This window comes from Dermacentor variabilis, chromosome 7 (assembly GCF_050947875.1).
Source record: "Dermacentor variabilis isolate Ectoservices chromosome 7, ASM5094787v1, whole genome shotgun sequence".
Lineage (NCBI taxonomy): Eukaryota > Metazoa > Arthropoda > Arachnida > Ixodida > Ixodidae > Dermacentor > Dermacentor variabilis.
Window position 1 is genome coordinate 36,424,013 of NC_134574.1, and position 144,179 is coordinate 36,568,191.

Consider the following 144,179-nt stretch of genomic DNA (forward strand, 5'->3'; position numbering starts at 1 on the left):
CCACTTTTAGTACACTCATCCTTGTAGAGCGGGTTTTCGCGACAGCCTTGGCATAGTTTTTTTTTTTGCTCACCGAGAACCACTTGCCCAGTTCGAAGAAAGTGATTCTGCTGACGAACAGCAACAGTTGCCCTTTGCACGTATTTCACGGACAGTTAAACAGCGAATGTCCTTGTCTTGCACGTCCGGGTTCCTTAACAAGAACACAAAAAATTGAAAGACTGGTAATAAACGATGGGCTCGAAATAACTTTTTTTGAAGGCTGCTTGACGCATTTTGCCCTGCTGTAAAATTATAACCAAATAATCGTACTGCAGTGAAAATTCAGACGTACCGCGCATACATTGTGTGTAAGTTTAGATAATGAAACGAATAAAAAAGTTTCTTTGATAGAGAACAGTACCAGGACTGCTGTTTGCACGTCTGAAAATACAAAATGCAAGTGAGCTGTTTTGTGCTTATGTTTGTGTCACGCAGCCAAGCGAGGGTCACTCAGATCATATTTTTTCCCCACATTATCTTGCCCACAAAGTGGAGACATAGTGTCGTCTGTAAGCAAAAAGACCGGTCTCAAATGCGCCCACCTTACAGCGCTCTTCACGTAGATAAGACTGAAGAACTCTCTACGCATGTGAACGTCTTTCGTGTAGGAGTGCCGCTTCTGACAGCAGCGTACTCCACGTTCAGCGCAGCTTTCTGCAATACACGACTGCGGTTCGCATAATTTCTCATTGCGTATTGGCCTAGCGCGCTACCGATGGAGGCACTGCAAACGATGCTCCAGTAAAATCGACTAGGATTTATGCACCTTTGTGGTTCACTACACTGCAGCTCAAATGACCGCATTTTAATTCGTTTGTCATAGATATCACTGCGTGCTAGCGTAGCATGGCATTCCTTAATTACTGCATACATTCTGTTCTCGTGTATTTTTTTAAATGTCAATATTACGAGGCGATACAAACGCTACGTTTTTATGTAGCTTCCATAAATTGGTAGACCATCACGGTCAGACACCGAATATTTCGGCTCAATCGCAAAATGTGACAGCAGGTTTGTAAACTAGAGTCTACGTATGCTTCGAAACCGAAGCAACGACCTTATGGCTTAATCGTTAAACGTTGGCTCGACCAAGCAGCAGTATAGTTGAATGCGATTTTCACATTTTACTTGCAATATAAAATTCATTTGGTGCTGCATAATTTAACTTATTGTCCACAAGACGGATCTCATAATTTCACTGAAACACGATTTCACTTGCAAAGTAGTTCGACACTTTGTCGTGTTTTCTAATCGTAAAGGATGTTCTGAAATGTGTTCTTGCAAACGTATATCACGATCGCTTTTCAAATGCGAAAATTATCTGTTAATTTCGATTAGCATGACGCCATATCTTTTTACACTGGAAATTCTGGAATATAGGAAAACACTGGGGGCAAGTCACTTTGTCGGGGCAGCAAGAAAGATCTATTGGATTAGAATGCTCTTAAAAAACCCCTTTATACAGCGGCTGTGGGGCACACGACTTTTATTTACCTTCTAGAATTCTAGAACTGGTACCGCGCAGCATACAAAGGAAGAAACAAGGCGAGCCTGCCCGATGTTGTATGTTGTATGTTGCGCTGTACCACTTCTAGAATGCAATACCAACTCGCCCAATCGTCAACCCTAGTGAATTTTATTTGCCATTGTGTGCATCCACTTCTTGTCACTTTCTTTAGTGCTCCTGTTACTAATTTTGTCAAATATCAACAAGCCCAGGCCCTTCATAATCACTATATTAGTGTTGTAGGCTGAAGTTGTCTCCTGTTTTTTTTTTTTAGGGGATAGGCACTTATTCACATTTTTGTGCAGAAACTCACCCGTGTACTGCGCGCCTACCCAATGAAGGAGCAAAGAAAAAAGCTGACAGTCACTTTAGCATACGCTACAGAGGATGAAGGCGAAAGCCTGGGAGCTCATGAGATATTCATGAAATTACTGATATTCTCATTCGAATGTGTTGTTACTTCCTGTTACTCGTTTTCTGCTACCAAAGGTCGTGGAATCGAGTGTCTTAATCACCTCTATCTTAATGAACTTCGCCTTATTTGGAACCAACTGTCATAGGTACGACCATCAATAGTGTGACCATCAATTTTCGTGCCACCAAAGGTAGAGGGTACGACGTCGACCAATAGTTGTCGCTTCGATTGTCCAAATGAACATTGTCTCAATTAACTGTGCCTCAACTAACTTCGCCTTAACACCCAAATGGTGGGTCTGACTCCCACCTAATTAGCGGTGCCTTAATTAACTTCGCCCTAGTTAATATCAAAGGTCCTGGGTCGACTACGAATAATGGTCGTGAGCTCGATTCCCATCAATTATGGCACCATAACGCCGGATGGTCGATTTTTCGATAAAGCCGGACATCTGACTTTTTAGAACGACAGAAAGCTGATCTAGTTGGTAAGGATTCGTTATGCAAAAAAGAGGTGAGGTGTGCAGACAGGACACTAAAGTAGAGAATTGGACAACACAGACACCGACTATTAACTGAAGGGAGCACTAAGGCGAAAAAAGAAAGAAGACACAAAACTGATCTGCGCAAGCTCAGGAATGGTAACACCACGTGTCAGTCAGGTACACGTGCCGGTCTGCGTGAGAGATAACTGTTAAGGCACTTAATGTCTTCCTTATGTAAAGTAATCGAAGGCTGACTCATGCATGCACTTCCACCATTATAGATATACCATGCCTCTACCATCAGATGCGTATCTTCATTCTTATGCCTATGCAATATCGCGCATTCATCTAACTCTGGCGTGCAGTTACAGTCTCGGCCATGTAGGGAAAGATTAGAAGGCCACCCACCGATTAACGACCTTTTATGTTCCATTGGCCTCTGATTGATACACCGTCCCGTTTGTCCTACGTAGAACTGGCCACACCTAAGGGGAATTTTATAAACCACACCCATACGACAGTCAGTAAAACTGTTCTTCTCATGCTGTTTCACTGTACAAATATCTGTTCTTTTTTTGCCTTTTACCTGCTCCTTTTTCCTCTGTACGGCAGCGCATATCTTACCAAGCTTATTGGGAGCAGTGAAAGCAACATTAATATCATATCTACTTGCAACATTTTTAAGCCTGTGCGACACTCAATGAATGTACGGAATAGCCACTACTCTTTTTTTTGCTATTACTGCTTTCTGTAATCACGACCGTCCCTCTCGAAACCGACTTCTTTAGGCGCTCAGCCACAGTGGCCACCGCTACACTAGGTTAACCTGCTTCTAATAAGCACCGGACCTGCGCATTAAAACTGGCGCTCATTTTGTGCATGCAGGATCTGGTGAGAGAATACTTAAGGCACAACATGGCAATTCCGTTTCTTACTACTTTGGAATCCTTGGATTGAAAGTTTAGCAACGGCTTCGAAGTTCTTGGGGAGTACTGCCAACAAACGTGATTTTGTTTGAAGACCAAGAAAATGTCGAGAAACTGAATTAGACGTCTCTGAGTAAATTTCTTGGTAAACTTTAATCCTCCTCCATAAAGTTGAAATTGCTCAGTTACTGATGTAGCAGTGGAATCGAATTCTTCCCTATTGTAGAAACTAAGGTAATCATCAACGTAACGAAATATTTTGATAACGCTATCACCTAAGGCTTTCTCTAAGTATCTGTCAACCTTACTCAGGTAAATATTGCTAAGAATAGACCTTTGAGTCAATGCAAATGCCTGATTTCTGCAGAAAAACACCATCTATCCACCCAATCAGCGTCGACTTCAAGTACATTGAAATTGGCAGAACTTCCGGACCTTCAACAAAGTAAGAGGAAACACCTTTCTAATAATTCACCGTCCAATAACGTACTGGCTCTTGGAGACGCCATCGTAAGTGATACCCATAGAAAAATCCTTGCTTTAAGTCCTAAGCACTGTTTTAAGCCTAACATAAAACCAGTTGACATTTTAAGCATATCGCGCTGCATAACCAGGTTTGTCCCGGAAGAAGAACGCTCGCGCTGTTTCAGATTGCATTGCTAGCATTAAACAATCAAATTCTCATTTTAAGACGCCTGACCCTGTCCGACCGTTAGTTAATTACCTTGTGGAGCATAAACTTAGACCAGTAATATCTGACAAGGAAGGCTATTTCGTAATTATGCCAGATGACATGTTTTCGGAAAAGGCGATTGCAGCCATAGAAAAGAATTTAAAGCCAGCAAAACTCACGCCTTCGGCAGTTAAACGACGCGCGGTTGACCCCCTGTCAAGACATAATCTTGATAGGGTTGTCTGTAATGTCAAGAAAGCAAAATCTCTCACCTTAGAACTGTTCTTCTCGGCGAAGACCAATAAGCAAGAAATTCCTTTTCGTGCTATAGTGTCAGAGAAAGGGACGTGTCCGGTCTGTGTCGCTAGTTACCTACAGAACTGCCTAGCTTCACTAGTTTTTTCAGCCCCCTTTTGCCTACGTAATTCTTAGGCACTAGTTCAGTATTTGAGAGAGGAAAATCCTGGTGATTGTAAAGCTTTTAGTATGGATATCGAAGACCTGTATTAATCCTTGCCGCCTGACGGGTTGCTAAATTCCTTAAATGAGTGCATTAAAGAACAAGTGCAAGAGTCGGCTTTTATTCACAGTTGCGGTGTTTCCACGGGAGCTTTTCTAGAAATGCTTTCAATGTACTTGATGTCGACGCTGATTGGGCGGAGAGATGGCGTTTTTCTGCAGAAATCAGGCATTTGTACTGGCTCAAAGGTTGCCCCTATTCTTAGCAATATTTACCTGAGTAAGGTTGACAGCTGCTTAGAGAAAGCTTTAGGGGATAGCGTTATCAAGATATTTCGTTACGTTGATGATTACCTGATTGTCTGCAATAGAGAGTAATTCGATTCCGCTGCTGCCTCAGTAAGTGAGCAACTTAAATTTTATGGAGAAGGATTAAAGTTTACCTAGGAATTTCCTCAGACACATGTAATTCAGTTTCTCGACATTTTCTCGGCCTTCGAACAAAATCACGTTTGTTGGCAGTACTCCCCAAGATCTTCGAAGCCGCCGCTAAACTTTCAATCCAAGCATTCCAAAGTAGCAAAAAGCGGAATTGCAATGTCGTGCCTTAGGTCTTCTCTCACCAGATCCTGCATGCACAAAATGATCGCCAGTTTTAATGCGCCGATCCGGCGCCTATTACAAGCAGGTTATCCTAGTGTAGCAGTGGCCACTCTGGCTGAGCGCTTAAAGAAGTCGGTTTCGAGGGTGACGGACGTGATTGCAAAAAGCAGTAATAGCAAAAAAAGAGTAGTGGCTATTCCGTACATCCATTCAGTGTCGCGCAGGTTTAAAAAAAGTTGCAAGTAGATGTGGTGTTAATGTTGCTTTCACCGCTCCAAATAAGCTAGGTAAGATATGCGTTGCCGTACAGAGGAAAAAGAAGCAGGTAAAAGGCAAAAAAATAACAGATATTTGTACAGTGAAACAGTATAAGAACAACAGTTTTACAGACTGTCGTATGGGTGTGGTTTATAAAATTTCCCTTAGCTGTGTCCAGTTCTACGTCGGGTAAACGGGACGGTGTATCAGAGGCTAATGGAACATACAAGATTGTTAACCAGTGGATCCCCTTCTAATCTTTCCCTACATTGCCAAGATTGTAACTGCGCGCCAGAGTTAGATCAATGCGCGATATTGTACAGGCATAAGAATGAAGATACGCGCCTTATGGTAGAGGCATGGCATATCTATAACGGTGAAAGTGGGTGCGTGAGTCGACCTTCGATTACTTTACATGAGGAAGAGATTAAGTGCCTTAACAGTTATCTCTCACGTAGACCGGCACATGTACCCGACTGACACGTGGTGATACCATTCCTGAGCTTGCGCTGATGAGTTTTGTGTCTTCTTTCTTTTTTCGCCTCAGTGCTCCCTTCAGTTGATAGTCGGCGTCCGTGTTGTCCACTTCTCTACTCTTGTGTCCTGTCTGCACGCCTCACATCTTTTTCGGATTTTTTTACCCATGATCCACTTAAGGCTTTCGCCTTAACAACTCTGCATCAGAAGTCGAACTACTCATTTCTACTCAGTTTATTTTACGGACTATGAGCCGACTTACATGCACAGGCTGCCCTGAGTGCTTCTTACGTGTCGCTGGTACAGCTATGAAAGTGATCGAGCATAATTTTCTTGTGCAGGTCAGCTAGGATTGCAGCACATGACTATGTAATTTTGCTTTCTAACCGATGTTTTTGTCCGTCCTTATATTCGTGGTTCTAGGCACGGCATTAAGGCCGAGGTCTTAGGAATTGGTGATCGTCGAAACGCCTCAGTCAGCATTGCAAAGGGAGCTTTCACTGCGCTTTCTCCGAATGCTAGGGAAATTTAAGCCCTCCTAATGTAGTATATTGACAGTGCCACAATCCTCGAAAGTGAATTTGTATACGGAAGCTAAGAATCTATATAATCCAAATGAAAGAAGCAATAAATGTCAGCCGGACCTGGGACTCGGTACACAGCCACATGATCCCTCTTTTCGCTCTTGCATTTCCTTACTAAATGCTTTCTCAGTGTGGCAGGCTTGCATCATGCCTAATGTGTTATGTAAGTAGCGTCATGACTAACGCTACACATCCGTCACATACTAAATGCTATATTGCCAAAATCTGCAACAATTTGTTGCAGTGCGCTAGAGAACAACAACAATAATTTTATGCATAAAATATAATATAGATCAAGATAACAAAGGAAAGATCTTGGTGTTCGAGCGGTTCCTATATGTTTAAAGGCAAATTTCGCATATGCATCTTGAATCTACATTCAGGCAGTTGGTGCAAGATAAAAATTTGTTCAGTATTGCTTGTATCTGGTATTAAAAAAGACATTCCCCGTAGCTTGTCCGGGAAAAAGAAACTGGCATTGATTGATTTCGGAAAGTGTGTAGGGAGGAGCTATCAAATGAATGCTGATAAAGCTTGCTTTTCATTGTATAAAGTATAAGAAGCCAACAAACACTGACACCAAGCACAAGATAGGGGAAATTACTTGTGCCTAATAAATGAAATAAAGAAACGATAAATTAATGGGAATGAAAGTGGATGAAAAAACAACTTGCCGCAAGTGGTGAACGATCCCACAACCTTCGCATCGTAGGGATCGTTCCCCACCTGCGGCAAGTTGTTTTTTCATCCAGTTTCAGTTCCAATAATTTATCGTTTCTTTATTTCATTTAATAGGCACAAGCAATTTCCCATTTGTCGTCGTTTGTGTCAATGTTTGTTGGGTTCCTATGATGCTACTAATAAAGATCGGGCCCCTCGGTTGACGCCCTTTATTCTCGTTTTTATCGAGTAGTAATTTATACATATATAAAGATCATTCGCTCTAGTAATATCGTGATTTATACACACCTGACGAGTACGTAGTTTCCGAGGGTGCTCATAAAAATTTTCGAATATTCTAAGAACATTTTTCTGCTATACCGCTAGTCTGTTTAGGTTTCGAGCAGACGTACCTGCCCATACTAGTGTGCAGTAAGACAAGCGAGAGTCGAAGTGGGCGTGACATGTAGCCTTTTTTAGCCATAATGGTACTAGATTTGATAACCCGTACAGGTTATCAAACAGGTTACTTTGAATACAATGTTTTTTTTTTTCAAAACGTCGTAATATCAGTTTTGTTTACTTCAGGCGACCTGCTCAACCTTCAAAGCTTCAAATAATTTTCAGCTACGCTATGTCAACCTAGCTAGAATTTTATGTTTTATTTGTGACTTCTGGGTTTTTCTGCGTTCCGAGAAAAAATTCAAAACTTGCAATATTACTGGCGTTTGCCAGTGCCAAAAGCACTGGCAGTGTTCAAATATTTGTAGTATTGGCTATTTTGGCAGTCACTTCCCTTCATTGTCCTGCCCTGCACGCAATTTGAAGTTCTGGGTGATACAATGCGCCTTTGAAAAAAAAACATTTTCGTTGGTGCATTCTGGCTCTGCTGGGCAAGAACAATAATTCTCACCAAAATTCTAGACAGATTTTGGGAATAAATATAAATGGGGAGAATCAGTTTTTCAATAAACATCTGGAAATATTTTCAAGCATATCTGTGTCGGTCGAAATAACGCTGGTTCAATTTGCGTGACTTCACCCAAATGGCAGAAGATGCAAGGAGTGTAGCACACACTTAACGTGGGTCCGATGGCCTACTAGATTACCATTCCCTTCGATCTCGAGGCAAATAGCGTACTAGAGTATTCCATACACTGTATTTCTTATATGCAGGCTCATGAGGAGCAAAAATCTCGAGGAAGCCCAGACCACAGACCGAATCAAGTATGCTCACGCTGTAACGACGGGCTCCAGCGAGAGGGCGCCACTGAAGTTTCTCGAGGCTAATACCTTTATGCGCTTTTTTATACCGCCAAGCACAACCATGTGGTGGTCAATCAGTTTTCACAAAAAGTCGTCCGCTCGTATCACAGGAGCAATCACAAGTCAAGACAAAAATGAAGGCAAGAAAAGCAAATACAAATTATCCGTTCTATGTTGTTCAACAGCCTCTTTAATTAAATATGTGCTCTAAATTAACGTGAAACTTGATATCCTTAAATATACGAAGTGAATGTAAAAGAAATGAAAGTAACAGAAGGGATAAAATTGCTGTCAGTGGGAGTCAAATAAAAAACATGGGAGTTTATGAAGCTTATCGTAAACTTGTGCCTCATAGTTTCAAAGATAAATTTGTAGTTTCAGGCACTAAGTATGGCGTAGGTTTTCACTTGGCATAGTTGTTATTTGTACGCTTAAGAGTTATGCTAAATATGGAAGCCACTCGGCTGTTTATTCTCTTCGTTCGAGAGACCTTGTAATCATTGGAAGACCAAAACTTTTGAAAGATTAAAACTACTGTCTTGAGGTAGCACAGTGGGATGGGGATGGCGAGGGGAATTGACCGATCAGCTTTGACGAGGCAGCGTAACCTTTGACGCCGGGTGTTTTTACCAGGATCACGCTGGTGCAATGGACGTCTTTAAGAGCTTGATTTATGGATTGTCCTCGAGAATGATGTCTGCGGCTTTTTCCGCAATCATGTACACTGCTGCATTAAGGTTTGCTGACACTATGTCAGGCATCACAGACGCGTCCACCACTCGCAGTCGCTTCACACCTCCACGAACCCTGCGGGAAACACATGAAGAACACGTGAGGAAAAATCCAAGTGTCAGGCTGCGCTAATAATTCGCTCATTGGAATAGATAATGAGTGCGATGCAAATACTAAAAAGAAAGAAACAACAGCACTCATCCTCTCGTTTTTTTGTCCATCACCCTTCGCCCATGCTGTTAATATCGTTACGGAAGGATAAAGGAAGAGGAAGGAAGAAGAAGATCGCGAGGTGCCGGCTGCTGCGTGTTGTTGCTGGTGCGCCATTTTTACCTACACTGACTCTGTTTGGCATATATTGTAAGTACAGTCTCTCTATACACCCAACATCCCCGTAACATATTGGTGGGAGGTGCTGGGTACCACGGCTGGAAACGGAGCTCCGCAGTGGACGTCGCATCACCGTCCACACCATGAATGACGGTGAGCACGCGGGATCAACGTCGTTGCCGCCTCCGACGTCACCGTCGCCAGCTACATCGCTGTCTCCTTCGACTGTGGTTCTGCAACCCAATGATCCCTGAACTTTCTGCAGGACCGATGGCGCCGACGTTGAAGAGTGGGTGGCCATGTACGAACGCGTGAGTGGAATCAACAGATGGGACCCTACGCTTATGCTAGCTAACTTGTTCTACCTAAGATGAACGGCAAATGTGTGGTACGAAAACCAGGAAGAGGCGCTAATCAGCTGGGACGAATACAAAAATAAGTTGACAGAGTTGTTTGGCAAACCAGCCGGCCGTACAATTGCCGCCAGACTTCCCAATACCGCCGCAACGTCGACGTGTGAAGACCAACCTGCACAACAGCATGCGTCGCCATCAGAGGACGTGGTGCGAATCGTTCAACGTGAACTGGATGCGATGGCACCCTCAGCTTTCTGTTCGTCGTAGCCCTGACGCTACTCCTTTTTCAGTTCCCCTCGTACAAGCCATCTTTCGCCAGCAACTTGAAAACATTGCTTTACATTCTGTCTGTGCTGTTGCCTACCACAGAGCCAACGAACGTCCTTCTACTATTTTCGCTCCACCCTGACGCTTCTCTCCACGTTATCGCAACCCGACGGAGTGGAGAACTGCGGACGACCAGCCAATATGTTTCACCTGTCGCCACATTGGTCATGTGGCCCGACACTGTCCCAACTCGTGGCCCTCAACTCCTCGCCCGCCGACCAACCTCAGCCCTTTCGATGGCGATACCCGCATTGTTTTGCCTACCACCGAGTCTAACAGGACCGACAAATCTGCTGGGAACACATGATACAGTCGCTCACAATCGCCACGCGGACACCAATTTCGTTCACCCCAAACACGTCGCCTATCTTTCCGTTCGCCGCAGCCACTTCGCCTTTCGTCCGCTGTGGCTTTTGGCCACACCCTTTCGGAAGACCAAGAAATGCAACCCTCGGAGGTTGTGCTGCATTTCCTACTACTGCAGCAAATCTGTGCCCACAAAGAGAAGTGTAATTGACATTAAAATAGACGGCGTACCTGTCCAAGCATTTGTCGACACTGGATCCCACATATGTGTGATGAGATGAGATGAGATGAAGGTGTGATGAGATGAGTGCTAGCCTACGTAGACGTTTAAAAAAGGTCCTAACCCCAGAAGCTGCCCGCGTGCTTCGTGGGGCCGACGGTGGCGTGCTGGTTGTTCTTGAAATGTGTACTGCGCGTTTAAGTATAGCCGGCCGCGCTCCTTCTGTTCCCTTTGCTGTCATCGACAACTGCCCTCTCGACGTTATCCTTGGATTGGACTATTTATCCACTCATTCTGCTCTTATCGGCTGTGCAACCGGCGTTCTTCAAGTCGAACTCTGATATCAAAGCTCTCTGCAATTAAACTTGACTCACTAACCTTGTCATGGATCCGTAATTTTTTTGCTAATCGCGAACAGTTCACTGCTGCTAACTTTTCCTCTGCCCTTTCTGACGCCACCTCCGGTGTACCTCAAGGCAGTGTACTCGGACCTCTTCTGTGTTTAATTTACATTAACGACTTGCCGAACAATATATCCTCTTCTGTACGATTATTTGCTCACAACTGCACTGTATACCATTCGATTAACTATTCCGCTGATCACGCGGCACTCCAAAATGATCTTGCACATATCGGTGATTAGTGTGCTACGTGGCTCATGTCACTAAACGCGTCGAAGTGGAAAGTAGTTTCCTTTTCTCTGTTAACTCTCACCTTTCTTGTCATTTCGAATCTAACATAGTTAATCACACCACAGAATATAAGTACTTAAGAGTGCATCTTACGCACAATCTTTCATGGACTAATCACATCACCTCCATTTAAGCTAACGCCTCCAGATCATTAGGATTTCTGCGCCGCAACCTACGAACTGCGCCTCCACCACTAAGGAAACTAGCTTACATAGCTATTGCACGGCCACAAGTTGAGTACGCCTCCTGTATACGGTCTCCTTATAAAAAAAATACCTTATCAAACTCCTAGAGAGCATCCAGAATAGAGCGAGCCGTATCATTTAAAAAATATAGTAACCAGCCAAATGTAACCCAAATAAAACTCGGTCTTTCGTTGCAGCCACTAACTACTCACCGTGATATCGCACTTCTATTATTATTTCACAGATTGATTCACACACTTGGCCTAACCTTATCAAACCATTAAAAAGCATCCTCGACGTCAGAAAGACTGAACAATCAGTTCAGGTAAACCCGAATTTCCGGCAACACACACGCTTTTAATTTTTCAGCTCTGCCCCGTTTATGGAACGATCTACCAGATAACATCGCTTGCCAATCTAAACACAGTGCATTTCGCAATCTTCTAATCGATCAATATGCCGTTTCAACCGTCTAACACGTCTTGTCTTCTTTTAATTTCTTTCCTGCATTTTTTTACAAGTTAATCAAATAATTTCAGTGATCCTAATTTTTACTATAGTTACTACTGCATCCATGCAAAAACGTTTATGTTGTTATTATGCTACTATGTGATTGTGTCTGCCGTTTATTATTATTGCTCTATATATTCCATTTGCTCATGTTCTAATAATTTTCCATGTACCGTGAATATTCTTTTCATTAGACTGATGTTTCTTTTTTCCCGACTCCATACCAATATGTTACCGTATACTTCCCCCCTTACACAATGCCTTCTCGGAGGCCTGTAAGGTACATGTAAATAAACAAATAAATAAACTGCCTCAATTCGCTGATGCTCCGAGCACCGCGCCATCGCACTTGTGCTCGCTTCACGATGTGCGTCTGTAACCCGAAGCAATTACTTACGTCACTTTCAACAGAGGTTCCTTACGGTGAATATGTGCTTCGCCCCATCGTCGACGTGCTTCTAAACAGGGACGTTGCTGTTCCACATACGCTGGTCACGGTTACTAATGACGACGTCGTTCTACCACTTCTGTATTTCAGCCTTTGCCCTCAAGTGTTTCCGGGCGGCGTGTTTTTGGCCAGCATTTCTAGTAGTTCGGAATTTGACATTGAGAGTCTCAGTGCCGAGAGTGGTTTATTAGTGCAAATTGCAGCTCACCGCTCTGGTTCCTTAACGGATGACTTCGCGAAAATGATTGCACCTGATCTAACCTCTGCACTGGTCTGCTCCTGCTCTCCTGCTCGACTCGTACAGTGACGTCTTTGATTTCGGCGACAGGCCTTTAGGCCAAGCATCTGTTGTTCACCACAGTATAAAAACTGGAGGCACGAATCCTATTCGTCGGCGTCCCTATCGTGTATCGCATGCTGAACGCAGAGTCATCAATCAGAAGTGGCCGAAATGCTGCGCAAAGGGGTCAACGAACCCTCAACCTGCCCTTCGGCTTCGCCTCTCGTTCTTGCGAAAGAAAAAGATCGTACCTGGTGTTCTTGCGTCGATTATCGCCCCTTAAACAAGATCGCGCGAAAAGACCTCTACCCACTACTACGCATCGATGACGCCTTGAACTGCCTGCACGTAGCTAAATACTTCTCGTCCATCGAGCATCGATCCGGCAACTAGAAGATTTCAGTTGATGAAATGGACCGCGAGAAGACGGCCTTCATCATGCCTGATGGCTTATATCAGTTCAGTCATGCCTTTTGGCCTATGCAATGCTCCCGCGATAATTTGAACGTATGATGGACTCTCTTTGGCAGGGCTACAAATGGACCAACTGTTTCTGTTACCTTGATAATGTTATTGTTTCTTTCTCCCACGTTCGGCAGCAACCTTACCGACTCACTGCCATTCTCGCGGTCTTCCGAAAAGCCGGCCTCCAATTGAAGTCCACGAAATGTCAATTCGGGTGCCGTCAGATTACTGTGTTGGGACGCCTCGTTGACGCATCCGGTGTATAACGAGATCCGGGAAAAGTTCGTGGCTCATGCAGTTTTCCTGTGCCACGTTCTGCCTCTGACGTGTTATGCTTCGTCGGCCTGTGTTCTTACTTTCAACGTTTCGTCAAGAACTTCGCCGACGTTCCTCGGCCATTAACACATTTTCCAAAGAAGAACACACCATTGTCATGGGGCCCGGAGCAGGCTCACATCTTCGCCGCTTTCATCGGGTTTCTGACCATCCCTCCCATACTTGTCTACTTTGATCCATGCGCAGCGAACGAAGTCCATGCTGGCGCAAGCGGCTATGGCACTGGCGCTGTTCTCGCCCAACAACAGAATGGTACCGAGTGCGTGATAGCTTAGGCCAACCGTCTGCTGTCACCTGCCGAGAGAAATTACTCCAGCACCGAGCGGGAGTGCTTGGGTTTAGTTTGGGCTGTCGCAAAGTTCCGGCCATATTTGTACGGCCGCACGTTTTCGGTCGTTACAGACCACCACGCAATGCGCTGGCTGTCTTTCCTCCGGGACCCTACAGGATGGCTTAGTCGCTGGGCTTTGCGGCTCCAGAAATTTTCATTTATTGTCCGTTACAAGACTGGATGCCTCCACAAGGACGCTGACTGCCTGTCTCGTCATCCCTTGAATTCCCCTGATCCTGCTGCGCATAATCCGGTGACCTGCGTGATGGCTTTTACTGACATGACCGACATGCGCGCTTAACAACAACGCACCGAATCCTTAAGGTCCATTATCGTCGGAGTGCAATCTGGCAGCCCTGACGGTACGTGACACATGTTCGTGCTGCATGACGGCATCCTCTACCGCCGCAATATCAACCTTGACGGCCACGAGTTTCCCCTTGTCCTTCCTTGTCTTCTGACATCCGTCGTTCTCGAACAACTTCACGATGCACCAACGGCGGGACACTTTGGAGTTCTGCGTACATAGGACCGCGTACGACGCCGGTTCTTCTGGCCGGGTTCCTACCGCTCCGTGCGTCGTTATGTCGCAACTTGCGAATTGTGTTAGCGCCGGAAGAAACCTCCCCTGCCTCTTGTCGGGTGACTCCATCCAATTGAAGTTCCATCTGAACCGTTCCTTAGCGTAGGCCTTGACCAGCTTGGCCCTTTTCCGACGACGACTAGAGGGAATAAACGGGTCGCCGTCGCTACTGGTTAAGCGACAGACTACGCGATCACAAAAGCATTGCTGACAAGTTGCACGACAGACGTCACCGATTTTCTCCTCCACAACGTCATTCTCCAAACGGACCTCCCGAGGTCCTCTGAGCTGTGATAAAATGGGCTCGAAACATCGCCGGAATCATCTTAGGGACCCTGGACTGAGGGTTCCTCCCACACTGCTCTCGCCATTCAAATATTATTAATAAAGCTGTTTTACTCACTCCCCCACGGAGCACTTCGACAATTAGTTACAGACCACGGCCGTGCGTTATCTCGAGTTGTCGGCGACCTCCTCCGCTCTTGTGCCGCTGAGCACAAGATGTCCACCGCCTACCACCCACAAACGAACGTTCTTACAGAACGTGTAAACCGGACACTCAGAGATGCTGTCGATGTACGTCTCCAACGATCACCGCGAAGGGGACGCCACGCTGGCATATGTGATATTGGCGTTTAACTCGTCCTGACATGCCACCGAAGGATACTCACCCTATTATCTTTTGTATGGTCGCAACCCCACATTGCCGTTTGACATGATCCTCCCTTCTGTACCACGTGTTGCAACTGAGTACACTCGTGAAGTAATCGATCGCGCTCACATGGCGCACGAAATCGCGCCATCTCGTTTCTTAGTCTCGCAGCATATATAAAAAGAGCGTTATGACCGGTGCCATCGCGATGTTAAGTTCGCCCCAGGTGCTTGGGTGCTCCTTTGGTCACCATGTCATTGGGTCGGCCTCTCCTAGTAGCTTCTCTCTCGCTACAAACGTCCTTATGAAGTCCGGCGACAAGTTAATGACGTCAAATATGAGATTTCGCCGTCACAGTTTGATCCGTCATCAAGTCCGACGCCAGTTGACATCGTGCATGCTTAGCGTCTGAAGCCATACATCGCTCGCCATTCTTCGCCTACCATGCTCCGAGACGGCGCTTCAGCACCCGGGGGTCCTAATACGGAAGGATAAAGGAAGAGAAAGAAAGAAGATCGCGAGACGCGGGCTGCTGTGGTGTTGTTGCTGGTCAGCCATTTTTAACTGCGCTGCTCTCTTTGTGCACACATTGTAAATACAAGCTTTCTATACTCCCAACATCTGCGGAACAATATAATAGTATATACCTCGACGGCATCGCTATGTTGGTCGGTGTTATGGCACAAATCAGAGGGAGAGAGAGAGAGAAGTTTAATGATATGAAATGTAGTGAGATCGGCCTGAGGTATATTCCTCTAGCCAGCTACTCGGCGTAGGTGGAAGGGGAAGATTGAAAAGAAAGAGACAAGAAAGAGACGCATGATGGGTGACGATGACGAGAGAAGGAGGGTGTAAAACATATCGCAAGCAATTTGGCATGCTCAAAGCCTACAGTCCAGGCCCGTACTTTTTAAAAAGTTCAGTAACGCCTGGGTGGCCTTGAAACTCGATTGAGCGTCTGGCCAACGGCCTAAAATAACGTCCTCGACAGCCGTGGACTGTCAATACGCGTAAGGTCACTGTCCAACTTTCGACGCTCTTTCACGTACTTAGGGCAGTCACAAAGCATATGACCTATAGTCTCATTCACATTGCACAACTCACAGTCTGGAGGCTCAGTGCGTCGCATGCGGTGCACGTATCAGCACGTAAACGCCTTAGCCTTAGCCCGTGCAAAAGGCTGGCACAGCTGCGTTGAATTTTCGGTGGTAACCTAAATTTCATGGTAGGGCCCAGTCTCTGGAGTCGTCTGTGGCGATTATCCGGATTGCCCCATTGCTTTCTGTCGATTTTCGGATGACACTGGAGAAGAGGCAGTTGGCGTCTGCTCTTGAAAAAGGAATTGCAAGCCGTGACTCTGGTTCTTCGAGTGCTCTCTTCACTTCGGAATCGGCTAGTTGGTTGCCGTGCATACCACAATGACTGCGAATCCACTGAAATGTGATGTGGTGGCCATTTTCTTGCGCGAAAATGTAGAGCTCGGCAGTTTCAAGAGCAAACACTCTGTAACCATGACATCTCCACACACTACCGATTAGACCATTTAACCTTTTCGCCAGCCATGGGCAAATCTCCGCGCAGGCATGAAGTTCTGTCGCGACAGCATCAGCCTCACACCTTTCCCTCCCCTTACCTACTCCACCGCATTCATCCGTTTATTTACCTTTCACCCTCTTGTAAATCCTGCGTCTCTCCCAAAGCAGACTTAAACCACATCATGTGGGGGTGCCCTAAGCACCCCCTTCCCCCTTTTCTCATGCAATTAACATCTAGTGAGGAGCAGTGGGAGGCTACCTTGCGCAGCTCGAGGCCCGACCTTCAGGAGGCCATCCTGGAGTGGGCTCAGAGGATATAGGAGGCCTACTTCAAGTAGTTACTCCCCCCACCCCATATTCCGGAACGCCCTTCAATTGAATGAGGGATAAATAAAGTTTTTCATTCATTCTGTAAGCGCTTTCTTTCCACACCACTCTAAGTAGTTGCAGAGCCGATTTTGCGTCACTGAAGACTGTCTATACTTGAGGAGGCTGTCGCGAGATATATTGAACGGCCTCTCTGAGTGCCACTACTTCCGTAGATGTTGCGGTCGTCTTGTTACACAGACAAAGCAGTCGAATGACTTGATGCGCAGGCACGCCGAAAGTCGCACCATACGCATACGACGAGACCGATCCGTCTGTATTACACATTCACCAAGGAGCCCATGGGTAATGTCCAAAATACGGCTACGTCTATACCTACCGTCGGGCTCAAATATTTAACACTTGAATATATGTCGAAATCCGTTATTAGCTACATGAATGCACAATCAACAGTCTCGCATGATAGACAATTCTTCAGGTGTTAGACACATTGGTCAGCCACAAAGAAATTTAGGTGGGGGCGGGAGTGTAAACATGTCACCTTGGTTCGAGCTTTCTACATTAAAAACTACTGCGTATATTAATGTGAAATTTCGTGTGCTGAACCAAGTGCTGTAGAACCTTATTTTTAAGGCGTTTCTTTTTTGGCCGCTCTCAAGAATATCTTGTATTCGCTTGCCGAACTTTAACAAGAAGTGCAGTTTTAAATGTAGCCTTTCTCGGTGACTAATAAGAGGATTACCATATAAGTTGACCAGAAGAACCGTATATATGTCTCTCTCTACCGGTGGTTCGGGCATCCACAAGCGATGCAATAATAATCGCTCGTAGCTTATTTTTTGTTTCTTGACAAAAGAATAAGCAGATCCTTTATTATTTTACTTTTGTGTAATTGCAATGCTTAGCACTATACACTTTAAAAGCTTCGCAATAATCTGGTCAGGTCTTCTCTCGAAAGAGCACAAAAAAATTCTCGAAAATTCAGTAAGTAATTTTGAAAAAAATTACGGCAGAACTCAATCCATGATGGTTGTGGAAGGTAATGCGATTAGCATTCGATCAATGTATCGAGACACCGTATTTCTGCCGTTACGTTTATTTAACATATTCAGTGGTCATTCCTAGACCTTCGCTGCATCGGCTATATGCCACATACTTCACTATTGCACAATTTTGCTGCAGCACTAGCTCTCCAAGGTCGCCAATGAACATGCCAGCATGAGGAAAACTGTATGACTCCAACGCAGCGACAAGAATGGAATGATAAAGACGGAATCACGTCCTTAATACAACAAAGGCGATGTGACGAACGCAGCATGACGACGATGGCATGACAATGGTATGAGAACAATGAGATGACGACGAGTGAAGAAACAATTGCTTAACAAGACTATATTACTAAGCCTGTATCCGGACGATGGCCAGAGGAGAGTTGGATGACGGCAAAGCTGAAGTGGCGACGATGGCACGACAACCACGGCATTAAGTACGATGGCAGGACAACGCATGCATGACAGTGACTGTCCAAAGACGACGCAATGATGACGTTAGCACGACAATGATAACATGACAATTGCGGAACAATCACGCTTGAATGACGGCAGCATAGCACGTTAGAATGGCGAAGAACAATTGACGTCGATATAATGACAAAACTGGCATGACAATAACGGCCTGATGACGACAAGATGAGGTTACTGAAGTGATGGCGATGATGAAACGACAGTGAGATAATCGTGTGAGGCCGAATGCGCGATGATGAGGTCATGGTGAGAGTCAGCTGCCGAAATTAGAATGGCGACGATGGAACAACCTCGACGGTGTCACGGCAAAGAAGTGATAACGAATGCGTGACGAGAACTGCATGACGAATATACAATGAAGACGACGGCAGGACAACGATATGAGGGCTACGGGATGAGACCGAGTGCGTTATCACAATGGCGAGAAGACGACTGAATCCTGAATAATGTATGAAGACGATGGCGTGAGGACGGCTTAACTAGAGTCAGATGACGAAGCAGGAGTAACCACGCTGAAAAATCCACGACGGTATCGTGACGGTGGGGCCACAACAAGTATATGACGACTGTATGACTACAATGGCGTGACGACGGCAGCATGACGAGGGTTGCGAGATGAAGCTAGAATGACAACGATGTAACAACCACGGCGGCACTATGACCATGATGACGCACCCAGTCGCCCAAGCTATTAGACAACATGGACCACTGAGTCGACGTTGCAGGCGTGACGATGACGATGGAAGGACCATAACGGAAGAGCACGATTACGAGCACAGGCCTAGCAATCCAAGGTGTCTGACAACTTGAGCCCGCAAGAGGATAGATAGATAGATAGATAGATAGATAGATAGATAGATAGATAGATAGATAGATAGATAGATAGATAGATAGATAGATAGATAGATAGATAGATAGATAGATAGATAGATAGATAGATAGATAGATAGATTCAAAACAGCTAAAATAGGCAAATACTGCTAATCACATTAAAGTTAGTTTTGTCTTTTCGCGTTTACAGCTAGGGTTAAAAAGGGCGCAAGCAGAATTTGCACCATTTCTTCCTTTCTTCCAATCATTCGCAACGGCTTTCTTCGGGTCAGTTTTCGTTTACGTCGTTACAACCACAGCATACTATTGTGGCGCAAAAAAGAACGACCCCATAAAAACACATCCAATGCACGCGCAATACGCCTGTGGTGTCGATGTGCGTTTATTTGGGCTTACTTTTTTATGTAATAATGCCTATAACGGTATGTATAGCAACAAGCTCAAGCAAAAGCTCCTGCGTCACTAATCTCCCTGTTAACTCCGTGTGCACAAGGCAGGTGAAACGCATCCCACGGAATACGCCCGGTTCGATGTCACTTGCATTCAAGATAACATTCTGTGCTACTTTCACACCAATGCCCGCTTCACATGCGTTTTGGCATGTGAGGAAAAGACAACGTAGAGAAATAGAAGGATAAACTTGAGCGAATATTAACGAGATTACCAAACATACGAAGTACGCCACGGAACGCCATTACTGCAGAAATTCACACTGACAACAAACAATGAACGAGCTGAATACATTTCTGCTGCTCATTAGCGAAGAACGAAATGCACTGTCCAAAATAACTTAGCAAGTATCTAAAGACGAGCCACGTCTTTTTACATACCAAGGAGCTCGGCTCTTGAGGCTAACTTTCAATGGCCTAAAGCGCCCGTTTACATTGGCAGTTAAACTACCTACACAAAAGGCGCTACACAAAAAGAAATACATATATCTATTTACAGTACCATCACTCATAAGCAATGAATAATCAGTGATAGCAAAAATAGCGACTATGCTGAATAAACCTCGGCCACTTTATCATAGAACACTCAGCCTTTAACGAAATAGCCATGTCATGTAAAATAAAATGCACAGTGACCCTTAGGTATTCCTGTCCCACACGTGCAAGCTAAACAGAGTAGCACTTCGTTTACAGTATTTAGAATCATAGCCGAACCAGGATGATCACAAGTATTAAAAGGTAGTAATATGCTGCCGTACCGTGTAAAATCACTTCTTACGCACACATTCTCAGGGTGTGCTGCAATTCCCAGAGACGCGCCTGACCGTGAATTGCTGCATATTGTTGCGTACTAACCTGAGACGGGGATCGACGACGGCATTGGGACCCGAGCCCATCGGATTGGTGCAGCACTGGTGCCACCCAGTATGCGACAGGTACCTCGCCATGCATTTCAGGTAATCCCTGCTCCACGTGGTGTAACTTTTGCATGGCGGGAATGGGATGCCCCAAAGCTTTGTGCCTAGATCGGCGAAGGGCTTTGTGCTCAGGATTCGAATGCACTGCTGCATTGCTGAAATTGATAAGTCAGATCAGCTCTTCGAGAATGCTCTGCGCAAAAAAAAAATTAACAGCCGACAGATAGCAAGTAAGCAGCTTCATAATACAGTTCCGCAAACACTACCAGTCCACGTTCTTTTAAGCTGCTCATTTCTCTTGTCCACACCAGGTGGTACTAGCTATAATGCATTCTTTATAACAGTAGCACACATATGTAGTGTGTGAAGATGCCCTTAGCCGTAATACTAATGTGAGGTGCGATGCACACATAAACTAGATTAAGTGGCAGCGGCGAGCAGAAGAATATTACCACAAATATGCAAATATTCACGGAATTCACCAGAGGCACCTTCAGCCGAACGACATTAACGAACATAGACAAAAAATTTGTGTTCTTTGATATAAAGCAGCCAAAATGCCCATGATATATAAAAAATAAAAACTGACAAAGAAATATATGACACGTTAGCATGCAATGTAAAACTTAATTTCACAAAATGCGTCTTAATATATTCGTGTCATGGTTCAAATTTTGAGCTCTTTTAATTATATGCCTAACTAAACAAAAACTCGTTATTCTCCGGTGAATATACAGATCTTCGCAATGAAAAGATCTACCTTCCGCGCAATTTTATTACTATGCCCTATGCTTACAAGGCTCGGTGCTTACAAAGGATATGCAGTTGTTTCTGATGCTTCTATGCATCAGCATGATTGCTTAAAAATTAAACAATTACAAAATTGAACCTGATCGAGAAAGCGCTCTTTTAGCAGTCGAATCAAAGAATTACATAAATTGGTTTACTCTTTTGTGGGGTATAACCGGCCCTTATATAAACAAGATGAGGCCAAAAGGCGCGCAGCAGTGACTCAAATACCTACGGTGTTTGTTAAAATAAATTAGATCTTGATTATGAAAAACAGTTTCCGAAGCAATAAACTGACCCGGTTTATGTGTTTAACTTTATAAGCCTTGCAGCAAAAGGTTCATCTAATGCTCAGTGCACATTGGCTGTCGTGCTGGCAGTCTGAAGTAGCAAATACTGTTCAGCGCAAGGGAGCGGTACCTGGGAGTGTCCTTAACTATGAATTAGGAAGTGCTTAATTAATCATTTAAATTGTGAGTGATTTTGTTTCTATAGTAAACAATTGATTTGCATAGCTTCATTTACGATTTTCACTTCAGCAATCTGATCAGGCGACTCACCTGCAATAAGGACGACGTTGTCCGTGTGTTGTCACACAAGTAAAGTAACATATATGAAAGAATATTTACTCATCAGACAGTGTTGCCATCACCATAACGAGCCGTAACGCATTATATATAACTAAAATCCGATATCCTTAGTACATCCTAGTGAAGCTAAATGTCAGCCTCCCAAAGGTCTAATGATATGGTTAAAACACCAGTCCGCACAGTTGGTTTTCACTTCAAGTTCCATGAAACGGTAGCGTTCGTTAAGTGTCAATGGTCAAATCGCTTTTTCTTTTCCAATGTTTCAGAGAAATTTCGCACATTGTTAAATTAGAGAAATCAGCCATTCACGCTCTAGAACGTCTCAGAGTAAAATACACGAAATATGGCGAGTTGGTAGTTCCAAGAAAAAGATACCAACACAGGTATTGTAAACAAATCGCAAGAGCGCCCACCTTCAGCAGCGATTTCGATGTCGGCTGGGTGCGAGTAGTACCGAGGGTCAAGAATCGGAGGATCGCGGTAGTTATTGCTGCGCAGCTTTATAACACCTCGGCTCTTGAGACGGTTAAGGAGAGGAGCCAGCTGAAAAGCATTACGCCCACGGTACGGCTTGTAGTATTCGTCATAAATCTAGGAAGAAAAAGAAATACAAGTTAGCGGCCACGCTTTGTGAGTGGCACAATATATGCAACTCTTAGTAAGACAGAAAAAAGATGCGGACAATAGGAAAATCATACGAATCGATGGCAGCGGGGAGCGTTTTCAGCCACCGATAAGAATCCACCACCTGTGCTGAACTACACGTGTGCTTTTGTGTGCAACTTGATTGGCTATGAACGCGTGCAAGCGACCTTCGTGAACCAGACACATCGCGTTGCCGAGGCACTTTTTCTCGGCCTCTTCAATGGTTAGAGAATAATGGCCATTAGTTTTGACGTCGCTGCTGTCGCCTCGATGTGCACCAATGATATATTTTAGGCCACGTCGTAAAATTTTGTTTCTGAGCATGGCTGCATTTTCACTAACCTAGTTACAATATATGGGAGGCCGTAGTAAGCATCGCCACTTGTTGTGCAGTTCACGAATAGCTATTTTGAACGTGTGACATTCGTAAATGTTGGCTCCAAATAAACACTGAGCTTAACGCTTTCCAAGTCATAACATTTCCCGCAATGATAAGTGTTTCGTGATTTTACTTGCGTACGCTACCAAATTCCTATTTTCTACCCATTGTAATGGCGTCTGTCCAAATCAAATCTGACCTTATTCTAATACCTGCTTGTTTGTTCAAACAAGGTAACGAGTTTACGTTTCAGTCACACAGAGTTTGAGCGATATGAGTTTGCCGTTGAGCAATGGATGTATCGGGCTTTGCGGCTTGTTACTTCTATATTCATATTAAGTCATTAAAGCTTCCTGTTCAGAACACTACCTACCAGCAAAAAGTTATTTGCAGTCCACTTTACGGGTGCATTTGTCAGCACACAATGCATAAAATTTCAAGCCACGTGTAAACAAACCAGTGCAGATTTCCAGACATTCTGCCCCAGAGTCTGTAGCAGATGCTTATTATCTGGTTCGGCTGTGTCCACAAAAAATGCCGCATGAAAGAAAGCACTTAGAGGTTAATGCATACGGATAAACCAGCCCACAGAGTACGAATGGTTCACCACATATGAACAAAAAATTCCACAGTCTTCTTGTGCAGTTTTTTACTATATTATGCCATTTTATTACTACAATTGGGCATGTATTGACAGTCACCTTCATTTCTTGTTGCACTTAGTATCATTACATAGACATTTTCTCCTATGTAAGCACGAAGAAGAAAAATCCGCGCATTAGTACAGTGACTAGAGCATTCCAATTCTAAGTTAACCATTGCCGAAAAACCGAAGCCTTGATTTGAAGTGGCAGCAGTTAGCACAGCTTTCTTTTTTCAGTTCGTCATACGGCGAACATGAAGCTGAGCATAAGGTTGCCTTACTATGACACGATATAACAATATCGCCCTGACAGACGCTGACAATACAAAGATTAGCGAACGCAGTTTTAGGCAACTAACCACTATCTCAATACGAAAAGAAATGCTAATCGGCAGTACACCTCCATTCTAGCTTGTCACGAATCAGCCACAAAGAATATGCTCTGTTCTGCGGTGCCCACTCATTGTGAACAATCTTGATGGTTATCGAAGCTAGTCGTACCACGCGCTGCATCCTCTCTTTTCACAAAGTTTGCTCGAGAGATTTAGCTCACACTTTCATTCGTTTTGCCCCTAGAGTCCGCGCGACGCAAGTAATGTAGCACAAGAAGTCAGGCACTTACTTCCCGGCGGAGCCCCAAGTCCAACAAGAAGCGCTCAGCCTCAATGTTCGCAGCGGAAACACTGTTCAAAACGACCTCAATGTCCGGGTAGTCGTAGGGGGCAAACGATGTGTTCACGAATCCAACAGCCTCCATAGCGGCAGGTAGTGTTAGAGCACCTGCACTTTACAACATGCGTTAGACGCGCTAAAGAGAACGCCAGCAATTCACATCGACACGCATGCTTGTTTATCCTTATCCGGTGACGGCATTTCACCGACTAACAAACGTTGAAAATATCACTATTATATCGACGTGCCTATATGTGTCGGCAGTTTCTCGAACGGTATTGATGGTTCTCTCTGTTCCCTGTGTTATCGCCGAGCATTGTGTTGTAGCACCACCGGCATCAACGCGATCGCACTAGGAAAGAAGACGAGGCCAGGCGATGCCACGCGCGGTGCGGGAGCTTAGTCGGCTGGGAACCGAGGAAATAAAGTTTAAGTTACTTTGAGCTCGGGGGCTAGAAAAAGGTCTCCTCTTTCTCTCATGTGCTCTGCAATTGGTGACCGCGGGCGCCTGGATCAACGCACAACTTGTGCATTAAAGCCCCTGAAAAAACACTTGTGCCTACTAATAACGCACCACACAAAAAAGGCATAAGACCCATGTCGAACACCGGCAGCGAGCGCCAGCAGGCCTCGACCAGCCTGGGGGCCGCTGAGCCCGCTTCAACCGCTGCGGTTTTTTCGAGCGTCATCCACCTGCTGGAATTTCGGGAGCGGAGCGAAACGGCGTAGTTTACCCAAGCAGAGGCCCGCTTCGAGCTCTCGCAGATGTCACAGACCCGCAGGTATGCCCCTCCTTGGGGTCAACGCGCTTTCTGCGGCCGACCTTCTTTCGTTCGCGCACACCCCACCACCGTCGCCTTATGGTGCAATCAAGCCCGCTATACTAGGTCGCACAGCTACGCCAGAGTGTTCACGAATACAACGGCTACTCTCATTCGAAAAGCTTGGCAATCAACGCCCATGCCAGTTACTGCGCCGAATGCTTAGCCTTCTGGCGGCCCACGCACTTCCACCAAGGACAACGCAGTCGTATGTGAGTTATTGAGGCGAAGTTGTTTTTTTTTTTGCATCCCTTGTGTCGGCGTCGGTGTTGCCGTACGAAAAAGCCCAAGCCGCACGAAAATAAAACAGCTTGTCAGGCTGCGGGTTCAAACCACCAACCTCCCGGTTGCGAGACCACCAAGCTAACCGATTCAGCCACTGTCGGTGCATCGCACGCGCCCTTTAAAGTGGGATTTTATATGCATGAAGAAGTAGACGTAGCGCAAGGCGCTAACTAATCCCAGGTGTCCCTTCACGCCATAGTAGAAAAATGGTGTGATCATAGAGAGACATACTAATGCTACGGTGTTATCGCGTGTTCTCGCGCCTAGCGCCCGCCGTTTCCCGCCAGTTCTGGCCTCTAGCTGCCAGGAGGGCATATCGCATTAAGTGAATAATGCATTGCTTGTCGTGATTGTGAAGTAAACAATGCAAGGGGGAAGAAGGCTGCCCCTGCGCTAATTGTTTCTTGTAGGAGAGGTAATAAAAACATACGAAAAGCACTTAAAAGCGAACTTCAACAAAATTTTCGACCGCCTAAAAAAGCCAGTTTCAAATAGTGTAGATGTAAAGCAATCTCTAATCAATATTAAACATATTAATTGGAAGTAAATGCCTCGTAAAAACCTCACAAGAATATAATATTTTTGGTATGTAAACTAAAGAAGAGCGGCTCCTCGTCATGATATCAGAGAGTAGGCGCCAGCTGCGCCCACCGAAAATCGCCGAGTTGATTTGCTGAGATTGGCGTCATATCCGCTATGCACCGTGTGCACGCGTTGTCGGCTTGGGTGTTAAGCGCACTAAGAAAAGTGCACGATTAGCAGGCCTAAAGCTTTGCCACGGTTGCTTGAATAGTACGTATAATTCATGTATAACAAATATATTCAAATGGAAGTTTTGTTGCTGTTAGTATTTAAGGTACGAGTGTTATTCATTGCAGTCAAATGGTTGCAGGTTTTGAATATCGCGCAATTCCCATTCAATGCCCCACTCGCACAACTTGTTTAGGACTATCCAAAGTGTGAAGTTTATGCGTGCAAAAAGATGATAGAGCACGGTTACTTTGATTGTTCTGATTTCAATGCTCTGCATCCCCCTCCCTCCCTTCACACACACTCAAACTCGACAAAAACAAACTGCCCCTTTATAGAAAGATTGCATCCTGGTTCCAGGAAATATTACTCTGTGCTGTTTTCTAGTTAGTCATGTGTATTCTGCGCGAAAATTAACCACGGGTAGCGATGCCGCCTTGAAGTTGAAGCAACAGCTCACAATGACATCATCATTTTTGTGAACGCCTACTCTAATTTATCGGTAAAGACGAATTCCATAGCCGCACTTTTTCTAACTTTCCCGAAACCACCATAGCCCAAATCGGAGAGAATAGTTTGAAATGCGTGCCGTCACTATCACGTCCCATCACTCAAAGAAAGGCGTGAAATTGGCGCAAATGATGTATCTGCCCACTTTAAACAATAATGATCAAGCTTCTTTATGCAAGATGAATGCGAATATAGTTTTGAAAGAATGGTTTACCAGGCTAAACTGTTTTAGGCTTGTTCTTTAGCGTCTCTTTATTCCGTTCTACGATTCCGAAGCAACCGTCATGGGGAGCAACAGAGTTCAGCTACATTGCTACAAAGTCATTCGACACCGAGCCATGAAGGCGCGTGAGGGAATTACCGGGCACGCGCAATTGTGAGAGGCGCGCATTAGTTAACCTCCCCCTCCATCCATTTCTCTTGCCGCGCGCCTGTAGCAGGCCAACAGCTAGGAGGTGTGACGTGGTCGATTCATCTCTGACAAAATAGAAAACTTTCTCCAAAAGAGATTTTGTCGTACGACGAAACATTCCGACAGAAAACATCTCACGATCCCGACGCTTACACTCCGGGCACCCGTGGCACTCCATCGTCTGCGCATGCCTGCGCGGGTCTGCGTTGACGATCCAATACCGTGATTAGTCACTGAACCTAACCTATGACACCAGTGACACGGGCGAGAGCATTCGTAGAGCTCCACTTGCTATGAACGTGTCCTGGTCTATCCACCACGCGAAAACATTGCCTTGCGTGGCTACACAACTCCGTCGTTTGTATGGAATGAAACTACTATGCCCTTCGACGAAAGACCACCGGCAGCTTTCGCATCTGAGCTGGGTCCTTCCGAAGTGAGGCTACCTTACGAATGAGTAAGGCCTACGGGTGACATGTACGAGGCCCTTTTTGGCATGGCCGACGACCCTACGTGGGATGACCGGTGGGGAAGAAACGCTTGGACATGTTCTGTGTGATCGCCCTCAATATTTTTGCGGAGACGTTGGCTCGCGAGTGCGCTAGCTCGCGTTGATCTCAGACCACGGTCAGAACACACCACTTTGTAAAGGCGACATTATAAGGCACCATAGCAGACAACAAATTAGGAAAATAGCTACACTATTTGAGCGCAACAATGTTGCACAGACGGCTTTAGCCACAATTAATGTTTATTCTGTTGAACACCATGATGTGCTGCGATTGTGACAGGCTGTGATTGTGTAAAAGGATGGGCTGTTGGGCGAGTTGGTACGGTAACATATTTTTGGTTTGTAGACCGAAGGGACACAGACGAAGACTATAGGAAGGCAGGACGAGCGCTAACTGACAACTAATTTTTAATTGAAACCATCAGCATATATATAAGTGGTTGCAAAAACCGTAGCAGACCAACATGACATGGTGTAAAGACTACTAGTTAACAGATAAACATATAAGAAGTTAGCAAAGCAAAAGAAACAATATAGGGCACTACTTGAGACTTACGCACGTTCCCAGAGATACTGAAATTATATAATAGTAATATTCCAGCTAATAGTCCAGCTAAAACAATTCTCTCCAAATCTTTTAATGGGAAACGCCTCAATTATTTCCCGTGTAGTTTGGCATTTTGTCTTGAAAGGACTTTTGTGCCCTCAAACAGAGGTTTCCAACCGACAGCAGAGCAATGCGACGCTAGATGTGAAATATTAGGGTTGTTAAGTGATCGTTTATGTTCTTTTAGCCTGATATTGAGGCACCTGCTGCTCTGTTCAATATTCGCCTTCCCACACTTGAGTGGAATGTGATAAACAATACCATTGTTACAAGGTAGAAAAAGGGGGCACATGCCTAACGCCGCAGCATTTTTTGCTTCTTCAGCCCGCCTGCTCAAGTTTCCTGTGAATGATACTACACATCAGTGGCAATTTTCCGGGGGGGGGGGGCTGTAAGCGCTCGTCTTGTCTTCTTCTAGTCTTCTTCCGTGTCCCTTCGTGCTACAAACCAAGAATACGTGATTGTGCACATGTGCTCTGTGTGACTCTCAATTTACTTCTTCTTGTACCACTCATTTCGCCGTCTCTCAGTACAGCTTAGCAAAGCTGTTTTCCTGTTCGGGGTAACATATCCGCAGCCTTTCTTATTTATTTACTTTCTCTCTTCTATGTATGACCACAATCAGAATTTTTGGTATTGGCTGGTGAAAGGTCCTGCAAGCAAGATGCCGTGCTAACGGATCGCTATACTATTGAATCGCCATCCTGACGCTACCTGTTTTTGTGCGAGCGTACTCTCTCACTACTGCCATGTCTTGTGGCTTTAGTCCGGCGTCGACGTCTATCGTGGCAGCCATTCCACCCATGAACAAGTGGTCCTGGAGATTCTCGCCCACTGGAAGGTCCGCAACCACCGGAATCTGAAATTTAGTAGAGCATGGCTACTGGCAGCAGAAGAACATCGCACAAATCCAGGATGCTTCGACTAACACGCTCTTTTGCAGCCCCCAAAAATATGATGCGGAAAAGGACTTCCCAACCAGACATAACCATGTAACAGTGATATATGGCTCTGAAGATAAAATTAAATTCTGGTCTTTTACGTGCCAAAACAAGGATATGATTCCGAAGCACGCCGTAGTGGGGGACTACGGACAAATTTTCACCCCCTGGGGTTTTTTAACATGCACCCAATGCACAGTGCACCGGCCTTCTTGCATTTCGCCTCCATCAGAATGCCGCCACCATGGAATGGCTCTCTAACATTTTGCCACAGGCACCGAGATGTGACAAGCAGCAAGACCTTCATGCATGCACATTTTCGCATTCCGCCCGCGTTGAAATGTGGCTGCCGCGACTGGAATTTCATCCTCTGACATTATGATCAGCAGCAGAGAGCCATGTGATTGAGCCACGGCTTCGTGTCAGAGCAATTGTAAAGGATGCACCAAATGTTTCGTTATGAGGAAAGAATACAAGCTTACGCCCAGCTTTTCGAGATCTCTCGCGGGTCCTACTCCTGAAAGGAGGAGGAGCTGCGTTGAACCGATGACGCCTGCCGACAGAATCACCTCCCGCCTTGCTCGTGCTTTTCGTTGGATGCCACCCTTCACGAAGTGGACTCCAACAGCTCTATTGTTTTTGAATATAACCTAAATAATAAACAAGAGAACGTAATTATAAGTGTTGGCGATGAGCGTCCCTTGTTCAATAAAAAAAGAGCAATGATAAACGTAACCATTACGAAGCTTTTGATGGGGTGTTTGTATAAGGCGTATTGGTTTGGCAAATGAGCAAGTAAAACTGAAAGATATTGAGGCTAGCTTTCCGGTTGACATGGGTCGCACTTGAATATTCAGCCACTTATTTAGCGATAGAGCTCAACAGCCATTCATTCGCTGACCTCGAGCAGTGCAATGCCAGGAGACGAGGGTAAAAACGCTTCATTCGAGTTGAGCTTAAGAGGACACTTTAGCTCGGGCTGAACCCCGATGCTGCCTATTAAAATACCTGTAAAACGCAGAAATGCTTTTCTGAAAGAAAAGAATTCTGGACCGATTTTAATGAATTTTTTCTTCTTTTTAGACATAGAGAAAAAGTCTAGGGACTGCTGAGCAAAAATTTTCATTCATGAACTTTTTGCAATCATTTTTCTAATGTGTCTTAGAAAAATGGGAGCAAGAAACTTACAAATTCGTACTTCTACATCAAAAGCAGGTATCGCCATGCTGTAAAATGCGTCTGTTAGAGCAATTAAAGTGCACAAATCGGATATAGAAATTGACATTTCGCGAGAATTGTTTACAACGTTTGCGATGGTTTTGCAGCAGTCATACTCACATGAAAACACTATAATGTACATCGGTGTATAATACACCAATTTTGTCCACTTTATATGTAGTATTAGGTGCAATTTACAGAATTGTTATATAACATTTATTAGTGATCAGAGACTTGTGAACTTGATAGTTTTGTCGTGGAAGATAGCGACATTGTTTTCAATTTTTATAAACAAATCGACATCCTAAAAAAATATTGTCACCGTCGGTAATGTCGGCTTCCAAAGGTGCCTAGATTATTTTTTTTTTACATACAAGATACCTCACCAATTTGTTGCCATAGTTGCTGAGAAAATCGATTTCTCCTTTTCCACGTATTTAAATAGAAGCTCCGAGCTAAAACTTCCTAGCTCTTAGGACGGTGTTCTTAGTTCGAGGGAGGGGAGAGGTGGGACGTCCTTATTTAATTACATAGGAAAGGAAAAGTCGTTGAAATCGTTTCTTCTCGGCTAGCACTGCGCTGAATCTGACTAGGTATGATGCATATAAAGAAAAGGAGTTCAATATAGTTATACAGGTATACAAAATCTTAAATATAAGATAAGGTTAGCAGCGCACTCTTTCCACGACTCATCAACCACTAGTTATCGGCCCTCTTTCTGTATCAACATCAAGGCACCGCGCAGTCATGGGCAGGTTGCGCCAGATAAGCACAGCCACAAGCTGTGCCACTAATTCCTGTGTAGCGTGATTGAGGGCGCTGCTTCTTGATGCGGACGGATGGTTAGTCGAGTGAGTTTTCATTTTACTGGGGCATCCTGTAAAATGCTTCGCCCGAAAGGCGAAGCATCGGTTGCGATGAAAAATTAGTGGACAGCTGCACCAAGTCAGGATAGTAGCTTTATCGGCCGTATAAACTTGTAAACATAGGCACATTTACTAAATCAACAAGCACGTTGCGGAGTGCACACAAGCATATATGAACCAATGTAGCTCGATGACCGGGGAAACTCGCTGTCAAAACTCTAGCGTGAGAAAATGCGGTAGCAGCGGCCAGCGAAGTTACAACCGTGCTGTCAATCGCTTCAACGAAAGTTTAGCGCCGAGAGCGCACAACGCTCACAAAACTACGAGCCGTCGACGCACCTAGACTCTGCCCCCAACGCAGGTCACTCCGAAGTAGACGCCCCCCCCCCTCCCCTCCGCTTTTCTCGTTCCCCCTGTGGCTGGCAATGTTGGGTGCCTGGAGCAAAGCCACCTTTGGCCTGGAGCACGACGGTAGACGGCGCGCTTCCTGCCCGCTCTTGTCTCTTTCGCGGGGGCGAAATTGAGCAGCGATCCTCAGCTTCCCTCACACGCCTTCACTGGCACATGGAGCGTAGGGCGTGCGGCGACGATGTTATCCGCCTCGGACTCTATATGAAACCTCATGAGGGCACCGAAGGCAGAAGTGCACTTGGAGTGTCTACATAGCTGCTATCGCTATAAAATGGCAAAACTCACCTTCGCCAAAACTTCGCCAGCTTTAAAGTGGCCCTTAACTACCCCTCGGGCCTGGTGACATAACATAGTCAGCGCGTAGCATACGCTGCTGTGAACATCTCAGCCGAGTTTTGCTGTCGTACGCGGTGCGTAGAGCTCGCGAGCGGTTCGCGAAGTCACCTTTCTCTCAAACGCTCTCTGTTCAACAGGAAGCCCTCTGCTGACTCTCTTCTAGACGCACTATTCCGTCCTTCCCTCAGACGCACAAGACGTTCATTTGAGGGATAACCAGCCGTTTTTGCGCAGCCGCGAGTAAGAGGAGGCGCGAGAGAGAAAATCTTGGGCTTTTGCACCTTGAATATGATTCTGCCTATACACTACGCTCCTTCGTCTGCGCACGGGCTCCGTGTGGACGGCAGCTAGGCTCCATGCCAAGGGACACATCGCCTCGCCGGCCTGCAGAAGGTGCGGTGACGCCGAGACCCTGGAGCACCTACTCTGTACCTGTCCTGCATTAGCCCAGGAACGCGCTCCAGTCACTGCCACCTACCGACGGTATGGACTTCCGGCTACGTCAGAGACACACCTGCTCTTCCCGGCCCGCTACCACCTCCCAGCTCTGGCAAGCCTGCTTGAATATGTTTACACAAACGGGCTTCTAGATCGCCAATAGACTTCGGCCTCACACGGCCTCTGCCCGAGCGCCGGCCATCGCCCCGGGATGATGCTGACGTCTGCTGCCTGAAGCCTACTCTCCCTTTCCCCCTCTACCCTCTCATCTTTCTTTCCCCGCCCCCATTCCCCATTACGCTGCGCCGTGCTCCCATATGGGCTGCAGAACTGAGCGTATTTTCCCTCTCCTCAAATCACGAAGAAGAAGAAGAAGAAGGCACTACGGAGGAGGCTACTTAGCGCGTGTTGTAGGCGTTTGCCTCTAGGCGTACCGGCATTGCGGAGTGGGGTCGAGTTTACTCTCGGACGCTGGCGGCCGGCGTGGTAAAATAGGTGAAGCAGCAGGCACGGTCGCCCGATGTGGCGACCGCTGTGTCGGACAGGCTGTCTCGCACCTGTGGCGCTCGTGCTAAGTCAGTCGTGGCGTATCATAGCTTGCGACCGATAGAGCCCGGGCCGCGTATATTGAAAATCTAGAAGGCAGAGCGCCTTAGCAGCCGCAGTTGAACTCAAGTGGGTGAAAGGCTGCCGGTGACGATGACTGACTCAGCAGCAGCGCCGTAGGCGCGACAAGGTCTGTCCGACGTATTCAGAGACTAAGTTCTGACTGGCGTTGAAGAAGTCGCGGTGCGCGGTAGTGCTGAACTTATCGTCACAAGTTGGCGGCTGGACGCAATTATATTTATTCAGTCGTGTTTTTTTACTAATTGAAACAACGTGTCATTATTTCGCATTATTGGCGGCGCCCCCATGACACTACAGCGGCAACGGGGACACCAAAGCTAGACCCCCACCGGTCCGTGGGTTAGGGCTCGCCGAGGCCTGCGCGTGTCAGGGTTGTATAAGATCGCCTGTCCGCTATCGCGGACAGCCAATTTTTTATGCGAACGCCCCCTGGCACGCTTCGGCCACCGGGGCCTCAGCCCACGGGCCTCCCTGCTTCTAGCTTTGATCCCCCCGCTGCCCCTTGGGCGCCCTGGAGACCTGCGCCACCTGCGTTATTATAACTTCAAGTGCTCCCCTGAGGCCTTCGTTGGCCGGTTACATGTGCCCTCATGGAGCAGTGCTTGTAGAAAATCCAATATATCGTCGCGACGAAAAAAGCGACCCGCGACTTATACAACACCAGTCAGAACATAACCCCTTCAGACACATCAATCATCAATTGGGGCGTCCGTGGCCACTGCCTCACCGCGCGGGCAGCCAGCGGCGGCGTGGCCCTAAACAAACTCGACCGCACTTCGCAACACCGGCATGTCTGGGGACAAATGCATACAAGACGCGCTAAGAAACCTCGATCCTCCGTTCAAGGAGGATACCCAAGAAAGTGGACGAGGAAACGGCGCCGCGGTCGCTCAATTGGTAGAGCATCGCACTCGAAATGCTGAGGCTGTGGGATTGTTCCCTACCTGCGGCAAGTCGTTTTTTCATGCACTTTCATTTCCATTAATTTATCGTTCCTTTATTTCATTTATTAATCCCAAGTAATTTCCCCTATGTTGTCCTTGGTGTCAGTGTTTGTTGGCTTCTGATGACATCACTAATTGGAATTAAGTATTAAACTCAAAGGCATCAACAAAAAATTATGGATGGCTGCTCTATTTGGCTGTGAACGATATGAACTTAGTTATCCTGGGGCATAATGGCCCTTCTATTTTAGAAGTACGGTGCATGATAGCTGGAAAACCCTATACATGGCTCCAAAATACACCATTAATATACGAGTACAACATTTTCAAACTCTCGCAAACAGTGTAACAAATCTGTATAAGATATCACTTACCAGATCAAATCTGCCAGCTTTAGATGTTCTCACGGAGGCAGTTTGCCGAACTTCAATATGTATTCTTGGTGCAGAATTACAGATTCGTAAACTTCGTGCATTTATTTTTGCAACTTGCCTATTATCATCAATTTTGGTGAAACATTCGTGCTCTAAATCGAAGTGCGGCTTCAACAACCACTACAATTTAACTTTGTCTTTAAGATGCGACATATTTCATTAAACATGGCCCAGGAGTCATCTAAGACAAACATTTCTGCGTTTTAGATGCGTTTGATTAGGCAGAATAGCAGTCAGTCCCGAGTTCTTAAGAGGAATTTAAGGTGCACCTAAATCTAAGTACACGGGTGTTCTCGCATTTCGCACCCATCGAAATGCGGCCGCCGTGGTCGCCCGCGACCTCGTGCTTAGCAGCCGAACACCGAAGCCACTAAGCAACCACGGCGAGTTGCAAAGGGATGGCCGATATTCCAGTTTATGTTAGGAGAAACATTTTGAGCTGGGAAGGTCATGATTTATGTAGGGCAGATAACCAAATGTCGATTATAGTGACGGAATTGATGTCAGCGGAACAGAAGTGCTCGAGGACAACAGAAAATTAAGTGGGCTGATGAGAATAGGATATTCGGCACAGCAAGTACGAATCAGTTATTGCAAGGCAGGGGTAATTGGAGATCGCTGGGAGAGGCGTTTGTCCCGCACTGGACATAGAAATGGGCTGATGATGATGAGGATGACGATGAGGACGATGCCGTAAATAATTTCTATAAAATGATTTTATTAAACTTAAATTATGGGGTTTTACGTGCCAAAACCACTTTCTGATTATGAGACACGCCGTAGTGGAGGTCTCCGGAAATTTAGACTACCTGGGGTTCTTTAACGTGCACCTAAATCTAAGTACACGGGTGTTTTCGCTTTTCGCCCCATCGAAATGCGGCCGCTATGGCCGGCGTTCGATCCAGCGACCTCGTTAATAGCAGCCCAGCACCATAGCCACTAAGCAACTACAGCGGGTATATATTTAAAATGATCATTTGTTAAGTCCACGAATGCAAACGTCAGTCTCTCTTCAATTAGAAAGCGACCGCTCACTACGTTAGAATACCAAACACTGGTCTTTAAGTGCTAGTAGCGCTGTTTGAATAATATTTTCCGATCGATGTGCAGATGAACAATTTTGCGTCTGGGAAAAAAATCTCACTTTAGTGGCCCGACTTTGGAGAAACAAATGCAAATTCTTGGAACGCTTCTTGTAGATTGGTCTGATGTAGCTCTTGGCGGCACTGAAACGTCTTCCTTCGAAACTTGTAGTTTGAGTGCGTGAGAAACCTGCGGAGTGAAAATGGCAAGGAGAAGTCATAAATATGTATTTCAAATTTTTATTCCAATGTTGTATCGACCTCTGGATTTTTCCCGACGCTGTGCAACAGAAACCAAATAAAGCGGACACTCGCTTTCTAGCGTTTCCAGTTTTTGGTCAGTGTGAATAGCGCGTGGTCCTCCAGTGTATACCTTCAAGTAATCATACGCATCTAATAATAAATACGCCTTTTAGAGCGCTGCTCTTAGGCGTTCGTTCTTGCGTTTAGCGTCGGCGGCCTCCTTTGGCGTAACTAAACGAACGAGCACAGCGAAGGATGAAAAAGCGAACGCGGAGCGCAGCAGGAACTGAAAGACTGTGATAGCTAACGGAGCGCGAGGAAGTTTTGTGAGTAATTTCACCAGTCCTCGAAGCAAAGCCAGGCAGTAATGTCGTCATGTTATTTTTTTAAGAGACTTTAGGCTAGCAACAGTTTCAATATATCTGTGACCGGCCTGCGCGACCAAATATTAGGGCTCTTCCCTTACATATGTCACACAGTAGGTGAAGGAGACCTTTTGAGGAAATATTCAGTGGAACGCGGACACATCCTGTTCTACGGTTTAGTGATGCATTATGCTTTAGAAGTAGTGTTTGTCTCTGTAAACCAACCACGAAGGTAAGCCTTCAGCATTTTTTAAACCGCCTGTAGTTTCGCAATATGCGAAAATCGCCCTAAAGCCCATTTATATACCGGTTATATCAAACTTCTTCAGTAATTAATTACACAGTAGGGCTCATCCTAAAATAAAATTTTAATCTCTTAAAGTTGTCTAACTGGTACTGCGACATTGTGATACCTGCCAAAACCAGGTTTTTTTGGTGCAGCTGGAATGACCGCTATCATGTTTTATATAGCGCTATAGAGGCTATACAAGTTGTCACGGCGAAGTTTGACTACTGCAGAAAAATATAAAGTACGGAAGTGTTTGACTGTCTATATCGGCCTCGGCGGCCGCAATTCACTGCGCACACAAGCGAAAACACCTGTGTACTTACATTAACGTGCCCGTTAAAGAACTCGAGGTGGTCAAGATTATTCCGTAATCCTCCACTATAGCGTGCCTCATAATCAGATGTTGGTTTTTGCATGTAAAGCAGCATAAGTTATTTTTAATTTTTAATTCAAGGACTCAATAAAGCTTTTTGTTTTCTTTACTGGGGTGTTACGGGAAAGCCTGCCATGTGCGTGTCACCACCAAACGCGTAGATGGTGTTGTGCTTACCTGCCTGCTCCGGGCCGTTGTAGTCGATCAAGTTATAGCCGAGTACTCGGCCCGCTTCCAGGAAAGTGGAAACGAGTTGTGTTTGCGTGACGGTAAATGTTACCGGCACTTTCCCGCTGTTCCCCCGATATCCTGAAAAGGTGAAGGCGTCAGCAGCATTATAGACCCCCTAGTTTAAGGCAAATGCCGCAAGCTGACTTCGGAAGGCACAATGGCGTTCCCGTAAGCAATAATCATTTAATATTTGTGTTCAGCAGGTTCACGGCCCGAAAATTTATTGCAGTAATTTGGTGTTCTTTTCGGTGCTTCCCAAATGAACACAATATCAGCAGCCATGAGATCAAAACACTTGCGCTAAATTCATTGGGCTACAAGAAAAATTACGATCCCATTCTTGAATAGCAATTCGTCATGCTGCTTGCTCATCTGATGTATTACGATAGTAAACCCCGTATTCAGAAATCCATCTTAAGTTGAAGCCCATGCTTGACTTGATATAAACGACGCCTGATGCGAACGCGCCCAAGCCGCTCGTCGGGTTTCCTTTGGTGCGCTCAAGACAGGTGTCATTTAAGTCAAGCGTGGGCTTGAAGTTAAGATGCATTTCGGAATACGGGGGTAAGTGTCACGTTCACTGGGGACAAAAAGAAGTGTTTCGCGCTTATCAAGGCACGCGCGCGCATTCTCGTAGCACTAAAGTTCGTGCTCTAGACTTTGCCGGACTTTCTTATCCAGTTCGGCGCAAAACTGCACCTAATGATGCTTCTGCTTGCTGTGACTTTCATGAAGCGCAGCACTGGATTAAGGGGGGGGGGGGGAGGGGCTAAAGGGGCTGCAGCCCAAGGCCTCATCTCGGACAGTAGGAGAAGGGGGCTCATTTTAGTATATGGAACCATGGGCATCGGCACTTCGAGCTACATGTATGAAGCGAGAAAACCAGAAAGGGCAGACGGAGCCCCCCGCCTAATGTAACAGCATGCGTTTAGCCTGATCATTTGGGGAAAGCTTGTCGAGCTGCAAAAACAGGAATCCCCCGCCACCCCGGCGGGGCCCTCTTTCTTACGAAGCGAGGTGCCTTTGCTTAAAAGAGTTTTCGTGGTTTCCTCTCAGTCCGTCTCTCCAGTGACGTCTGGAGAGGAGGGGCAAAAAAGAAACACCTCAAACATGTAATGTGGGACGAGGACCCAAATCTCCCTGGCCCCTCGTCACCACCAAGCCACTCTGCACCTCTCAAATAGTTCCGTCGCTTTCCTTCTCATACAAAGGATGTGCTGCAGTACCCAGCAGTGCCTCCCATTCGACTTTTCTTTACCCTGATGGTAATATGGGCGGGGCAGGATGAGTCCGATAGCCCATGATGTTGAGTCTGATGGCAGAGTCTAGGCAGGAAAGGAAAGAAGACGTCACACGTGCTTTTGTCCGCTTGCCGTGGCGCATGGAATGTTCACTGTTTGGGCTAGGGTTGTGGAAAAGTGAAGGGGGAAGTTGGAGAGCTGCACACAAAGGGCCCATTCCTGCCTAGTGGCTGCGCACCCTCACGCTCGCTCGACTGAAAAAGTAGGTCACACTGGCTGCCGAACTTTCCAGAAAGAAGTAGAAAAAGATGACTCAGGTGACGGAGGAAGCGCAACTTCGCCCGCGCTAGGAGTTGCCCTCTCCCTTTCGTTCTCGCGCTCGGCTTCGATGGGGCGAAAGAAAATCGAGAACCTCCCTGAACAGACGTTTCCTCCTAGCCAATAGGAAGACGAGACCGGAACGGGAGATGGAGTGAGTTTGTACGGAAAAGGAGGGAATTTCTACAATGAACTCCATGCGTATGTGAACGCCTGGTTTGGCTCTAGTAAGAGACAGATGTGGCGCGCGTCTATAAAAGGAAGTTGATCGCGGGCTGCGATTCCGTCCCGAGCCGCCGGTTAAGCTTGCATAAGCCCGCCCGCTGAGGAGCTCCCATGGCACGCACCACTCTCGGCCAGCCACGGACCATTCAGGCAGCGTATGCCAGTCATCGCGACGGCCACCGTTGGACACCTGCGGTCGCGTCGGACTGACGAAGTGCCCGGTGAACGATTAGCGTCCATTCATGCGAAAATGCTCGTTCGGAAGCCTCAAAGTGGTGCCTCTAAACGAAAGGCGAAGTTAGGAAGAGAAGAGCGTCGAAAGAAGCTACCAAAGATGACAAAGTAGCTACCGAATGCGCTTCCGCGGAGCAGTATGATCGCTCTACCCAGAGTCCATATCAAACGCCCAATAGTACCGACTGTGCTTCTACGGAGGACTTGCGAACTCCATCACCACGGTTTCCTGGCAAGAAGCAAAGTTTGACTCATCTGGGTTGTCTGGATCCTGTGAAAACGGTGCCAACCTCGATCGTCCATATTTCTGAGCAACCGACGCCAGCCAAGCCCTGTCCGCTTCATGAGTCAGCAACGTCTATGCTACTCGGCCGGGCCCGTGCCATAGAGCTCCAAGTGTCCGGTCCACCACGCCCGATTTACTGCTCATCAACAGGTGCCAAACCTCCCCGATGAGCCTCCTTCTACTGACGAGCGCCAGGAAATAACACTCCAAGAACCGACTCACTTGTTTCCTGTTAGTTTGGCTTCAAATAATCATGTTCCAACCCACACAGTGTGCCTCGAGAGGATGAATGAGACGGCTTCTCGTTGCGGCAACAGAGAAGCACAGACACCCCTGAAGAAAGAGGTACGTTGAGAGATTCTCTGAAGTGACGCAATTTCGCCATGAGTCACAGCTTACACACTCACTACGTGATCTTGGGAGGCGAGACTCTCCGAACTGGACCTGGGAAGCCAACTGGCGACCCCCGGCAATGCCCGGCAAGCCGCGATCGCCAGTGGAGCCTTGTCAGAGGGAACCACCTAGGAATAAACTGCGCAACGGTTTCTGCAATAATAAAGTTCCTCCTCCTCCTCCTCCTCCGAAGTGACCCTGCTAAGTGGCCGGACGTTATTACTGACAGCTTTCGGAGTGTATTTCTTGAGAAAGGGCTATTGTATTTTCAAAATCGGGCAGAAAATTTTCCGTCTTCCGAAATCAACACAAAACTCAGAAACGCTATATGTCACCTCATCTTTTCGTGCGAAAGGCTGCAAATGGGGCGGCCTACGAACGACACTGGTTAATTTACTCAGAGTCCAAAGGTTCCGTTTACTGTTTCATGTGCAAACTATTTTCGATTTCAAGCAACCCTAGTGCTTTCACCACGCACGGTTATCTGATTGGAAAAGGGCTGAAGGAAAGGTTTGCGCACATGCAAATAGCGTCGAACACCGGACCGGAACTCCGTGGCAGCATGGCTCACCTGCTCTAAATCGAGCAGCGGAATTGACAAAGAGCTGGTTAAGCATCTTGTCACTGAGACCGCTCACTGGACAGAGATGTTGAAGCGCGTAGTCGCTTTAGTTAAGCTTCTAGCTGAGCGCAATTTAGCGTTTAGGGATACTGAGTAGATTTTTGGTTCACCGAGAAATGGCAATTATATGGGATTTCTTGAGGCCATTGCCAAGTTTGATCCCTTTCTAGAGGAGCACATCAAATGCTACGGGAACAAAGGAAAAGGTCACCCATCATATCTATGAAATACCATTTGTGATGAACTTATCGAGCACATGACAAAAGCTGTCAAGGAACGTCTCGTTGACGAAGTGAAACGCGCAAAATACTTCTCTTTAATTGTTGATTCGACATGAGACCTTACTCATGTTGATCAGCTGTCAGTTGTTTTACGATACGTATTATTTAAATGGGAAAGTGCACGAACGCTTTCTTCGATTAGTTCTAATTGAATCGCATACCGGCTTGTATTTTTTCGATACCGTGATGTCCCTTTTGTCGGCCAAGGCATCTCAATTGATGATTGTAGGGGCCAAGGTTATGATAATGCGAGTAGTATGTCAGGAAAATCCAATGGACTGGAAGTTCAAATCAAACACCTGAACGAATTGGCAGTCTACGTCCCGTGTGCTGGTCATGCACTGAACTTAGTTGGCGCGTGTAGTGTTGACTGTTGCCTTGAGGCAGTCAAATTTGTCGTCGTAATTCAGAGACTGTATAGGTTCTTTGCTGCCTCACCTAAGCGATGGAGGTATCTTTTGGACAGCATGGGCGGTAGTGGCCAGCAGTTTGTTTTGAAAAGTCTCTCTGAGACCAGGTGGTCAAGACACGCTGAATGATGTAAGGCCATTCTGAAAAAATTCAATGCAGTCTTGTGTTGCCTTGAAGCTATATCAAAGAACGAGGAAGAAAACGGTGACACTAAGAACGAAGCGCACTCTCCCTTCGAGAAAATGACAAAACTAGAGACTGCATTCATGGCGATTTTCTGGAACGAAATCTTGGAGCCCTTTGACAAAACGAGCGTAGCGCTTCAGAAAGCAGGCCTAGACATTTCAACTGCTGCAGACCTGCTGAGCTCTCTAGAAGGCGTTGTTAATTTTTTGCGACTTCTCTTTGATACCTTCGAAGAGAGAGCATGCACGCTAAGTACCAATTACTGTTATCAGGATGAGGGCAAACGAATCGTTTTGAGGAAGCACTCGGACGGTAAAAGCGACAGTGCGCTACAAAATAGAAAAAAAGTTTATCGTAGAGACCTACAATGTTGTACTTGACAGTATAGGCTCTGCTTTGCGAGTGCCAAAGGGTGCCTACACTGAACTCTGCGAAAGGTTTGGAGCCTTAAAATTGCTGACAGAAGTTGGGAGCGAGGCCTCTCTGGCACAGCAGGCTGAGAAGTCGGTGAAAACCTACAAAAATTATTTGGAGCCAGCATTTTCCGCTGAAATCGTTCAGTTTCGAATTTTCTGCACAGCTCTATCTGCCAGGACACGATTCCCCTGGGAATAATGAAGTTGCTGCACGAAAGAAAGCTTACTGATTTGTTTCCGGACCTTTCTATTGATTTCCGAATGTACTTAGGCATGCCCGTGGCAAACTGTGAGACCGAACGATCGTTTTTCAAGTTGTCGCTGATAAAAAAATCGCCTTTGTTCGAGCGTCCTTCACGACAAGGTGAACTCGCTTGCTATCATGTCCATTGAAAGTGACCTCCTCGGCGATCTATCCTTCGAACAGACTATATCTAATTTCGCCAAAGCGAAGGCGCCCAAAGATGCCATTTTAAAAGAGGACTGTTTGCGCTATACATGGATAATTCCAGTAAGTTCATCGTGTCGCCTCCCAGCCTCCACGTTGCCAATGAAACGCTGAGCAGTGTAATTCAAGATATGCAAATTTTCGTTGTTCGTCACTTGTTTGTTCTTCTTGTGATATTTAGCGTGCTTATAAAGAACTGTATTTTTGTTGTTTTTGATAGTGCCATGTTTATTTGGTGTCGTCTTTGCTTGCCTTACCTTTAACGAAAATATTTTCAAATAATGTTTTGTAATTACAGTCGGTTATTTTCATCTGTATTATAGTGCATCTTTATGATGTTTGTATTGGCTTAAGTACTGTATATAACTATTGCATATTTATAGAGTAACGTGTATAACGATTACTGCAGTCTGATGCCTGAATTTTAATAAAGAATGTTTTGGATACAACCGTGCGTCTCCTCATCGAACTAAACTTAGTGATGCAAACAGAGCCTAGCTTCAGAAGTATCGACATCTGAGCTGTGTTGTCTTTTCTACGTTGTTGTTCGTCTTGAGTGCACTAAACTTTTCCTTAAAGCCAGCTTTTGCTGAAAACAGAATGCAGATTGATCACAAAGTGAACATATCAGTTGGTGTTTACAACAGCACGCGTTTCAAGCTAGTTTTGTTCTTTTCCATATAATTATAACAATAATAATAATCCCATTGATCGCACTTCGTTCTTTTTATATTGGTGGAATTAAAACGAAACATGGCATATTTCCAGTAGCGTAGCAGGTATTTGGATCCCACCGATGGCATCGGTTGTTGGGAACTCGGCGCTGACGCCCGTGGTTGTACCTGGGTCGCAAGCCCCAAGGCTAGCGTTGGCCTGGCGGCCTGGGGTACAACTGGAAGCATCCGAAGGTCCCGGCAAAGCATGAGTCGACTGGTAACAACAAAACAACTTGTTTATTTTAACATTGCAAAGAGTTGGCGGTCAGGTTGACCGAAGTAGAGAGACGGGAGAGCACTTTACTCAACAGAAGAAATCGGAGCCCTCCTCTTGGCGTCCGGGGGCAGCTGTTTTTATACTCTCGCAGTTGAGGGCAAGAAGGAACCCCTCAATAGACGAGCACGTGAATGTACAATGGGCTAATGGTGACGCACACTGTCGTAGCGCTGCCGGTCGGGCACAAAGACTGGGATGAGAGGGTGATCCCTGCTTTCGCATCGCCTGGTTCGGGCACAATGACTGGAAGGAGAGGGTGCCCCTGCTGTCGCATCGCCTGGTTCAGGCACAATGACTGGAAGGAGAGGGTGATCCTTTGCGGTCGCATCGCCGCAGTCGCGCCTGGAAACACCTGGCGGGGAGCGTTGCGGCGACGACGATCGGGCCAAAATGTCTGCCGCCCCGCCGCAGTCGCGCCGGCAAAACCGCGTGTCGCAGGCGAAACGCAACAGACCGCCCCGCCGGGGGAAGGAGATCCCGATGCACAGGGGACTGCATCCGCTGTCCGGAGGGATGTCGCTCGATGATGCTCATAACCGAAGTCGGGCGTCCCTCGACGTTTCTTGAGCGCAGCGCACAGAGAAGGCCTCGTTCTCTCGTTCAGGTTCGCACGGGACACTGCAAAGTGACTTCGGGAGAGTTCACATTTTTGTTCTCGTTCCCGGCAAGCGTTAGAACTACGCTGAAACTCAACCGCTCAGTCAGCAAGCACGGCACAACCCTCACTAAGCCCTGCCAGGCTCTTTCCCCTTTTTATACCACTGCATAGTTCCTTACAGTAGTCTAGCATCACTCAGAACGCGTCCACAAATTGGAAAATTGCACTAGAAAGCATATCATCACTTTGAAACACTAAACAAAAGCAATATGTTAAAAAAAATCCTGCCTCAGGAAGAAAAACATCAGTAACCAACAATTTTGAGGCTGATTCCTACGTTAGGGGCTTCGACTTAAGCCATCGGCGTTACCGTTGAGACTCCCCTTTTTGTAACGCACCTCAAAGGAATATTGTTGTAAAGCGAGGCTCCAGCGCAGGAGGCGGCCATTTTTGGGAGAGATGGTCTGCAGCCATTGGAGAGGGCAGTGATCCGTCTCAATGATAAACCTCGAGCCGGCTAGATAGCATGACAATTTCTGAACGACCCACACGAGACATGCACACTCTTTCTCGGTGGCGCTATACGCCTGCTCACGACTGGTCAGCTTACGACTAGCATACAGGACGGGGTGTTCTACTTCTCCCTTTTCCCGTTGGCACAGTACAACGCCCATGCCTCGCTCACTAGCATCGCACTGAACAACGAACCCTTTTGTATAGTCTGGCGATCGTAGCACAGGCTGGCTTGTTAGGGCACTCTTTAGGGCGCTAAAAGCTCTTTCCTTGGTCTCGTCCCAGACGACTGTTTGAGGCTCTGTTTTTCTTAGAGCATCCGTCAGGGGAGCCGCGATATCAGAGTACCTGGGGATGTACCTCTGATAGTAGCCGGCGACACCTAAGAACGACCGAATATCGGTCTTTGTGCGCGGTTGCGGAAAGTCTCGCACAGCGGCCACTTTTATTTCAGAGGGGCGGCGACGACCCTGACCAATCACGTGACCGAGGTAGACAACCTCGGCCTGTGCTAACTGGCACTTAGGAGCCTTGACTGTCAAGCCCGCTTCGCGCAGGCGGGTTAGCACTGCCCGCAAGTGTGCCACATGCTCAGACCAGGATGCGGAGAATATCGCTACGTCGTCTAGATACGGTAAAGCGAATTCTTGCTGTCCCCGCAACACTTTATCCATGAGGCTTGAAAAACAGTATGGCGCGTTCTTCAAACCAAAACTCAACACTTTAGGACGGAATGTTCCCATTGGTGAAATGAACGCCGCATACCTACTAGCCTCTTCTGTAAGTGGAACCTGCCAATAACCCCTGACAAGATCTAGGGTGGAAATAAACTGAGCGCTACTAACTTTCTCAAGGCGCTCCTCGATGTTAGGGATCGGATAAATTTGATCCTTAGTGATGGAATTAAGCCTGCGGTAGTCGACGCAAGGACGAGGTTCCTTGCCTGGTACCTCAACTAAAATCAAAGGGGAGGTATAATCACTCTCACCTGCCTCAATAACACCGAGCTGTAGCATTTTCTTTACCTCAGCCTCCATAATATCGCTCTGGCGGGGTGACACCCGATACGCCTTGGATCGTACTGGCTCTGGGGAGGTAAGTTCTATATCATGAGTAAGTACAGAAGTCCTACCAGGCCTCTCAGAGAACAGACCTTGAAACTCTTGTAATAGCCGGTGTAGTTCGGTTTTCTGCTCGGGCGACAGCGGTGCTTTACTGATAAGGTCACTAATGACTTGACCGGTGTCTTCCCTGTTCGTCACTGAGCCTAGTCCCGGAAGCTCGACCGGAAGCTCTTCAGGAACGTTTACCATCATGCACACCACTGCTTCCCTTTGTCTATAAGGTTTGAGCAGATTACAGTGGTAAACTTGCTGTGCTTTCCGCTTTCCTGGCAGACTTACCACGTAGTTAACGTCCGACAGTTTCTGAACAATTCGTGCTGGGCCCTCCCACTGCACGTCTAGTTTGTTGTTTAGCGATGTGCGCAATATCATGACCTCATCGCCCACCTCAAAACGACGGGCCCTGGCTGTCCGATCATAATAAACCTTGGCCCTCTGCTGGGCCTTTGTCATTGCTTCACCTGACAACTCCTGTGCCCTTCTTAAGCGTTCGAGGAGCTTAAGTACGTACTCCACCACGACTGGGTCGTCGCCCCTACCTTCCCACGATTCTCGAAGCATGCGAAGCGGAGATCGAAGCGAGCGACCGTACACCAGTTCAGCTGGCGAAAACCCCGTAGCCGCATGCGCCGCGGTCCTTAAAGCAAACATCACCCCAGGCAGACACAGCTCCCAGTCAGTTCGATGTTCAAAACACAACGCTCTCAACACGCGCTTCATGACGGAGTGGAGCTTCTCAACGGAATTCGACTGTGGGGGGTACACTGAGCTGTGTAACAGCTTTACCCCACACCTTTCGAGAAAAGTTGTCGTCAAAGCGCTAGTAAACACTGTGCCCTGATCTGATTGGATTTCCGCAGGGAAACCAACTCGCGCAAATATGGACAGTAGTGCATTAACTATCTCAACTGAGCTGAGTTCTTTAAGCGGCACTGCTTCAGGGAACTTTGTCGCTGGGCAGATCACAGTCAAAATGTGTCTGTACCCCGTGGCTGTTACCGGCAGAGGTCCCACTGTATCAATAACGAGCCGTCTAAAAGGCTCCGTAATGATAGGTACCAATTTCAACGGCGCCCTCGATTTGTCCCCTGGTTTGCCCACCCGCTGACAGGTGTCACATGACCTTACGAAACGGTCTGCGTCCCGAAAACACCCTGGCCAATAGTACTCTTGCAAGAGACGGTCCTTAGTTTTCTTAACTCCTAGGTGTCCGGACCACGAACCCCCGTGTGACAAGCGCAACAGATCCTGACGATAGCATTGAGGCACGATCAGCTGATCGAACTCCACTCCTCGGCGGTCTAGATACTTCCGGTACAGGACTCCACCTCTTTCCACAAAACGCGCAGTTTTCCTGGCGATACCTTCTTTGACATTGCAGCGCACGTTTTCCAGGCTGCCATCCTTTTTTTTGCTCGGCTATCAAAGCCGACCGGCTGACTTTTAGCAACCTATCAAGTCCGTCTGACGAAGGCGCGATGAGCAAATCTGTAGATAGCTCTTCTAACTTTCCCTTATCGGGCATTTCCTCTCCAGTATCTGGCGCCTTCAACGCTACAGACTCAATTTTATTCAGTTCGTCAGCTTGCTGCACCTCTGACCCTTTTTCATTGTTCGATAACGTCGGCCCCGCAACTACCGCCTTTGCAGCGAGCTCCCGAACCTTCGATCTGGTTAAGGCCTGAACACTAGCTTCACCAAACAAAAGCCCCTTCTCGCGCAGGAGGTGATCGGACCTGTTTGAAAATAGGTACGGGTACTGGGGGGGGCAGCATAGATGACACTGCCGCCTCCGTCTCAAGCGCTCCGAAAGGTCCTTCAATAAGCACTTTTGCTACCGGCAGACACACGCTATGAGCTTCCACGGCTTGCTTGATCCATGCGCACTCGCCCGTGAACATATGGGGTTCTACATAAGACGGGTGAACTACATCCATCGTAGCTGCGGAATCGCGAAGCACTCGGCACTCTTTCCCGTTCACGAGGAGGTCTTGCATGTAAGGCTCGAGAAGTTTCATGTTCTCGTCAGTGCTGCCTATTGAAAAAAACACAACTTTTGGTGTTGTTTCCGGACACTGCGCCGAAAAGTGACCCGGCTTCTGGCACGTATAACAAACGCCCGCTCGCCTCATCTCGAACCGCTTTCTGCGTTTGGCTGCCGCCGTCTCTTTACGTCTGGTCGGACTGCTTTCACTCGCATCCGCACTACGCGTGTCCCCCTTTAATCTCATGGGCGTGAACTTCGGCCTCTCAAACTTCGAGCCAAATTCACCCTTTTGACCGTCCTTAGCTCCGCGAGCCCGACGCGTCACAAACTCCTCGGCTAGCTCAGCGGCTTTAGCCACCGTACAAACGTCTGGCCTATCCAAGACCCAGTATCGCACGTTCTCCGGTAACCGACTATAAAACTGTTCTAGCCCGAAGCACTGCAGAACTTTATCGTGGTCACCGAACGCTTTCTCTTCTTTGAGCCACTCCTGCATGTTCGACATAAGCCTATACGCAAACTCTGTATATGACTCACTTCTGCCTTTCTCATTTTCCCGAAACTTCCGACGGAACGCCTCCGCAGACAGCCGGTACTTTTTTAGCAGACTCGATTTTACTGTGTCGAAATCCTCTGCCTCCTCTCTATCCAAGCGAGCGACTACGTCGGCCGCCTCGCCGGGTAACAAAGTGAGCAAGCGCTGTGGCCACGTTTCCCGAGAGAACCCCTGCTTCTCGCACGTTCGCTCAAAGTTAACCAGGAACAAACCAATGTCCTCTCCAAGCTTAAACGGCCGCATCAGGTCAGTCATTTTGAACAATACACGTTCTCCTGCACCGTGTGCCTGACTTCCATTACGAGCGCGTTCCATCTCTATCTCGAGACGCTTCATTTCCAAAGCGTGTTGACGGTCACGCTCTTCTTTTTTCTCTTGTTGCTCTCGCTCTTTCTGTTCTTTACGTTCACGCTCTTCTTTTTCTTTTTGCTCTTTAAGTTCGCGCTCCTGTCTTTTTGCAGTCTCCCTCTCCTCAATGGTCTCAAGGCATTCCGACAGCTCGTCATCCTCAGCCTCTAACTCAAGAATAGCCTTTAGCAGTTCAGGTTTTCTTAGTTTGTCTGAGACATCCAGACCCAACTCTCTTGCAAGCTCCAACAATTTCGGTTTGCGCAACGACTTCAAATCCATGGCTGCTCTGAATGCTGCTTTCTCTACTGCTTACTATTGTCTTGCCGCAAACTAACCCGGCAGCAACGACAACCACAATTACCAGCTCTGTTTCTGACACTAACAAAAGCCTGGCAAAGCTCAGAAGAAGAAAGTCCCGCACTCACCAAACCTCGCAGGCAGGAATTCCGCGCAGTCGTTCCGCTGCAGGCAACCAGTCGTCACACAGGGCTCGTTGCACTGCTCCCGGATCGTCGTTGAGCTGCTCAGCATACAGTCAACTGCATCTCTTCGCTGCTGGCCTCCGTTGTCGCGATCTCACCGCTGGCAGACAGTTGTTTGAAGTCGGAGGCGATCTCACCGCTGCCAACCAGATGTTTGGATCCCACCGATGGCATCGGTTGTTGGGAACTCGGCGCTGACGCCCGTGGTTGTACCTGGGTCGCAAGCCCCAAGGGTAGCGTTGGCCTGGCGGCCTGGGGTACAACTGGAAGCATCCGAAGGTCCCGGCAAAGCATGAGTCGACTGGTAACAACAAAACAACTTGTTTATTTTAACATTGCAAAGAGTTGGCGGTCAGGTTGACCGAAGTAGAGAGACGGGAGAGCACTTTACTCAACAGAAGAAATCGGAGCCCTCCTCTTGGCGTCCGGGGGCAGCTGTTTTTATACTCTCGCAGTTGAGGGCAAGAAGGAACCCCTCAATAGACGAGCACGTGAATGTACAATGGGCTAATGGTGACGCACACTGTCGTAGCGCTGCCGGTCGGGCACAAAGACTGGGATGAGAGGGTGATCCCTGCTTTCGCATCGCCTGGTTCGGGCACAATGACTGGAAGGAGAGGGTGCCCCTGCTGTCGCATCGCCTGGTTCAGGCACAATGACTGGAAGGAGAGGGTGATCCTTTGCGGTCGCATCGCCGCAGTCGCGCCTGGAAACACCTGGCGGGGAGCGTTGCGGCGACGACGATCGGGCCAAAATGTCTGCCGCCCCGCCGCAGTCGCGCCGGCAAAACCGCGTGTCGCAGGCGAAACGCAACACAGGCGACAGGGGGGGGGGGGGGGTTCAGTATAGGGCAAGTGGGGCCTGCATGCGCATTAGCCCAGGGCCCCCATTTTTCATCTTCTGCATACATTATACATTTAGCGCTGTTGTCGATCTTCACAATGTCGTTAAGATAGATGTTAAACAGTGTAGGTTCAAGCGTACTGCCTTGCGGCAAGCCAGAATTAATGTATCTAAAGTGCGATGCAGAATTGTTAACTACAACCCGTTACTGACGGTGCTCTAAATATGTTGTTAAAAGCTGAAGGAATGTGCCGCGAAACCCATAGTGCTCAACTTTAAGGAATAATATTTTGTGATTTATGTAGTCGAATGCTTTGGAAAAATCCACGAAAACCCCGAGAGTTAGTTCTTTTTCTTCAAATGACTCCATTATAATTTCCTTCATTGTTAATAATGCTGTTTCTGTTGATTTTCCTGCTACAAAACCAAACTGGTAAGCTGATATGACTCTGTGTTTGTTAATAAAGCTTGTAATGCGCACTAGTAAAAGCTTTTCAAAACATGTCGAAAAAAACTGGCATTTGTCACGTGGTGGTGACGTTAAGAACACAGTAGCAATACTGTGAAACGCAAAACTAGATTTTATTGGGCGAACCTGTGCCCACAAAACAGGCTACACTTATAGCACAACGAGAGCGGTGAACACAGTCGGCGATCGTCGAAAAATCTGATCAACGGGTAAAGCTCGTCGGCTTTTATACATTAATCGTCGAATGTTCCAGACTAATCGTTGGGACCCGCGTGCCTTCCACAAAGATCTACACCATTCGCGTCAGGCGATGAAATCAGATAACGTAAAGTTCGGCGACAACAGAAAGCGGATAGAAGCATCGATAACTTTCCAGAAACTTCGGATACATGCAGACGCGTCCCGCGCTGTGCGAGAACATTTCTTAGGCGGCGAAACGTGGTCGCCCGCTAAAGATAAGTACACGTGTCAATATAGGTCGGTAGTTGGAGAAGTTATTTTCGTCTCCTCCTTTAAAAATTATGGTAATCTTAGCAACCTCTAGCATTTTCGGGAAAGTTTCTGAGGTAAATGCCAAGTTTATTATGTATTCTAATATTGGTGCAAGTATGTGCGATGTGTACTTCGCTGGCAATATTTGGAATTCGTCAAAGTCATTACTTTTACTATTTTTCAGCGATTGTACGACCAACAGAACTTCATTAGTTGGGCATGGATTGGGCAGGTAGCAATGGTACAGCTAGATCTGGCTAAGGCGTTCGACAGGGTGAATCACGCATTCCTGTTTACTGTACTAGAGCATATAAATATCGGATCCCTGCTCCTTGGCGGTGTCAGATTACGTAAGGGTAATGGATCAACGAGGCTGACAGTGAATGGCTCTCTCCGATCCAATTAGGCTTGTATCATCAGCAAAACAAGGACGCCCTTTGTCACCGCTTCTGTTCTGCTTGTATTTAGGGTCACTTCGTATGAGCATTCTGAAAGAACAAGATTACCAAGGGTTTAAATTACCGACTAATGAAGTTCGGGTTCTTGAGTATGCAGACGACATGGCTTTTTTTTTTGTACTGATAAAAAGAGTGAAAAGAGTGCTTTCGCAATTACAGAAGATTTTTGTGCTACTTCTGGTGCAAGCGTTAACTTCGAAAAAACGTTCAGGGTTTTCGATTGGATTATGGGCCACAATGCCAATAAATTACGCAGTGTTACGTTTCACCTACGACGTGCGGTCTAGCTGGCGCGGATGCAACGGACGCCGGGGCTTCGTTCACAGCGGCGGACATTTTGGCCAGTGCAGCGCTGTCCCAACGCCTCCTCCAAGCGCGTCCAGGCATGTTTCAATGCCACGTGTTTTCGTGTGTGTGCGTGTGTGTGCGTGCATGTTGGTGCCCACGCTTGTCAAAGCGCGGCAGCCGGGGAGAGGAGCTCCCCAACTGTGAAGCGAGAAGGTCTGATCGGCGCCGGCCCGGCGGATGCGTCAGTTCTTGTCACAACGTGTCCGGGCACCGCCGTCACGTGCGCCTCTATCGAGGCGTTCCTTCTTGCCCTCGACCCCGAGAGTATAAAAGCAGCTGCCCCCGGACGCCAAGAGAGAGGCTTCGAATTCTTCCGTCGAGTAACGTGCTCTCCCATCTCTCCACTTCGGTCGACCTGACCGGCCGTTCTTTTGCGATGCTATAATAAACAAGTTGTTCTGTTAGCAATCGACTCATTCTTTGCCAGAAACTTCGGATGCTTCCAGCTGTGCCCCAGGCCCCCAGGCCAACGCTACCCTGGGGGCTTGCGACCCATTTGCAACAACTGTTTGCCAGCGGTGAGATCGCGACAACGGAGGCTAGCAGCGAAGATATGTCGGCTGTATGCTGAGCAGCAAAACGACCATCCGGGAGCAGTACAACGAGCCCTGTGTGATGACTGGTTGCCTGCAGCGGAACGACTGCGCTGAATTCTTGGCTGCGAGGTTTGGTGAGTGCGGGACTTTCTTCTTCTGAGTTTTGCCAGGCTTTTGTTAGTGTCAGAAACAGAGCTGGTAATTGGGGTTGTCGTTGCTGCCGGGTTAGCTTGCGGCAAGAGAATAGTAGGCAGTGGAGAAAGCAGCATTCAGAGCAGCCATGGATTTGAAGTCGTTGCGCAAACCGAAATTGCTGGAGCTTGCAAGAGAGTTGGGTCTGGATGTCTCAGACAAACTCAGAAAACCAGAACTGCTAAGGGCTATTCTTGAGTTAGAAGCTGAGGATCACGAGTTGTCGGAATGCCTTGAGACCATTGAGGAGAGGGAGACGGCAAAAAGACAGGAGCGCGAACGTAAAGAGCCAAATGAGAGACAGAAGCGCGAAGGTAAAGAGCAAAAAGAGAAAGAAAAAGAGGAGCGCGACCGTCAACAGGCTTTGGAAATGAAGCGTCTCGAGGTAGAGATGGAACGCGCTCGTAATGGATGTCAGGCACACGGTGCAGGAGAACGAGTATCGTTCAGTATGACTGACCTGATGCGGCCATTTAAGCTTGGAGAGGACATTGGTTTGTTCCTGGTTAACTTTGAGCGAACGTGCGAGAAGCAGGGGTTCTCTCGGGAAACGTGGCCACAGTGCTTGCTCACTTTGTTACCCGGCGAGGCGGCCGACGTAGTCGCTCGCTTGAAGAGAGAGGAGAGGCAGAGGATTTCGACCAAGTGAAATCGAGTCTGCTAAAAAAGTACAGGCTGTCAGCCGAGGCGTTCTGTCGGAAGTTTCGGGAAAATGAGAAAGGCAGAAGTGAGTCATATACAGAGTTTGCCTACAGGCTTATGTCAAACATGCAAGAGTGGCTAAAAGAAGAGAAAGCGTTTGGTGACCACGAGAGAGTTCTGCAGTGTTTCGGGCTGGAACAGTTTTATAGTCGGTGACCTGAGAACGTGCGGTACTGGGTCTTGGATAGGCCAGACGTTTGTACGGTGTCTAAAGCCGCCGAGCTAGCCGAGGAAATTGTGACGCGTCGGGCTCGCAGAGCTAAGGACGGTAAAAAGGGTGAATTTGGCTCCAAGTTTGAGGGGCCGAAGTTCACGCCCATGAGAGCAAGGGGGAACACACGTAGTGCGGATGAGAGTGAAAGCAGACCAACCAAACGTAAGGAGACGGCGGTAGCCGAAGCCGAACGCAGAAAGCAGTTCGAGACGAGGCAAGCGCGCGTGTGTTATATGTGCCAGAAGCCGGGTACCTTTTCGGCGCAGTGTCCAGAAACAAAAACAAAAGTCGTGTTTTTGTCATTAATAAGCACTGACGAGAACATGAAGCTTCTCGAGCCTTACATGCGAGACCTCCTCGTGAACGGGAAAGACTGCCGAGTGCTTCGTGATTCCGCAGCTACAATGGATGTAGTTCACCCCTGTTACGTAGAACCCGATATGTTCACGGACGAGTGCGCATGGATCAAGCAAGCTGTGGAAGCTCATAGCGTGTGTCTGCCCGTAGCAAAAGTGTTTATTGAATGACCTTTCGGAGCACTTGAGACGGAGGCCGCAGTGTCATCTATGCTGCCCCCCAGTACCCGTACCTATTTTCGAACAGGTCCGATCACCTCCTGCGCGAGAAGGAGCTTTTGTTTGGTGAGGCTAACGTTCAGGCCTTAACCAGATCGAGAGTTCGGGAGCTCGCTGCAAAGGCGGTAGTTGCGGGGCCGACGTTGTCGAACAATGAGAAATGGTCGGAGGCGCAGCGAGCTGATATTCAGAGCACGTCCGAACTGAATAAAATTGAGCCTGTAGCGTTCAAGGCACCAGATACTGGAGAGGAAATGCCCGACACGGGAAAGTTAGAACAGCTATCTGCAGATTTGCTCATCGCGCCTATGTCGGATGGACTTAACAGGTTGCTAAAAGTCAGCCGGTCGGCTTTGATAGCCGAGCAAAAGAAAGATGGCAGCCTAGAAAAAATGCGCTGCAATGTCAAGGAAGGTATCGCCAAGAAAAATGCTCGTTTTGTGGAAAGAAGTGGGGTCCTGTACTGGAAGTATCTAGACCGCAGGGGAGTGGAGTTCGATCAGCTGATGGTGCCACAGTGCTACCGTCAGGATCTGTTGCGCTTGTCGCATGGGGGTTCGTGGTCCGGACACCTAGGAGTTAAGAAGACTAAGGACCGTCTCTTGCAAGAGTACTATTGGCCAGGGTGTTTTCGTGACGCAGAACATTTTGTGAGGACATGTGACACCTGTCAGCGGGTGGGCAAACCAGGGGACAAATCGAGGGCGCCGTTGAAGTTGGTACCTATCATTACGGAGCCTTTTAGACGGCTCGTTATTGATACAGTGGGACCTCTGCCGGTAACAACCACGGGGTACACACACATTTTGACTGTGATCTGCCCAGCGACAAAGTTCCCTGAAGCAGTCCCGCTTAAAGAACTCAGCTCAGTTGAGATAGTCAATGCACTACTGTCCATGTTTGCGCGAGTTGGTTTTCCTGCGGCAATCCAGTCAGATCAGGGCACAGTGTTTACTAGCGCTTTGACGACAGCCTTTCTCGAAAGGTGTGGGGTATGTGGTCATATCACGCTGTTATTCTGATAGCGCCCAGACTGTTAACACGTGACGTCTACGTCACCCCTTTTTGTACATATATCGCTCCCTCCCATGAATAAAGCACTTTCGTTACCGGACCGCCGGCCGGCCTACAGGGTGGCACCGGAGCCCAGTTGAGATGTCGACGACACCGCCCCCGCCTTCGACGCTGCCAGTTCCATCGACTCTACTACCGACACCGAAACCCCTGGATACGTCAGACGACGCCTGGCTTGGTTGGAGAACATGGAAGAGTGAGTTCGAACTGTTTGCCACTGCTACTCAATTGACTAAGCAGCCAACCGATGTGCAGGCAGCAACTTTTCTCGTGAGCATAGGCGAAGAAGGCAGGAAAGCATTCAGCACTTTCAAGTTTGACGCGGACGAGGACAGAAATGACGTCAAAGTTTTGATTAAGAAATTTGAGGACTACTATAAGCCAGCAAACAACTTAACCCTCCACGAATTTCGCTTTGGCTCAAGGTACCAGAAAGAAGGCGAACCATTTAATGACTGGTTGATCGAATTGAAAATTTTAGCCAAGAACTGTGAATTTGGACTTCTAGAAGACCGCATGCTACGCAGCCGTATCGTCCTAGGCGTCCGAGACAAGCGTTTGCAGCAGAAACTGTTAGCGGAAAACCCTTCTTACCAAAAAGCGGTAGAAATTTGCCGCATTGAAGAGCAAGCAAAGCAGCACTTCCAAGAGATAAGCGCAGCAACGGGCGGAGAGCACACTACGATAGTTAACTCGGTTGCGACAGAAAGGAAGCTGTGCAATAGATGTGGCTACCAGTTGCATCGTGGTGTAAATTGTCCATCGAGAGGAAAGAATTGCAGGAAGTGCGGCGCACAGAACCACTTTGCCCAGGTTTGCAAATCAGTCGGTGCCACGCATAACGTCAGCCGTCAAGGAAAAGAGCTGCGGGAGGTACGGGCCGAGACAGACGATTTTTTTCTTGCGGGGCAAGCGATAAACTCGCTTGAATTTGATAAATGGACAGCAGCAGTTTACATCGAAGGCCAACCTTTCACGTGCAAACTGGACACAGGAGCAATCTGTTGCGTTATCTCTAAAAACGAGCTGGAAAGATTACCTGCTAAGCCAAAGGAAGCCTGCAAGGTGACACTAACAGCGTTCTTTGGTCACAGGACTACGGCACAAGCAAAAATCAAGCTTCTGCTTTGCGCTAACAACAAAAAATGCGAAGAACAATTTTTCGTCGTCGAGCACGATGTTCCAGTCACGCTCAGCGGGGCAGTCGCAGAATGCCTGGGGTTTATATACCGCATACAGAACGTCGCCGGTGAACAACGATATCCCCCAGCCCAACCTTTCGCAGACATTTTCAGTGGGCTAGGACAACTGAAAGGCGTGGAGTACTCGATGAAGCTGAAACCCGGCAGCGCGGGAACCGTCGTGCCTGCTAGGAGGATCCCCGTCGCCCTGCAAGACAAAGTTCTGGCAGAACGGTAGCGCATGGGAGGGAGCAATATATGTACACTTGAAAAGGGGTGACGTAGACGTCACGTGTTAACAGTCTGGGCGCTATCAGAATAACAGCGTGATATGGCCACAGGGTAAAGCTGTTGCACAGCTCAGTGTACCACCCACAGTCGAATTCCGTTGAGAAGCTCCACTTCGTCATGAAGCGCGTGTAGAGAGCATTGTGTTTTGAACAACAAACTGACTGGGAGCTGTGTCTGCCTGGGGTGACGTTTGCATTAAGGACCACGCCGCATGCGGCTACGGGGTTTTCGCCACCTGAGCTGGTGTACAGTCCCTCGCTGCGGTCTCCGCTTCGCATGCTTCGAGACTCGTGGGAAAGCAGGGGCGACGACCCAGTCGAGGTGGAGTACGTGCTTAGGCTCCTCGAACGCTTAAGAAGGGCACAGGAGTAGTCAGGTGAAGCAATGGCAAAGGCCCAGCAGAGGGCCAAGGTTTATTATGATCGGACAGCCAGAGCCCGTCGTTTTGAGCTGGGCGATGAGGTAATGATATTGCGCACATCGCTAAACAACAAACTCGACGTGCAGTGGGAGGGCCCAGCACGGGTTGTTCAAAAACTGTCGGACGTTAACTACGTGGTGAGTCTGCCAGGAAAACGGAAAGCACAGCAAGTTTACCAATGTAATCTGCTCAAACCCTATAGACAACGGGAAGCAGTGGTGTGTATGATGGTAAACGTTCCCGAAGAGCTACCGGTCGAGCTTCTGGGACTAGGCTCAGTGACGAACAGGGAAGACACCGATCAAGTCATTAGTGAATTAATCAGTAAAGCACCGCTGTCGCCTGAGCAGAAAACTGAACTACACCAGCTCTTACCAGAGTTACAAGGTCAGTTCTCTGAGCGGCCTGGTAGGACTCCTGTCCTTACTCAAGAAATAGAACTTACCTCCCCAGAGCCACTACGATCCAAGGCGTACCGGGTGTCACCCCGCCAGCGCGATATTATGGAGGCTGATGTAAAGAAAATGCTATAGCTCGGTGTTATTGAGGCGGGTGAGAGTGATTATACCTCCCCTTTTATATTAGTTGAGGTACCGGGCAAGGAACCTCGTTCTTGCATCAACTACCGCAGGCTTAATTCCATCACTAAGGATCAAATTTATCCGATCCCTAACATCGAGGAGCGCCTTCGGAAAGTTAGTAGCGCTCAGTTGATTTCCACCCTAGATCTTGTCAGGGGTTATTGGCAGGTTCCACTTACAGAAGAGGCTAGTAGGTATGCGGCGTTCATTTCACCAATGGGAATATCCGTCCTAAAGTTTTGAGTTTTGGTTTGAAGAACGCGCCATACTGCTTTTCAAGCCTCATGGACAAAGTGTTGCGGGGACAGGAAGAATTCGCTTTACCGTATTTAGACGACGTAGCGATATTCTCCGCATCCTGGTCTGAGCATATGGCACACTTGCGGGCAGTGCTAACCCGCCTGCGCGAAGCGGGCTTGACAGTCAAGGCTCTCAAGTACCAGTTAGCACAGGCCGAGGTTGTCTACCTCGGTCACGTGATTGGACGAGGTCGTCGCCGCCCCTTTGAAATAAAGGTGGCCGCTGTGCGAGAGTTCCCGCAACCGCGCACGAAGACCGATATTCGGTCGTTCTTAGGTGTCGCCGGCTACTATCAGAGGTACATCCCCAGGTACTCTGATATCGCGGCTCCCCTGACGGATGCTCTAAGAAAAACAGAGCTCCGAACAGTCGTCTGGGACGAGACAAGGGAAAGAGCTTTTAGCGCCCTAAAGAGCGCCCTAACAAGCCAGCCTGTGCTACGATCGCCAGACTACACAAAAGGGTTTGTTGTTCAGTGCGATGCTAGTGAGCGAGGCATGGGCGTTGTACTGTGCCAACGGGAAAATGGAGAAGTGGAACACCCCGTCCTGTATGCTAGTCGTAAGCTGACCAGTCGTGAGTAGGCGTACAGCGCCACCGAGAAAGAGTGTGCGTGTCTCGTGTGGGCCGTTCAGAAATTGTCATGCTACCTAGCCGGCTCGAGCTTTATCATTGAGACTGATCACTGCCCTCTACAATGGCTGCAGACCATCTCTTCCAAAAATGGTCGCCTTCTGCGCTGGAACCTCGCTTTGCAACAATATTCCTTTGAGGTGCGTTACAAAAAGGGGAGTCTCAACGGTAACGCCGATGGCTTAAGTCGAGGCCCCTAACGTAGGAATCAGCCTCAAAGGTATTTGTTACTGATGTTTTTCTTCATGAGGCACGATTTTTAACATATTGCTTTTGTTTAGTGTTTAAAAGTCATGACGTGCTTTCTAGTGCAATTTTCCCATTTGTGGACGCGTTCTGAGTGCTGCTAGACTACTGTGAGGAACTAGGCAGTAGTATAAAAGGGGAAAGAGCCTGGCATGGCTTAGTGAGGGTTGTGTCGTGCTTTCTGACTGAGCGGTTGAGTTTTGGCGTAGTTCTAACGCTTGCTGGGAACGATAACAAAAATGGCAACTCTCCCGAAGTCACTTTGCAGTGTCCTGTGTGAACCTGAACGTGAGAACGAAGCCTTCTCTGTGCGCTGCGCTCAAGAAACGCCGAGGGACGACCGACTTCGGTTATGAGCATCATCGAGCGACATCCCTCTGGACAGCGGATGCAGTCCCCTGACCATCGGGATCTCCTTCTCCCGGCGGGGCGGTCTGTTACGTTTCGCCTCCGACGTGCTGTCTGGCCGGTGCGGATGCAACGGACGCCGGGGCTTCGTTCACAGCGGCGGGCATTTTGGCCAGTTCAGCGCTGTCCCAACGCCTTCTCCAAGCGCGTCCAGGCATGCTTCAATGCCACGTGTTTTCGTGTGTGTGCGTGTGTGTGCATGTTGGTGCCCACGCTTGTCAAAGCGCGGCAGCCGGGGAGAGGAGCTCCCCAACTGTGAAGCGAGGAGGTCTGACCGGCGCCGGCCCGGCGGATGCGTCACTTCTTGCCACAACGTGTCCGGGCGCCGCCGTCACGTGCGCCTCTATCGAGGCGTTCCTTCTTGCCCTCGACTCCGAGAGTATAAAAGCAGCTGCCCCCAGACGCCAAGCGAGAGGCTTCGAATTCTTCCGTCGAGTAACGTGCTCTCCCGTCTCCCCACTTCGGTCGACCTGACCGGCCGCTCTTTTGCGATGCTATAATAAACAAGTTGTTCTGTTAGCAATCGACTCATCCTTTGCCAGGACCTTCGGATGCTTCCAGCTGTGCCCCAGGCCGCGAGGCCAACGCTACCCTTGGGGCTTGCAACCCATTTGCAACAGCAGGCACTCAATAGAAAAAATGTCTGCGTTGTTTAGGTGTGCCTCTCTCTCAGTATAGGAATAGCAACGCTCATTGGTAGGGAGAAGCTGGCGAAATTCAATGTAAAGGGAATTTATGGCGAGGGCGGACTTTGTCAATGTTCAGTCGTACTGAAGTGTGCAACGTGTTCTTAGCTTCCCGTATTATGTGTGTGTTACAAGTACCGCACAGCTGACGACTTCGCATTCAAGCACTGCATCGCGTATTTGCAACACTTATTTAGAGTTCGGGTTGTGAATCGATATGTCGCGACAATTTGTTCCTCCCCCTTAAACGTGGTGGCCTAGGATTTGTCCATCTCTTCGTCAGGTAAATAATTTCTCTCCTGTTTTTCTTTCGAGGCAGTGACCATCCGTTCTTTCATGAAATGTTGCAACTTCGTTTAGTTTATTATCCTCCTAATATAGTGTCATCAAATGCCAAAGATGTCCCACAGGCTCCTTGGGGCTTTCTCAAGCAAGTTGTTGGAACATTTCTTTTCTTGAAAGTTAGATTCAGCCTCGAGTACGTGTTCACTGCGAGTCGTAAAGCAATTTCTGCGGCACTGGTGGACTCCATTTTCCCAGATTCGTTGTGTCGTGCACCGTATTTGAGCCGACCTTACCAAGATGTACTTAAGCACATCCGAAAAATGTGCGTACCTCCTGGAGCAAAAACATTTTTCTTTAAATTACATTCGGAAACACTCCCTGTTAAAACTTGGTTGAACTCGAGGGGCTGTTTTGTGGCGTGGTCAACAAACTGTCGACTCTATCCACGTGCTGAGATCATAGATCACTGTTTCGGAGATTGTAGGGATGCTGTATTTTTTGGGACATTCTCCAACAAACGCTTAGCAAGGACATTCACATCACTCCATATTCAATTAGGTTTCTTCTGTATAAGGTTACGGGCGGTCCTCCCTATGACACGTTCATAGTACTTGCTTTCTACAGCCTATGGAGATGCAGGCTGTGTGATCGCCATGCCGAAAGCCCGTGATCTACAAAATCCTTCTTTCGCGAATGGGCCACTTATGTGAGAAATCTGTACGCAGCGGAAAAACCTCTGCCAGGCTATATGCACTTATTGGACGCATGTGTGTGTTTGCCTGAGTTTTCAGCATGTAGTTGTGTCCGTTCTGTAATATACCTTCAGTTTGTTTTATTGTAATAAAAAGAAGAAAAACGACAGTGGCTGAATCGGTTATCGTGGTGGGCTCGCAACCTGGAGGTCGGTGGCTCAAATACGCAGCCCGACAAGAAAGGCTTATTCTCGCGCCGCTTGAATTTTTTTCGTATGGCATCACCAACACTGAGACAAGTGAGGCAATACAAGCTTCGGTTGAAAACAGCAGCTTGTGCTCCTGTATTGACTACCAAAACTTAAATGAGCTAACAAAGACCGACGTCTACCTGTTACCACGCATAGATGATTCACTGGACAGGTTGCGCCACACACGCTATTTTTCCTCCATGGAACTACGCAGCCGTTATTGGCAGGTAGAAGCCGATGAGAACGATCGTGATAAAAGTGCCTTCAAGACGCCCGACGAGCTTTACTAATTGTAGGTGAACCTTTTCGGTTTCTTTGCAGCGTCTGAAGGACACCGTACTTTCAGGTCTAAAGTTCCCCACGTGCGTGGAGTACCTAGAGGCCGTGATCAAGTTTTAGGCTACATTTGAAGAGCACATAAGCTGGTTACTGGCTGTTCTTCGAGCCGCGTGGCCTGCTGGCCCCTTGCTAAGGCCCGAAAGATGTCATTTCGTCTTTCAGAAGCTCCAATTCCGAGGCAACTTCTTCAGTAACGAAGGTGTCCGGCCTGACACAAACAAAATAGACGCTGTCACAAAGTTCCCCACAGCATCTCCCAAGAGGAAAGAGAGACACTCCTCAGGCCTGTACGCCTGTTACAGGTGGTTTAGCGCGGACATTTCACAAATTTCCTCGCCATTGACGCGACTACCCGCAAGAAGATATGTGGGGATAAAGAGAGCAAACGGGCGTCTAACAATTTACGTCACCAATTGCAAAGGCCCTCAATTCTTGCACACTTCTACCAGGACGCCCCAACAGCACTTCATTCCGACGCGAGCAATTTAGGTCTAGGTGCCATGCTGGTGCAATGGCAAGAAGGCTCTTAAAAGGGCATAACCTACAGCAGCAGAACCCTCTCGCGCACTGAGGAGAACTACTTCCCTACGGACAAGGAACGCCTGGCCAATGTGTGGGCTGTAATTTAATTTCGCCCTTATTTGTACGGGCCCTCATTCGCTGTTCTCAACGACCACCAGTCTTTCTGTTGGCTCACTAGCTTAGAAGACCCATCTGGCCGACTACCGTGCCTGAGCCTCAGGCTTCAGGAGTTCGACATGACCGTCGTGTACAAGTCAGGGAAAAAGCACACTGACGCCAACTGCTTCTCTCGGTCACCGACAGAATGCTCTATCGCCGAAGATAGGGCACGGACGCTGCATTCTTGAGAGTCATCGAAACATTGGCTATTTCACGGCAGCAACGCGATGACCTAGAACTGCTTCCACTTATTGATTTTTTGGAATGCCAAGCTAAAGACGTATCGCGATTGTTTGCAGGAGGACTGGCGTCATTTTCTTTGAAGGAGAATGTTCGCTATAGGAACTGCTGTCCAACGGGTAGCACCTGCTTGATGTCCATGCCTGCTTCGTTTCGCAATAAAATTCTCACAGTGTATCATGATGAGGCCAATCCAGGTCATCTAGGCTACGCACGAGAGCTGTCCCGAGTGCCGCGCAAGTATTATTGGCCGGAGCTCCTCGCGGCTGGTAAACATCATGGACGCGCTTGTCTTGACTACCAAAGAAGCAAAGTGCCACCCGACAAGCCAGCGGGCCTCCTACATCCTACTGAGGTGCCGGGAACAACATTCGCTAAAGTTGGATTTACTTGGACCATTTCCAACTTCCACGACAGGGAGCAGGTGGACTATTGTCGTCACCGATTACGTCATCCGCTATGCGCAAACTAAAGCTACCCTGCGGGGCACGGCAGCTGAAGCAGCTCGATTTTTGTCGGAAATGTCGTCCTTAGGCACGGCGCCCTAGCGGTAGTATTTACTGACAGGAGAACTATGTTCATGGCCGAACTTCTAGACGCAGTTTTCAAACTAAACGGGACAGCCCACCGGAACATGATAGCATATCACCCCCAGACGAATGAATTAACGGAGCGTTTGAAAAAGACACTTGCAGGCATGCTATACATTCGCGTTTACGTGGAGCATAACTGAGACAAATTATTGCCTTAGGTAGCCTTCGCATATAGCAACGATCTACAGGAAGTGACTCGTATGACACCATTCAGCTTGGTACATGGTTGCGAAGCCACGACAATGTTGAATGCAGTGCTGCAACATGAGTGTGATCACATCCACGCATGTGCTAAGGAATTTAAACAACGTACTGAAGATCCCAGACAGCTTGCACGTGTACGCATCCGCCACCAGCAAGAGAGGATGCAACGCGGTGCAAGGTTCAGCGCAAATCCATCACCTAGGCACTCGACGAGAGAGCGCCGGTTTCAATAGTCATACGGTGTATGGGACTTTCTGAAAGACTGCTAAGCCAACATTTCGGGCCATACATAGTGATCCGACGTCTGAACAACGTGAACTGCGAGGCTGCGCCAGATGGATAAACTAGTTCGCGGCGGGGCCAACACCTATCGGAAGTAGTGCGTGTGGTGCCCATAAAGCCGTACCTATCCAAGTTACTCACGTTTCAATGTTTTGTTCATACACACGCTTTAGTAAAGCATCGTAACGATGCTTCCGTTGGAAGAGCGGCAAGTCACACGTCTGCACTGCGGCAAAAACGATCACGATAATAAGATATATTGGCCTTTAAAGAAAGCATAGCCAACAAGAAGAATAAGCAATGGCTGCCGCTCGTTGTTAAACAGTCCGTTCTTGTAGCTGTTCCTTCTTACTAAACATTTTGTCCCTTGACTTTCTGACGCCACGACATCCTACTGTGCTGTCGAAGCTATTTTTCGCATAATACTGCGGATAGCTTTTTACGCCAGCTAACTGACAAACAAATGTTACCAGTTGATTTTTACAAACAGAACACTTCTACAATAAATATTCGGGGCGATCCCGTTGCATGAATCACTGATGGCTAAAATAATGTTATCCACCTTATTCGACGATGATACTGCAAAGTCCCACAATTGTGGCCTTTACAGAAAGTGAGGTCATAATATTGCAAACGGCGTGAAACTAAGACGCGTTTCGCTACTCCATAGTCAAAAAAAGCGAAGTTCGCCCCGATGGTGCCGATCCAGGCTAGCTATTGTATTATTATTATTATTATTATTATTATTATTATTATTATTATTATTATTATTATTATTGTAAGGAGGCTTATTGGACGAGTCCAACAAACAGGCGGTTGCTCGGCACAGTAGGTCTGGAGAACAAGATGGTGGTGTTCGAGGGCCGATCTCGTGCCCTCCGCTCTTGATGATGATCGGGATGTCATTATCTTCCTTTTTTCATTACAATTGCCCCCGTCGAGAAAGGTGGAGCCATCCTGGCGATCTAACAGGTGGGGACAAGAGGGTCGAAGTGCGGCTTGAGGCGGTCTACGTGAACAACATCACGTCCACGTCGAAGACGGTCGCCGTGCAGCGTAAGAGGCTCAATGACGTAGTTTACGGGCGAAGTACGCTCGACGACGTGGTAGGGACCATGATAAGTTGGGAGTAGTTTGGACGACAAGCCAGGGGCACAGGGTGGTACAAGCAGCCACACAAGTGCTCCAGGAGCGAATGTTGCGGCAGGAGAGTGTTCATCATCGCGGGCGTTTTTCTGGCGTTGTTAGTCGGCTGTAGTAAAGCGCTTGGCTAGTTGTCGGCAATCTTCAGCGTAACGGGCGGCTTCCGACACGGGCGTGCACTCTGAGGCATCTGGTGCGTATGGCAGCAACGTGTCGATAGTGTGTATCGGCTTGCGACCGTACAGAAGGAAGAAGGGCGAATACCCGGTTGTGAATTGCGTAGCGGTGTTGTACGCGTATGTCGCAAATGGAAGAACCAGGTCCCAGTTTGACTGATCAGATGCAACATGTGTCGCAAGCATGTCGCCCAGTGTCCGATTAAACCGCTCAGTGAGACCGTTCGTCTGAGGGTGGTAGGCAGTATCCGTCTGATGTACAATGTTGCACTAGTGGAGAAGTGCTTGGATTACATCAGAGAGAAATACGCGGCCACGGTCACTGAGGAGTTCGGGAGGAGGACCGTGTCGAAGCACAAAACGCTGGAGGATGAAAGAGGCGACGTCCTGTGCTGTCGCCGTGGAAAGAGCAGCGGTTTCGGCGTATCGTGTAGAGTGGTCGACAGAAATGATAGCCCATCGGTTTCCCACCGTGATCAAAGGTAAAGGTCCATAAAGGTCAATTCCAACGCGGTCGAATGGGCGGTCTGGGCATAGAAGGGGCTGTAATGAACCTGTGGCAGGATGCGGTGGTTTCTTTTGTCGCTAACACTCGTGGCAGCCACGAATGAACTTGCGGACAAAGCGAAACATTCCGCGCCAGTACTACCTTTTGCGTAAGCGTTCATAGGTCTTGAAGACACCGCCGTGAGCACACTGCGGGTCGGTGAAAGGACGCGCAGATTGTAGAGCGGAGCGTTCTGGGGATAACTAGGAGCCACTTCCTACCATCTGGCGAGTAGTTGCGCCGGTACAAGAGGCCATCACGGATGCTGAAGTGCGAAGCTTGGCGTCGCAATGTTCGAGTGGTCGAAAAGGTGGGTGCCACGGATAAAACGTCAAGAAGTGAAGCGATCCAAGGATCGTGGCGCTGTGCAGAGGAGATGGTGGCGATGCCAAGAGCTGACAAGGGTTGATCTGTAGTGGATATGGACGGAGTTTCGGTGGATAGTGGTGACCGCGACAGTGCATCAACATCGGCATGCTTGCGTCCGGAACGATATATAACGCGGATGTCAAACTCTTGAAGTCGAAGAGCCCAGCGGGCAAGGCGACCTGACGGATCCTTCAACGAAGACAACCAACATAATGCACGATGGTCCGTAACTACATCAAACGCGTGGCCATATAGATAAGGGCGGAACTTGGCAAGCGCCCAGACTATTGCCAAGCATTCTTTCTCGGTTACTGTATAGTTTGACTCAGCCTTGGTGAGCATTCTGCTGGCGTATACGACGACATACTCTGCGAACCCAGGCTTTCGTTGTGCGAGAACAGCACTGAGACCGACCCAACTGGCGTCTGTGTGCACCTCAGTTGCGGCCGTAGGATCGTAGTAGCGCAGTATAAGTGGTGACGTCAGGAGACGGCGAAGGGTGGAGAAGGCTTGGTCACACTCAGAAGACCATGACGAAAGATTGGAGGCGCTGCTTAAAAGTTGGGTCAAAGGCGCAATTATAGAGGCCAAGTAGTGCACAAACCGACGAAAGTAGGAGCATAACCCTATCGAGCTTCATAACTGCTTTAGAGTCGTCGGTTTGGAGAAGTCGGTCACGGCACGTAGTTTAGCCGGGTCCGGAAGCACACCGTCCTTTGATACGACGTGACCGAGAACTGTAAGTTTTCGCGCAGCAAAGCGGCACTTCTTGAGATTTAGTTGCCGCTGAGCGGTCTTCAGAGACGTCAGGACATGGTTGAAGCGTTCCAAATGGGTTGCGAAATCTGGCGCTAAGACAACAATGTCGTCGAGGTAGCAGAGACACATGTGCCACTTCAAACCCCGCAGAACCGAGTCCATCATGCGCTCGAAGGTGGCAGGCGCATTGCAGAGGCCGAAGGGCATGACATTGAATTCATATAGACCGCCAGGCGTGATGAAGGCTGTCTTTGAACGGTCGGCCTCTGCTAAAGGCACAGGCCGATACCCGGAACGCAAATCTAACGATGAAAAAAGCTCGGCACCTTGTAGGCAATCAAGGGAATCGTCAATTCGGTGTAACGGGTACACGTCTTTTCGAGGGACCTTGTTTAGGCGCCGGTAATCCACGCAGAACCGAATTGATCCATCCTTTTTTTTTAACGAGAACCACAGGTGATGCCCACGGACTTTGTGAAGGGCCAATAACGTCGCGTTTAAGCATATCGTCAACCTGGTCGGTAATAATTTGACGTTCCGCGGTGGAGACACGGTAAGGGCGCTGTCGCACTGGCGATTCGGAGCCGGTGTCGATGTAGTGAACAATGGTAGAAGTTCGGCCAAGGGCACGTTGAGCAACATCGAAAAAGTCGCGGAACTAGTAGAGCAGCTGCAGAAGAGCAGAGCGTTCAAATGGTGACTGTCTCCAATCGACTAATCGAACAGGTCGGCAGCTGGTACATCAGAAGGATTAAGAGCACTGACGACGTCGAGGTCGCGTTGAGCTGAATCTTGCTGCACGGAAAAATTTGGCCCATATCATTGGGTTGTACGCATCCAAGGGATTCACCTTTAAGCAGTTTGATGGGATACGGAAGAGGATTTGTGAGGCAGAGAGCGCTTGTCCCATTCGAAATAGAGAGGGTCGAATAAGGCAGAAGTGGCTTCCGACTTAGAAGGAGGCGTGATGGTTCAAAGAATGCAGCTTCATCACATATGCTGTTGCAGAACACAGGGAGCAAAACAGCTGCTGTCAGCGGAATTTCTGTGTCTTCTGTTATAACTAGTTTGTGTGCGGCTTGATGAGCGGGGTTGTAGGACTGGTCACACAACGGGAAGAGCTCAAGTTCATATCTGGCGCAATCAATAACGGCGTGATTATACGATAGAAAGTCCCAGCCAAATATGATGCCGTGCGAGCAGGATGAAAGGACGATAAGCTCAACAATATAGTGCTCTTTAGCGATAATAAGTCGTGCAGTGCAGGCAGCTATAGGCCGAACAGGGTCTCCATTCGCTGTACTTAAGTGCATCATCTCAAGAGGCGTGGTCACCTTCCGAAGCTTGCGGCAAAGTGTGGCGTCTATAACAGAAACGGCAGCACCGGTATCGACAAGAGAATATGCACGGGTGCCTTCTACAAAAACTTCGACTATATTCGACGGCAAAGTTCGAGAACTTGAGCATTTCGACAGCGCAGTTCTTGCCTCACGAACTGCGGGGGCTAGTTTCCCTCATTTTCAGGGGCTGGTCGACGACGCATGGGCGACAAGGATCGGCGACGGGGTGAAGGTGGGCGACGAGACGTGGGTTGCGGATAGTCACGTGAAGAGGTGCTTATTTGGGGACCCGGACTTTCATAACGAGAGCGGGGACGATCTATGTAGTTCTGCGAACAGGCGTCTGAGTATCCTGGCGCGCGACGGCGGCAGAATCGGGCGATATGACCAGGGCCACCGCATGCAAAACAGATCGGCCGGTTGTGGCGCGTTCGCCAGGGATTTGCAGTGATGGGAGTAGCCCATGTCCCATGTCACGGACGGCTGAATCGGGGCTGCAGCATACGACACACCATGGGACGGTGAGGGCTGTTGAAGCTGCTGCCGCTTTACTACCTCAACGTAACTAAGAGGCGCGGTGACAGGTTGCTGCTGAATGGGCACCGGCATGGCCTCGGAAATCTGTTCTTGGATGACGTGTCGAAGCACCGTAGCCAACGGGATTGGTCGCTGCAGCTGCTGCTGCTGTGGGAGCTCCTGACGCTGAGCAAACGGCAGGAGAGACAACTGACGGGCCACCTCCTCACGCACAAATTCTTTCATTTGTGCGAGAAGGTATGACTCAGCTTAGCAGCGTCATCCCACTTGTTGGGTCCACTAACTTTTTCGTAGGCCGACAGCCAGTACTCGACGTCCTGGTCTTCCGTACCCGAAAATACCGGGTGGTCTCGCTGGCGAACCGGGCCGGAGCAAACGGTGGCCGGGAGAGATGACGGCGGTTGGGCAGTGTCAGCTTGCATGGTCGAGTGCAACGGACGGTTGAGTGCAACGGTGCCGGCGATGTGCGTACCCAGCACGATCCACCAAATGTAAGGAGGCTTATTGGACGAGCCCAACAAACAGGTGGTAGCTCGGAACAGAAGGTCGGGAGAACAAGATGGTGATGTTCGAGCGCCGATCTCGTGCCCTCCGCTCTTGATTGTGATCGGGATTTCATTATCTTCCTTTCTTCATTACATTATATTGCTACAGGGTAGTATTTCCAATGACGAAGAGCCGAGCAGGAAGAAGACGAAGACGACGATTGGAAGCTAGCGCGGGCTGTTGCCTCCTGGTCAACTGCGGCGTATCGCCTTGTAAATATACTTGTAAATAGCTTTTCGTCGGTGTCTTCCTACGTAACATATTTGGTGGAGGTGGACGTTCCCTGTACCTCGTCACGGAGCTTCGCAGTGGACGGTACGTCGAGCCTTCCTTCATGGCTCCCGGCGACGACAACCCGACTCCGCCGGCTCCGACACCTGCTGCCACTTCGACGACCTACATCACCCTCTCCGCTCCCCGTGATCCTGGCGTATTCTCGGCAAAAGATGGGGAAGACGTCGAGGACCGGATCAGCCTGTACGAACACGTCAGCCGCAATAACCGGTGGGACCCTACTATCATGCTCGCCAACGTCGTCTTTTACCTCGGTGGCACACCTCGAGTTTGGTATCGGACGCACGAAGATGAGCTGACTAGTTGGGATTCGCTTAAGCAAAAGCTTCGTGACTTGTTCGGCAACCCCTACGGTCACCAACTTGTCGCGCAGAAGGCGCTTTCCGGTCGTGTGCAGACGTCAACGGAGCCCTACGTCACATATATTCAGGACGTCTTGGCTCTATGCCGCAAAGTTGACGCACACATGACCGAGTCCGACAAGGTCTCCCACATCCTCAAAGGCATTGCCGATGACGCCTTCAACTTGCTCGTATTTAACAACGTCGCGACGGTGGATGCAGTTATAAAAGAGTGCCGCCGCCTGGAATTCGCTAAAAGCCGACGTATCGACCAACAGTTCGCCCGTCTGCACAACACCCCAGCGACATCTTCTTGTGCCGACGCTCCTCGTCCGAACAACACTGGCGATGTTACCAGGATTGTCCGGCGTGAGATCGAGGCCGCCTATCCGGCTGCGTTCGACTCCAGCCCCTCCAATGCACCTGCAGTCACTGTTTCCCTGATCCAGGCTGTTGTCCGCCAGGAGTTCGCCAACATGGGTATTCACACCATCTGCTCGGCCCATCGCCCTGATACCCGCCCGGCTTCTTCCATTCCGCCCCGTCCCGCGTCTTCTTACCCACCACGTTTCCGCAACCCATCTGAATGGCGCACTGCTGACGACAAGCCCATTTGTTTCTACTGCCATCGAATCGGGCACATTTCTCGGCACTGTCCCAGTCGCTGGAGTTCCCTGAACCAGTCTACATATACTGCCTACTCTCGCCCCCCAGGTGGCCTTTCTCGTCCCGATGCTGTCCGATCAGATAATGCCGCCACCGATTCTCCTGCACCGAACCGCCCCTATTCTCGTTCGCCTTCGCCCCAACGACGTCAATCTCGCTCTCCCCAGCCCCGTCGTTCCTATTCGCCGACTCCCTTCGGACGCCGCTCCCAGCCGGAAAACTAGACGATGCAGCGCCTCGAGGTGACGCTGCATTGCTCCCTACGCCGCCAAATCCTCTCCTGACCTTGCCCACTCATCTGAACCTTCTTGACGTGCAAGTCGACGGTGTTCCTGTATCAGCTCTCATAGACACTGGGGCGCATTTGTCGGTAATGAGCGCGGACTTTCGTAACCGGCTGAGGAAAATAATCACGCCTGCCACGACGCCTGTTGTCCGTGTCGCCGATGGCGAAACAGCCCCTGTAATTGGTGTGTGTGCCGCCCGCGTCTCCTTCGCCGATCGCTCCACTACCGTGCTATTCACAGTCATCGCCCACTGTGCCCACGACATCATCCTCGGCCTCGACTTCCTCTCCGCACATTCTGCTCTCATCGATTGCTCCGCCAGTACTCTCCGCCTCGACCTGCCTGTTCTGGCTCCCGCTAAACAACACCTTACTCGCCTCAGTTCCGTCGACTTCGTTCGCTTGCCACCTTCGGCGCTGACTTACGTTGACTTCGTGTCATCCCCACCAGTGCCCGACGGTCACTACATCGCGGCTCCTATGCAAGACGTCCTCCTTACACACGGGATCACACTACCTCATACAGTTTTATCTATTACGGCGAATTGCGTCTGCCTGCCAGTGGTCAATTTTGGCTTGACGACACAAGTGCTGCCACGCGGGATGTCTCTGGCCCAACTTTGCTCATTCGAGGATCACTCTGTAGCATCGACTTCAGTAGACGACAATTCACCCGATCCTCCTCTACCATCGCAGTCGGCAACTTGTACCATCGCCAACTTACAGAAAATGATTGCACCCGACCTGCCGTCCGAGCACGCTCGTGCGCTCTACCGCGTTCTGCTTTCCTACCAAGATATTTTTGACTTTAACGATCGTCCTTTGGCCCAAACAACAGCTGTTAAACATCGCATTAATACCGGAGATGCCCCTCCTATTCATCGCCGCCCGTATCGAGTATCACCGGCTGAGCGTCAAGCTATTCACACCGAAGTTCGCCAAATGCTTGCCAAGAACATTATTGAACCGTCATGTAGTCCATGGGCGTCACCGGTTGTGCTGGTAAAAAAGAAGGATGGCTCATGGCGCTTTTGCGTGGATTATCGGCACCTTAACAGGGTTATCAAAAAGGACGTGTATCCCCTACCTCGGATTGATGACGCCCTTGACTGCCTCCACGGTGCTCGCTATTTCTCCTCTATTGACCTTCGCTCCGGCTATTGGCAGATTGCCGTGGACGATCTCGACCGCGAGAAGACTGCCTTTGTAACACCCGACGGTCTTTATCAATTCAAGGTGATGCCGTTCGGCCTATGTAACGCTCCTGCCACTTTTGAACGCATGATGGACTCCCTTCTTCACGGTTTCAAATGGTCCACGTGTCTGTGCTACTTGGACGACGTTATAGTATTCTCCCCAACATTAGCTACGTACCTCGAGCGCCTCTCAGCATTCCTGGACGTTTTTCGGCGAGCCGGTCTGCAACTCAACGCATCGAAGTGCCAATTCGGCCGTCGCCAGATTACCGTCCTTCGACATCTCGTTGACGCGAACGGAGTGCAACCGGACCCAGGCAAGATCCATGCTGTTACGTACTTCCCTGTTCCGAAGTGTGTCAAGGATGTGCGTAGCTTCATCGGCCTTTGCTCGTACTTCCGCCGTTTCGTCAAATATTTCGCGGCCATAGCACGACCACTAACCGCCCTTTTGAAAAAAGACGCCCCTTTCCAGTGGGGCGACAACGAGGCCTCTGCATTCTCGCTTCTCATCGATCTTCTCACAACGCCTTCCGTTCTGGCCCATTTCGATCCTTCTGCGCCTACCGAAGTCCGTACTGATGCCAGCGGTCACGGAATTGGCGCAGTACTGGCACAACGCCAGCGTGGCCACGACCGTGTTATCGCTTATGCCAGCAGGCTCCTCTCGCCCGCGAAGCGCAACTATTCCATCACTGAGCGTGAGTGTCTGGCCCTAGTTTGGGCGGTTGCGAAGTTCCGCCAATACTTATATGGCCGACCCTTTCCCGTTATCACAGACCATCACGCGCTTTGTTGGTTATGCTCATTGAACGACCCTTCAGGAAGACTTGGTCGCTGGGCCTTACGCCTCCAAGAATATTCGTTCTCCGTCACCTACAAATCTGGCCGCCTACACAAGGACGCTGACTGCCTGTCTCGCTACCGGGTAGACAAGCCTGACGACGCCGACAGTAGTACCGCCGACGGCATTTTCTCTGTGTCTGCCTTCGCTAACATCGCCGATGAGCAGTACCGAGACCTATCGCTGCGAGTACTCATTGAGCGTCTGCGCTCTACACCTACCGACGCATCCGTTCGCCGATATGTCCTCCAGGGCGGCATTCTGTACCGAAGGAACTTCCTCCCTGATGGCCCTGATCTTCTTCTTGTGCCAAAACATCTACGACAGACTGTGCTCTTTGAGATGCATGACGCACCCACTGCAGGACATCTTGGGGTAACCCGCACGTACGACCGCGTCCGCCGCCGCTTCTATTGGCCTGGTCTCGCTCGCTCCGTCCGACGCTATGTTGCTGCCTGTGATCCCTGCCAGCGTCGGAAAACGCCTCAGGTGCTACCTTCCGGTTATCTGCAGCCGATCACCGTCCCTGTGGAACCGTTTTTTCGTGTTGGATTAGACCTCCTTGGTCCCTTTCCCACGTCATCCTCAGGGAACAAATGGGTAGCCGTCGCAACTGATTACGCCACCCGATACGCTATCACGCGGGCTCTACCTACCAGTTGCGCCACTGACGTCGCGGACTTTCTCTTGCGTGAAATTATCTTAGTGCATGGCGCCCCGCGACAGCTGCTTACTGACCGTGGTCGTAACTTCCTCTCGAAAGTTATCGCCGACATTGTGCGTTCCTGCTCTATTCAACACAAGCGGACTACCTCATACCATCCTCAAACCAATGGCCTGACAGAGCGGTTAAACCGCACTCTTACCGACATGCTGTCCAAGTACGTTTCGAAGGACCACCACGACTGGGACGTTGCCCTTCCTTACGTCACCTTTGCTTACAATTCTTCCCGGCACGACACCGCCGGATTTTCTCCATTTTATCTACTCTAGGGTCGCGAACCGACCTTGCCCCTTGACACGGTACTTCCTCCTGCTGCGACCTCAACAACCGAGTATGCGCGCGACGCCATCGCCCTCGCCAATCATGCACGCCCGCTTGCCCGTGCTCGACTGACGGACTCGCAAAGCACGCAGCAGCATCAGTACAACGCCCGCCACCGTGACGTACAGTTTTCACCTGGTGCACTCGTGCTCCTGTGGTCGCCCTCTCGTCACGTCGGACTTTCAGAAAAGCTCCTTTCGCGATACACAGGGCCCTACTGCGTGCTGCGCCAGGTGACGCCTGTGACATACGAAATTGCTCCTGTGAGCTCAACCTCGTCATCTACTCTGGCGTCTAGTGATGTCGTGCACGTCAGTAGGCTCAAGACCTACTACACTGCTTCAGAGTCCGGCCTTTAGTCGCTCCGGGACGGCGCTTTTGCCGCCGGGGGTAGTGCTACGGGGTAGTATTTCCAATGACGAAGAGCCGAGCAGGAAGAAGACGAAGACGACGATTGGAAGCTAGCGCGGGCTGTTGCCTCCTGGTCAACTGCGGCGTATCGCCTTGTATATATACTTGTAAATAGCTTTTCGTCGGTGTCTTCCTACGTAACAATATTATTATTATTATTATTATTATTATTATTATTATTATTATTATTATTATTATTATTATTATTATTATTATTATTATTATTATAAGAATTGCGTTGTAATCAGAAACAGTGCAGCGCGTGACGTGTCATCAGAGTCCCGAAGCATTCTGGAACTACTGAACAAGTAATGTATATTTGACTTGAGTTGCGCTATGGAGGCATTTTGTACACTGGTCTAATAAATGTTGCTTGACGCTGACAGAAACTGAATTGGTGGTATGGAAATAAATTTAACAAAACAGATCCTAAGCCCTAATCCTCTGCTGGACGTTCTTATACTCATGGGTAAACAAATAGAGGACATTAAATATGCTGTGCGCCTATACTGTTACTCACGTCTGTCAGGATTGGGGCCCATATAGTTCTCAGACTTCATAAAGTAAGGAAGCACACTCTTGTAGGACCAGTTGAACGCGCCATGCTGAATCTCCCAGAGGTCAAAGTCTCTTCTGTTGCCACGAACGTGCATAAGAAAGTTGGTCGAGCTCGAACCACCTAGTACCTTGCCACGGGCCCAGTTGCACCTCTGTAAATAAAAAAAACGCAGTGATTTAAAAACTACGTTCTGCAGTTTTACATGTCACAACTCTGATTTGATTTTGCTGCAGTACTATGTTACTCCGGATTAACTGGGACGACCTGAGGTTCTTAAATGTGCCACTAAATTTCAATACACGGGCGTTCTTGAATTTCGCCCTCACCTAGATGCGGCCGCCGCAGCATGCAGCGAATCCATGACAATGAGAACCCGTGACATCTGCCAACTATCTAAAGAGCACCGCCATATTGCGATTCTTCTTTCCACATTCCAGTAGGCGGATGCCCGCTTCAGCCATCTGCACCCCGATGTTGTTGGCTTCCTTCCTCCTTCCTAAAATATAGCGATGGTTCCCGCAGGGAACCATCGCTACCGGTTAACCTGCATTGACAAGTTTACCTGATAGGCTGAAGCGAGGCCCCTCCTGGACATAACGGCGTAATCGATAGCTCGGGCACTCGTCGCACTCGGGATTAGCCGGTGTCCCTTCCACCATTACGACTGACCGTGGTCGTCCATTGGAGACAACATTGTTCGCCAGTCTACCTCGGCTACTGGGCGTTATTCACATCACGACTGCCTTTTATCATCCGATATCTAGCTGGAACGTTTTCACCGTCAACTGAAGCCTTCACTCATGGCTTCGACTTTTCCTTCATCATGGATCGGGCGTCTCCCTTTCGTTATGCTTGGCATTCGCACCGCTCTTTGCAGTGACTCTTCCACAAGCGCCGCCGAAATTACGTTTTGCAGCACTCTGAGTCCCTGGCGAATTCTTCAACGACTCGCCAGCGTACTTGCTGGAGTTTCCGACTACGTCTAACGTCTACGCAGCGCTACGCATACTGTCGTTCTCGCCCCTGCCCCTACCCCCCCCCCCCGACAACGACGTTCTTTCCTGCCGCACCAACTGCCGCACCAAATCAACCGCTACCACACGGCCGCAGTGCACGAAACAACTCAAGCAAGCAGTTGCAAAGCACCAATGCTTTCTGCACAGCCTGCACTGCAGTGGAGATCATAGGACCAAAGAACCCACCTACCAAATGAAGAAAGACCATACGAAAATGGAACGAGACTACTTGTAAAGCATCAAACTGCGCAACCAGCAGTAGCCTCCACTTTGTTCCAGTGCACCCAACACCGCAACCTCAACCGATTACCATCACGAATACCCTGCAATATTATCGCACAGGCAGCACCTGTAAACAACGCAGACCCAACAGCCTTCAAAGAAGCAAGAAGACATGCGACCTAACGCACCGATGTAAGCTATACAACTTATACATCCACCAAAACCCACCTACAACCTTGGTCCCATCGTAAAGCACGCTAAGAAAGATGAGAAGACATTTGACAATTACATCATGGGATACTTTATTGCCCCCGACACACCATGGAGATACAAGGCGAATACGAAAACGGGAAGGTTGCTGGAAGACAACATAAAGAAATTTCAGTACGCAGTTCTCAACACTCTGGGAGTAACAGCATGCACCGTGACGCTAACCCAAGCTCCTACTATGCCGTACCTTGCGTTGCGCAAAGGTCAATATGCTACGAGTTGGGAGAACAGCCGCGAAAACCTAGCTAGCGACCCCGACATAATAAACAACCCTATACACAGGCATTTCGAAAGCGCCGCACTGCAGTCACCATCCCAAATACGACAAATTTCGAAAACTGAGGTAGCATATCGCTCACACTGCACCCGACGTAAGCACGTAAGGTAAATGCCCCATTAGAACTAAAACAGTATTTACAGATATGCATATAACTTCAGCACCGGCAGACCGCCCTACACGCACCTCACACGCGTTTGAAAAAAAACGCAAAAAGCTTTTGAGAGCCTTATCCAAGTAACCGCATAACAATCGGCTTCGTGAAAGAATGGATGTCACAACAATTCAAGCGATCCATCATGCCCGGGCTCTCGAACCGACAGAACGGAACCATATTTGCAACAGCACCCAGAATAGCTTACACAGAAAAACAGAAGTGACATCTTTTGCATACCCCGTTCAGCACAGAGAAACGAGTGAGAAACCCGCCAGCACATAAGGTACAAAGAAAACATTCAAAGAACTTCAATCGCTTTACGTACCTGCGACACATCTGTCACTGTACACAGACTACAAAGCTAGCCCTCCCCAGACGACAACACAGACGGCGTCTTCACTATGGCAGAACTCAACATAGCGTTGTAACAAAAGAATAGGACGACGGTGCCGGGCACTGGCGGCACTAAATGTAATCTCGTGCGCAATCTGCTCGACGGAGACGAAGAAACGCTGCTCTCGCACAGAAACTAGCAACGGAACACAGGCGCCCTCCCAAATGAATGGAGAACAACACACGTTACTATGATCCCGAAACCAAGAAAAAAAGCCACGCCTTGCGACCTCAGACCTATATCCTTGACATAGTGTGTGGACAAAACAATGGAACTGCTTGCACTCAGCAGACTAGAAGTACACCTGGAGAACACGAAATGGTTTGCGCGCCAGCTCATAGGCTGCCGCAAGAACACCTTCACGCAGGACTTCTTTCTCATAATAAAGAACACGCTTTTGTAGCCAAACACACTACAGACCCAATCACTTCTCTCAGTAGGTATAAAAAAGCATTTGATAATGTTACACATGATCACATACTCAAATGGAATAACGACATTTTATGCGGCGCCAACATGTACAATTACATGCGCAGCTTCCACAAACTTAGGACATCACGCTTCAAGGCCATGTAGTCTCTTTCCTTCCCCATCAATATTTCCCGTGGAACACCACAAACATTGATTATATCTCCCCACCCTCTTTAACCTCTGAACGACATCACGTGCCAAAGGGGACATTTGCCGCATGCGTCACTTGCCAGTTTCTTCCCTCATGGCACCTAGTGGTTTGCGAAGTTATGTTAGGCTTTATCGCGTTCGCGATCTGAAAATATTCTCTATTGGGTCCATTGTAGCCGCTAAAACTGTATATAAGCTGTATTGTACCGCCTTCATGATCGGCCCAAGTCTAACAAGGTTTAATGCTTCGTGGCCAAAGTACCAATTTGATCATCACTTTAACACCGGCTGCATGACGTAGACTTGGGATAAGCACGGAGTAAGATGTACAGGAGAGCCGACTAATATGATAACAGTGCTGCCTCATTCACGTGGCCAGGGGCACTTCCTCCACTTGTTGCGCAGACGACTCTTCATGTTACTTTGCGCCACCCGCTATATATGACGAGTTTCTTTCGCTGACTGTGGCGTATAAGTGAGCATAAATGTTGACCGTCTGCTTGAGCACAAGCTGCAGAGCCGCACATTTTGACGCTCACTTGCCACGATCATCCTTAATAAGAAGGGTGTAAAATGCGACTTGTTAGTAAAACATGTTTTAAAGGTTGATTAATAGCGGAAGGACACCAGAAGAAGCCAAAGATAGATCAGCGCTCTCTTCTTTTTTCTGTCTCTTCTGGTGTCCTTGCGATGTTAATCAAACTTTAAAGCATCCTGAATAAACATTCTCACTCGACAACTCCAAAACAAATTTGAATGTATTTGCAGTCAAATCTTGCTACATTTCAATGCGCTCAAACTATTCGCATGAATTCCTCACTATGAACACGCATATATAACTATTTACAGTACATATTTAAAACATACAAAATGTTTGTAAGACAAAAGAGAGCAAGGCCCGCCAGTCTGTGTCAACTTTCCATCGTCTTCGGAACTGTTGTCGTTTCTCTTCTACACTGCAGCGTAACACGACGCCCGGCGGAAAAAATCACCGTCCCGATGCGTCAACCTCGATCATCAAGACGGGCGTGGTAAGTCTTCTACCGTGCGACCTAAACGACGTCAGGTGATGTTATGCCAGATAGCATGGTAGAGCTGAGAGGGACTATCTCATAAGGGACATTGGTCACTTGACGTAAGATGCGGTAAGAGCCTTTGTAGTATGGAGGGATTTTCTCCGAGCGGCCCACTCGGCGGCAAGGGGAACAAAGTATCACTAAGGAACCTGGTGAAAATTGTACGTCATGCCATTGCAAAGGCACTTTTGGTTTTCTTATAATGGAACAGGTGAGTACGGGCCCGCTACCGCGCATGGTCAGCGTGATCGATATCATCACGGGCATAATCACGGCTCGAAGCACTAGTCATGGGAAGTATCTAAGCGCAATGCAGGGTCGCGACCGAACAAATAGCAAAACGGAGACTAACCGACAGTTTCGTGTCGTTAAGAATTATGTGCGAACATGACGTAGGGTAACGCAATGTGCCAGTCACGGCGGTCTGGCAAAACGTACTTAGACAGCCTGTCGGGTAGGGTTCGTCTTAGGCCGCATGATTGCTTTGTATACTTTCGCAGTGTCGTGACTCCTCCCGAGTTATAATACTGGGAGAGGTCTACTCCCCCTACGCTTCTGGGCGGCAACCACTTTGGTTTTCTTTGTGTTTTTGAGGGTTCACAAGGTCCCTGTGGTGTCGGGTGACGAGTCATGGTGTGTGCCATGGAGGCGCGATGCGGAATAGGACAACGTATTCGGAGAAGATGGTCTCTTAAACACCGAGTTTCGATTCCGCCGACGGTCATCATTTTGCGCTCAGACAAACCTTAAGTTGGTATGCGCCACGTGGTTTCGTGGCACCCGTTCCTGAATTCCCTGCTGGATAGAAACGCCCTGGAAGTTTAGATTGGCCTACTAATATTGATCACGTGTTATGTCTACGGGGCGGTGGTCCACACCCCTGCGCGTCCGGGTAGCAACCGCGGGATTTTCTTTTTCGTATTTGAGTGCCGAAAAAAGTCCGCGTGGTGTCGAATGAATACTCACTCTACGAGCCGTAGAGGTGCCTTACACGTGCGAAGAACGCATTCGTAGAACGTCACATTGCAGACACCGAGTTCGGATGTCGCTGACGGTCATCATTTTTCCACACAGATAAAGCTTGAGCCGATCTGCGGCACCCAGTATTGTGGCACCAGCTTCCGGGTTCTTCGCCGCCTAGAGACACCACCGACATTAAGACGGTCTGATAATAAATTGTGCGCTTTTCACTGATGCCATCACTGACTTCATGGAAACTGGAAACGGTAGGGTTGTTGTAGAAACAAAGAAAACAGTTTTGCTTTCAAATACATTTGGTGTTGTGGGTAAACCCGATCCTTTGAGTTGGGGCCCACCAAACATTTACCTATAATTCCAAATTGCATCCGTGAGACGGACCAACCACCCTACCGCCATTTTCCTTTGTGTATTTGAGCTACAATAATCCGGACAATATCCTCTCCCTCGGCATGGGTGGAAATCAGGATTGCTAATAGATCTAAGAAGCTCTGTACAATGTAGGCTAAAAGCAGTATGGCCTCTAATAAGATTTGCTGATCGATCAGTAAGGCGCCGCACAGTAGTTTGGGCTCTGACAGTCATTGAGACAGTCTAAGAGTGAGACACTTATTTCTCTATCGTTCATGTTGTAGGTCATTTGCATTACCTATACACCAGAACACCGTGAATTCAAAGCGCGCCGCCATATTGATGAGCGCCGGTCGCACCATCTATCCCAAGCGCCGCGAAGTAGCAGGCCTGGGCTGCCACGCCGGGAGATGCAACCCGGCGCGAAAGCGAAACTTGGGCATTTTAGCTGGGCGGAAGGCGTGTTTCGCATTTTTTCTAACCTGTCATTTTCGCTGTCTCGATTCAATCAAACTTCAAGGCCTCATGCAAGTCCGCAATAGCCACACTGAGTGCTGTGCAGACTGCAGAAGCGAATACATAGGGTAACTACGCTAATAAGTTTGTACAAACAGCGCGCTATATGCTAGAACACGTGTGAGCTTTTTGGCACGTAACCTGTGAAGGATTTTACAGCACTGTGTTGGTGCCATATATTATTAAAGCACGCAGAACATTGTCCTCTGCACTTTCAGTTTGGTCTTGTTTGTCATGGTCACTACTGAGTTGGCCGCGTTTGGCAATCAACTGGTGAGGCCGTTTGACTGCCTGATTAGCAGACGCCTGCCCTTCACCACCTGGAAATTGAAAACAAAATAGATGTTATAGTAAGAAGGGCTGTAGTTCTTTCCCATGCCATCGCTGTTACGAAGATATAAAGTATTCTCAAAATGAAATAGAAAATGCACCAGGCCAATTCTATCGTGCAACCACTTAAGAGTACAACATTCAGAACACAAGCCTACAGCACTCGAACAAGCAGCATATGATGCTAAACCTGCACTCATAGGAAAATGAGGAACTACAGTAGTTATAATGTTCAACTACATGTGCATTCAAAGCCCGTATAACAGGGCGAGCATGACAGATGCATGTATTGTACAGTCGCACAAACCATGACAGGGCACATAAAATTACCATGCCTACATAAACCTGCATCATCAGGGACCCCTTTGGTACAAGACAACAACCGCACCTGCATTCCAAAAAATTAGCCCCACCAACTGCAGCTACCTGGTATCAGACCTGTTTCGCTTGTGCGAGGCCATATCGGATTGTTGGCGCTCACTTAGAAAAGAAAACAGTAAAAAAAACTGGTGAGAACGAGCAAAATTTTGTTACAAAATACAACAATAATTAAGCACCTTATTTTCCTCGCCATATGAACGGAAAAACTTTGCGCTTTGCCCCGCATAACAGCCCGCACGCAGTTTAGAGCTCAGGAGGCTCACATGAATTCGTTACGAATGACACCTGCAACACCAGCTCGTAAAGACAGGCGCGCTGCAAGAACGCCTTCGGTGACGAGCAGTCGTCGTTTACGTTTTTGTGGACGCGTGCTACGTGACGAGCAGACTTCGGTTTACTTTCATAGCAATAACGCTCACCAGCAGGGCAACATTCTATTGCCTACAATTTGTCGTTCACGCTTAATGGTCATGCCGTGCACCAGCTGCAAGTATCGCTAACCGCAAACTCAACTGTTCCGCTTAACCGTCGGGGGCTCTGCCTGAATGAAAACACGAAAAGGTTTGCCTTCTTATTATAGCCAAGGCGAAGCACCGGCGCGGGATTGTGCTCTGTAGGCTTGTCCAGAAAGTGCTCGGAGTAAACCTGCGGGTTATACATATTACGTTCGTAGGGCGCAAAGTTGAACGTGGCACCAAAATATACACAGATCGAATACTCACTCGTGCATTTTCACTGGGTTGGTAGTTCTTCCTATTCACTGCAGCTATCCACCGGTGGCGCAGCTTGTCATTCTTCGTTGCGGATGGAAATCGGTGCAGGCTTAAAACACCGCACCGGCACGATTCCCTACGTGTATTGTGCTCTTCGCAAACAGCGCTATGCAACCTGCTCCTTTGCGGCTGGTTATTTTGGCATCCAAACACGACGCAATGATGCCCAGATATTTCTTGTACTTTGGATCCGCGTGAACGGGCACATTTCCGCACTTTAGAGTCCTAGAGCTGGCGCTTGCCATGTCTACTGGTCGCCGGCGAACACACTTTGGCAGCCCAGTACAAGATGGCGCTGGTCGACCGGGAAATCCGGGTGCGAGAGTAAGCGTTCGGTTAGTCTGGGTGCAAGGCTAGCGTATTCTGGTCTATAGTGCATTTACATGTAAATATTTAGCTATAAGCATTCGTTATTGATCCAGTCTACATCGCTTTCTGTCTGCGTTTGATCGTCACTGCTTATCATCACACGAGAGACTTCATGTCTCTCGAAGAAGCAAGAAGCAGAACCGACATCCAAAACGCTACTTTCCAGTTCAGTCGCTCAGCTGAGCATTGGTCTGAGGATGGCAGGATGTAGTGAACGTGTGCTTGGTAGATAAAGAATGCAAGATGTTGGCAATGACTTGGCAGATGAAGGTAAGACCATAGATTGTGCGTGGCTCTCGTGGGGCACCATGCAATAAATGATGTCAAGGAAGAGCAAATCCGCCATGTCAGTTGCTCATCTGGTCGGAAACGCTCGTGTAACGCGTCCGTAGCGCATCCCGTAATCAGTATCCACAGTGATACAGCTCTTGCTGGACCTAGATTCGGAGAAAGGGACCGAGAAGATCTAAGCCCGCTCAAAAGAATAACTCCGTTGAAATGCGGAGAAGTTCAAGGTACCCGGCAGGAAGCGTCACTGGTTTTTCCGGAGTTGGCATGGCTCGCAAGCAGCAACGTATCACTGTACAGTGCGAATGACTTCGGGCCAGTTGAAGCGACAGCGGACACGGTCATAAGTGTGAGCAACACGAAGATGTCCTGCAGTTGACGCGTTGTGAAGGTCATGGAGAACTGCTCATGGCGCCAGAAGGATCGGAAGGATCATCGAGGTGAAAATTATGGTGGTACAAGATATGGTCTAAGAGGACGAACCACCATCATGAGGCGTCAGTAGGCACAGATTCGACTCGCTGAATGAGGGCCCAAAAGGTGGCGTCATGGCGTTGCTCATCAGTCATGTCCCAAAAGTGGGAGATGCAGAGAACGCCGACGGAAGCACCCGTGTCGTCAACGCAGGGCGTGTGTAGTGGGTAATCGGTAATCGAACAAACGATCGGCGTCGATGTGCAGGCGCCCAAACTTTTACACCACTGAATTGGAATACTCTTTCAATTGCAAAGCCTATGGTCCAAGCCTCCCATGGGGAGGGAGGAGTCTTTTGGGGACTAAAGCCAACAGAGGGCGTGATGGCTGGTGACAAAAAAAAACACCGCTCATACAGGTAGGGATTGAATTTCGCAACCGCCCGGACAAGAGCCAGACATTCTCGCTCGGGAACGTAATATTTTCATTCCGAAGGTGACAAAAGGCGGCTGACGTGCGCAATAACGCAATCACGACCATGCTGGAACTCGGCCAAGAGAGCGTCAACTCTGCAGCCCCTTACATCGGTAAGCACCCCTGTAAGGGCTAAAGCATCGAAGTTGCAAAAAAATAGTTCTAGTGGGGAGTCAGATAGTCAGACAACAGAGAGCGGCTGCTTCAGAGGAGCCCCATGAAAAAGGCACACCTCTTTTGAAGATGTCTTTGAGAGGCCATGCTATAGTGGCAAAGTCTACGCTAGAGGTGCCAAATCTAAGTAAGGGCAAAGACTCATGAAGCTGCGGACATCTTTCGGCGACGGCCTCTCAGGAAAGTCCTTGACGGCGTGGATTTTTCCTGTACGTCGTCGCATTCCAGAAGCGTCGACGAGATAATGTCCAAGCACAATAATCTATTGCTGGCCAGTGCAGCATTCATTCGAGTTGAACTGCATGCCAGCCTTGCGAAAAGCACCAAGAATGACTTAGAGGCGCTGAAAGTGTGCGCCAAACACTATAACCGCATCCAGGTAGCCAAGACAAATTGACCACCTAAACCCTAAAACTAAAGAGTCCATCATGCCCTCAAAAGTAGCTGGAGCGTTACATAGGCCAACAGGCCTAATTTTAACTTTGTAAATTTGGTAAGGTGTTGTAGAGGTTCTTTTCTCATTATGTAGATCATCCACACCAATTTCTCAATGCCTAGACGGAACACTGATGGAGGAGAAGTACTCAGTACCATAGAGGCAATCAAGCGTGTCGTCTATATGAAGAAACGGGTCGACACCCTTCATTGTAATGCAACTGAAGTGGTGATGGTCAACACAGAATCCTTACATATCATTTTTCTTTTTAACTGGCAATACAGGTGACGCCCAGGGACTTCAAGATGGTCAAATAAAGTCTTTAGCTAGCATCTTGTCCACTTCTACATTGATGACTTGGTGATCTGGTCCTGAATCTCGGCAGGGCCGTCGATGCAATGACTGGCCATCTCCGGTGCGTATACTATCTTTGACAAATTATGTCTGGCCCAAGAAACAGTCATTTAAGTAAAAAATGTCTCTAAGAAAGCGGCACGTTACAAAAAGCTTTAGCTTGGCCAAGCAGGTGGCACAGGGCAATCATTTTCCGTATATCCACGCCAAAAAAACTGGCTGAATTGAAATGTTAACCTGAGCCTTCGATGGCAAAAGTCCCACCGCAGCGGTATGGTAAAGCGCTGAGGATGGGCAGGAACATTCCTTCTGGAAGAACGTACTTTGAACGACCAAAATTTACCGCGGAAAAGCACATAGGGTTGCCAGTAACAGCCAGTACGGTACAAGGGACTGTTACGCAGTGCGTGAAAATAAAGGCCGTGATAGGGACAGCGATGTAATCACCATATTTACCTGGCGATGAAGGTAATGGTTCGATGTGCGTCAGCACGTGTTGTGGCCCATGAACAAAATCAGTCGGAGGTAGGCGAATGTCAGGCGAGGCAGAGTGATCGGAGAGTACAGGCTGGTCAAGGCATACTCTACGTGAGCAAACGATTTATAAAGGCAGAACAATCAGAGTGAAAGCCAGTGTCAACTACCAGGCTATGGGGCAACGGGCAAGCACCTAGAAAAGGACGCCCGTATGGCGACTGACAATATTACCCGTGCAGTACACATTCCCACCATGCCAAATGAGCTGCCGTCGGCGATGTGTACGCCCTGAGTGATGGCAGGTGTGGGGATATTCTTTACATCACGGAGCAGGTTGGTGCTCATAATAGAGATGTGTGCCCCCGTATCGATAATTGCCACATAGTAGTACAGATGTACCATCGACATGAAAGTCAAGAAGGGCGTGCTTGTTGATAGCGCCAGTGATGGATTTTGCAGTGAATCTGGCATTGAGTACCACCTCTTGGTGCTGCACTATCTAGCTTTCCGGCTGGGTGGGTCTTATGTATGTCGGCGAATTCGAACACTGAAGTTGGGACGAATGTGGCTGACGACATTGTGGCGAGGGCGAGCGAGCGCAACGGTGATCAGTAGTAGAGGCGTCAGAAGCGTCGTGGAAGTGGCGGGCCGAAGCGCCGTAGGATTAATTCAAGAGATTTCAGGAGGTATTGCAGGAGGTATTTCGGGATGGTGACATCGACGACCGCGGCAATGACGGGAAACATGACCACTTTGGCCTCAGCAGAAACAGATCGGCTTATCGTCATTTGTGTGTCATTCAGAGGGATTCCAGTAATGGGACCTAAAGGGCATGCTGCGATAGGGCGTGGTCATAGAACGAGCCACACCCACATCAGGGCCATAAAGAGAGCATGCAGTGGGGCCAAACTAACCACTTCCTGGTTAATCCCAGACTGGATTACAGATATCGCTGTGTCTACGGCGTTCAGCTGCCGTGAAGCAGGAAACATAGCTTTGAGTTCGCGACGCACAGTAACAGTCACGTTATTGCATGAGGGTGAGAGGTTGTTTTGGTCACCGCGGAGGATATGGCAGCTGCATTCAAAAGTCGTGAAAACTTATGGGCGACATAGCAGTCCTTCGCTACTTCGCATAGGCGGCATTTCTTTATGATGATATTGACAGTTCCGATGCTTTTCAAAACCAGTATGTCGAATGCGCCATCCACAACGCCTTTGAGGACACGTTCATCTACTTCGGCCTATGCCATAGGCATTTTGATTTTATGGCGAAGTGAGAGGACGTCTTGGATTTGTGAGATTTACGACTCGGGAGCAGTTTGGACGCGGGTAGGAAGCTGCTTTTTGGCGGCTAGATGTCTGCCAGATGGATTGTCAAAAACCTTGGAGAGCTTGTGTTTGAACAGCTTCCAGAAAGTGAGCTCCTCCTGATTTATTTGAAACCTAACACGCGGCATTTCGTGCAAGTAGGAAATGACATTGTCTACCAATATTGTCAGGGCCCATCTATTCACCTTGCTGACATGTTCGTAAATGCTTCGCCATGCTTATACGGAACGAGATGGTATCTTATGAAAGCGAGTCATTTAGAGTACGCATTTGGGCTGGTTGGTTCATCATTACTAGCAGTAAAAACAGCGCTAAACAACATAGTGAGGATAGGGACACAGACAACAGCGCTGTTGTCTGTGTCCCTCTCCTGGGCCTGTTGTTTAGTGCTATTTTTACTGCTCTCAAGTCATTTAGGTTTCCAACACTTCTTAAACAGCCGGGCTATGTACAGAGCATTTTTATGATCACACTGACACGCAGCTTTGTTCTTTCGTTGTCGTTTTCTTGACCTCTGCTAGGTGCGTCCCTTTCGACCAGGTAAGAGCCGCGGAGCTTGCTGTTTGTTATTCGAATATTGTTATTGGTGAATTATTGCTAGCAGCTTGCAGTAGATGTGGAGGGAATAAGCACCGCACAAGGACAGCAGCGGAGGCAGAGAGCATACTGACATCCTGCACGCGCAGACGGCATAGAGACTCACTGTTTATTCAAAAATTCAAAGCAAACGCATTGGCAAGTACCGAGATTAGCACCTCGTATATATTATTCCGCATGTATTAGTATGATTATATAACAATTAATCGTGAATGACGTCATACTGCGTGTTTCTCAGGCTTACAACAGTAGAGCAGCTACGCAGAACCCAACAAACCACATGCCGCAAACTCGCGTGCCACGCTTGGAGTAGAAATCATGCCGTCGCCTTCACATCGTCTTCGGAAAAGTCATGGTCATCTTTCTGCTGTGGTGAGACACACGCTCCCATTACACATGCAACTGGCCGATTTACATAAACACGTTGGTCCAGCTCAGTAGCGTTATCATCATCATCATCATCATCAGCAGCAGCAGCAGCCTGGTTACGCCCACTGCAGGGCAAAGGCCTCTCGCGTACTTCTCCAACTACCCCGGTCGTGTACTACGGTCGTGTACTAATTGTGGCTATGTTTTCCCTGCAAACTTTTTAATCTCATCCGCCCGCATAACTTTCTGCCGCCCCCTGCTACGCTTCCCTTCCCTTGGAATCCAGTCTGTAACCCTTAGTGGCCATCGGTTATCTTCCATCCTCATTACATGTCCTGCCCATGCCCCCCATTTCTTTTTCTTGATTTCAACTAAGATGTCATTAACTCGCGTTTGTTCCCTCACCCAATCTCCTCTTTTCTTATCCCTTAACGTTACACCCATCATTCTTCTTTCCATAGCTCGTTGCGTCGTTCTCAATTTAAGTAGAACCCTTTTCGTAAGCCTCCAGGTTTCTGCCCGTACGTGAGTACTGGTAAGACGCTGCTGTTATACGCTTTTCTCTTGAGGGATAATGGCAACCTGCTGTTCTGATCTGAGAATGCCTGCCAAACGCACCCCAGCCCATTCTTATTCTTCTGATTATTTCAATCTCATGATTCGGATCCTCGGTCACTACCTGCTCTAAGTAGATGCATTCCCTTGCCACTTCAAGTGCCTCGCTACCTATCGTAAACTGCTGTTTTCTTCCGAGACTGTTAAACATTATGCCAAGAGGCGTTATAGTTCGGTTGCTAAAACGCTCAGATAGCAGAGCACCTCAGCGAGAGGACACAGAGCTTCGGCGACACAGGCACAAGGCTTCCAAACGCTCGCTGTCGTCGTCTTTCTCTAAGCAGTTCCTACTGCTCGTTCTTCTCCAGTAGAATTGCCTCCCCGGACAAGAGGAGCCGTCTCGGCGACCTACGGGCAAGATAGCACAGGTGGGTCAAAGTACGGCTTCAGCCGCTGAACGTGCACGATTTCGCGCCCTCGGCGGCGCTTATCGGAAGGCGGCTCAAGGGGTTCTACCAAATAGTTCACAGGAGACGTTTGACTGATGACACGGTAGGGACCCTGGTACTTGGACACAAGCTTGGGTGAAAGTCCAGGGCTGGTAGCCGGAGCCCAAAGCCAGACTAGTGAGTCAGGGGCATAGAGTGCCGGAGAAAAGGGAATATCCCGAAGGTGCTTCTGTCGCTGCTGATCTTCCGAAGTAAATGCGCGGGCGAGCTTCCGGCACTCTTCCGCGTGTGCAGCAGCCTCGGACAGGGTAGTAGCCTCCGTTGTGTCAGGGCGATACGGAAGGATGGTGTCCATTGTGCAGGAAGGCTCGCGTCCGTAAAGAAGAAAGAAGGGGGAAATCCTGTAGTGGTCTGTGTGGCGGTATTATAAGCGTACGTCACGAAGGGTAGAATTCGGTCCCAATTGGTTTGGTCAGATGCGACGTACATGGCTAACATATCGCCAAGAGTGTGGTTAAAGCGCTCAGTCATGCCATTGGTTTGCGGGTGGTATGTAGTAGAGGTACGGTGAATTACGTTGCATTCCTTGAGCAAGGCTTCTATAACATCAGACAGAAAGACGCGGCCTCTGCCGTTCAGCAACTCTCTGGGGACTCCATGGCGAAGTAAGATGCTACGCAGAAGCAACCCGAAAACATCCTGCGCAGATGCGTTGGGCAGAGGCGAAGTTTCAGCGTAGCGTGTGAGATGGTCAATCGCCACTATCACCCAGCGGTTGCCATCTGAAGTACTCGGAAGGGGCCCATAAAGATCAACTCCGGCCCGTCCTGGACAAGGCAATGGCTGCAGTGGAGCAGCTAAGGCATGAGGGGTATTCTTGCGGCGTTGGCAAGCGAGGCAGGAGCGGACATATTGACGGACGAATCGGTACATCCCGCGCCAGTAATAACGAATTCGCAGGCGCGCGTAAGTTTTGAGTACTCCTGCATGTGCGCATTGCGGGTCGTTGTGAAACGCTGCACATATATCCGAACTTAGATGCCGAGGAACCACGAGTAACGATTTGCGCCCATCCAAGAGGTAGTTACGGCGGTATAGGAGCCCGTCACGAACAGCGAAGTGGTGTGCTTGGCGACGCAATGCACGGCCAGTAGAAGGCCCTGATGGGTCTGACAGAAAAGCCAGCATAGCAAGAATCCATGGATCCTTCTGCTGCTCCGAAAGCATATACGTGGCGGTGAGGGAGGACTCGCATAGTTGTACTTTCTGATGATTGGGCTGGCCTGACACTGGGGAGCGAGACAAGGCATCCGCGTCCGAGTGTTTACGGTCAGAGCGGTACAGCACTCGAATATCATACTCTTGGAGGCGAAGCGCCCATCGAGCGAGGCGGCCGTAGAGGTAAGGACGAAACTTAGTTATGGCCCAAATGATAGCCAGGCATTCTTTTAGAGCGCAGCTCTTTGGCGCCCGTTCCTGGGTTTCGCGTCGTCGTCAGCGTTGTCGTCGGCCTCGTAACCAGCTCCGCCCCCCTTTCATCCCCCCAGCGCTAGCAGCGACCGACTGATACCGCTGGATGCCGCTGACGCCGCTAGAGAGTCAAGATAACGCGACTGCATAGAACACCGTCGCCGCCATGGAGAAAGAGGAGGAAAGGGTCCCCCCCCCCCCTGTTCTTGTGTGACGGATAGGGTGCTCTTCAGTTGCCGACGCGCCGGTTACAGTCAGTCGCTGCTATCTCTTCCCTCCTCCCTTTATCGTGTTGTCCGCTTGCTGCGCGCGCTTCTGCCCCCATCGTTTGCCGCTGGGTGTACACGCCGCCCCCCTCCCCCCTCTTCCTGCGAGTCTCCGGTTGTCAAAGCGCTGGCTCGAACTTAATTCCTTTCTTCGCTCCTCCTCCAATGCAACCCCTGTGCGGTGGCAATCAGAGGGCCAGATCGGTGGCGGCGGATCTGTATATGTGCACCGCCCGAGCCGAAATTGCCGCTGCCGTTCGCCACTGCGAAATTATCTGCCAGTTCTTTCTGAGCCATGAGCGAGACGACCGATGGAAGTCCTCCGTCTGCTGCTGCTGCTGCTGCTGCTAAACGAGCTGCCAGAGCAGAGGCCCAGCGCCGTCGCCGTCAGAATCCAGAGGTGCGTGCCGCCGAAGCAGAAGCTTACCTAGTGGAGTCTTTGTTAAAGGAATACGTGTGAAAAATAAAAAAAAATTCTGTGATAGCGCATACATGTGTTGCTCGATTTCTTTGCCTCAATCTATCGAAAAGGTGAAACAGCATATTTGCTGCGCTCAAATTTCGCATTAGGAAGTAACGTAATCGTCGATAATTTTTTTCTGTAACGGAATAGTTTGCTTCCGCTTTTGTGAGTGCGCGGCTAGCGAAGGCAACAACGTATTCATCGAAGCCAGTCTTTCGTTGTGCAAGAACAGCGCCAATGCCGACGCCACTGGCATCCGAGTGTATTTCTGTCGGTGCGCTGGGGTGAAAATGTCGGAGTAAGGGGGGTGAGGTTAGAAGACGGCGCAGCGTCGTGCACGCAGCATCGCAAACTGGCGGCCAGGCCAAGAGGTCGTGGTTACCTGCGACAAGCTGCGTCAAAGGCGCTATTATGGTGGCGAAGTTGCGGATGAAACGACGAAAATAGGAGCATAATCCGATGAAGCTGCGGAGTTATTTTGTGGTCTTTGGTCGTGGGAAATCGGCAACGGCTTGGAGTTTGGTTGGATCTGGGAGCACACCATCTTTCGAAACAACGTGGCCAAGGATGACTAGCTGCCGGGCGGCGAAGCGACACTTCTTTAAGTTGAGCTGGAGTCCAGCATCAGCAAGGCAAGTGAGCACGCGTCTGAGGCGGAACAGATGGGAAGAAAAGTCTGGGGAAACGATGACAATGTCATCGAGATAAAGGCATGTCTGCCATTTGAGGCCCCGGAGGATGTTATCCATCATTCTTTCAAATGTTGCAGGCGCATTACAGAGGCCAAAGGGCATCACGGTAAATTCATATAGGCCATCAGGCGCAACAAATGCTGTTTTCGGGCGGTCTGCGTCAGCCGCGGGGACCTGCCAATAACCGGATCGTAAGTCTAAGGACGAAAATAATTCAGCGCCTTGGAGGCAGTCCAGTGCGTCGTCGATACGGGGAAGAGGATAGACATCTTTCCGGGTTATCTTATTTAGACGCCGACAGTCCGCACAAAAACGAATAGTCCCATCTTTGTTTTTCTCCAGCACTACCGCGAAACCCAGGGACTGTGTGATGGCTGTATAACGCCACGCCGAAGCATGTCTCCTACGTGCTCATCGATGACGCGGCGCTCCGTCGCGGACAGACGGTATGGACGTTGGCGTAGCGGTGCGTGGCTTCAGGTGTCGATGTGATGAACGACTGTGGAGATACGTCCTAAACATTGTTTTTGGAGGTCGAAAGAAGATCGAAATTGGTGAAGGAGGTCAACGATCTGCGTGCGCTGACTCGGAGTGAGGTTAGGATCAATAAATGGACCAAACGTTCGGTCACATGCAGGCGCAGAAAGAGGGAGAGCCATGGCGTCAACGTGAAGAGGAGTCCAGTCATCAGGCTCATCGTACACAGAGCTCGTGTCAAATTCGTCAGCAAAGCCGACACACTCGCCACGATGTAAGCTTGATGGACACGAAAACGGATTCGAAATGTATAGTGCGCTGGAACCCTGGCGAAAGGGAAGGAGGGCAAAGGGAAGCAAGAAGGGATGACGGCGTGCAGCAAGTTGAGATGGCTTGAAAAGAGCTGTGGAATCGCAGAAAGCAGCACAGGAAACGGGTACAAGGGCGGCAGAGAAAGAAGGGATGACGGCGTGCAGCAAGTTGAGATGGCGTGAAAAGAACTGTGGAATCGCAGAAAGCAGCACAGGAAACGGGTACAAGGGCGGCAGAGAAAGGAGGGATATCAGCGTCGGTGGCGACGAACACCCGAGCAGAAGGCGGAGGCAAACCTTCAGAAGGACTGCCGCAAAATGGAGCCAGCGCAAGTTCCGCACGGGCGCAATCAATAACAGCGTGATGGGATGAGAGGAAGTCCCATCCTAAAATGATGGCATCAGAGCAGCGGGGAAGAACAACAAACTCAATGTGGTGTAGACTGTCTTGTATGGCGACACGGACGGTATATGTTCCTAAGGGCTCAATTGGCTCAGCGCTTGCTGTACGTAGCGAAATGACAGAAAACGGCGTCGCGACTTTTCGGAGCGTAAGGTGAAGCTGGTCGGCAATGACAGACACTGCGGCACCCGTGTCGACAAGCGCGCGAACAGCGACACCTTCGGCAAAAACTTCAATGATGTTCGTAGGCAATAAACGAGCGCTTGAGCAGTTCGAAGAGATGGCAGTTCTTGCCTCCGGAACTGCGCCTTTTAGTTTTCCTCCACAGCTGGAGGGCGGCGGACGATGGGGGAGAGGTAACGTCGACGGGGAGATGAAGACCGACGTGTGTTGAAGCTTCGGGGAACAAGAGATGAAGGAGCGAAGTGCAGAACTGCTGGCGAATAGCGGGACTGGGAGTCAGTAGTATTCCCTTGACATCTCGCAGTATCGGGAGGATACCAACCCCGCCGGCGGCAGAACCGTGCCACGTGGCCAGCAAAGCCACACGCGAAGCAGATCGGCCGGTTGTCTTGGGTACGCCACTGATTATCAACAGGGGGCCTAGGTAGCGGTGAACTGTTTTGAGCTGGGCGTAGGAGCTGCGGGGGCGCGCAGAAGCCGCTTCTGGGCAAGTAGTTCGCAGCTGGAGAAGGCGAGGCGTAGAAGCCGCTTGTGGGGGTGTAGTGCGCAACTTCAGGCCGTAGTCTTGGCCTGGCGACGACGGCAGCGTACGTGAGCGGAACCGGCGCTGAGAGCTATAGTGGCTGATTAGCGAGAGGTAGTGCGTCGCTGACTTGTTCGTGTATGACGCGTCGGAGTTCCGGGGACAAAGAGGACTCAGACGACTGGGTAGCAGGCAGCAGTGACAGTTGGCGCGCGACTTCTTCGCGAACGCATTGCTTGATTTGGTGGAGGAACGAAGAGTGGGCGGGAGCAGCACTGAAAGTGCCAGTTAAAGCCGAAATCGTGTCGTCGGGCGCGGCAGCTCGGCGCGCAGTAAGGCGTTGTATGCGGAGCTCATCGTAGCTCTGACACAGTGTAATGACATCGTCAATCGTTTGAGGATTTTTAGCCGAGAGCATTTGGAAGGCGTCATCCTCTATGCCCTTCATGACATTCTTGATCTTTTCACAGTCGGGCATGGCGGGATTAATGCGCCGGCAAAGGTTAACTACGTCCTCAATATAGCTTGTGAAGTTTTCACCCTTTTGCTGAGCGCGACTACGCAAGCGTTGTTCTGCGCGAAGCTTGCGCACAGCAGGGCGACCGAAGACTTCTTTGAAAGAATGGGTAAATGCTGTCCAGGTGGAGAGGTTGGATTCCTGATTCCGGAACCAGAAATTAGAACCAGAAATTTTCTGCAGAATAATTTTTAGACCCACCCTTCTGCTTTGCCTCTCGAGGTCTGTGAGCATGCATTGCAATTGGTCCCCTGAGTTACTAAGCAAGGCAACATCATCAGTGAATCGCAAGTTACTAAGGTATTCTCCATTAACTCTTATCCCCAATTCTTCCCAATCCAGGTCTCTGATCCAGGTTCCCAATCCAGTAACGTTATGCGGAAGCCCAAACGATGTCAACCATTCTGACAACCAGTATGGCTTCAGAAAAAACCGATCGACGGAACTTGCTCTTTTACACCACAAAGAATATATACTAAGGAACTTTGAACATAGGAACCTCGTCTTGGGAATTTTCTTAGATTATAGCAAAGCCTTTGATTGCATAAATCATAGCATCTTGTTTCAGAAGCTTGCACGTTATGGAATTAGAGGCGCCCAGCATTACTCTTAATTAAATCTTACCTCTCGCACAGAAGACAGTATGTCCAGATAAACGAATATAAGTCAACTTTACGAACAGTTTCGTGCGGGGTACCCTTAGGGAGTATCTTAGGACCATTGCTTTTTAACCTGTACAATAATGATATCGTCAGTGTGGATAGTAATGTTCCTTTCATAATCTACGCCGATGATACTAGTTTGTTTTTATCTGACGATAGCAGTAGTAAGCTAAGGACGAATGCAAATGTGCTCCTGGAAAAAATACATGTATGGTCCGATAAAAACCTTTTGTCTGTTAATATTGCAAAGTCAAAGGCAGTACTTTTTCGTCCCAAAAATAAAAAATGCGGTGATTTCGGTGACTTATTCTATAACAGAGACCAGATTGAGTTAGTGAGGTCATTCAAATCACTTGGCGTAACATTAACCGAAAACATGCTGTGGGACGACCACATAGACAATGTAGCATTAAAGGCATCTAGAGCCATAGGATTTATAACGCGCTCCAAAAATTATCTCCCACAAACAGTAAGACTCTCTCTATATCATGCATTATTTCGCTCACATCTAAACTACTGCTCATTAGTATGGGGTACTGCTACACAAACCAGTCTGAAAAAACTAGGAACTCTCGAAAAACGCGCCCTCAGATTAGTTCATAACCTACCAAGTAGACACTAAAAAAAACTTATTTTTCAAGAACAATATCATTAACGTTTTCAGCCTCTAGGGTTATAGACTACTACGCGCCTACAAACTAGAACAAAGAAGATGCATAAGTAATACATCTGACTTAGCCCCGATTGAATTATTTCATTGCACATATCCACGCCGGCATAAACCACACTGGGTATTACCAAAAGTAAGAACAAACTATGGGCGCCAAATGGTAGCATTTCAATTTCCATCCTTAACAAATTAATTGATGAAAATATAGACCTAGGAAGTATTACCTGCACTAACCTTCGCAACTACTTTCTCATGAACGCGTCCCTTTGATTGTCCAACATTTAGACATCTGTGAACGTTTTTGTGTCTAGTTGTGTTATAAGCGCATTTTTGGTTGCTGTTATTTCGCTGTTTCGTAAGCGTTTTTGTTCTCAGTTGCTGTACTTGTATTTCTTTTCAATCGGTTTATATTTTGTTTCACAGACGCAGGTGATTGTGTATTTTGCATACTTGTTTATATACTAATGCTTTGTTCGACTATTGTATTTGCTGTCGTGACAGAGGTGCCGTCGCATGCCACTGCTTACCTGCTGTACGGGGGGTGGGAACTTAGTCAAGCGTCAATCGCTTTTATTCCCATCCCCTCCATCAATGTAATGGTGATGGAAATAAATCATTATCTATCTATCTGTCTATGTTGCATAGCCAGCTACGTTCTAAATGCTTCCCGTAACATAGTTTCCTACATACTTTTTACTTAATTATTTATTTACACTATATCTCACCTGTTCCTCAATGGGAGCACCTAGTACTGTATGTAGGAGGGAAGTGGTAGGAGTACAGTGGTAGAAATCGCCAGTTTTTTGCGATAGCATCAACAACAGTGCAATAACTAAATAAGAGTGAAACAAACAATAAACTGGTGGGTAGAAAGAAGCTAAACGAAACCAGCATGATATAAATTCTTAAGGACACCGGCGATGCCCCAACATTTCGCAGACGGTAATGGGACCAGACATGGCGACGATGCTGCTGGATTGGGACGTATGGTTATACGTTTTCTCCGAAGGGTATATGTCTAGAAGCTGAGAACTTGGTTTCGATGCAATAGAGCACTATGTGGACCTCAAGTTGACAATAAGCTTGTGCACTATGAAGTCCTGCGCGCTTGGTACACGGCAAGAATGACTCATGCTTACTTACATTATCATCCATCCCGAGGCAAGCATACTTCTGCGGCTCTGTCCGGTAGTCCCAATCGAAGGGACCATGAAAGTGTATCATTGAGAGCAGTGGAATTTCCGTGGCTGCATTCTCGACACCGCCTGCCTCAATGAGCAACACCGTTCGCGAGCCATCAGCTGAAAGCCTGTTGGCCAGCACGCACCCAGCTGTTCCACCACCGACTGCAAGTGTGAAAGAGGTAGCAAAGCTATAGAGCCCGTGGAAATTATAGTGGGGCCCATGTGAACAAACACTTGAATTGCCCCGCAGTCTTATACTCAACATTTAAAATAAGTCTGATACGGTACATAACGTAAGTGAGTTTAAAGAATCATGAAGCGATCTTAAACAGAAGAGCACGGCGCCGGAGCAGTCACATCGAGAAACCATGAGTCCGATTATGAACGTTCAAACTCAGAATTTGTTTAAAACACCGCATAGCAGAACACCTAGTTAGACTAAGGGACAAGAGAAGAAAGCAAAACATGAAAAAGCGCCACTACTTTATAGTCCAAATCAAGGAGAGCGAACACGTGGTGTCACAAAGACTAAAAAATTCACTGACAATTACGATGCTCTCTAATGCGAATTTTGAGCGCAACTGTTTAGGTGTTTTCACATCGCCGTGTATGGTGGCGAAGAATTTCATTCTTAACAAGGTCCTCTCGGCGGCACCGCTGAGCCTCTGCTTGCGCAGGTCGTTTAGAAGCAGCGGCAGACGGAGTATTTTGAGTGGTTGCGTTGATCATAAAAGTTTCAGAATGTCGTTTGCGATAAAACGTAAAAGCATTACGCACTGTCATGAGCAATATGAGCGGGAACACATGGAGTGCTTGTCAGATAGCCTAGAACCCTGCTTTGGGCGATACGCGGCGGCCGCTTTCGGAAATAAAGTCGAAAGGGGTACACTGTTCAAATAAACGTTGCCATTCCCACCATCAGTCTCTTTGTATAAAGTGCGAAACTTCACATCGCCAGCGCATATTTATAACTCTGTTCGATATTGTGGTTACTGGTAATTTTCTGTACCGAAGCATGGCCTACAGTAGCACTGTTTTAATTTGTCAGCATGCTCGAGCTATCTCCCGGGGAACTCTTTCTATGTGTCTGTAAAGTGTGACACGATGCGATCCATAAAGTATACGCCATGCTCAAAACGCCGACAACGCCGCCTGTCGCCAAGGCTGCGAAGCGTAGGCGCGCTCGGGCGAGCGCTGTTGCCGCTGCGCCGATGCCTGTGCTGTCAAGTTTGCGTTGTTGATCGTGATTTAACGCTTCTGTCAGCCTTCAGCTATCTCTTGAAGGAACTATTGCGTAGTTAGGTGCTTTAAAACGTACAAAAAAAACCGTAAGGCACCCACTTAGTTGCCGGTGCTGCTTCACGAGCAAGAGCGACGGCGGCGGTGGATCGCGGCTGTTCGACGGAGAAGATAAGCAATCGCGCTTTGTTTACTTCAGTTTGAGAGTGATTAAAATCTTTTATTCTTTCTTGATGTCGTTGCGCCATTAGTGAAGGCTTCCACGTTTAAACTTAGATTAGGTTATTAGATTATGGGGTTTTGCGTGCCAACACCACGATCTGATTATTAGGCACGTCGTAGTGGGGGACTCCCGAAATTTGGGCCACCTGAGGTGTTTAAGGTGCGCCTGATTCTAAGTACACAGATGTTTTCGCATTTCGCCCCCATCGGAATACAGCCGCCGTGGCCGGGATTTGATCCCGGCCACGAGTAAGGTTCGAGGTGACGCTCCCTTGGCTGTTGTCGCCGCTGACACTGGTCGTATACATGGCTTCCCCAGGTCGAAGGGCCGCTCTCGTCTTTGGCAGAACGAAAGCGTGAGAATAAAAGCGTAATGCCGCGCAAGACGGGCTGTGCGGTGACGTTGCCTATGGTAAGGCGCAGGAGTATCACGCGTCGTCTGTATGGAAACAAAGCACGGCATGAGCAGAGGCCTTTCTGCGGCGGCTGCTGGGAATCGCACCCAGGCGCCACCCACGCGCTGCCTCTCGCGATCTCCCGCTTAGCGAGGCAAGCGCGCCACACTCCGCTATGTTTGGAACGCGCCGCACGAGGCAGTAGTATAGGGGACGAATATACGGAATTACCACTACCCTTTCTTGTTTATTTCATCGCTTCTCTGCCGACAGGGAGATTGCTTTCTGATTATTTTAACTTGCGCCTCAGCTATTGAAACTAACGCATGGTTAGTGTAGCCAAACGCCTTCAAGGGAACTACCTGTTCCGAGAAACACTGATGTACGAGGTGAGGGCAAGATTTTTTTCAAGTACATTTTTAAAACCCATGTCCGTAATGCTTCTTTTGGCGAGGTTAGGAGGAGCCGATCCATAAGGCAGGAACGGCTTGCTCTATCTTAGCTGCCAATCCCAGCACGTTTGGATGGAAGTTCATGAGTCATTTCCAAATTTTTAAGGTTCCAACATCAAATGGTTCGCCAGCGGAGCTTTTGTCTAAGATTGCTAAAAAGTCATCCACTAACCTAAAAATCTTTAAAGAAACATTAGAGCTTGCAAACTAATCGCTAAGGCGTGTGTCAACCTTATGTAAGAATAACCCACTTAAAACAAGGGCGAAGCAATCTGCAATAAAAACACCGTTTTTAACCAGGTAGAAGCTTCCGTCCCATTCTACGTAGGCAGAACTAAAGTAAAGTGAAGTTACCTCCAGAAAGCTCGCAGCCGGAACACCCACTGCATTCTAAGAGGCGATGGGTCCAAACCTGTGGATGCTTCCTTCACTGCATTTATAGCAAGTATCGAGGTAGAGAGTAGCTCAGGTCTTTAATGACGATCGAGAGGGCGTCTAGGCTCTTCACCAGATAACTACTAAGAAATTTTACTTTGCATTGAGTCCTTGACTTTAAAAGGATCATCGACCACAAGAACGTTCAGTTTATCTTGCACGAAAAGAGCCATTTGCTTTGGCCAGGTGTCTTTCCCGGGTAGAATAACTCTGAAGGGGCAATCTATCTTATGTGTTTTCGCGCTATAAAATAGTTCCAAGGCACTGTTCTTATAATTGCCTGTGGTTTTGGCTAGCCTCGGCAGGTTTAACTAATTGCAAAGTTATTTCCCGTCACTTTTTCACTTTCGCACCAAAACACGCTCAAGAACGTTAAAAAGGGATAACATAGCTTCTGCCACGTTTTCATTATACAATATTACGGGTGGGACAGCGAAACCTCCTTCTTTGTCAGAAGTTAGACGACTCAAAGTGTTCGCTTTCAAATAAGACGATATCCGAGGAATGGGCTGACACACGGAGCCCCAGTTCACAACGTCTGCACCACTGTTGATGCTGCTTTCAGTTTCACAAAATTCTTTGAGTGCCAAACGCGCGTGGTTTATAGAATTTCGCTCTCCCGTTGAAAGGTACATATCGGGCAAACTGGTCGCTGCCTAAATTAACGCTCAAGGGAGCACTGCGATAATGTCAAAACCGGGGACAACGGCCATGTCGCCGTGCGCTGCAAAAAAAAAAAATATGCACCTGTACTCCCAAACTGCATAGCGGCACCGTTATAGCCCAGAATCGTAATAAATTGACGGGGCTAATTGTAGAGGCAAAGTTGATACGTGATGAAGTAGGAAAATGTGTCAGTGTAGCGTCCCTGGCGTTGACAGAAAAGGAACTTTGGTTTTGGATGTCTAACGAGTTCAGTGCGCATCTCAAGTGTCGCGTTTTTAAGTGTATGTAAGTGTCGACCTGATTTTTGAATAAACAAGTTGAAGGTTGCGCTATGTGTGCGTCGTGTTCACACATTGTGCGCGTCCTTTGAGCGCATTTGCATCATCGTCACGCTAAACCAACTCGTCAAACTAGGTGTACTGACTGACTTCATTTCTAATTTATCTCTCTACTGCTGGCTCCGAGCGTATTGTGACGTAGAAGTGAAGGCGAAAAACAGAGTAGGAATTATGTTTTTGAACAGAACTGTCTATTGACCTAGTTGGTGCTTGCTAAAAGACATGTTTTTGTCGTAAGTTAAAGCACATACAAAAGGAAAACACAGATATGTCTTCCTTTTGTGTGTCTTCCCTTCGTGTGTGTTTTAACTTGCAGCAAAAAACATGTCTTTTATAGTAGCAAAAGCAGGGTATCAGAAAACTAACTGTTCATTATGTGAACTTGTGACGCTAAAAGCAAGTGACCTTCAAACCACAACGATAGAGCAGAGCACAGCCGACGATTGTCGAAAATCTGATCTGCGCGTAAAGCGCGTCGGCTTTTATAGGGGACTCCTCGATAGTCGCCGGTGCTTGTATACCTTCCATAGAGCACAACACTTTTCGCGTTGCGGACGCAATGTGATCACACAAGGTTCAGCGAGAACATACACAGCAGCTAGAAACAACTATAACATTCGAGTATGTTCCAAATTATGCAGGCTCGTCTTGCGCTGAGCGATAGCTTTATTCTGTCAGTAGGTGAAATGCGGTGCCCGGGAAAAGGATAAACGAGTACAGGTGTCAATATAATGCGAGACTGCTCGAAACATTCCCCCCTAAGTTCTCGTGGACGAGCACTTTTTGGCGATAAAAAGAAGAAAAAAATCCAAGGAAAGGTTTATTCGCATAGTTTAACTTCTCAAAACAAGTGAGAGACTACCAGAGATGCCTTGGTACGAGTTATTTCTTAACACCTGGACATGTCAAATGCGAGCTGGAAGTGCGGTACGCGAGCGCATTTTGCGATTCGAAGGCAGCCGACAAGGACAGGAGTCCAACCCCCGACCTCGTGCTCGGAAGAACGCCTTAACCACCGTGTCAGGTAAGCGCGGCGATCAACCTCATCAGCTGCGCAAACACTTCATTACTTACCTATGATGTAGTCGTATTCCTTGTAAAGCGTACGGGCATTATAGCTGGAAATCTTAGGGCAGTAGTCAAGATGCAGCATAGCGAGCACAGAAGCAATCAAAAGCACCGGCCATTTCGGAGCAAGGAATGCAATGTACGGTGCTTGCGCCATGGCTCTTCTCGCGGATTCAAGATTGCTGCCGCTGCGACGGTTTGAACTGAGCTCGAAGTGCAATGGCACACTTGGCCGGTAATACCGCAGGAGGACACATTGTTCGCGATGGCCGGTGAAGGAAAAACAAAAAAATGCAGAATGACAGCAGAGTGAAATACACGTAAGCATTGTTACCGATATTCTACTGAAGGCTTCAAAGCATCGCAGGCTGTACGCTTTGTGCGGGGAGGCCTAAATCTTGCTACTTCAATAAGTTGTTTATTTTTCAGTAAATATCGATAGTGGGCGTTCTTCAACACCGGTGCCAGCTCCGAAGAGAATGACACACTATTTCTTTTTTCGTGAACATTTCTTTGTCGCAATTGCATTTTAATTTCTATTATCTTTTTTATGATGAAAGGAAAGAATGAATTTATTTGCCTGTTCACATTAAGGAAAGAAGCAAAAGCAGGCTTTTGCTCTGGCAACCATTCAGCACGCAGGCATTACGCAGCACACAAATCACACAGACATGCCGTAGCTAAAGCGAATGTCACGATACAGAAGACTTACATAATAAACACCGGTACCGAAATTACGCAAAATACACCTAAAGGAAATTTCGTTACAAGATACCATGCAAATTAAGAAATCAGTAAAGAGGAAACAAAACTGCCACTTCATCGTATGACTTCATTCAGACACTCACCATTGTTTGCCACCAGAAAATACATATGTGTTTCATTCGAACCCTCCATTATTTCATAAACACAATCATGTGGGCGATGTTGTAACGATGGCGCCTGGTGACTGACTAGTTGTTTCCATAAATTGTGGCGTTTGCATACTCAATTGATAAAAACAGTAGCGCAAATTAACGGATACATTCAAGTACTGCGGCTTGTATTGCTTCATGTATTGTATCAATTTGTAGTATGGCACTTGGTTAGCTTTTAGCACGGAATATTATAGTAAAATATCATTAGTTTCTGAAGTCTTGGCCTCGACACTGATATCCCTCGAGTGTGCGTAAGACTCTTTATGATAACACAGGGTTTTTCTGAAAAGTAATGTGAGTGATTATATTTTGAAGCGACTATACGTTTTTGGACGACGACGACGAAGACGACGGCTATTAGCCTGGCTGCTCTTGCTCGGCCAGTTTTTGAATAATTTTAGTCACTACGGTTGCCCTCTACACCTTCGATCTGAACAGTAGACTGCTCGCGGCTTCAGGATCCCCAGCAGGCGAGTGATCCCCTTCAAGCGGCCAAGCGGGCGTGGTACGTGGAACCAGCTTCAAGAGAGAGAGAGAGAGAGAAACAACTTTATTGAGCCGAGTAGACATCTTCTTAGACGCCGTCGATGGAAGTGGTTCCCTCTTCACGGGACCCATATGCTTCCCTAGCCGCCTGGCCCCTGGAGATCAGGATGAGCTGGTCTTCCAGGGCGGGGTTGGTTAGCAAGGTCTCCAATCGCTCGGTGAGGGTGGATGAGGGATGGGGTAGGGTAGTGGGGCAGGTAAGAGGTGGAGGGATTGCCTTGACAAAATCGCATACTCCAATGACGTGTTGGAGCGTGCCTAACTGAGTCTTACAGAAATTACATTCCTTCTCGCACCTTTCCCGGTACCTCTTGTTTTGAAGGTAAGGGTGCGGGAAGGATCCTGCCTGTATCTGCCTGTAAGTAGCTTGCTGTTCTCTGCTAAGTAATCGCACTTAGCAGAGAACAGCAAGCGGAGCGGAGTAACTGCGCCTCTCCGTCTTGTAATGGTTCGTAATGTCCCTATAGCTTATTTAGGACTGTGGCTCACCTTCCTCTACCCGGTGTTTTATCTCTCCGGCGAACTGGTGGGCAAGTTCGTTGCCCTCCAGTAACGAACTCACCCCTTTCTGTAGCTGTTATACACCTTTTGCGAGTTAGTGACAATTCTTCCCACCTTGGGCTGCGCGAGTGCTAACGCTATCGCGGTCTCTTCTGCCACCTCCGGAAAAGACGTCTTGATGAAGGCGCAGCTTACGAGCACATCCCGCGTCGTAACTGCCAGCGTGGCTTTCCATGAAAACTGGGGTAATGACACGTCTGTGAAGAGAGTGACCCCCTCTTCCTCTTCTACTATTTGACCTAAAGTCTCCGTCAAGGCCACTATACGAGCCGCTCTGCGGCCGTCGTTACGACCCGACCTCATGTTTCGAGGCAGCGGCTTACTGTCGATTTTATGCGCCCACAACCTGGGTAACGGTGCCGTTTCCTTCCGCTCTGCCTCTTGCCAGCCCAACTTGGCAAGAACGCGACATCCCGCTGAAGTTTGACTGAGTTGAACTCTTTGATTAGACAGATGCTCTTCCTATTCCTAGACCTATTCTAGACTATCCTATTAGCTCTTCAACGACGTTGTGCTTGGCAATGCCCAGAAGCTTGTCGGTCGAAGAGTGCTTCGGCATGCCCAGCGCCATCTTGGCTGCCTTGCGTATAATGACGTTCAACTGGTCCCAGCCTTTCTTGAGTAACTTGAGGTACGGCGCCACGTAAACGATGCGCGACGTCACAAAGGCCTGGACGAGCGTCAGTGCATCGTCCTCCTTCAATTCTCTTTGTCTGTTTGTGACTCTTCTGATCATGTTCGAGATTTGTTCCGTTGAAACCTTGATTTTGTCGATCGACGCCCCCGCCTTGCAATTGTTCTGGAAGATGAAACCCAGGATACGTGCTTGGGGGGTTGGCGTTATGGTCGTCCTGTCGATGGTGATTCGGACGTTCTCTTGGTCTCCTTTCTTTCTTCTTTGCTTGATGACGAGTAACTCTGACTTCTGTGGCGAGCAACTGAGGCCGCACTATTTAGCGAACTCGTGCACGGTCTTTGCCACTATCTGAAGGGTCTCCTCCATCCAACTCTCCGACCGTGCCCTCGACGTCCACACAGTGATGTCGTCTGCGTAGAGAGCGTGATCTATGCCCTCTATGTCTTGAAGCAAAGCCGGCAGAGGGAGGAGTGCCAGGTTGAACAGAAGCGGCGAAAGAATCGATCCTTGCGGGGTGCCTCTTTCTCCCAGGGCTATCTGTTTCGACTTCTCTTCTTCAATTTTGATCGTTGCCGTTCTATTGCTTAATAAACCCTGCACATACTTGAATATTCGCTTTCTGCACCCCGTTTGGCGCAGGTTACGGAGAATACTTTCGTGTATGACGTTATCGAAGGCCCCCTTGAGATCGAGCGCCAGGATAGCTCTTAGCGTAGAAGCCTTCGCTTGCTTCATAACAAGCTCGTGTAGTTGCACCAAGACGTCGTGCGTTCTCAGGTGCCTCCGGAATCCGTACATGGTCGGTGGCATCTGATCAGTGACGTCCAAGTGTCTCTGTAGTCTCTTAAATACCATACGCTCGACCACGTTCCCCACACACAAAGTGAGAGAGATGGGGTGCAGATTGTCGATGTGGGGTGGTTTCACCGGCTTGGGAATGAAACGCATCTACGCTTCTTTTGGTAACGAAGCATTCTCCCAGGACGCGTTGGCGAGGTTTAGCAGTTCAGCTTGGCTATTGTCGCTCATATTTTTTAGCATCTTGTATGTAATGCCGTCAATTCCCGGTGCGCCGCCTTGATTACTTTCATCGATAGCCGTAACCAGCTCCAGTTCTGGGAAGGCTATCCATCTCAACTTTGCTATCCCCTTCATACTCGTGAGTCGGGTTACCGCTCTTCTCGGTCTTGAGGTATTTACTTGCGAGTTCACGAATGAGCTTCTCCCGATCCCCGTCGTAACTGTTGATCGTTCTTGTGAGGTCTCAGCGCATGCACTCATGCTTTTTAACAGATCTATGAGGTGCCGCAACAGCTTCCAAGTCTTCTTCGTAGACAGTGCGCCTAGCAGGTTGTCACACATCTTCATCCAATTTTCCCTGCATAGTTGTTCCGCATATTTGGTCACCTGCTTGTTGAGCGCGTGTATACGTCTGCGAAGCTTCTTGTTATCTCTTCGCCTCTTCCACCTTCGAGTAAGACCATGACTGGCCGCCCACATGTGACTAAGCCTGTTATCTACAAAGGGAACTTGCGTAGTCGTAGTAATCTTCTGAGTAAATTTATTTACAAATTCGCATTGTTTTTTGGCCCACGCCTCATACGTCTTGGTGTCTTGGTCCTCGTCCTTGCCTTCCCTGTCTGCGCTTTTACGTAACCGGTCCCAGCCTGTAATGTTGGCTTGACCTAGTTTCGCCTTGACGTCGGTCCTCCCGAGGGTTACACAAATTATGTCGTGATCTGAGCCAAGATTTTACACCCCGCTACGCCAAGTTACGTCGAGGTGCCCCCGAAGTAGCGTTAAATCACGAGTGGTGTCTCTGACCATGCTAGTGCCTGTCCTGGTCGGTACGCCCGGTTCATTAACCACCCTCCATGTCGTGATCCTCTATAGCTTTTACCTGGTTTCCTCTTTTGGACAAATATTTGTAACCCCACATCCTGTGGGCCGCGTTGAAATCTCCTAGCACTAAAATCAGTTTCGAGGTGGGCCGCCATTTGCTGCACTCCATGCAGCCCTCATCAAGGCCCTGAGAAACGAGGAGGCAGCGGGGCCTTCCACGTCCCCACAATGTGAAGAACATTTGAAGAAGAGACCACGACATGATGAGGTGAACACAATCCTATTGGCAGACAATGTTGCCGAAGACATGGACCAGGCAAGTTCTACGGCTACCGCGTACAAGAAAGAACGACCTGCTGCAATTCCGGTTATCTTCCAGCTAATGCAACCTGAGTGTACGCAACGGAATGTAAACCCAAACATTCTAGCATCATCGATCGTGTCGACAGCACTAGAAAAAGTCCTCAGTCATTGCCCCAATAAGGATGGCAGCCTCATGGTGAGTGTCGTCGCTTACCACCGCTAATTGCCTGCTCACTCTCACAACGTTAGCAGGGGCGGCCGTGCAAGCTCGCGTCCCATCTTCGCGCTGGGACACTTATGGACCTATTCAAGGAATCCCTGTTGAGTACTCTGACAGAGTTGCAGGAGTACCTCTCGGGACAAGAGGTCCTGTCAGCTCGTAGGCAAGTTTACTGCATCCCTAAAGAGGAAGGAACCACTACAGAACCACGTCGAAAATCAGTAATTCTAGAATTCGCCAAGGATTCTCTCATGCCAAACGTGTGCTACTTAGATTCTGCAGCTACCCTGTGATTGAGTACATGTGATCTACAATGTAATGTTACAACTGCCAAAAGCATGGTCATATTGCAAAATACTGGAAAGGCACTATCCACTGCAGGGTATCTGCTGAACCCCATTCACACAAACATTGAGCTTCTCGGGCTCAACCACTATAAGCTAACTGCAGTGGACCTCATTCGGCGTCGTATGGACTATGCCCGAGGAAAAGGACAGCTGCACTTGCGCAGGCAGTCGAACAAGTACAAGGAAAACCTCTATCGCGGCGAGAGCCCCAACCGAATCTAGAGCTGGTATTTACGAGCCTGACGTCTGTTAAGCACAACGCGTCCCCACCGCGGAGCGACATCGTAAAAAAAAGCCATGTCGATTCTGACACACCACAACGTGGACAAATGCCAAAAATACCTATGCTTCATTTGTTCGCGAATCGCGAAAACATACCAAGTCATACAAGACCTCACAACACCTAACATCTAATGAACCTATCATCACACTCCGAAACACCAGGGAAGTTCATGTACATGATTCACCCTCGACAATAAGTGAAATTATTGTCGCAAATTTGTTTGTGCCTATGCTATTCGACGGAATCAAAGCTCGTCATCGGGCTGATCCTGCAGCTAGTAACCTTCCTGAGGTTGAGGCTGTCATGGCTCTTGAGCCCCTAGTGACAGTATCTTCCCACGTCAAACCGCATTGTTTCATTGAATCAGCAATGATTTCTTCGGGGGCCTCAAGGCCAATGGTTAACACAAACAGTCATCTAAAATCGTGTACCATTTTTCTATGGAATGCCTGAGGTCTGCGTTCGAAGCTCTCCGATTTTCAGCACCTTGTACGTACTTACAAGTTTCGTTTTCTGGTGACATCCGAGTCTCGTATAGACCGGACCTTTCGGATAAGTGGTTATCATTTCCTACATTAGCAGCAGACGAATGGTATTTTGATTGATTGGCTTCCGACTGATTGGCTTCCGCAACGGCATTCCTGTAGCGGAGACTGTTGTCTCCCTGCATAACACAAATGAGTGCATCTGTGCAAAGACAATCATTGGCAAGCAGAAGTTTACTCTAATAGCTGCCCGCTTGGAGCCAGGGGTAGTATTTGATGTGCCAAGACTGGAAAATATAATCTCAACAGCAGCTGGCCACCACATTATCCGTGGCAATTTTAAGGCCCACAACACAATTTGGGGCAGTAGGCGCACCTGTGCGCGAGGTTATAGGCTAGCTAATTTACTCGCAGACCATCTCATTGGACAATTGAATGATGTTAGCATTACTTACCTGAAGGGGCCATGAGTTACCAGCTGCATTGATCTATTCTTTGTGTCAAGGTCTTTTGTTCAAAGGTTTAGCTCTTGCCCTGACTCTGAGACAAGGGGCAGTGAGCACTGCCTGATTCTAATATCGGCTTCTGGTTTGCAAATGCCTTCACTAAAAGTGAAAATGAAATGCACAAACTGTGATGCTTTTAGAGACGCCTCTAGTCGATTAATTACAGCTGCAACTCGAGACAGTGAACTTGTGCCGACAATAGAACATTGCTTGAAAACTTTGCTTGCTAACTTCAGTACCTTGAGACGCCTAATAATGATGATGAGTATGAGCACCTTCGCGCTATCCGAAGACGTGCGAAGGAAAAAGCACTGCGCACTAAGGATCTTGAAGATCTGCGTGCTTCTTGACGAGCACAGCGTCGAAGAAGACGCTATCTCACCAAATTGTGCCGACAATGGCGGAGATATTTTTGCGCGACGCTGGATGCACTCAAACTCGTGGCTATTATCTGGCGTGTCATCAGACGATTGCGGATGCCAGCCCAGCAGTTATACCCTTTCATCGCGCTCTCATTACACGAAGGACTAACCATGAAACAAACAGCAGAATAATACTGCAAGCTTGTACCTGGATCTGGGCATCGCGGTACATGCAGCATGCCTTCGGCTGACAGGCAACCTCCGTGAACTTCTATGGATGCAGTGGGCCTCCCCTTCACCATAGAAAGGCCTTCAGCGGCTATAGCTGATACAAGCAAACAGTCTTCTCCAGGCCTTGACGAAGTCAGCCATCAAGCTATAGCGCATCTTTCCTGCCAGTGCCGTTTCCGACTGCTAGAAATGTACAGTACCTGCACTAGTGGTAAAGTGCCTGGCAAATGGAAAGTCGCTAAAATTGTACCTGTCACCAAGCCTGGGAAACAGCCGACCAACTACGCATCTTTCCGACCTACTAACCTGCTGAGCTGTGTTGGGAAACTAAGGGAAAAAATTATTTATAAGCAAATTGCATGATTTCTTGAAACGTAAGGCATCTATCTCAAAGAAATGAATGGCTTTCAGCAGAATAGATCAGCATTGGACCATATAATATCCCTGATTTTCTCCGCAGAAGAGCATCTAACAAGTGCACAAATTCCATCCGTCATCTTCCTTGACATCAAAGCCGCCTTCGACTCCATTTTAAATCACTCAGTTCTTGAGGCCCTTGAAGCCGTACGCCTTGGAGGACGCCTTTATACATGGCTATCCAACTATCTCGAAGGACAGCGGGTTTGTATGGTAACTCCAAAAGGACTGCCATCTCGCTACGCTGTCAAAAAAGGAGTGCCACGAGGGGCAGTCCTCAGGCCTTTACTATTCAACATCACTCTCGTTCACTTGAAAAAGAGTCTACGTACCGGGGTACATATCACTCTGTACGCTGATGACATATGTATCTGGAGTGCGTCACGATCTCGTCGAGCAACTCAATAGCGACTATAGCGAGCACTTTTAAACATGTCATCTTATCTAACATCGCGGGGGCCACATCTATCACCAGAGAAGAGCGTTGCTATGGCCTTTACTCGCAAGCGCACGGATGGCTACCCACTAATACTTGGTGGTCTAGCCCTTCCCTACGTACGGACACATCGCTTTCTCGGTATCTTGATTGATTGTAACCTCTCGTGTACCCCGGAAGGGAAAATGTTACGGGGGATAACCTCCAGCGCATCCCAAATTATTAGTTTTCGTACTGGACTCCGGTGGGGTAGCGACTTCCGGTTGATCGTGATGGTTCGTAGTCCTTATGCTGACGGGCGCTGCAACGCAACACCCGTCCTACCCTGCAACGACGTTCCTTAATTAATAGGAAAAGCTTGGAAACGGCACGTAACCATAACCTGCGTCTTTGTCTCGGTCTTCCGAAGGAGCCTTCTTGTAGAGGGACATTAGTCGAGACCCACTGTTTAAGTCTTGACCTGCTACGAATCCAGGAAACCACCCGCATACGTATAAGGCACGTGGTCCAAAACAAATAATTTCTTGAGTTATAACAAAATGCAAAACAGTTCCGGATTCGGGCAAGCTGTTGATGAAATTCGACTCATTATCCCCAGACTGGCACCACAGATCATGTCACTACAGTTCCCTCCGTGTATGCAGTCTCCTTTACACATTGGGAAGTACATCCCTAGAATAGAGTCGAAGTGCATGCCTCAAGCCCCTATTTTACAGACAGAATAGGCTTGCATGAGCGAGAAGTACTCCATTACGAAGCACATATTTATAGACGGCTCTTGTACGCAACATAGTTCTTTCTGTGGTACTTTCGTCCTTTCCACAGACCAGACATTTTCATGGCGTTTAGAGCGAGTAACGTCATCGACATTGTTTGAGCTGCAGGCACCGAAACAGGCGCGGCAGCTTCTGCGGCATCTTCATCAACAATGAAAAATCTTCACAGACTCGAAGGCAGCATTGCAAAGCCTTTGCACGAAAAACACTAAATCAAGCAATTACATTTTCGTCAAGTACATGGCGCACCTACACCACTTGTCATCTAACGCTGGACATGTGATAGTATTTCAGTGGCTTTGAGGATATTGTGATATAACAGGTAATGAAAAGGCCGATCAGGCAGCCGAAAAAGGACATAATCGCATCAAATTTATGAAAGTGTATTTCACTGAAAGTGAAGCTGTAGCTTTGGCAAAGTGATATGTACACAGTGAACGGCGTAGAAGATGGTCTTCACCTTCAGGCAATTACAAGTTTTTATTCAACATCTACCCAGAGCTCCTATCAAGGCTAGCGCAATGTCTACCACGACATCTCGAGGCCCTCTATGAGCGGCTTCGACTGAACGTTGCATAAACGAACAATCTTCTTTTGCGCAATGGTCAGACCACAAATTCATGTTGTAACAACAGTGGCACGGTACCATGCCTACTGCATATCTTGCTCGAGTGCCCAGCGTACAGAGACGAGTGACATTAATATAAGATGAACATGAAAAAGCTCGACCAAGGCCGCTTGACATTGACACCGATGCTGGGTCCCTGGCCTTGCCCATCAAAGCAGCACGAAGCTTGAACTTTTTGTTCTTATATATTGAGTCAATTGGTTTACTCTCTAAACTATGACTCACGTACGTCATCTCATGAATACTGTGGTGTTTTCTTCTGCATTTACCGTCCACCTACGCCGAACCGAACACTTACTCTACTACTGATGTCACACGACCTGCATCTTTTATTTTATTTTCCTTTCTTCTTCTGCCCACCTTCTTCTAGAGCCTTTCTTCTCCTTCGCCCCATTTCCTACAGAGTAGCATGTAGGCGAAAATAAGCCGGCTAAACACTCTAGGTTTTCAATAAAAAGCTTTTTCTCTCTCTGTACGTTGCAGCGCGCTAGGACCGGGTGAAATTGGTGGAGGGAAAGTTAGCTTACGCACGCGCAGTGGCTCTATTGTCTGCGACGATTTGGAGAGTAGAATCAGGCTTTTCCGTGAAACTCGTTTTTATTTTCCATGCATGCCGTAAGGCACCGCTTGTTGCATCAAAGGATTGGTATTAAGTTTTGTTGTGATGCTCGGCAAGTCGGCAGTGGCACAAATCATATTTAGAAGGCCGTGAAGGGGTCAGCGATGAAGTCCGCACTGACAGTCATCAACGACCATCACCGACGAAAATTTGACGCATGTGAGAGATCCTTTATGCTCGGACTGTCGTTTGAGCGGCCGTTTAATGGCACGCACAGCAAACATTCCTAAAAGTACCGTTCACGAGATTTTAACAAATAACTTGCAGATGCGAAAAGTGTGCGCGAAGATTGTGCCCAAAGTATTAACGGACAACCAAAGTAGTGCCGAGTTGAAACGTGCCAGCAACTTTTGGACTGGTGTGAAAATGATCTCCAGTTTTTAGACAATGTCATCACAGCTGGCCAGTCTTGGGTGTTTGAATACAACCCCCAAAGAAAAAGGCAACGTACTGTGTGACACACCTCGGCGTCGCCTCGCCTCAAGAAGGCCAGAATGAGCAAGTCAAAGGTCAAGGCATTGCTAATTTTTTCTTTGACATCAGGAGCTCGTACACCAAGACTTTGCACCATATGGCACAACCATTAACGCCAAAATCTACGTGGAAGTTCACAAGAGACTCAAACGAAGGGTCCATCGCGCCCCGCCTCACATCGCGGCGAATGGAAACTTCACCGTGCGCGCCAGCCCACGCTGCCTTCCTTGTGACCTGCTTCCTGGTCGATTCAAAGTGTCAACGGTTCACCGGCCACCCTATAGAGTCCTAACATGGCTCCTCCATAATTTTTTTTATGTTTCTGCACTTGAACACTCCCATGAAAGAGCATCATTTCGAGATACTTCACCAAGTCAAAGACGCTTGCACTAAGGATCTAAAGGACGTTCCGGAGGATGCCTACCGTGACGCCTTCGATGCCTGGAAATTTCGCTGGAAGCGATGTATCGTCGCAGGAGGAGCCTATTGACACGTGTACTTGTTTCATCATTTACAAATGCTGTCGCTCAGAGCAGGACGCACCTGCGTGCATCGGAAGTTTCTGGAATGTTATTGATAGTTCTATTCGCTGTCTGTTGACACAGAACCTTGCGTAATCTGGCTGCGTGTACGCGCGATGCGAACGGTGTAGAACTTTCTGGAAGACACGCGGGCACCAGCTATTACTCGGGAAGCTTCGATTACTGATGTAAAAAGCCAACGCGCTTGACCCGCTGGTCAGATTTTCGACGATCGCCGACCGTGTTCGTCGATATTGCTGTGCTTTAAATGTAACTTGCTTTTGTGGGCACAAATTCGCCCAATGAAGAGTTAGTTTCGTCGTTCACTGTTTTACTGCTGCATTATTCGCTGTCACTACCACGTGACACAATTTTCAAACATTTTTATTCGTTTTACCGATCTGTTCAATATATGTTTCAATTGACTTAATGAGATTACTTTTTCGACATACCCTACTTATATTTATCGTAGCTTTTTCGAACTGTTGCCTCAAATTATTGTACAATAGAGTAATCGAAAAAAATTGTGTGCCAGCCACAGGGGAATAAGTGCACTAAGTTTATATAGGGTATCCCACATACCTTGAGCAAAACATTAAAAATAATCAGATGCCACATAGCTGGTCAGAACCAAGGAAATATTGTTTGTCGTTGCTTGGAGATACTCAGATCATTTTTGCATTTCTCCTAATCACATAATTACTCCAAGTTAATCACTTTCTCAAACATTATAATTAGGTGAATGGTGTCAATCAGAAAGTTGTACAGCAACATGAAAAGCTTCCCATAAAGCTTTCTGTTCCTCCACACGTGCTACATAAATGTGGTTTCTTTTTTTTCAGAGCGTACAAGGAGCCCGCGATTACACATAAAGGTGCCGCGTGAGTTGCCTCTCAAGGCACTTTACGTGTATTCTTTGCTTCTTCCACGTTCTAAAAAACAGTTTTTGTAGCACTTATCAAGCAACATAAAGCTGCGTGGAAAGTTTTTCATGCTCCTCGACAATTTTACAACATATATGCTAGTTGTGTAAAACACATATGCCTAGTTGTGTGAAAATTTTGTCTATGAGCGTGTTCCAAGTCGAATCGTCTTGAACCCACACTCCCATGAATGTTTGCCATCATTCCTGCTCTGTCATCCTACCTTCACAGACGCTCGCCGCCGTAGCCCGGCGGCTATGACGTTGCACTGCTGAGCGCGAGGATGCGAGTTCAAACCCAGCTGCAGCGAACACATCCCAATGGAGGTGGAATCCAAAAACGCTTATGTATCGTATATTGTGTGAACAAACGTAGAGAACACCAGCTGGTTAAAATAATGCTTGAGCCCCCAGCTACGGCATTATAAGTTCGTAGTTTTCGCACGTAAAACTCCATAATCTAGTTTATTTTGCCTTCACAGCAAATAACTCTATTGCCATTTCGCAATAAAAAGCAGGAGAAGATATATAATTTGTACTGGAAGCGTTCATTTGTAGCTTATTATGCGCCAATGAGCACAACCACTACTTCAGGTAATTTTTACCTTTCATTTCATGCTCTTTATAGTTGTAGCTTTAAACAACATGGTACTATCTCCTACATTGCTCAGCTATTAAGTAGACTAGACAACTTGGTACAGGTCCGTAATGTCAACAAGATATTCAAGAATTCATTTTTGCGGAACACCAATCATAATTTTCGTGTAAGATTACACGTCTGTTTATATAGCATACTAATTTATCACTACAACACTAGTGTACAATATGCAGAATGATACTTCACTGTACCTTTCTGGCAAGAGGCACTCCACAGAGTTTACGCATTGAAACATCATAGTATAGATTCTACCATTCATCCGATCTTTGGTAGACCCTCTATAGACAGTATGAGCTATCCTTTCAAAGGATAATAGGTGTTCAGTCATGCCTGACTCAGATCATGTACCCACTCCGGTGAGAACTTCATAATTCAGTACACACTCAGCCTGCAAAACCACACCATACCTCGTCCCTGTGCTTCCGCGCTTAAAACGTAGTTTCCTGGAAACGCCAATACTGAAAGAAATTTTCTTCACCTTGACGTCCCGGAATTTACCTAATTGGCTGGTGCATCTGTACAAATTATGTTTCAGCTAGAGAGTGGCGTATTTACCACTGTACTTCTTAGGTTCCCATTGACTACCTCTAAGGTGTTGTCGGGTGAAAGCACCGAGTGCGTCAGGTGGACATGGGACCTTCGGAATGCCATCGGCAACATGGTTCCGTAAACCGCCCTTTTGGGTACGCTCTATAGTCACGGTTTACGGGGAAAACTTGACTTGTCTACGCCATCTGTGCCGGCAATTATCATTCAAGGTGCGCCGGGTTGCGCGCTCATTTTTCGGCAGAAGTCGCTTTCCGAGAGCAGATATTCGACGCGATCCCACTGAGACAGCACTAGACACTTTAAACGAGAATAGCGCTCGTTTCAATAAATGAAAAAAAACAATTAGTATGGACCACCTGATCAGTGGTCGTGACCAGCTCTTCGTTATTTTGTCAGGTGGACGTTACTCAATGGCGGTAGCGGAGCGTAGTATTAGGGTTGTTCGGCAGTTCAAGTCGAGCCGGAAATATCACCAGCTCGCGACTGCAACATAGCTGTTCGTCGATGCATGTGTCAGTCATCGTGGAACGAGAGAGATATTTCTTTCATTATGATTCTCTAGAAAATGTCATTTGCTACAATGCGCACATACATACATACATACATACATACATACATGCATGCATACATACATACATACATACATACATACATACATACATACATACATACATACATACATACATACATACATACATACATACATACATACATACATACATACATACATACATACATACATACATACATACATACATACATACATACATACATACATACATACATACATACATACATACATACATACATACATACATACATACATACATACATACATACATACATACATACATACATACATACATACATACATTAGTAAAGTCTCGAGATGGCGCAGCAATTCACTTGGCAAAAGAAAAATGTTTTCTTCGGTACATGACGTCAAAATGAAACGATTTTATAGATTATTTGCACCTCATCGTTGGCCGTTTTAAACTAATTAGTGGTTACTTGTTTTATGAAGTTGCCACGAATGAAGAGCAACATCTAAGCGCATATGCATAGCGCTTCTAAATCCGTGCATATAAGACATCTAAAACACTGAAACCTAAGGCGCTCAGTTTTAACGTAGGCTTATAAACACACAGCTTTTTAAAACTTACTAGTGAACTGTTGATATACTTGTGCTTATAGAGGAGGTCACCTGTCTGTAACATAATATATTTTAGCTTCGAGCTGGTCCGCAGTACAGATAAATAACGGCGCTCATCTCAGCCACTTTCTCCTGTTCGTGCACGGCTACCAAAAGATGGCACTCACAAGAGAAAGTGGATGAGAAATAAATAGAAAACGTCGCTGCATGAGTGTTTACGTGGCTGAACAGCAAAATACCAGAGTGATAAAAAATGTTCCATTGTTTCTGCACAATGTCGTGACACATTGTTCAAGCTCTCTTGTTATGCCCCTGCCTTTTCACAGACATAAAGGCATTCAGATTTGAAGGAAGACTTCAGAGTGCGGCATTCAAGCTGACCGTTCCATACATGAACATGGCGTATCAATTGCACTCGAGCTATTGTGATCACATCAGGGCCTGCACACTATCGAAAATACAAGCATCTTCGATACATTTTTTAATATACTCTATGGGTATCTTGAATCCATATTATAATACATTCTGCAAGACATGTTTCATGCAGTATCCGTATTTTCCGTGCACAGTATGAAGTGTCGTGGGTCTTAGAAGATGTACCTATCACAAATTTTACGAAAATTCCAAGTCATAGAGGCTAGCAAATGAGGGCACTTAAACCTTATTTTAAACGATGACACTAGTAGAGTAATTCATATTTGTGGCAACTTAACATGACTGAATGAAAATCTAGTGCTCCGCGTCGCTACTGTTAAAAATTGGTGATAATTATTACTATGACAATGACTATGTCTGCTGGATGTTTTGACCCCGGACTAAAAAAGCGCTAATGCCGTATGATTCCAATCGGTCTAAGCTAGTCAAGAGGGGTGTAGCGGTTGGACGCCTTCTGGACGCAGTGCAAAAGAGCTGCTGCCACCGCATGGCGTATAGCCTGAAACAGCAGGTTGAGAGGTTGCTTGCAGCAGGTTTCCCTCTCTCACTCATTAAGGCTGTTGCTGAAGCCAGTTAGCGGAAAGTAAAGGGTCTAGCAAGCCAGAAGTCACCGACATCAGAGCGAAGAAAGTAACTCAAAGTAATACCATACATTCATAAAATATCCCACAGCATTAAGAAGGTGGCGGGAAGGCAAGATGTAAGCGTTGTGTTTTCTGCACCTTGCAAATTGGCTAGCTTGTGCGGGAGGATTGCAAACGAGGGGAACAAGAGAGGGGCCTGTAAAGTGAAACATGTGACACCCTTCATCAAGTGCAACACTGGGGTTGTTTACCGCATTCCGTTGGCTTGTGGTATAGTCTATATATGCCAGACAGGTAGGTGTGTTAACAAGCGCTTGCAAGAACATAACCTATCCTTAGGCGTGGACCAGGCAAGCAATTTGGCGGTTCATTACCACGGCTGCAATAAGTGCAATAAAAGTGCTCCATTGTTCGGTGGTATGACCATTTTCGGGAAGGGCAACACCAGATACGGAAGCGAAATCTTAGAAGCTTTTCACATTGGAAATGAGAAAGAAATTTGTGTCAGTGATACGTCTTTGTGTTTAACGAACAAGGAACGTGCTTGCCTATCGAGTAGGTAAAATTTGATTAATAACACTGACATTCATGCACAGGTCTTGGGAGGAGTAGAGGTTGCGCATGCGTAGGCTGTTTTTCACGTGGTAATGTATCTTCGAGGTGTTTTCTGAGTACATGTCTTGGGAGGAGTTGAAGATGCGCATGCGTTGGAGGCTATGTGCGGCAATGTAAATTGCAATAAAGTACAGTTGAAAGTCCAGCGTCTGTCAGTGTCTTATACCTTTTCCTTGTGTGCGCGTCCTTTGTGTTTCGCTGGTACCCCCTTTTTCAAGTTCATCATGCACCAATTGGCTTGAGAGCTTGCGCTAATTACTAACACATTTCTAAATTAGTGCTTCTAAGCAGAATGTTAAATGCAAAATAGAAGTCGACCAGTTTCTATGCTCCCGCTTTTTTTAGACGCGTTGTGCTTCGAACCATAATATAAAAAAATGAATGAGAATAAAGTAAAGAACAGTTAAACTCTAGTCACAGAGGAAATTTCAAAGTCCTTTGAACCAAACATCCTTTACTTCAAGGGAAGACGCGTGATGTAACAAGGGTGCCTCGAAAGAAGCCTAGTTGAAAGAAGCTTTGAGTCAACGGAGTCCGTGTTTCTCCTTTGAAATCCCAAAGAAACACCCTTGAGCCTAGAGCGCGACCAACAGAGAGAGAATAAACTTTTATTCTGAGCAAACGCCATGTGCGCCCTAGGTGGGCGGCTTCCTTATTTCAGGTAGCCGCGGGCCGCGGCCATTTCCCGTGCCAGTTCGATCCGGCTGCGCTGTTTCTTCGGGTCCAGGTCGGTTAGCTTGGCCTCCCAATGCTCCTCAGTTAGTGTTTGGATTTCTACTGTGCCATGTTTTCGTACACATCCCCGTACCATATGACATAGGGTGTCTGGGACACCACAGTACATGCAGATGTATGAGTTCTCAAATGGTGAGATTCGGTGCAATAACATACCGTGGACGTAAGTATTCGTTTGCAATTATCTTAGTGTTACTGCTTCTTCCCTAGTTAGGCTGGACTGAAGTCGTCGGTAAGTTATTCTGTCTGGCCTATAGTGTCCCAATTTTTTTCTATATGAATACGGGTGTTTAATTTTTACCTGTTAAAGAAAGTTTAATTCTTTTACAGAAGTTTCTAAGCAATAAACACTTTCGTGACACCAGAAATATCAGTGATGAATGCGTCGGTACAGTAGCGTCGTCATGGACTGTCGCCATCAGCAACATGGACGCAACATGGGTGCAATGCGCGATTTCGTTATCGGCTGCTACGCATCGAAGCGTCCCTTTTTTTTCAACACGTCGTTAGCTTCTTTTCGTTCCTCATCACTTTTACATTTTTGGATGCACTGCGGTTTCTGTCAAAAAGCTTCAGCGGGGACCACCTGGAGACTATGTATGTATCCGTTGAACTAATGCTCCTTTGCAACCTCTATGCTCCTTAAGTTCAAAAGTCCTTTGGTGTACCCATATGACTGGGGTATAAAGCTACATCGGGCATACGTCCGAACACCCCAGTTTGTCGTCTTAGAGATACAGCGGATCCATAAGGGGAAAGCACTTCGGCAAATGCATTCCGCGAAGCTTTACGCTGCGGTCAGAGTTCAGTAACTACAATGCGTACAGAGCTGCTGATCGCACGCGCAGAGCTTTCTGTCATCAAAAGTGCTGCGTGGTACCCACCGCAAACAAGTGAGGACTCTACGAGCCGTACCACACTTCGATGGCAATCAGTGCTAGCGCGAGAAGGAATCGCTAACAAAGTCAGTGTTTAGAAGTGTTTCTAAACGTTAACTACGTTATAGCACAATCTTTTAGAGCAGAAAGTACGTAAAGTGCACAAGAATCGGCCTTCGGAACGCGGAAATCAGCAAATATATCAATCAGCAAATCGACAATCAGCAATCAGCAAATCGAATTTCCCGCCACAAACACAGCGAGTATTTAAAACCGATCTTTGCACGAACAAACCTTTTCAAAAACTCATTTTTTCCTAAAACAATCAATGATTGGAATGCCGTACCTGGAAATTCCCACTGGTTACAGCCACCCACTTGATAAATCTTGTTGACTGTAACCCTCGTATATATTTGTATATTTGCTTATTTTTGTATCTGCTCACGTAGCCCCCTCCTGCTTGGACAGATCTCCGCAGTATTGTGAAAATAAATAATATAAATATATGCAATAAAGACGCGAACAGGTTTGGGGCTGTGGTAGTATAACTTGAGAAGCATTTGCGCAAGCTTTAGCAGTCGTTTAACTGTATTGGTACCTTTGTTACGTCTGAAAACTGTGAAGGACATTCCTTAGGTGCTTCCCACGAGGCAACCTCCTTCATCAGTGCCCGCCCAGACGTTGCGCAGCCCTGGCACCGACTGTTGACGGGTCAACAAAGCTCCCCTCAAGGTAACAACGAGCACCGGATTCTGCAGACCCGATAACAACCGTGAAGGCCATGTTTCCTGGGTCGCTACAAGTTAACCGTTATGGAAAGTCCGCTAATTGATGTAAGGGGCAAACGTCGAGGACTTCCGTCGCAACTGCGTCGACTTCAGGTTCCCAAATTGCCATGTGGTTGCCTCGTATGTGGACGCGTTCGAGAAATACTGGAGGCGGAGTCCGGCGGAACGTTGCCACTTGATGGGTGGGATTTTGCGGACGATTCGACGGCTGTGATTGCTTGAGGCACAGTCATCATATCACCTAGTCTAGTGACCTAGCGAAATGAGCTCCTTGAAGAGCGAGCACCTTTGGTGCAGCGAGCCTGTCATGACGCTTGCTGACATGTGTCTGCTCAGACATGTAGTGAGCTCAGACATTTGAAGTACTATTACATGGAGTAGGTTTGTATTTTTGAAGCCAGTATGTAAAATAAACCTCTCTTCTTTTGCTGCTACTCCAGGACGCCCTGATTGTATGCAACTGCATATTGTGATAACGTGGATGTTGCGAATCTCAGCATAAAACAGCTTTTAGCATAGATCGGAATCAGCTACTTAAACCAGACTTCATACTTGTGGGGAAGTAACTGGGACGTGGAGATCTACCAGAATTCTGGTCAGTTGAAGGCGACTAAGGATTGACGACTTCTTCGAACTGATTCGATGCGGTGGATGTGAACTCGGGGACTTGGTGCTACTTCAGTGTATCTGCGTTTCGTTTCTCCTATATTTTCCGGTCTTCAAGTTATCTTAGAAAAACAGAATTGAATCACTGCGGGTTTTTACTTCTGTTGCGGTTTGTGCGGATTTTGCAGCAAGTATTGTGGAATGGCTGAACCAAAGCCTAAAGTAGTGACCATGGACTTAATGAGTTTAACGAGTTCAATGAGTTTAACGAAAGCTAGCTTGTTGAGTTTGTGTGAGAACCTCGACGCAGAGGTACATAATAACAGATCAAAAACTAAAATACGTGAGAGAGATAGAGAGAGAGCGATAGAGAGAGAAAGAGAAGGAAAGACGAGGATGTTAGCCAGTGTAAGTACCGGCTGGCTACCCTGTGCTGGGGAAGTGGCTAAATGGAATAAAATGTGACAGAAGAAACAAATAAACAACGAAGTAAGAAAATTTCGCACAATAACGCGATGCTACTAGCTACAACTTTCAAAGTAGGTCGCACAATTCACAAGCCCTTAAGAACTTGAACAGAGCCATTAAAGCTTTGATTGCCGAAGCACGTCAGGAACAGTGTCCTAGCACTTTTTTTCTATGTGAAGGAACGATCATACAGTTTTTCGAGCACGGTTCCGAGCACTTTTCTTGGCATCTTGTAACGGGGACAGTCACGGAGCGGGTGCTTGATCGTCTCCTCATGGCCGAAGTTGTCGCAAGTAGGGTGTAAGTAGGGCAGAGCATAATATCCGTGAAGCTTGACCATTTTGGCGGCAATTTCTTGCAAGGATACTACGTCTGGCTGAATTGGTGCCGAATTTTTATAATTAAGGAGTGCAGCTTCGCGCTTGTGAAAAGTGCGGTAATTCCACGGCCAGATCTCTAATTCTTTCACACTTCTCAAATTATTTTCAGCCATGATGTATGGGCGCATCCGTGTCTTCGCGATTCGCCATTGACTCTTTGCTCCTGCTCGTGGAGGCCGAGTGGCGGCGCTTCTTCATCTCCCTCTGCAAGTTTCCCACGGCTTCGTTTACGTAGTGTCTTTGAGTTCTTGATTACTCTCCTACGAAAAGTTTAGTTTCCAACATGAAACCGGCTAGGGGTTTATTAAAGTCAGCGATACCTTCCCTCAGACCCACCGTGGTTGCTCAGTGGTTATGGTGTTGGGCTGCTGTGCACGAGGTCGCGGGATTGAATCCCGGCCACGGCGGCCGCATTTCGATGGGGGCGAAGTGCGAAAACACCCGTGTGCTTAGATTTAGGTGCACGTTAAAGAACCCCAGGTGGTCAAAATTTCCGGAGTCCTCCACTACGGCGTGCCTCATAATCAGAAAGTGGTTTTGGCACGTAAAACACCAAATATTATTATTATTATTACCTTCCCTCAGAACCACATTCTTTTAGTCTAAATGGTGCATAATTGAATTAGGAAGGAACAGCGCTAACTAAGACAGTCACGAGAGGGAGAACGACACAGGAGAAGCGCCAATTAATTTGGGCTAGATGGCGCTTGTCTTGTGTCCTTCTCTGTCTCGTTTTCGTCTTAGTTGGCAATGCTCCTTCCTAATTCAAGTATGATACCTTCCCTGTTTTCTTATAACTGCGCTTGTATTTGCTGCGTTAAATGATTGTTGCTATTTAGTGTTGGATTCGAAGTGCAGCTGGTGGTGGGGGTGCTTTCATCCCTCCTCCCTTTCCCTCCTTCACCCGACGTCTCGGTCCCCCTCGAATTCGCGCGGTTTATACACGGTTTATACCTTTTGTTCTCAGTACAGTCTCCAGCTGTCCCTTTAGAAAGTTGTGGTGGTGGTTGCAGCCTATCTTCTAGCCCTCTCTATAATGAAGATATTGCCGTCTATAAATCAGTATGCTCCTACGTTATTTGTTTCCTGAACTCCTTGAACTCTTGTGTCAGGTTCTTATTTTCTTCTAATAATTTTTATATTGTGGATTTTCTGTTGCTTGTGCGATGGGAGATACTACGCTCGCTCAGCTCATCAGATTTTTGTTTGTCCAGCCAGCGGCTTGCGGATCTTGTTTCTTGGCCTGGAGAGTGCCCGTCATGGTCCGGGGTCCTCCGCTCTCGTTTTGTTTTTTAGGCTTAATGTGCCGGTAGGGGAAGGCACCGTGCTGTTGTTGTTCAGCCACTGGTTCCTCGATCGGGATGTTGATCGGGAAATCGATTGGATTTGGGATCTTTATCTCGACTGGTGCTGTTCCTTCCGGTCCGAGCTAAACCATCGATGCTTGTGCAGTTCTCCGTCGAGGGAACTCTCTGTCTGAGTAGGCATCGCCGGCCCACTCAGGTTGGCCTTCCTTCTTTTTTGGTTGCTCTATCCTAGATTTTCAGGGAGGAGAAACGCTTTTAAGTTTTTTCTTGCGTAGGCTGTCTCGCATGGGGTGTTCCCCGTCACAGATCGCACACTTGGGGGTGCAGTTGTGTCCTAGCATTGGGTCTTTTGCACCGTACTTGGGAGCACACGTTGACATTTGGAACTGGACACACATCCGTTGGCTGTCCGGTTAAGAGCCATATCTTGTATATATGTACTGTTGGCTTGTACGGGTAGCAGATTAACTCGGCTCCCTTCATGTACGCGCTCCTCGGTAGTACACTGCCCATTAATGTGATTATCACCGTCCTTCACGAGGCCAGCATTCTTGCTCTCTCAATTTTCGCTCCTTCTGTCCGAACAGGCAGGTTCTCAATAAGGTCATTATGCGAAGTTCGAGCTGGTATTCCGTGAACTATTCCCCGCAGGACAGTTTCGGGGGCAGCAACGTATGTGGTGAAGTAGTGAATTTGCCTCCCGATGTTTAATTGGCGGATTTCTCGCAGCCAACTCGCCACGTCTTCGCTGGGCGTAGATATGACTACAATATTTGATCCTGGGTGGATCCGCAACAGAAAGTCGTTGCCGTTGAAACTTTGTTGGCAGACATCTATCCCCGCCTTGGAGAGTTCCAGTCCCAATATGTTTTTCACCAAAAGACTGATGTGTGACCTCAGAATTATCTTGATATCCTCTTTTGGCTGAGACGGCGGGCTGCTGCGTTTCATCCGTTGGAATCCTTTTGCATTGACTTCTTCTTTTTCTTTTTCGGCGAGTGGATCGCTTTCTCATTTATTGTGTGTGTTCGCAGTCTTCTCCCTCTCGGATTTCTGCTTTTTTAAACTGGTTATTCTGTTGCCTACGTGAGAGGACAGCATATTACAAGCGTCCTGGTTCCAAGCACAGTGTTCCGAACGGTTGGCGTCGCTATTCTCGCTTCCAAGAGTTGCGTCGGCAGATGCCGGTTCTTCATTCGAACTTGTCCGTGGAGACGAGGTTGTTCTCTCTTCCGCTTCATTGGTTTGAAATTGCGGCACCTGAGAGCGGCCGGGAAGCTGTTTGTCGACTTCCATATGGCGAAAAAGGGCATCAAGCCCGTCTAGGCATGCTATTAGGCTCACGCGTTTCCGCTTGTTTTTTATCGGTTCACACAAAAAGGCACGAAGGTGAGGTTAACATCGCTCACCTTGAGTCCTTTGTCAGTGTCGTTAAGTGTGAAAAGGTCACTGGCCGTTACACAGAGCGCCCATACACCCATAAACATACGCAAAGTTGTCGCACCCCACACGTGGGAGAATATCCCGTGACGCGCGCCGCCGGCCGTAGTCGTCGTGAGGTTCAGTGCCCTGACATGTGCTTCCAATCTGTCGAAAAAGATTTTTTCTCGTAAAGTCGGTCCTAGTCCGAGATCGTGATATCTACGTTATCCACACAACTTCATGAAGCAGGATATTTCATTCTTATATGGGGTTGAGCAATATGTGTCCTTGAAAACATTAGAGAAAACGAAGCTCGGTGAGAGTCCGTCTTCGTTGCTCGGCACTGAATGCGTCCCTCCCGACATTGCAAAAAATTACAGACTAACGTAATCAGTAACTAATAAAATCAGATTACACAACATACGCTTGTTCATCTTGCATGAAACATGTGTTTAATAGTACTCTTTCGAATTTCTTTGGGGAGGCGATTCCATTCATGAGATGTGAGAGGGCAAAAAGGCTTCAGAAAGTCCATGCCGCTAGATTCGATACCTGCCTTATGCAGCTGATCAATGCGATTTGATGTACGAGGGACGTTCCGAAAGTAAGTTTCGCCATTATTTTGAAAGAGAAGATGGCACACCAGGTGTAACAGACAATCGCCATCAGGATCCACGTCCATTGCTTGTTCAACGAGGGAAGGAGAGTCAGCGGAGCAGAAATGACGGATGCGCAGAGCGCCGAATGAAACAAAGTAGCACCACACAGGCGTGCCCGCGGTTACTCGAGTGCGCACCAGTGCACTTCATTTAGTTGCGTGTACAACCCCAGGTGGTCCGAATTTCCGGGGTCCCCCACTACGGCGTCCCTCGTAATCAGATCGTTGTTTTGGCAAGTAAAACGTCATAATTTAATTTTTAATTATTCAAAGCACAACGATAGCGGCGAACATAGTCGGTGATCGCCGGGATCTGATCAGCGGGTCAAGCGAGTCGGCTGTTATAGATCACTCGTCGAAGGTTCTAGTGTTATCGCTGGTGCACGAGTGGTTTTCAGAAACTACTACACAATTCGTGTCGTGCATGCAATCTGATAATACGCAACAGGTAGGATGAACGATAACATTCGCTTAAGTTCGGAACCATGCAGCCACGTCTTGCGCTGAGCGATGACGTTTAACATTTGTTAGCCGGTGAACAACGGTCACAGTAGAAAGATGAACAACCGCACGTGTCGGTATAAACAAGTTTTACCCATTTTGGAGTAGGCATGCCTTGTGTGGGACCTGTTTTCTGATGTGTGTATTATCGAACTAGAAGTGTAATCTGTCGTGGCAAGGTTTGCCCTGGGGAGATACAACCACCTTCTAACTATAAGAGCAAGGAAAAAAGAACTTGGCTGGATCCTTTTCCTTGAACAGCCAAGCAGGTTATGCCTTAAGCTGTTTTGCTCAACCTTCTAAATTCATACGAGAATCTACTCACCAGACTATCCGAAGTAGAGCACTGCGCGAGCAGGTTTTTCAGGCCCGGGTCCGGCCCAAGCCCAAAAGTGCGATGCGTTGACCCGCCCGAGCCCGCCCCGCTGTTTTTAAACCTGGCCCATACTAGGCCCGGGCCCGAAAGCTTCCGGCCTGGCTTGACCCGCGGCCCGGCTCAGCCCACGGCCTTGCCCGGCCCTGTTCGCCGTTAGCCCTTGAGCCTATATGAAACTAGCTCGAGTTCTTAGTTATTGTGAAGATACTGTCTTGTGATCAACAGGCGCCGAGCGGTCTACAAGCTGCATCAAAACATCTTATTCCTCTGCGTCCCCTCTTGCTGGCTGTTTTACCTATTCGTGAAATGAACATTTCATTTCGTTACCAGCCAAACACGCGCAGCTCATTATGTGGCTATTTGGTATGAAAAAACACATATTAAATGGGCAGTCAGTAATATCCGGAGAGATCAGGCTGGCAACAGCCACCGAGATATGCACAACGTCTGCTTACATTTAGGGAGAAAGATGTAGAAACGTAATGCGTGCAACACCCTGCTCGCGCTTTAAAGTGTGCTATGAACGGCCGTACTACAATTTCAATAGTTTTGCGGCATTGTAGTATAGCGAAGGCATAGGCGAACACTCCCGTACACGCCGCCAGCTGTTTCATCTCACTTTCGAATCTCATATAATCATTCGGATGTACAGCGATTGAACTCTAGCAAATTAATTTGGCGCAAATGCAAATTTAAATACCCTGCCCTGTTGGCATTCAAGAATATCATAATACACGGTCATTAGAAGCTTTCTACATTAAAGAGAAATTGGTGATCCGCAAGGCTAACGCTCATGTGCAATCGTGTTTTCACACGGTACGCGCCGTTTTTATTGATTTATTCTGCTTCAAAATAACCGTATCAGATTTTCAGTGAGCAATTTAGGCATCCTTGTTTCGCAAAATGTGTACTCTGTCTACTTCTGCTTCACTACATCGCATGTACAAAGTAGGCAACGTAGGTTTTTTTTTTTCTGTCAGATTGGAATAATGCTCTGCGTGTTAGTTCATCTAAATTTGCAAGAACCGACCCAGTACTAGAAAAAACATATAGAGGCTGCGAACACGATTGAGCCACTTAACGCGTCAAAATTGAAGTAAAAAGTTCACTGAGACAATAAAATGTTTGCGTTGTTTTCTTTTTCACATCCCACCTCAAGTGCGTGTGACGACGGCAGCAAGGCGACAACGATATAGTGTCATGTCGGCGAAGATAGCATGGACGCCGTTATATAATTGCGATTAGCACTCTTTGCGAGCATGACACGCCTTCAAGCGGCTATTGATCTGTCTGTGTGTGTGCCCATTTTCCCACTCATTTGGGTCACAGGGTAGCCAATGGTCACAGCGTCGGGCTGCGGCGCTCAGAAAGTTCTAAACACACCGGTTTCAGACCGGCTTCAGTAACCGGGTATGTGCCGCTATTCAAAGGACCCCTTCCACGCCAACTTCATCTAAACTTGGGCCAGTGAATATCTGCCACAGGACGTATAAGCCGCTCTTTCTAAACGTGTTTGAAGTTAACTTGTGTCACTCCGTCGGTGCCATTCGATTTGTGCCACTCGTCAATGCACCCCCTTAAAGCCAACTTCGGTCACTTGGTATGTGGCACTCTTCAGCGAACCACCTTCATACTAACTTGGGTCACACGACATGCACCACTAAGTAAATGTGCCGCTCTTAAGTGTCGTGCCAAAAATTATTAAAAATTTTCCCGGTGCTGGCAGGCGTCGTACTCGCGTGATATTAATTCGGACAGTCTTTTCTGATTATACATCATCACACACGCCACGCACGGCCTTCGCGGCGGCGCCGCTAAGTGGCGCAGTGTGTTCAGTGGACAGAGCAAGACAAATTTCTGCTGCGTACACACCTCGTATGCGACGCGTCTCTGTAGCGGCAATACGGTTGGTCGTTAAATCGCTTCAATGCTAATCGCATTAACGTCGACATTCATCGTGGGATGGGTTTTGCCGGCATTTTCATACTTGGGCGAAGAAACGTTAAAACCAGTTTCCAGGCATTTTAGGCAGATCCCGATGGTAGCGAACTGGCCAAACTGGACTGGTAGGCGCAGGGTGCTGCAGTGTCACAGCACCTCAGAGCAGTAGCTTCGGAACTAGAGGATGAGAGAAACTGCCGCAGTCTGAGATGTAAAAGTAAATAGTTGCTATGCAGGGGCCGCGACACATGCGCCAAGCGTCCCAAAGCACTAGCTTTCACGAGCGATGTAATGGTAAGATTGTTATTGTGGTAATTCTTTGTGTGCCATAAATCCTGAAAACGGGGACTTATTTGCGAGCCATCGTGGCCAGACGCGCCGCCTAAGGCGCAACAAAGACGGCGTGAAGAGAGACAAGAAGACACAATGTGAAACGCGAACTCTCAAGGAGTTTATCTTGGCATGCTTCTAATTAACACATGTAAAAAAAAACAAGATATAATGAAAAAGAAAACCGGACACGACGAGCTGCGATGTTTCAAGCCGTTTTTCTTTTCCTTTTTTTGTGTACGCTTTAATGCTCTGCTATGTGCTGTTGTTTTATATCTGTATGTAAGCCGCATGTTAACAAGAAAAATAAATCAGGTCCGACTTCCCGGTTCACCTTGTTTGTGTGTTTGTCACCTCTGTTTTTTTTTTTTTTTTTACGCACGCGCGGCGCGCTTTTACCCGTGATGTTCTGTGCGTGCATCTGTGGTCTAATCGCCAGAGCTTTTTGCTATTTTTTTAAGCTTCTGCAATTGGTGTCGTGTCAACTGCATCTTTGTTTTGTCTTTGTCATGCTGTGCGTAGAACTCTGGACACGGGAAAACGTTGTTATTGGGCATTAATTGCCACGAGTTAGCAAGTGCTGAGTATGAGAGAAAGAGTTCTGCAACGGGTATGGAACAGAAAACCTATTCACACCGAGTACTCACGTGCACGACGTCGCAGCTTGCCGGAACAAGTACTATTTTTTTTTATCGGTTTGCCACGCAAGATGTAAATGGCGAATTAGGTCCCCCCCCCCCCCATACTGCTATAGGCCCCCATTAAAAGGCGTCAGAACGTTCATGAAAATCTTCTGTAATGCTGATATGCTCTTAAAAAGCAAATAAACTGCTCGCGGCAAAGCAACAAGAAAAATCACAATATATACCGTGTGCTTTATGTAAACACTTATCACGGCATCGATGTTTAGTTTCTGCATGCGATCGCTGCTTAAAATTACTTAATGGGCAAGACGAGTTTAGTGTCTTCTTACATTGCTACTACGTCTCTAGTGTTTCGTCCCTTACTAGGGCGGCCCCTTCGATAGAGAATTTGGGAGAAAGCGATAGGCTTGGCAGGAACGACTCGAAGTGCGTGTTGCTAACGGCTGTGTTCTAGCGTTTAGCCCTGTTAATGATAAGGTTCACCCGAATTAATTATTGGTGATCTGAATACTTCCCGGTTTAGGACTTCCACTAACACACACGCAGACTCCGCTACCCACACTGGGCTTCGCCATATACTTTGCCCGCACCCTTCTCTAGTTACCCCCAGGCTGATTTCCTCGACTGCACCAACTTTATCCGCCACAGCATGCACGCGAAATTTATTTTCACCGTGGGCTTGAAGCCTCCCCGGCAGGCTTACTCGTCACGGAGCAGTTGTATTGCGGAGACTCTGCGTGGAGGCGACAATTGGCCCATCGGCAACCTATGCCTGCCACAAAACCGTCATAGATCATTAGGTAATGTGTTTGTAATATTGTCCGATGTCGGCATCGATAGCAATCCTCAACCAATTCTTCTCGACTTCGTCCTGGCCTTAACCTGATCCCACGACACTACTTGCAAACACTGGGCCCTCATCGCATGACGCCACGGGGCAGCCAATCCATCGGCCAAACCACCGAGATCTACTAGTGTATATTGCAAAAACCTGTGTATGCTACTTCACTCACTCACTCAACCTGTGTATGTATTTGGGCGATTACAAGATTTTGCAAGCTTAAATATGAAAGCAAACGCGAGAAACCGCCCCAGCGCGCATTCTGAGCAAAGTCTTTTGTCGCTGCGTTTTATTCTTGTTCTTGGCTGCAACCGCTACCAACCGCAAAACCACCGCCTTCGTTTCAGCGTTTTTGTCCCAAGCTGGAAGCCCACGTAGCCGCAGGAGGGCACTGACGCCGAAGTGCCTCGTCACGTCGGCTCCTCCGTGTTTTCTGGGCCACCAGTGGGGCGTGAACTGTTGTGAACCTTGGAAGAAAGCTTCGACTGCGTGCCACCTGCAAGATCGTAAGCACGTTTAGACAAAGAAAGCGTTTCCGGACTTCCGATGTAATCATATTTTCGTGTCTCGCTACCTTCGTAATAAATAAAGCAACTTCGCGGTAGATCCGACAAGGTGCCAGCGCCGTAGTTGGAATATATAGACACTTTCCAGCAATCGAACCTACATTTTCTACAAATACAGATATCAACATATCAGCGTTTCTTGCGTTTCGCTTATATTATGACAAATCTCCTCGCTCATTTTTGTTTTATTGGAACACTTTAGCAGTGCCTTCTCTGAGTTAGTTTTTTGCACCGTATGAGAGAGAACGAGTAGATAAAAACTATATTTGCGAGTCTCGATCTTGAATAGGCGTTATTTTCACGCTGCTATTATTCGCCGACAGGGCAAAATTTTATAACCAGCACGGCTGCGGCTAATGACGGTCTTGTGCGGATTCTCAATGCACTCCTCGGTTTTCTTGTGGTGGGTGTGCACCGCTCTTCAATGGTTTATTTCGCGCCAACTTGAGTGAAGAAGTGCCGCTCTTTATTTCTGTATTTCAGTTATATATATATTTAAAACCAGAAATACATTGGGGAACGACAGGGTATTAAAGCTGTGTTCATAAAGCAAATACACAGAACAAATAAATATATTCCCAGTAATTATATTAACAGCAAGTACATAAACCAAGCATGTAACAATCATGCAATATTCTTAGTAAGGAAATGTGAATTTATAACGTAATGGCTTTATTAAAAAAGACAAAAAAATATAGTCACGTGTGCTACCCATTCAGTGGTGTTCATGTAAGTTAAAAGGTAGTTATCACGGGGTTGTGTTTGGTGAATCTGATGGGATAGTAATTGCCTAAAATATATTCTGTCGCTGCACGAGTGCGCGAGCCCACGCTTTCAAGAAAGGTGTTCCACAAGGATATATTGTTGAGAATATGAGAGTCCCTCGTTGCTGACGTGCGCCCACGAATGTGCGCTATAAGTTGACTGTGGTAAAGACACTGTGAGGTTCTTGACGGTGGTTTGAGTAAAGGGTGCCGTGACTGCCTGTTGTAAAAAAAAGGGGGGGGATGCAGAAGGCTATTCACTGAATATCTTTAACGCCTACTTTAACGCCACTGGGTGGGTGCCACTGTGGAAGTGTCATTCTTGGAGGAAAACGAAAAGACTTTAAAATTCCTTCAGTGTTCAGCAGAATCGAACACGCGTCACACGCGCTCCTCCAGCACAGCAGCTAGATGCTTTAACGAGTTACGCCACGAATACAATGTACATGAGTTGTTCTTCAATGAAACTCGTTTACGGCAACTTGGGTAACTGGACATGTGCTGTTCTTGACTGAAAAATTCGGCAGAACCCCATTCACCATGGCTGCCGACGGTAATGCGTTTAGCATTGAACCGATACAGCGACACCACGTATTGCCAAAAACCGCCGCGGTGGCTTAGCGGCTATGATGTTGCGCTGCTAAGCATGAGGTCGCGCTAGCAAATCCCGGCGGCGGCGGCCGCATTTCGATGGGTGCGAAATGCAAAAACGCTCGCGTGCCGTGCATTGAGGGTAGTGAAGATCCCCTGTTGTTCAAAATGCATTTGGAGTCCCCAACTACGGCGTGCTTCACAATCAAATCGTTGTTTGGCACGTAAACTCCAGAATTCAGTTCATCGTATTGCCACGGTCGAATCGACGTACGTATGAGGCATGTACTGCTGCGGGACTCCTCTTTCGCAATTCCCTAGGAGCACTCGTTGCCATCTTGTGCCGCCACCGCGAAGGCTGCACGGGGCCTCAGAGATGCAAGGCGCCCTTGTGCGTGCGAACACTTAGAAACTCGTCATACGGCATTAGGGCCCCTTTCTCTCGCCTCTTTCAGGACACGCTACGTCATGCGCTGGCGCTGCTTAGAAGTCTGCCGGGCTCCGAGACGACAAGGGTGACGCACCGGTGCCTGCGAATGTCGATAATTACTCCCTCGGTTGCCGCAGACACAGTGGCACATACTCAGCGACCCAACACGGCGAGACGGTCATCGAAGTGGTACACACAGCCAGTGCATTCATAGAGCCGCTCGTTGAGGTGTTGGCGTGAAGGACGTTCATTGAAAAGTGGCATATATCCAGTGAATTTGTGGCACAGACCGCTAAAGCGTCGGATTCCTGTCCTTGAGGAGCCCTTGTGACGTGGGTTTCATGCTGCTCAGAATAAGAGAATATTGAGGGATATTTTTGTCATTGTAGAGCGGCACGTTCCCAGTGCCACGTACCTCATGACCCAAGTTGGCGTCAAAGACGTTCATTAGAGAGCGGCACACAGCTACTGGCACATACCCAGTGCCCCAAGTTGGCAATAAAGAGATTCGCTGAAGACCAGCACAGACCGAGTGGCGCGTACCCAATGCTCCAAGTCGGCACCTATCCAGTCCGACATCTACAGTGAGCCATGTGAGTGTGAAAGTGATTCTGTGAAGAGTCGAGCATATGTACACATTGCCACCTACTCTGACACCCAGGTTGGTCCGACGGTTGATGTCAAAACCTGTTCCCTTGATACAGCAGCCCAATATGCTACCCTTTTGATTATGCACCACCCAGTGACCCAGATAGCCAGGAAAATGGTTAGCTAGAAACATACGTTCGTACATACATACATACATACATACATACATACATACATACATACATACATACATACATACATACATACATACATACATACATACATACATACATACATACATACATACATACATACATACATACATACATACATACATACATACATACATACATACATACATACATACATACATACATACATACATACATACATACATACATACATAAAAAGCTCCTGGAAGGTGCGTTAAAAGTACACTAGGAGAAAAATTATTTCTACTGCATCAGTAAACTATCCATCTAAAATAACAGAAGCGCCACACTTACCACGATAAGACGCTTGGTAAGCCACAAGAAGCAGAATAACAAAAGACTGTTCGCAACGCCCCTCCAAGTTACCGCACCAGCTCACTATGACGTCATAGATTTTGACAGCATCTTCTAGGGCCTATGTAACTCTACAGGATAGACAAAATTGTGTTCCAAAGCAGCCAAAGACTGAACATGGCGAGTTTCGGGAACTTTTCCTGAGCCAGTGTGGCCTAAATGCGGAAAAATACTTTAAAGTCCGTCACGCCACAGTGGCGCGTTGGCGTTGACCACTCGGCTCGAAATTCGAAAACTAAGACATTAGTCTTCGGTTTTTCTTCTGATAACCAGCCCATTATATCAAGAATAATGCCAACAGAGTTTTAAAAGAACATTCTATTCGTCTAAACGACAAAAAAAATATTTCAAATTTATCCCGTGTTGCGCATAATCTAACCCGGGTCATATATATGCAGTCAATCTTGTCTGAACAAATATTAAGACGCGCATCACACAGGGGCTTCGCGGCAGCGCCGATAGATGGCCCAGTCTATCCAGAGGGAAGCAGTCATTAATTACTGTCTGTTGAGAGAAGGAATTTATAAGTTGAGATAAGTGGTCATTGATGAGGAAGCATAAAGCAGCATAGGGAGTGACCATAAATACATTCTTCTGAAAATGGATTATGCGATTGGGAAAAGGAGCAACGACCAAATAGCCAGTCCAAATTTGAAAGCTAAGAGCCGAGAAATACCTTGGCAAATGGCCAAACGAAGAACGGAAATATAGTGAGCTTCTAAACGTATTAGCGAGAAATAAAGAAAGAGAAGCCGCACGTTTGTTGGAAAGGAAAATGGAAATCGAAGAGCTGGTGGAATGGGGAGATACCGGAAGCGATTGATGAATGGCAGAAAGCATCACGAGAGCATAGGCAGGCAAGAAAAAAAAAGCGCAGTTGCCGCAGGATGAAGCAGACAGAAAATGGGAAATAGGATTGCCATAAATACGTGAGAAAAAGAAAGCCGCACCTAGACTATTTTGGAACTTTGGAACCACATTAACTTATTAGACAGGAGGTGTGGAACAATACAACAACATATCCCAGACGAAGATGGAAACAAACTGGAACAGGCCGCGTCATTAAAGTACATCCGACAAATAACAGCCGAATAATTTCAAGGCAATGACAAAGTTATTTCTGAGGGGGAAAAAAGAGAACCAGATAAAAAGTGAACTAGTGCTGAGAAATATCCGCTGCAAAAAAAATAATAAAGATCAATGAGGAATTCCTTAGCGCACAGCCAAGGGGTAGAAGAGGCTTCCGTTGGGCTGAGTAATGAACTATAGGACCCTAAAGTAAGGAAGCTCTGTTGAAAAGAGCAGAAAAACGCTTGCAATAAGGCGAATATCAGACAGTTGTTGACCAATGAGAATGAATTTATAAATGTAGAGGGGAAAAAGATAGAACGACTGAGCAATATTGAAGGAAGTAAATGGGCTGGGAGAGTGTTGAGGTATTTGTACAGGAATAGTACTGACTCACAGTGGAGGAAAAGAACTAGGATGCTTACCAGCAAGCGTGCGACCGCTATAGTAAGCAACATGGCCACAAAGAACGTTAAACGCAAGGTAAGATAGGCTGGGACAACTTCCTGGGTGGCGGCAATAGAAAAGAAAACTGCTAAGAGTATCTACCAAAGAGGTAAACACGAAATCAGCAAAAGAACAATTTTTGATAACTAATCCTCTTTTATACACCTTAATCACCCTAATCCTTTATCCACCTTAATACACCCTAATCAACCTTAATCCCACCTAATTCGCCTTAATTCCATCAATAATGAATCATTGACTTGGCTAATCATTAATCTCTTATACACGGCTGCACATGCTTTGGGTCGCTTCTGGCCTTCCTGAGTTACGTGCTGTTCTCTGTTCATAACGCGGCCTTCAAACAGAGATCTAAAGGCTTTCGCCTTAAACTTTAAGAAACGCCATGTGGAGTAGCTACCGCTCATCACCCGCAATACCACGGGTATACTCGCCACTAATTCTTTTAGGGCCTGCACTCATTATATGACTGACTTATTATATAAGATCATAATAGATCCTCTACAAGCCGCTATTTCAATTTTCAGTAAAAGAGGCAATGGATCCTAACAATCGCGAAGAGTGCGATCGAGAGGCTGTATCTTCGGACATAAATGTTCACAGCGGAAAACGGAATTTATAGTGCTGCATTTCCGACTGAATAACAACAGTTGGCGACGTGCGAAGTGAAGGAGTCCCTGCATTATATTTAGAGTAGTGAGGATAACCCCATTATTGTGCAACGTGCAAATTGGAGCAGCAAAAACGCTGTGAGCAAGCCGGAATAATTTAAAGATGCAGCATTAGGGGTTGCTTTGATACGAGCAATAAGAAAGACGACTCACCCGGCAAACAACACTGTTCTTTGTCGGAACAAATTTCTTTCGGCCAATGTTATGCAGCCACTGCTTCCTGCGCAAGCCGTCACGCTTTCCTTGTGGTATCATAAAAACGGCATAGCCATCTTCAGGCTTCTTGCTGCAGTTATATGCGCAACAGCACGGAATAGCGCTAGCACAGAGAGCAGGAAACACAGCGTACAACGTTCGCTACGCCAAGCTAAAGCGCCGAGCCAGTCGTGCTCAGGAGGAAAATGGCGCGAACGAAAAAGAAAAACACAAGCAAAACTCAAGATCCGCGTGTTTCCAAGGGCTACGGCAGGAAGACCAATCGTAGTGCCAAAAAATGGGCGCAAGACGGCTTCCTGCGAGGCGGAGGCGAGGAGGTCGCGTGGCGGCGGCAGAGTTCAAAGAGTGGCGGTACTTTGAAATTATCAAGGCACTTTCCCCTGTCGCTGGAGCCTCCTGGTGGTATGTTCAGTAATGTGGAGATTCCACAACATATTAAATTATGGGGTTTTACGTGCCAAAACCACTTTCAGATTATGAGGCACGCCGTAGTGGAGGTCTCCGGAAATTTCGACCACCTGGGGTTCTTTAGCGTGCGCCTAAATCTAAGTACACGAGTGTTTTCGCATTTCGCCCCTATCGAAATGCGGCCGCCGTGGCCGGGATTCGATACCGCGACCTTGTGCTCAGCGGCCTAACAAAATAGCCACTGAGCAACCACGGCGGGTATTACACAACATTTTACAGTAATGAATAAGGGAACTTGTGCAGGCGGTGTTCGAAACGTGATTAGACTGCTAGTCCAACCTCATTAAAAGATCCGTCTTAAATTAACTGCGTGCTTTGTTTGAGTAAACATACCACCTCTGGGGAAGGATTCCTTGTAATAACCTGTAAATGCGCTGACGAAACGCATTTATTGTTGTTTGAGACATCCTTAAAACGGTCTGGACGTTGGAATGGGAACTTAGATAACTCGACAGGAGATTCGCTGTCCTCACTGCAGCTCTCACTTAAAAATTATGTTGCTCGTCGACCAAAGTGCAAATCTTGCATCCTTTATTGAGGGAGTGCTATAGGAGCACCGCAGGCTAGTTTCGGGTTGAGCCGAAGTTTTATTTTATTTAAAATAAAAACTTCCTATTTTTTCAGATATCCCAAAATTGTCAAATCTGGGCAATACTTAAAGTTAGGTCGTCCTTTCACATGGTGCATGTCGTTGTTGGTAAAAAAATTCGAATGAACATGCATAACAAGGCGCAGAAAAACTGTCGATCGAATTGATCGATTTAAATCGGCACGGTAAGAAAAGAGTTACTTATAAATATTTTGTAATCGCAATAACAAATAATTTGAGTTCAGACGCTCATACATAATACATATGTACTGCAGCCTGTCAAACTTTATCTTCTCAGAAACACTGGAGCAGGCGCCTACAAAGGCCAATCTCGTAAGTTCTCGATGTATTCCCGCCTAAATTTCAGTTTCTTCTATAGCTCAGGATCGGTAAATTAAAAGAAAAGTCGCCGGTTTTGAAATGATTCAACCAAGCGGGGCAACACGTTCTCAAACTGACTTGTTAGACGACCGTTGAAATGAACTGTAGCAAAGTGCGTGGCCGCGGCTGGTGATCACTGATGAAGACGTGCCTCGTGGACGGGTGACGCTTGCCGTGTGCGCCAGCTTCTCCGGCGCGAAGTGGCCATGTGTCTGCACGTTGCGCAGATCGGCGATCGTGGCCGTGTGCCCATTCACGACTCTACAATGTAACAGTCGCGCCCATCGTTCAGCAATCAATCGACAGCCAACTTCACTGCGCCCCACGAAGCCACACTCGCTGGGTTTTGCGCCCTCAGATATGTATCCGGATTCTCAAGAGGCGCAGTGCATTTGGGGTGCAGGCGGTCGTAAGCATTGAGGACTTGGCTGTTCCAAGCGTAGTGCAGTGACATGAACGACCGGTGTAACTGCGTGATTAGGCGCACTACGCAGCGCGGCGTCTCATTACCCGAGCCAATAACGAAGAAACCCGCGGTAATTAAATGTCAAATGGAAGCACGCAAATCGAACGCACATGCGATTGCACATGCGCTGCGTGGTGGAGCAGTGACATCCTAAGGACAGATGGCGCGGGTCTTGTCCAAACATCTGTGCCATTGGTGAACGTCTGTGAAGATCTGTAGAGCGACGTGCAACGCGGTCGTATCCGCCCTTCAGTTTTTTATCGTGCAGCAAAAATTGCTTTGATGGACTTTGCTCAGCTGTCTAAGGGCCTTTCCGCGAATGAGTGACATTATTAATTGCTCCATACTCACGCTTATGCTAGCATGTCAAATACTTTTTTTTTCCTTTTTTTCTTTGAAGAACGAATAAAAATAAAAATTAGTAATCAACGCGCTGTCTTCTCAGAATATTCCTTCATTTTTCCCTTTTTTGTGTTGTCTGGAGAATATTTAGAGCAATATGTGTACCGCAGCAACCCAAGGTGTTTCTCTTTCGTTTCCTAAGATTATCATTGTGGATGCTAAAATGTTCGAAATGCTTGAAAATGTGTGTGCGCGTTGTATGTAAAACAGCAGTGCCATCTCATGAAAATCTACCACACCTAGGTGCACTCGTACTGACTAAACAGGTCTTCGCGTTCCCAAACAATTATTCGTACGGAAGAAAGCGTTGCGCTTAAGAGCTAATTTAAACGAACCTAATGGAGTAAAAAAAATTCTTCTTTTGGGTCAACAAAGTTCTCCTTCTCCTTCTGGGTCGACAAAGTCAGGCCTAGCGCCAGGACCACCTTGGCCAGGTCTGTTATAGTTCAACTTTATATTTTTCTGTCACGTAATAATCGAGTAAAATAATCTGCTGTTCGCTTCACTATCGGCGCTGAATCTAACGAACTCATTGAATTCCGATTCGTATTTGCTTCGTGATATTTTATGTTATTTAGACGTTGCTCTCCCGCACTAAAATATTACCTTGCCTAATATGTCATATTCAATTTGTTTAAGTTAGTGCTTTTCCTCTTTAAGCCCGTGAGGAGGGGCTGCGGAATCTTGCAAATAAAGAAGTAAGAAGAAAGAAGTATTTAAGTAAGATAATGAAGGAAGTGGCAGGCACAGCAAAATTCGAAGCACACATCTAAGGCCCAAACAATGAAACCTTCCTTTCCTTCGAGCGCTTCCTAACCTTACCTGAGGCCTCCTTACAGACCGATGGCGGAAGCAAGCGTACTCTGAAAGCTCCCTTCGCCCGTCCTCACGTAAGGAGCGGTTGCCGCATGCCTGGGTTCGAGATGATCTCACAAAATCTTCACGCGAACACCATTATTCAATAAAGAAATGTTGTTTCGTCGCACAATTTTTAAATTGAAGAGCTAATATAGAGATGCGTGGACGCTTTCTTCTAGTTTTTTTTTTTTACTAAACGCAAAAAAAGTACCACATTACAGTGCAAAACTTGATGTGCTCCAGCAACGCTGGCACGCCCGCGTCGTGCAACGCCTAGCAACGCTTAGCGACGCTTAGCAACGCTTTCATGCCGCACGCGTGACTCAAACGAACATGCCTGGAAAGACGTACCGTGCTCGCGCTTCTATGCAGGTGGGCGGCAGCGCGCATGCGCAAGCAAACGTCACGTGGCTAGCGGTTAGGTGAAGCGCTCGTTCAGGGCCAGGAGCGGCGTAAGGACGCACGAAGGCAGCTTCGGAGCTACCTTACACTGAGGAAGCACCAAGGAAGCCTTCACCGAGGGTCTCTCAGTAAGGAAGCCTTCAGAGTGGCATAAGGTGGCCTCACCGCAATGAAGGCTTCTTTAATGAGGTAAGGAACATTTCATTGTTTGGCCCTTAGAAGCAACTCAAAATAACCGTAGCAGCCATCCCCACTTACACGCCATTTTGCTGTCAATAGCGAGTCATTGGTTCTTTGTTAAATAAAATGAAACACGAAAGAATTTTATTACTGCGTCAATACCTTTCCAATTTCTCCAATTCACGCATGCTTCTTGTCTTAGCGTCAAAGCTCGCGTACGACTAAGCCCTAAGACTAACAGGTAGCAAACACTTATACCTAAAATTCTGGACCACCAAAAATCTGTTCTCGCGATCTTGTTCTGGCACTCATGGGCCGTTTTTAAAGTGGCACGAGTTATGGTGGGCGCACATAAATCTGCAGTCGGTCGTCCACTGGACCAAAATTTTGCGCCCTTATAGGAACCGTACATGGGCGCTGAAAAACTTTGGGTAGTGGCACCATCGCGCGGCGCCATGATCAACTCAAGCCTGGTCTTGCCTTATTCACCCATGAAAAGCGTTAAAGAGTGGCGCGTTCGCAGCACCCTTTGTAACTCAGCGTGCGTGCGAGGTCGTAAATTTTAATGAAAACAGTGCGATTTCATCTCGACTCCAGTATGAAGTATCTGCCGGTTTACACAGGATGTTTCACCTAACTTGGGCCAAAGTTTAAAAATACGCAAATGCTACGTAGCTGGACAGAACCAACTTAGCGTTATTTGCCGTCGCATGGAGATACTCAGATTACTTTTTTTTGCATTCCACCTAATTAAATGATTAGTGTTCATTAAATATTCAACTTCTCAAATATTATAGCTAGATGAAAAGTGTCGAAGAGAATATTGTAGAGCGACATGAAAGACATCCGATACAGCTTTCTAGTGCTCAACACGTGCTGCATAAAAGTGTTTCTCCGGGTGTGAAAGAAGCCCACAAAGCACTCAGCGCTCGATTCGTCCTTCCTTACTCTCCCTCCTAAGTCTTTATTTTCCTTTTGGTGCAGCAATGTATTCAATAAAGCTCCCAAATAGATGCGAAATTCACGCGCGACTCGCCGCTCGAGGCACATTGCGTGGGTTAGCGGCCATCATTCACGCTCAGAGACACACATTTATGTTGCACGTGTTGAGCACCAGAAAACTGCATCGGGAGTTTTTCATGTTGCTCCATAATATTCGCTTTGACAATCTTCATGTAATGATAATAATTGAGAAGTTAATAAATTAATTAGGACTAATTGTTTGATTATGCGGAATGCAAAAAAGTAATCTGAGTATGTCCGAGCGACGGCAAATAACACTAAATTGGTTCTGTCCAGTTATGTAGCATTTACAGAATTTTAAACTTTGGCCCACACCCGCCGTGGTTGCTTAGTAGCCATGGTGTCAGGCTGCTAAGCACGGGGTTGCGGGATCGATTCCCGGCCCCAGTGGCCGTATTTCGCTGGGGGCGAAATGCGAAAACAATCGTATACTTAGATTTAGGCGCCCGTTAAAAAACCCCAGATGTTCACAATTTCCAGAGTCCACCACTACGGCACGCCTCCTAATCAGATCGTGGTTTCCGCCCGTAATACCCCATAATTTCATTTAAAATTTTGCGCAAGCTAAGTGAAACACCCTGTATAGAGTTGGTGGCATCAGGCTGCAAGCAAGACTGAGACGGGAGGATTACAGCACTCTGTTTCACGTCCAACAAACGGGGACAACGACCCCCATGACAAATGTAACATTCTGCATTATTTAGTGGTCCGTCTCACAAGCCGCACCTGCAACTCGCTTTGTTGCTGTCGAGCCCCTATGCGTAAAAGAGATGCAAGCCGAGGTTACAGTGTCTGTTCTCGCATTTCCACAAGATCTCACAAGTAATTGCACCGCTTTAACTCCGTGGCCACGTTAATGTGAACTAATTTAGGCCATCGGTGACGTCGCACTGATTTTTATTCACCACACCATAGCTTCGTCGCGGTATTCCAAAGGAACGTCAGCTTTCCACCGCTTGTCGTTTAGAATAATCCTCGCGGTCAGTTTGCTCTTTGCTTGACTCCTTTTCTTTCGCTTATCGCATCCAGCGATGTCGTTACTTTTTTCGCCTCAAACGTCCATAACTAGGATGCTATTTCAACTTTTGACAACTATCATGCAGTAGAAAATTATCTGGCCCAACATTTCATAAATAATCCTTTTAAATAGACCATTTTTACCGGAACGCGATGTTGAGACTCCATCACTTTCGTTCATCAAAGTTACACAGTTGATAACAGTGTCCAAAGTGGGCGAAAGGTAAACAAGCTGCGGAGAAACCAAGCCCTAAATCTATACCGTGTCAATCAAAGTAAATTTGGATATGCGTTGCCCATGCTGGCACGGTAATGGCAGTGCAATTGTGCATGACGATGTTACTGAATTCTCCCTACACCGTGCCTAAATAAAGCGATCCTGGGGCTGAGGGGCAAGAAGCACAGAAAACGCGGACAGAACAAGCGCAGTTTTGAACTCGCTCCTTCGTCACCGTGTGTGCCCTCTTATTTCAGACAAGAATGACTTGTAGTCAACAAACCGAAATCACCATTTCGCTGCTTGTACGCAGCATAGAACAACGCCTGCGTCGTCCCGGCCTCTGCCCTACGCCTTTGCATGGCATTTCACTTGAGCCAACTTTATTCGCTTTTAATTTATCGTACACTCGAGAGGAGGCGGAAGCTAAAGCCAGATAATTTGATAACGAGCGAAATCTAAAGAAGTTCGTATCGATTTACACTATAGAAAATCTGCGTAGCGTGACGTCACGGAGATGCGGTGACACATGGTTTCGCTGATGTTATAGCGACACGCCAGTGGTGGACACAATAATTGGATACGCAGTCACACTGACACGCCAGTATTTCAGGGGGCCGTATACCCACTTGCACACAAGCGTTCTTACACTGATCGGCTCTAGCTCGCGCTTACTCACCAACACTCGCTCATATCGACTCGCTTTCATTCAGACATAGCTACTAATATTCACACTCGCGTGCACTTGCACTCACCAGCACTTACTCGCGTCTATACCACCCGTTCAGGCAAGTTCACGGTCACTAACTTTCGTTGACATTCGCGTTGACCGGCACACACTCTCGTTCCAACTCACGTCCACAGAGACTCACCGGCAATCGACTTTGTCCACACCGACGTACAATCGCACCTTTTGTCACCGATACTCTATCCAGCCTCTGTGAGATCACTGTGCAGCGAGCACGAGCTTATTGTGCTCATGAGTGAGCGTGCCGACCGTTGCGCGACGTCACCCAACTCACCGCTGGGGTTCGGCTTGGGGCAGACGCAGTAGTAGGGTCGTTCGCCTGGGCCGATCGCCATCCCAGCGACAGGCGTGCACTGGCAACCGTGCTTCCTCGCACGCTCGATCGGATCGTCGCGCAGCATCTCGGCTTTAGCTGCACCTTTCGAAGGCGCTGCAAAAAAAAAAAATAGTAAAGGAAGCAAAGGACAGAACCTTCTCACTGTGACGTGTGGCCTAACCCACACGACAGGCTGTCATTGACCGAGAGAGACAAGTCGTGACAGCTCGAGCTATAGTTTAATGTGTATTCATCCTTCGAAAGTGCGAGAAATTTTGACTAGAGGAAGGGACAAAAATGCTTAAAGTGTCTTAGAGAGGTCCCTGACCACGGCCACTCGTAGCAGTACAGTTAACCAAGAGTGATTCGTATTTAATGTCGCTGCACCAATTTATCAGTAGTCTAAGCAATTGGTGCCATGAAATGTCTGCAACAACGACGTCCCATCTGCATAAATCACTCACAAGATGCATAAGATAGAAAAGTACTACTACAACTCCTATACAGACACAGCGAGAAAAGGAGTTATTGATCAACAACGCCACAAGTGGCCCATACAGTGACAACCGCTTGTCAATACACAAAACCTAAGTGAGATGTGCCACGGCACGCATACAGCCACAAACAAAAAGATATCTTATTTTGCATTTCCTGTCTTGAACCGCAGTAGAACCCTAATATGCAGTGTGCTTCGCGTAACTTGAACCAATGATACAAAAAAGAACTGGTTAGCCGCAGCAGAATGAAACCAACGGCGTATGGTTTGCCGTCATGTGCGGCTCCTTGGCGTCTTTCCCCCCCCCATATTCTGCTTAATTAGTTAAAATCAACTAAGATGAATTATGCAACATTCCTAATATTCACATTAGGGCCAAATGCGTCTCGTTGCGTTGTCGAGCGGATTTAGAATAGACCAGTTCAATTTTTTGTGGCAACGTATATGCTGCGTGGGGTTTTTTTTTGCGTTTAAAAAGCCCGCAAAATATGAATTAAAACCGCATGACTGCGCTCACGTGCTATTGTGTTGCAGCACTCCCAACCATGCTTCGTTCGAAAGAACCGGCTCTAGGCATCGACTTCACAGTGCGACAGCATATTTGTCCGTGGCACACGGAAAGGAAGCGCCGTCATTCCTGATAAGCGACAGGTTCGACGCAAGGTTGAGAGCGCTGGAATACAATAGCGCACGAGTGCAGTCACGTGGTTTTATTTCATATTTCGCGGGATTTCTTTAAACGCCGAGAAACATCGCCACGCAGCATGTACGTTGCCACAAAAAATTGGTATGGTCGTTTTAACTCCTCTACAATGCACCGAAACGTATTTGGCCGTAAAGTTATTATTAAAGGTTTTTCATAATTGATCTCATTTAATTACGTAATTAAGGTGAGCATAAAGTATGGATGGATGGATGGATGGATGGATGGATGGATGGATGGATGTTATGAGCATCCCCTTTGGAACGGGGCGGTGGGTTGCGCCACCAAGCTCTTGCTATTATACTTCCTAATGTCCTACCTAGGTAAAAAAAAAACGCACGATCAATTCCCATAACCAGATTTTCTGACCCCTTATTGTGAACTTTGTTTTTGTACGTCTCCGATTTTTGTCGTTTTCCTACTTCCACCAATCTTCCCAATCGCCTCTTACTAATCGATATTGCGGACATACTTACTCTAAATGGATGAATGGATGTTATGAGCGTCCCCATTTGAACGGGGCGGTGGGTTGCGCCACCAAGCTCTTGCTATTATACTGCCTAATGTCCTACCTAATTTAAACAATAAAAAAATAAAAAATAAGAACTATGAACTCCCCCACCCAAATTTTCTGATCCTCTATTGCTAACTGTGCTTTTGTACGTCTCCGTTTTTTGTCGTTTCGCTACTTTTCGTCCACCAATCCTCCAATCGCCTCTTACTAATGCCTATTGCGGACATGTTTACTTTCCCACTGCTCCCGCTAATCCCAAGGGCTTCAAGGAGGCCAGTGGTGCCTAAATCGACCGCTGGGTAGACGTCTTCACATTCTAATAAAACATGCTCCATAGTTTCCCTAGCTTTACCACAGCAAGCACATACTTCTTCTTCCTTCTTATATTTGGCTTTATAGGTACGTGTTCTAAGGCACATCGATCTCGCTTCGAAAAGTAATGAGCTTGCTTAGAGTTATCATAAATTGTTTCTTTCCTGATTTCGTTTTTTCCTCTTAAGTAGTTACTCATGGCAGGTTTCCTTTCCATTGCCGCCACCCATGAGATTATTTCAGCCTCTCTGAGTTTCCGCTTGACCGTGTTTGTTGCTGTGTTGCCCACCCTACAGGCCGCATACTTGCTGGTAAGCTTCCTAGTTCTTTTCCTCCACTGTGAATCAATGTTTTGCCTGTACAGATACCTCAACACTCTCCCAGCCCATTTATTTTCTTCTATTCTTCAGCCGTTCTTCATACTCAATTTTACTGCGAGCTTGCCTCACTTCAAAACTAGTCTAGCCCATATCACCCTGCACAGCTTCCTTTGTAGTCTTCCCGTGAGCGCCCAATGCGAGGCGACCCACTGACCTTTGGTTCCCATCGAGCCCTGATTGTACCCCTGATTTAAAGCAAACAACCGCATTTCCAAAAGTAAGTCCTGGAACCATTACACCTTTCCACATACCGCGGAAGACCTCGTACCTATTCTATCCCCATGGCGCTCTGTGCTTCATTAAGGCTGCATTTCTCTTCCCCTTCACTGTTATTGTTTTTTACTGTGTTTCCATATATCTATTGCCCTCGTTTATCCATATACTAAGCCATTTATATTCTGTTACCCGAGGTATTTCCTGGCCCTGTATCTCCGCTGTCTGTTCACTGTTTTCATTGAATACCCTAACACCTGATTTTCTTACACTAAATTTAAAACCTAAATTGGTGCCTTCCTGTCCACAGATATTAGCCAGACGTTGCAAATCACTTTGC

General features: G+C 47.6%; 1 protein-coding gene across 2 annotated transcripts; it reads right to left on the reverse strand.

Annotated features, from left to right (window-relative positions):
* Positions 1 to 8,508: 8,508 nt before the first annotated feature.
* Positions 8,509 to 100,549, reverse strand: LOC142587405 (4-pyridoxate dehydrogenase-like). 2 transcript variants are annotated; one of them, XM_075698399.1, is made up of 11 exons: positions 100,334 to 100,549; positions 95,472 to 95,674; positions 74,004 to 74,193; positions 37,048 to 37,179; positions 35,663 to 35,790; positions 29,727 to 29,894; positions 29,018 to 29,162; positions 24,358 to 24,515; positions 22,482 to 22,659; positions 20,628 to 20,844; positions 8,509 to 9,161 (listed from the first exon to the last, which is right to left on the reverse strand). In XM_075698399.1, the coding sequence occupies exons 1-11, from the start codon at positions 100,482 to 100,484 to the stop codon at positions 9,026 to 9,028; spliced, it is 1,806 nt and encodes a 601-aa protein (XP_075554514.1). In that variant the 5' UTR covers positions 100,485 to 100,549; the 3' UTR covers positions 8,509 to 9,025. The 2 variants fall into 2 exon arrangements, with proteins under 2 accessions (XP_075554514.1, XP_075554515.1); XM_075698400.1 differs by lacking the exons at positions 95,472 to 95,674; positions 100,334 to 100,549 and adding an exon at positions 75,910 to 76,014 and having other exon boundaries at positions 8,510 to 9,161.
* Between the last annotated feature and the right edge of the window lie 43,630 nt (positions 100,550 to 144,179).

What these genes read in the sequence shown, in the direction of transcription:
- LOC142587405 (XM_075698399.1), bottom strand. Translation starts at nt 100,484, where the DNA reads ATGGCGCAAGCACCGTACATTGCATTCCTTGCTCCGAAATGGCCGGTG. An exon ending in GCCTCGGGATGGATGATAAT is followed by an intron (nt 74,194 to 95,471) that starts GTAAGTAAGCAT and finishes TTTTATTTACAG; the next exon opens with AGGTGCAACTGGGCCCGTGG. An exon ending in CAACGGCCCGGAGCAGGCAG is followed by an intron (nt 35,791 to 37,047) that starts GTAAGCACAACA and finishes TTCACTCCGCAG; the next exon opens with GTTTCTCACGCACTCAAACT.